General features: G+C 47.4%; 1 protein-coding gene and 1 long non-coding RNA gene across 6 annotated transcripts; one reads left to right on the forward strand and one right to left on the reverse strand.

Annotated features, from left to right (window-relative positions):
- Positions 1 to 3,049: 3,049 nt before the first annotated feature.
- Positions 3,050 to 118,002, reverse strand: SPRED2 (sprouty related EVH1 domain containing 2). Of its 5 annotated transcripts, XM_072768633.1 has the most exons (7): positions 117,617 to 118,002; positions 36,994 to 37,026; positions 33,914 to 34,091; positions 25,972 to 26,140; positions 23,773 to 23,837; positions 9,324 to 9,473; positions 3,050 to 6,355 (listed from the first exon to the last, which is right to left on the reverse strand). In XM_072768633.1, exons 1-7 carry the CDS (start codon positions 117,640 to 117,642, stop codon positions 5,690 to 5,692), a joined length of 1,287 nt encoding a protein of 428 aa, XP_072624734.1. In that variant the 5' UTR covers positions 117,643 to 118,002; the 3' UTR covers positions 3,050 to 5,689. The 5 variants fall into 5 exon arrangements, with proteins under 5 accessions (XP_072624734.1, XP_072624730.1, XP_072624733.1 ...); XM_072768629.1 differs by lacking the exon at positions 36,994 to 37,026 and having other exon boundaries at positions 117,617 to 117,790; XM_072768632.1 differs by lacking the exons at positions 36,994 to 37,026; positions 117,617 to 118,002 and adding an exon at positions 95,312 to 95,602.
- On the forward strand, positions 98,152 to 107,772 carry LOC140600381 (uncharacterized). Its single transcript, XR_012003637.1, has 2 exons — positions 98,152 to 98,664; positions 107,268 to 107,772. It is a non-coding gene; the product is annotated as an uncharacterized lncRNA (long non-coding RNA).
- Positions 118,003 to 123,125: the final 5,123 nt, after the last annotated feature.

The raw sequence follows: 123,125 nt of genomic DNA on the forward strand, positions 1-123,125 counted from the left end.
ATAAATAAATAAATAAATATTTAAAAAATAATTAAAGATATAAAGATGTAAAATGTATTAAAAACAAAGTGGGGGTAGAGTAAAAATGTAGAGCTTTAGAACATATTCAAACTCAAGTTGTTATCAACTTAAAATGGACTGTTGTAAGTTGCCATATGTCAGTTTCATGGTAACCACAAAGCAAAAACCTATAGTGGACACAAAAAAGAGAAAGGAATGTAAGTATATTGCTACAGAAAATCATAAAATCACAAACAAAGCAGGAAAGCACAAAGGAAAAAAGGAACCGAGTAGATACACAAGAGCCAGAAAACAACAAATGGCAATGAGCACATACCTAACAATAATATAGAAATGGACTAAGTTTTTGAATTGAAAGAGTGGTTAAGGACCTATTTTTAAGTAAAAACAACATATACTCAACGTGTGTATAAATGCATAGAAAAGTCCAGAAAAACACACAGGCTTACTTTTGGTGGGACCAGGAGAGTGTTATGGGTTGAATTGTCTCCCCCAAATTAATAATGGAGTTCTTTGCCTTTACTACTTCAGAATTTTATCTGATTTGGAGAACTGAGTCTTTTTTTTTTTTTAATTTTTATTTATTTATGATAGTCACACAGAGAGAGAGAGAGAGGCAGACACAGGCAGAGGGAGAAGCAGGCTCCATGCACCGGGAGCCCGATGTGGGATTCAATCCCGGGTCTCCAGGATTGTGCCCTGGGCCAAAGGCAGGTCCCAAACCGCTGCGCCACCCAGGGATCCCGAGAACTGAGTCTTTACAGAGGTAATCAAATTATAAAAAATTCGGTCATTACGATGGGCCTTTAATTCAGTGTGACATTTCCTTATAAAAAGGGGGAATTTGGACCCAGACACAGAGGGAAGACAGTATGAACAGGCATAGGGAGATGGCCATTTATAAGCTTGTGTAAAAAGCTTGGAACAGACTCCTCCCTCACATCTTGCGTTTGTGGACTTCTAGTCTCTGTAACCGAGACAACGCATTCCCATGAAGCTACCCAGACTGTACTGTTGAGGCAGCCCCGGCAACCTGACGCAAGGAGGCTCCCGGTTTCATGTTTTCGCAGGATATGACCATTTTTTATAACGACTGTGTGCATTACTTCTATAATCAGAGCATGCCCTTCCTTCAAGTTTTAATTTTGGAAGACGAGAGAAGAGACAAGAGGGGAGAAGAGGCCCCGGTAGGACTATCACACAACTGGTTTTATTCTTCATCAGGAAATAAGGAACGTACCTCCTGCTCCTTGCTCGGTCTCGGCTCCACCCCCACCCCAACACTGCCTTTTGGGGGGTTGCCTTGCTTTGAGGGGACCTCTATCTGAGAAGACTGGTGGGCTGTGATTTGCTAGGTGACAACTGGGGTCTGGTCATGCAAGATGTCACCAGGACCATCGCCCTTCATTCCACACACCTGGCTCGGGCCCGGAGTGTGGGATTTCGGACCATCTCCCCCCACAGATCAGAAAGCCCGAGGAGCCTGCAGTCAGAATGCCTGCAGGCAGCTGGCACCTTCTACTAGCTCTGGCCCCTCATTCCCGTGGGGTGACGAAGCCACATTAACAAACCACCCTAGGAGTCCCCGTAAGACAGAATTTTCCAATAGTTTTTCCCCTGGGAAGATGTACCTGCTTTTCTGGGGGGTGCCCACTGTTTGGGGGTGTGGGGTGGTGACGAGCAGGGAGGAGCAGAGGTCCGGGCGAGGAGGGCACTGACTTTTACAGGGGTCAAGGCCACCGAAGAGGGCCGCAGGGTTTCAGAAAGCGGCGCTCGGCCAGACCCCGGGCTCCGACCCAGGCCCGTACGCTGAGCCAGGCCTCGCCGTCTCCACGGAACTGCTCAGAGCCCCCGGCCTTCTGGCAAGCTCCACCGCTGGCGCCTGGGCCGTGGACACCTGTGCGAGGGCCGCCGAGGATCCGAGCCGGTTCGGAACTGCAGAGAGGTGAAGGTCTAAATACTCCCAGCCCGTGGCCTCAGCGTCTTGCGCCTCGAGAGCCTGGTCTCGGGTCCCTGGGGTGTCCTCGGGTCTCCAGCGCCAGAACTGCGGCCGGGCCCAGCCTTTGCAGGTGCCCCCCGGCACCCCCCGACGGGCCCAGGCCTGAAAAAGCCAAAGCTCGAGAGGGGACGTCCCTTGGCCACGGGCTAAGGGCCAAGCACTGACGGCGGGGACGGGCCAGCGGGCCCCACTCGGGGTGGGGGGGCTCACCCTGAGGCCGCCTGGTGGGGCCAAGGGCGCAGGGAGGGCTCTTGCCCGGCGGCGCCTTCCGAAGCGCACAAGGGAGGCGAGCGGGGCCGGGCGGGAAGCGCGGCCCACCCGGAGCTCCTCGCGTCCTCGTCCTCCCGTGGCTCTTCGCCCGCTTCTTCACGTCCTCCGGCTCCGGTTCTCTCGGCTCCTGCTCCTCCTCAGGGCCGGTTCCTCCCCGCTCCTGCCTTCCAACCAGCGTCTCCCATGGTTGTGCGCCTTTGCCAGGGGCTCGGAGGAGCTAAAGCCAAGAGGGAGGGCAGGGCCCGCCTCCAGGTCTCCGAGGCCCTGCGCGGCTCCCGAGGGGTGGAGCGGAGCCTGCCTGTGGCCCGTGACAGGCCCCACGCTCTACCTGCCCGGGGACTGTCGCTGGAGCCGTCTCGCGTCCAGAGCCCATCTGCGAGGCCAAGGGGCCTGCCGTCCTAGCGCGTCTGCTGTGGGACACCGTCCCCCAAAGCCCCACCAGAGGTTCAGCAGGAATTGGCAGAAAACAGCTCGGAGGAAGTACAGCTGTTCCCTCTGAGGAGCACGCGTGGGGGAGGCCAGGCCCGGGCGACGGGGTGTTCCCGGGCTGTGACAGCAGCATTCCTTTCGCTTGAGGCATCCGAGCCCGAGGAGCGGCAGTTCCCCCGGGAACATGACATAACCGCAGCCGGGAAGGGCCTCCCCAAGCCCGACCAGCGGCCCCGCGCCCCGCGCCAAGGAAGCCCCTTCCCAGCGTGGCCAGCGCCGAGGCCCAACCGCCCCCCGGGCCCCACCGGACAAACACCCGAGCCAACGAGCTGATAGGACGTGTCTGTATTTACATGGTACATCTTAAAGCAATGGCTACGTTGGTCATACATATTAGAAACCATAAAAAAAAGTTAAGAACTAAAATGTACATCATACACTTGTATATATATTTTTTACACAGAGGTAAAAAGGCTTATTATAAAAAAATCAATACAACAGGGTTTTTAGTATACAGGTAAAGAATGAATTATGCTTCAGGCACTTTAATTTGTTAATGTGAGCAAATAGCTGGGGGTGGGGGGGGTGGGGGGAAGCTTCCAAACAAACCTTTTGGTTAATGTTTTGTTACCACAGATACAAAAATAAAATCTGAATAATTTCTCTCAAATGATTGACGTCAGTAGGCAAAGCTGACTGGGAAAATACTACACACTGTTCAGCTGCAGTGTGGCAATTAGAGACGTATTTACATCGCTGTCCCCATGGCTGTCCTTGCGCCCTCAGCCGCTCGCTGCCTGCTGCCCTCACAGAGCGAACCGCGCGGGCGGAGGAAGGTGCACTAGCAGGACTCTTCAGAGGGTGGAAAGGACAGGGCTGAGTGACTCAACGGGGACTCCGACAACAAAAACCACCAATAAAACCCAAAATAACAACCGCGCGACAGGGTAAGTGTGTTCCTAGTGAAATAAATAGGGGCACTTGAACTGAGGTCGGACAAACCTACATTAGTGTTGTGCTTTGTAGAGGAGAGACCTTGAGAGATGCCCTGAGGGAGCGCCTCAGGCGGGGGCCGGGCGGGGCCGGTCTCTCCGCGGGTCTGGCGGGCCCGAGGGTTTTCCGCGCGGTCTCCAGGCTGGGAGTCGTCCTCGTCTCCTCCATCACCAGACCGACGGCTCGCGGCTCCTCGCGGCTCCTCTGCCGAGCTGGAGGCCCAAACCGGTCGCTCCGACGAATGGAAGCGTCTACCGACTAACTCGTGAGCACACGGGGTATTTACACCGACGATCCGGCCAAGGAAATGTGACGGGTGCTCGGGGAGCCGACAACACTGCACGAGGGTGAGCATGGCTGGCGCGTTCCCGGGGTGATTGGCCGACTGGAAAAGAGTCCCTTTCCTTGAAGACTGCGGTCCCGTGTGCAACAGAGAGGGATGGGGGAAGCGGAGACGCGGAGCAGGCCGTGCCCTCGGCCGGCGGTCAGCACGGGAAGGTCACGGCGGCAGCGCAGCCGGGCGGGCCGGGCCTGCCCCCACGGTCCCGCGACGTTCTGATTGTCCTATGCTACGTACCACTCTTCACTTTTCTTCTTTTCTGCAGCAAGGAGATTGGGCTACTCCTTGCACTATATTAGAAAAATACTCTTTTCCAGCTAATGAGAAGCCTCCTACACGGCAAGGCGACAGGTGGACCCAGACTGCCGACCTACCACCTGTGCGCCCGAACTGGCCAGTCTGGGATTGGAGATGCAGGAGAAAGACACTTAGGCATCGGAAGGGTTTTTATATATGGCCTTTTTTTTCCCCCCAAGTATAAATGAAAAAATTTGGTGATGTGAAATTCAGTCCCGAATGAAAACAAATCGGAAACCCACGAACAAAATGCAACCCACCACTCTTCAGGTTTAGGACGTTTAAAATCCCCCCTCCCCCCCCCCCCCCCCCCGCTTTTTTTTTTTTTTACAGATAATCGCCAGTGGGCGCGTGGGAGGAAGCTCCTTTAATTTTATTTTCCACAACCGTAGTGTTTCTCAGCTGAAACTCTTTGGAGAACACAGGTGTGTGTGTGTGTGTGTGTGTGTGTGTGTGTGTGTGTGTGACTATTTCGTTTGCAAAACAACGAGCACAATTTCTTCGTTAGTGTTTTCTTCTAATATTGCTAAGTTTTCAGAAGTGGTGGGGAGACAAAATTTTAAAAAGTTCTACCTTAGGGGGGTACCGGGGAGGCTCAGAGAAGCCCGAAATCCTCCTTTTCTAGCCCTGGTCCATGAGGATGCAGATGCAATGCGGTTTAGGGAATTATCCTGATTCACACAAGTTAAATCTGAAGTTAAGGCTCAATTCTTAGTCATTTTTATGGGTGAATGTGTTGCATCAGTAAAATAATAACAGACGGATTTTGGGGGGGGTAGGGCACAGAAAATGACGATGGGCTGCAGACAGAAACTGCAGCTTACTTGGGAAATTTGGCTTTACAAAAGTTAAAGCGATCTTGTTTTGTGGCAGAAGTCTGTCAGCCAGCTCGCCTCCCGGCCATCGCCTGACTGCAGGTCAGAAGGCTCCTGGCAGGGTTTCATCAACCTGACCTCACGCAGGCGCCAGAAGCGGGGCTCCTGAGCTCGCTGCAGGCCGAACCAGGAGAGTGCGCCGGGGAAAGCCCGCCGCCAGCACGCACCCCAAAGCGGCGGTCCCCACTGCAGGCGCCTGTGCACCAGCAGAGGTGGGGACGAAAGACGTGACATGAACGCACGGAGGAGACCAAGTGATTACGGCTTGTCACTAATACACGAGTGTGTGCACGGGGGCTCCTTTCCATGGACACTGCGTGTGTGTGGGTGGGTGTGTGTGGGTGTGTGGCCGATGCAGTGGGTGGCTGGGTGGGGGTGGCCGGGGAAGTGCAGAGTCCACCAGGCGGGGCTCCCCAGGCTGGTACCGGGGAGCAGGGAGGAAGGGGGGGGAGGAGGGCAACTGAGTCACACGGCCGCTTTGTGCTTCCCCCCGCAGCACCTGCACATCACTCCGCAGTGGTAGCAGGCCCGGAGGGGCAGGTAACAGCACATACAGGGGGCCAGGAAGGACAAGGCAATAAGAGCCATCCACCGGAGGCAGAACTTCTCGTCGCTGGTGTCGCACGAGCAGGGGTCTGTGTAGTCGCCCTCGGGGTCCGACATGCAGTGGTAGAGCATGCTGTCCGCGCACCACATGCAGCTCACCCGGCGGATGCAAGTTCTCACGGCGTCAGGCGCGTCCTGACAGCGGCCCCTCCGGTTCTCCTCGTGGACGAACATGTCCCTGCAGTACTCACAGCGCGAGCGCTCCCCGTCCTCCTTCCGCCGCCGCGACTTGCCCCGGGCCGGCTGGGTCTTGATCACGCCAACCCCACGCCCCTTGGGGTCGTCGCCCAGGCCGAAGTCCGACGAGTCCACGTACGGGTAGTTGTAGTCGTGCTTGGGGACCTCGCCCTTGGCAAAGCGCACGTAGGAGTCGGTGTCGTCCGCGGGCTCCGGGGCCTTGCCACGCACGGGCGCGTGCCGGTAGTCCTCGTAGCCCGTCAGCCAGGTGCGCTCCCGGGGGTTGATGCGCACGATCTCCTCGTCGTCGTCGGGGAAGCTCACCTGGCGGTAGGGCCTGGGCATCGGCTGCCCGGGGACAAGCAAACACACATGGTGTTACAGCAGCCGCAGGGCGGGGAGGGAGGCCGAGGAGGAAACAGCCCCCCACCCTGTGTACCCCTGGCCTCGACAAAGCCATTCCTGGGGGGGAATGGAGGTGGCAGTGGGACCAAAACCAACCAAACACCCAACAGACACACCTGTCCTGTCATTACCGCACATCCCCGAGGTCATAGGGGTATTTCAAGGTGTCATCCTCAACCCATTCCCGGGGCCCCGAAATTTCTTTTCCCCCTTTTGTTGAGGGTATGACCCTCTAAGGTGGGCAAGTGTGTGGACTGTGGGGAAAAAAATGTACTTTGAATATTTAGACCTGAAGACCCCAGATGGAGAAGCGGAACTTGGGAGGCCTTCCCTAGGAAGCCTAAGGTGCCGGGGAGCACGGTCCGGATTTCTGACAGCCTAGCGGAGTTTGACCTGCTTTTGTACAGCATGTTCTTTTGTTAAGATGGTTTTTTTTGGGCAGCCTGGGGTGGCTCAGCGGTTTAGTGCTGCCTTCAGCCCAGGGCGCGATCCTGGAGTCCCGGGATTGAGTCCCACATCAGGGTCCCGGCATGGAGCCTGCCTGTGTCTCTGCCCCTCTCTCTCTCATGAGTAAATAAGATCTTTAAATAAAAAATAAATAGATATAACCTTTATTAAAAAAAAAAAAAAAAAGACGGGCTTTCCCCCCAGTAGAACCAAAAAATATTGGCGTGCACGGCCTGTGGTAAGGGGAGCACATGTGGGTATCTGTGTGTGTGATATGTGCACACCAGGTCACAGTACAGAATGCATTTTGCACTGTGGGTCATGCTCAGAAAAGCAAAAAAAAAAAAAAAAATGCTAGGAGCTACCATACAGGGGTATCTTGTCATCTGGTGGGGAAGAGGCAGGAAGGGTAGGAGTGCAGATCTGCAGGCTGTCTGGGGTTTGGATCCTGCCAGGATCTCACAGATGGTGAGGGGCAAGCTGTAACGTGAGCCCAGGCAGGCCAGACCCAGAGGCCCCCACCGCCGCCTCCTGCAGGCGACAGAGTCATCTCGGAGCCAGTCCTGCTGTGGCTTCTGGCAAGGCCCTGTCCAGGGGGGCAGGCGCTGAACACACGGTTACCAGAGAGACGCAGGTAAGCCTGCCCGTCCCAGGCACCTTCGTTGGGACAGAGTGAGATTTCATACCCCTGAGGTCCTTTGGGTGTGAAGGCTTTTTAAGGGGTGGGGAGAACACAGCTCTGGATGAACCCACTGAAGTAAAATTCAGACTTTGGAATGTCCTAGTAAGTCGCTAAGCCTCAGATTCTTGATCAAAAAGCACAGGGCTAATCTATACACGCTGCGCACCCAGAACCTGTGGCACAGGGTGTGGCTAACACCTGCTGCCGTTATCGTCATTAGGATACTGCCACCGAATTTACCGCGTGGTAATTACATTTATCCATCACTCCCACCACACTGTGCGCTCCTTGAGGGCAGGGGCCACGTCTCACACACACTGCCTGATTCCTATTAGATTCTAGACCGTTTCACAGACGTTGGAAAAACCACAATCTTAAATCAATCAAAACAAATCCTGGGAGCAGAAGAGGCTTTGCTAATTATTCTGCAAAGTAAGGAGAGTCAATTAAGGTCAATTAATTCCCATCTATAGCTCCCGTAATGTGGTTTTTAAAAAGAACATTTAAAAAAAAAAAAAAAAAAAGAACATTTTATGCCAAAATATTAGGAAGCACACAGTAAGATTTTTATTTATTCATGAGAGAGACAGAAAGAGAGGCAAAGGGACAAGCAGGCTCCATGCGGGGAGCCCGACGTGGGACTTGATCCCGGGTCTCCAGGATCAGGCCCTGGGCTGAAGGCGGTGCTAAACCGCTGAGCCACCTGGGCTGCCCAGATTTACAGAAGTGTTTTTTTTTTTTTTTTTTAAATTTTTATTTATTTATGATAGTCACAGAGAGAGAGAGAGAGAGAGGCAGAGACATAGGCAGAGGGAGAAGCAGGCTCCATGCACCAGGAGCCCGATGTGGGATTCGATCCCGGGTCTCCAGGATCGCGCCCTGGGCCAAAGGCAGGCGCCAAACCGCTGCGCCACCCAGGGATCCCTACAGAAGTGTTAAAAAAAATCATTAGGGCAGCCCAGGTCGGGCTCTCGCGTCGGGCTCCCTGCACGGAGCCTGCTTCTCCCTCTGCCTGGGACTCTGCCTCTCTCTCTCGTTCTGTGTCTCTCATAAATAAATTAAAAAATCTTAAAAAAAAAAAAAAGTTCTGTAAATCTAGCTTTACATTAAAAACAAAACAAAAAAATCCCCTCACTGCCCTATGTTGCTTTTTTTTCTTTTCCAAGCAGACTGGTGGCCTCATCACCCTCCACGGGCACCAGTCCATGTCCCACAGATTGGGAACCTGCTCTGCAGAACGGCCACTCGGTAAATATTTGTTGAATTACTGAATTCCAGACTCCAGCTACGTCTCCCCAAGCAAGCCTGGGCCTGCCGCCTGCAATGCCAGGGTGCCTGAGCCAAGCGGACGGCATTCCTTACTCCTGATCCTGGCTCTGGGCTTTCACACAAAGCCAGGAAGCCCTTTGGACAGAGAAGCTCGGGAGGCAGCAGGACACCCTGGGTGAGCACACGCTTGCATCTGTCACTTGTTCTGTCGAGGACTCTAAGCCCTTAGCCTTCTCCTCGGTACACTGGGGAGGGCGAGGACCTGCCGTGGGGTGATTCGTGAGGATTCAACGAGATGAGCACATGAAAGGCTTATTAGCACGGGGTCTGGCACGCGTGTACACGCACACACACGAGGAAGTAAGGAGGAGTGGCTGCCGCCACCATCCATGCGAGAAACGGAGGCTGCCTGGGCTTGAGCGCCGGGGCACGGGGAAGGGGACGGGGACGGGGCCGGTCCAGACTCGGGAGGCATCCACCCCGCACCCTCAGAGGAGCCCAACTGCCACGCACCTGTTCGAGGTGATAGTGGTCCGTGGGGTAGGAGTCGTGCAGGTGGCCCAGGGTATAAATCCTCCGGTGCTCACAGGATGTGGGAGAGGAGATGGTCCGAGTAGGCTGTTCCCTCTTCTGGGAGGAATTAGAAGAACTGTCTGTAGCTGTCTGTGTAGAGGGAGGTAACCAAGGGTTAATTAAAACAAAAACAATAACCAAACCCACATAGCAAACCCTAACACGCCGTCTACCCACACTTGCGGTGTCTTGCTGGACTTCCCGAAATCTGGAGTTTATCTTGGCTGTGGGAGGCAGAAGGACCCCTAAGGGGCCAGATTGTCTAAACATGATGTGGCTGGCTCAAAGGGCAGGGAAAGCCAGCCACCCAACCCTGGAAAGTTGGGTTTGTTTTCTCAAATGTGGGAGCAGTCACCGGGCTTTGCGGGGAGAGGGCTCACTACACCGGGCCTCCTGCGGGTGCGTCCCAGTTCGATCAGGAACGGTTACCCCATCTGCAGCCCTGAGTGCATGGTACTCTGGTGAGTGCAGGGGAGGCAAAAATCAAACCCAAATGTTCCTGTGCGGAGCTAATCCCAGCCTGGGAAAGTCTCAGAAATAAGGATATCTCAAGGGTATCGTGGGCATCGGCTTTCCAGGAAGAAATTTGGTAATCTCTGGGTTGAAGGCAAGCCTTGGGGGTCACTGTGAGCTGGAAAAAGAGAGCGAGAGAGAGGATGGATCGCACGGGAATGACGGTCCCTGCCTGTTGGTGGTTAAGTGCAGATCTGCTCTCCCGCTAGAAGCGATGGGTCAGACTGGAGGCTCAAGGACAATGTCTGTGGAAGGTGATCAGATACTGGGATGGACTGTGGCCACCACCCTTACAACCAGGAATCAGAACCCCTTCCTCCCTTGGCTTCTCAGGATCACAGTTCCTTTTCTCCCCCCCCAAGTCAATGAAAAGGTTTTCCTTGTATCCGGGGGTCCTATTTCTGGCAAATACTAAGGCACTCCTAGCTCTTGCTCCTCAACCTCATATTCCCGTGGTCTCCTTTGCTTATTTATCTATTTATTTATATATATATATATTTTGTTAGCATCCTGTATCTTTTTGGGGGCAAGGGTAAAACAGACAAATGAAAGTTATTTTTATACCCTCACCCCCAACTTCTAAAGTAATGCCTAGAAAAATGGGACAAGTATTTAGGACAAAGACACCTGTATTCCCATTACGCGACTACTGTTAATTTTTAAAACTTGGTGGACATGTGCAGCACCTCTTTGGGGACCCAACCCTTCTGATTCTTTTTTTCCCCCCTCTCATCCTGTTTGGTCCAAGTGATGCAGAGCTGACACCTGTTTCTCATCTCTCAATCCAGAGTGACTAATTCAGATAGAGATTTATGGTCCACTCCGACGCAATAAGAGATTTTTTTTCACTGAGATCAGAAAAGATGCTGTCTTTATCTCTGAAGTTAAGTTCGAAGGGTCCTTCTAGGTCAGAACTCAGGGAAGAATTCTTCCTTGAATCCCAGTAACAAGAATTTTTACTTTTTCCTAAACTCCGTCCTGTTGTTCAGCTCTCTCCGCTCTTGCCTCACGTCTTCGGGGGTACTGACTGCCCCCCCTCTTAATACGCAGGTGGTCGTAGAGCACATGGAACAATAAGGCAAAGAGCTCTTAACTGTCCCGGACTGTACAGGTGCACACGGCGAGCCGGGCCCGGGGAGCACAGGCGCAGGGGGTACTGTGTCCACGTCGCCGGCGGGACAGCACACTGGGACCTGCCGACCCGGCCAGGCGGCCACCCCTGATCTCCACGGCCCGCGAGGGACGGCCATCCCCACACGGCTGCTTCGAGGTCGCGCCAGCCCTTTCCCATGCCTGCTCGCAGAGGGCTTTTGCTGAGGTTCAGGGGTACAATGTCTCCAAGTAAAGAGCCTGCTTTAGGCAAACCCAGGAGCTAAGGGGATGATGTCTCATCATACAAAGGTTCCTAAAGATCTCAATAAACACTTCCCGGTGAGTAGGCACAGGCCCTTCAGCGTGATTCAAATCTCAAGGGCTAAATTCTGAAGCTGCGCCCCGCGTGGCCATCCTCTCTCGGGTTAGAAGCTAGCCTACTGAGCACACACGGTACTGTGCACCTCCGCTCGCCCCCTGTGTTAATCATCTGTTCACTCCCCCACCCTGTTTTCTGTGACCTTTGTCCAGGTTCACGATGTGTAGAAAGGAGGCACACCCGGGTTTCCCTAGCGCTCATCAGCCAACCAGCAATGCCACCCCTAATGCACTCCTCCTACCTCCCCAACCTCGAACAGCCTCTTCCCACCGCACAGTCAAGTGCAAAGCTTCCTGGAAGCCATCAGGGAACGAGAGACCGAGCAGCGCCTCTGAGTCTCTCCTCATCTGATGGTGAATCTTTATGGGGATGCAAGGAGGACGGAGAGCTCTGAGGCGTGCCCACTGCTCACCGCCTTCTGCAGGCAGCGCTGAAGACCATGCCTGGACGGCGGTGGGTGAGCACGGACTCTGGCAAGGAGGGCATGTGGGACAGGCTCCATTAAGGCCGGCGCTTATTCCACATCTACACCATTAGCTAGACCTTGCCACACAGTGAGTGTGACCTACAAACCAAAGCAATGTGCTAGGAGGGCACCTCCAACGAACAAGGGGGGAGATCCTCTTCTTCACATGTACCTTTTCTTTTCTTTTTTTTAAATTAAGTAATCTCTATGCCCAACGCGGGGCTCAAACTCATGATCGTGAGAGCAGGAGTCACATGCTCTACCTACTAAGCCAGCCAGATGCCCCATCCACGTGTACTTCAGACCCGATTCTCCGAGCTATAACTCCGCTTGGAATTGCCACACACACACTGGAGAAAAGCAGCCCCCCATGAGCTACACACAAACACACTCCATCGGATTCCTGGAACGTCGGTTGTTTGTGCACACCAGCCCATGACACCTACCAACCTACCAATCTGGCAGCTCCACCTTCGACTCCACCAGGCTCTGGCTGCTTTTAAGCTCACCTTGCTCTTTCCAGGGGTTGCCTCTTTTGAGGGTTTGAGCTCAAGAAGAACAGAGGTAGAAGCTGCAGACTGAGGTTTCCCCCCACACGGGGACAGGTGCTGCTGCCTCATGGGAGCCCTTGGGTAACATGACCCAGCGAGCATGGCCATCGCCACGTGCAAAACGTAGCCTACGAAAAATCTTGCCTCTGGGTTGGACTCTGACTCAATGCCCAGGCCCATTATTCAAAAGACACCCAACTGAGCAGTTTGTGACCTAATATGAGGTGCTGAACAACAAAATGCAATGGAATAATCTAATGCTAAGTAACAAGGTCTTGGCTCAGGAAGACTGGATGTGAGTCATCCTCTAATTAAAAGTTGTGTGATCTAGTTCAAGGTAAGAAGCTTTGTGTGGCCTGGTGTTAAAGCTCTCTACTAGGGTGGAAAGCTGAGGCAAGACTTTGACAAGGAAGAACCTAGATGGAATAGGAGCGGAGAAAAGGAACACAGGGAGGGTCTCGGAGCAAGAGTCAGGGCATATAAGAGGGGTCCTGCCTACCTTAAAATCAAGGAAAGAGAGACAAGGGGCCTGATCCAATCTACTCTGCCTGTGACACTCATTCCTTCCCTGGAAGGTTTTGGGGTTTTAGGGACTGGGTGCTTTGTGGGCTCAGACACACAAGGTGACGGGCCAGGGGCAAGGCTAAGTGGCTTCCATTCTAGACGCCTGGACAACCCAGAGCAAGGCTCAGAGGAAGAGAAAAAAGGGTTCAAGTTGCCCAGTGAACATCTAATAAAATTCCTCAAAAAGAGCAAGCTTCCCATGGCCAGACCCTGCAGGCATAAACAGTACTTATTTTGAGAATTCAGCTATTTCTTTTAATTCCCCAGAATTTAACAACGAATGAGAGAAAAATACCAGAGCTTCAAAAGTTGACGCAGACTTCTTCCGAATAACTGACTTTAGGGTTACAGTATCGGACAGTCCATCAAAACCCGAAGTGCAAAGGACACTGAGCCGAGGCTGCCTGGAGTGGGTGGAAACCGGAACGAATGGGGGAAGGAGAAGATCCAGGTCTCCCGTAAACCCGTGGCTGGCTCCCTCCTACTGCACAGGCGTATTTTTACAAGACAGGATTTCTTACTCTTGGAACCTTGGCTAGTCTTCCCTTTCCTTGGGTTTCCCTGGGAGTTCTTAGAAGCACATGCATCTGTTCACATGCCCAAGGTCCCGGAATGGGCCTCCTTCATCTGGGAGGCCAACCTCTTTGACCCAAGGGAAGCTCAGAGAAGGAAGGAGGGAGAGAACCAAAAAGCCAGAGCAGCTGAGGAGGCAGTTTGCTTAAATTACCATCCTGGGATGGAATCCTGGCTGTTGACCAAGGGCTTTTGGGGGCATTCAGGGTGGGTCAGATGATGCATTTCAAAGTGAAACAAGTGTTTTCAAGGCTATGTGCATCCCTTCAGCTCCCCTTGGGTTTTCCTACTGAATCTTTGTTTTTTCCAAAAGAAAAGCAGCAGGAAAAGAAGAAAAAAGGAAAAGAAAACGCTGCTTAGGGAAAAGACATGCCCAGGGCTGTTCTTTCAAGGACACTTGGAGTGTGTGTCCTATTCCATCTATCTGTGACTGTGAGGAGGTTGGCAACTGGCAATTTCCTTCTCCGTCTTGGGGATGGAGACAAATGGGATGAACCCCATCTTCAGGAAGACAAACAAGGACAGTCCCTTCATCCCCGTGTCCCTAGGAACACACGCGAGGAGAAGAAAACACAGGACACAAGGAGCAACAGTGTCAGGAGGTTAAGAGGCCAACGTGTTTTAAACAAGACAAAGAAAACTGAAAACTGAAGTTAAGAAATGCTGAAGGAGCCAGACCACCTCTCCCAGAAACCCTACAGCCAGGTTCTGCACAAACTGCAGGGTAGAAAGAGAACGGACTCCAAGCCAGGTTATAGGCCATATGTCTCGGACAAGCTGTTGGATTTCCCAGGGCCTCAGTTTCCTCACGTGTAAAATAAGGGGGAAGGGGGACGCCTGGGTGGCTCAGTGGTTGAGCACATCTGCCTTCGGCATAGGGCGTGATCCTAGAGTGCCAGGATCGAGTCCCACACATCAGGCTTCCTGCATGGAGCCTGCTCCTCTGTGTCTCTCATGAATAAATAAATTAAATCTTTAAATCTTTATGGAATCCTTCCCTTTTATTATTTTTTAAAAAAATATTTTATTGGGCAGCCCCGGTGGCGCAGTGGTTTGGCGCTGCCTGCAGCCTGGGGTGTGATCCGGGAGATCCGGGATCGAGTCCCACATCGGGCTCCCTGCATGCCTCTCTCTCTGTGTGTCTATGAATAAATAAAATCTTAAAAAAAATAATAAAAAATATTTTATTTATTTATTCATGAGAGACACAGAGAAGCAGAGACACAGGCAGAGGGAGAAGCAGGCTCCATGCAGGGAGCCCAATGGAGGACTTGATCCCGGAAGCCCAGGATGACGCCCAGAGCCAAAGGCAGATGCTCAACCGCTGAGCCACCCAGGCGTTCCCCCTCCCCCGGCCTCCCCTCCTCTTAAGAACATCAGAGGTCCCAGGGGTTTGACCAAGACTGTTGCACTTCACTGATCTGAAGGCCACAGACTTCCTTCAGATTGATCAAGTATAATTCTTGTCTTATCTGCAGATGCTGCTGCTATTTTACATTTTTAAAGGGCGCTACCTAGTAGTTATGACCACAATTTGTATTATTTGTACTGCAATCCGCCACCAAAATAGAGCTCAACAGCTGATGCAACCAACGCAATATTCGACCTTCTTTCCATTGCAAGGGCTTCTCTCTCTTTTTTTTAAAAAGTATGTACATGCACTAAATATAAAGTATACCATGCCTCCCAACCTCGGGCCGGGCAACGAGAGCAATGACACGAGACTCTGGACACTTTCTGCTTCTCAGAAGACAGTAAACTGCACAGTTGAGCGCCTCAGAAGGCTTCTGGTTCAGGTGGCTTAATGAGCTGTTGTTTCCAACTCTTCAGTAAAGCACGCCTTTCCCCTCAGCACCTGCTAGACCCACAGACCTATGGCCAACCCTTTTTCCTTCACTAAACAGGGCGTTGTCACCCATTTTGTCAGCACGTCTTTGGGAACAGGTAGCAACACTAGCTCACCTGCCCTAAGGGCCTACAGAGGTTCCAGGTGTCCTCTTCTAAAAAGGCAAGAAATCAGCCAGACACGGGCTCTTGCGTGGCCCCAGCAGGCAGGCAGTGTAGGTCTAAGAAGCAGCTGCAGGAGCGGGGGAAAGACAGGACTCTGTCCTCAGACTCGAGGACATTCTCCTCTCTGGGACCCAGAGGATAAAGTGGGCATTCTTTCATTGTGAAGAAACAAAACAAAATTCCCACTCATTGAAAATAATAGTCTTTATGTCTCTAAATTCTGAAGTTAGGTGAAATTTTACTGTGAAAGGAAAGGACTCTGATACACACACCCACAGCTTGGCTTCGCTGGAAGGGCTGAGGGGCTGGTAGCAGGGAGGCGGGGCTTCAGGGAACCCTGAACAGGTATGAGCTCTGTATGAAGGAGTCAAACGGAAAGAGCAGTATCCTGCTAGCCACGGCCTAAAGAGACGAGATGCGATGCATATAAATGAAGAAAGACGCAAGTGGGAGGGCTACCAAGTGCCTTTGGGCTTCCTGAGTGGAGAGCATTGCCAAGCTTTTGTCTGAGCCCTAGACATAGTAATTGCTTTAATTTAGCCACCTAGGTATCAGGCGTTGAATAAAAAAAGATCCTCCCCTTCCTAGGCAATGTGAGCTTGATAGTTACTGTCATTTAGAAGATAAAGCAGCTCCCACCCATCTTTCGGAGACCTTCCAGCCACCCTGCGCAGTGCTGGGTCTCAGCCAGTAGCAGTTACGGGACCTGCTTCCTGGTGTCGACCACAAAGCCTATGGCGGCCCCTCCCAAAACATTTTTGCTTTTCTTACTAAACCACCAGAGACCAGTTTCACTAGCTGAACTCCGTAGCAGTAGCCTACGTTTTCAACCTACTTTCTCTTTTATGTCGCCTCTCCGCCATCCTACTCAGCCCAATCCCTGGACTCCAGAGGCGGAGGCAACAGGAAACAGCTCTGAGCAACTGGTCATCTACAATGAGACTGAGGCTTCCAAGCCGGGCCAAGGGGGGACCTCGGGCCTCCGCCGAAGCTGAAGTAGTTTTGAGCCGAGGTGCTAGTTGAAGAGGCCATCGTTCAGGAAGCTGCTCTGCAAGTAGGGGATCTGGTGTATCTAGTAAGAACAATTTATTGAAACTTAGTGAACAAACACTTCCTTTTCTTAAAATTCTCTGAAAGGCGACAAGCAGATGTGAAGTTTGCATTCTGGGTGGGCAGAGTATGGAACTGAGTCACACTGAGCCTTGGTGATTTTATCTGCAGAAACGGAAGTGTCAGTATGTCCCTCACAGGGTGGCTGCGAGGACCAAGTACAGTCACGTATGTGGGAAGTGCAGGGCAAGGTGCCAGGGGTAGCTCCACACCGCAGTGCCTTGCCTTCCCCTCCCCTGGGCCAGCAAATAGAGGCTCAAAGGAAATACATTCACCTTTAGAAGGGTTTTTGTTTTTTTTATTTTCTTGAAGATTTTACTTATTCATGGCAGACATAGAGAGAGAGAGAGGCAGAGACACAGGCAGAGGGAGAAGCAGGCTCCATGCAGGGAGCCCGATGTGGGACTCGATCCCGGGTCTCCAGGACCACGCCCTGGGCCAAAGGCAGGTGCTAAACCACTGAACCACCCGGGCCTCCCCACCTTTTAAAGGGTTTAAGTCCAAAGGATCAGTGACTCACAGTTAACTACTCGCAGAACCAAGTCTGGAATAAAGGCCTCTCCTTAGCTACCAAACTCCACACACTCAGGGGTCACACACCACTTTGCAGAAAATCAGTAAACGAACCCCACTTACTACCAAATTGGTAGGTTTACCTTCAGTTTTAATGTCAGGATGGATTAGTTGGGAAAAAACTTTAAGAAAAAGGAAACACAGCATGCTGCAATCTTCTGCTTCTGTAACTGAAAACTTAATAATTACAAAACACAATGAATTCATTTTTTTTTCCTACTAAAATCAAGAATGAGGGACGCCAGGATGACTCAGCGGTTTAGTGCCTGCCTTCATGCCCAGGGCGTGATCTCAGGGTCCTGGGATCGAGTCACGTCGGGCTCTCTGCATGGAGCCTGCTTCTCCCTCTGCCTGTATCTCTGCCTCTCTCTTTCTCTCTCTCTCATAAATAAATAAATAAAATCTTTTAAAAAACCCAAGAAGAATGAAAGCAAGCACAACTTGCGAATACTCAAAAGCCCATCTAGGACAATAAAACAAATTGCTTCTTAGTACTTTGGTTTCAAACGTTTGCTCTAGCCATGGTTTATAAAACACCTGGGGTGGATGGGAGGCGCCTGGGATGTCATTAGGGACAACTGCTCTGAATAGCCAGAAAGTAATAAAATGCAGCTTGTAGTAAACAGGATGTCAAGGGTTCAGGCATAGGGCATGAGGAAGGACCAAGTTTTCCAGTCTAGGCAAAACATGGCTGGAAGCGGACGATGTTGTAAAAGCCATGACTTTTTTCCTATGTGAAGGAGGGCTGCCTGCCTAAAGTATGATGAAATGCCAAACGTAATCCAAATACCAGCCTTCTTCAACCGGCTTCTAGGAGAGATGTTAGACCCACGCACAGTGACGCGGGTTATTCTTCCCAATTCTGCAAAGGATGGAACACAGGTTAGTACCATTCTAGGTACACGGGAGAGAAGTGATCTCGTTACATAGGACGGATGCCTTGAGGCACAAGGCTTAATTAGGAATTGCAACTGAGAAGGGCTGCCCGAATCCAGAAACAATACTCGGGTGGTGGTAGTAAAAACCTAGAAGGCAGGGGAAAAAACAAAATCGAGACCTTACATACGGTAGGCTTTCCTATGGTCAAGCTTTGAGGTGCTATTTTGGGGGACCGCTGGGCTCCAAGTCTGTCACATGAATGGGCCACACAGGGCACCGCTCATATATTTATCCTCTTTTTTTTCTCCCCTTTCCAATTTGGGTCCAAGAGAACCCTAAAATATAACGCCTGTATTTGGCTGTTGTCTAAAAAATAGAACAGCTGAAATATCATAAATATAATTGTTCAGCAGAGGAAGAGCAAAATAGCAGTGGTGAGCTGGAAAGGCTGGGGGGTGGCGTGCACGGCTCCTGTGCCATGAGCTGGCCGCGGGGTCCTCGGCAAGTCACCCGGTGGACTCTGAGCTGCTTCCACGGCCCAGGCCGTAAAATGAGGCGAAGCCTATTTCATCTGCCCGAAGGAAGCAGGCTGGCTCATGTGATAGGAACTCCAAATCCCTTCCAATTCTGAGACCTGTAATTCTAAGGAGTTGGCATGTCTACCGCTAACCTCGCCTGCCCGCAAGCCAAACATTTCCAGCTAATTATTTGCACGGTGGACATACTGCTTCCCAGCACCAGGCAGAGAAAGCAGAGCGAAGAGTACCTCAAGGGCTGCTGCATCTCTTTAGGTCTTTAAACCCTTGACAAGGGGTAACGAGGATCGCTGGAACTTCTCGATTCTACTTTCTCCCTTGACCTCCTGGCCCCTGTGCTGAGAAAACCCTGGCATTCTTTTTTTTTTTTTTTTAATCAATACACGTTTATCATTTAATATCACCAATAGTAGTTTTGCCCCTCCCTATCTCTGCCTGTGCACCAGAGAAAAACACACTTCCAATTCAAATCCTTGTGGCTCCTTCTCGTGCTTCTCTCCAAGTTTTTGTTTTCTTTTAAAGATGTATCTATTTATTTGAGAGAGAGAGAGAACAGGAGAAGGGGCAGAGGGAGAGGGAAAGTATCTCAAGCAGATTCCCTGCAGAGCGGAGAGCTACTGGCAGGGCTCGATCTCTTGACCCGGAGACCATGACCTGAGCCAAAATCAAGCGTCAGACTCTTAACCGACTGAGCCACCCAGGTGCCCCTCCACTGTTTTTAATGCTGTGTGGTTCGTTATATAGGATTTTTTCCTGATTTGCAGAGTTAGTTATTATTTCAGGACTTCTTATTATGGAAGATGAAGACTTAGCTATTTTATACACCCCCAAGTATCTGTCTATAAAGCAAATATTTCCCTAATCCTCCAGCTTTAGAGCCAGAATCCAGCCACTCAGCACAATGACAGCTGAAGCAGGGACAACACTTGACTGCAGATTCTAGATTAGCCTGCTCTAGAAGTATGTGTCCATATACACTACAGCTGCGTTCTCCCCAGATCGCATTAAAATTATCCTTGTCTATCTATGAAGATGCTAGTAACAATTAAAAAATAATCTTAGACTCTGGCAGCAATAAATAAACCACTGGGTTTTATGGACCCAACCCTACGAAACAGGATTTGGGAAAATTCTTCATTAAATGGCCATAAAACACAGAGCGGTTCTATACAGTCCATTGTTTCTACTTCTCCTCTCCCCCCCCACCCCAAACCCCTTTTCTTGTACATTTCAAATCCTCTGGCCTCGGAGTCCTCAACTGTGGGAAGCTGGGAGGAAGGGAGTCCTAAGCTGGGGACCAAAGCAGCTCAGCCTATCCAGGGAGCTAAAGTGTTCCTATCTCAGGCCGACAACGGGCCTCCTCCGCGAGATACGCCAAAGCACATGTCTTTTCTGCAGGACAAAAGCACAAGAGCGGGAACAGACTTGAGGGTCTCTCCATTCCGTCTCCCCAGCCCTGAAATGAAAGAAACTAGAAGCTGTCGGTCAGAGGCACCAACAAGAGTATGCCAACCCTTAGCAATGCCAAAAAATACTGTTAAACAGAATGCTAACCTGTTGTTGTTTTATATTTTTTGCATTACTCATCTTCCAAATTTTACCAAATGGCTGAGACCTGATACCTGCATACGTAATGCCAGGCACACCCTTGCCACATAAGTATTTGTGTTCACCTCTGCCAGTCACTATGACTGAGGTCCCCATGAGCAGAGGGCCCGGGGTGAGACCGTGTTGCAAGGGGGAAAGAGTCAACGGAAGGGCAAGAAGCCTCAGGAGCAGTCAAAAGCTTCAAGGGACTGACAATGCTAATTGTTCAGCTCCTCTTTGTAGACACAGCAGAAAACACAGCTAGAAAAACAGGACACAAAGCTACCAAGAATCCCTGAAAAATCACCCAACTTTGCAGGGCCTCCCAGGATAACAATAAGGCAAATGAACAGGGACGCCTGAGTGGCTCAGCAGCTGAGCATCTGCCCTCGGCTCAGGGTGTGATCCTAGAGTCCCGGGATCGAGTCCCGCATTGGGCTCCCTGCATGCAGCCTGCGTCTCCCTCTGCCTCCCTCTCTCTCTCTGTGACTCTCATGAATAAATAAATAACATCTTAAAAAAAAAAAAAGGCAAATGAATACAATACGTAAACCTCTGACTGTTACACACTGTATCTGAGGTTCAGATCACCTGTTTATAGAGAACTTTTAGACCAAAGCTTTATAGGATTGCTGAGACTATAGTGGTGAATATCCTGCTTCTAATTAGATAACGATTCAGTCATTCAGCAAATAAAAAATTTAAAAACAGAAAAAGGGCAGGCTTTCAAGTGGCAGGACAGGAATCGCCATCTGAGTGCTTTGGAATTTTAAAGGAGACCAAACAACTGTAACTGACGGGAGGGAGAACTATTAGGACGCAAGAATAAATCAACAGCCCAAACTCAGAAAATCAGAACGGCCACTCATCGGGAGCCTCTGCTGGTGGCTCTGGCAGGAAGCACGTGGACACAGAGCAGGCTGGTGGCATCGGACAGAACGGACAGGCACGGGGACACGGCGGGGGCGACGGCAGGTGGCTACGTGTGCGCGCGCGCTCATCCACACACCAAGCAGGGCACTGATGTTCCTCTGAGGAATCACAGCCTGGTTTCACAATCCTGAGGAGTCAGGAGGACAAGCTGGTTTGAGGGGTCAGCAGGACGGCTGGGAAAGTGTGAGCAGGGACAGCCCGCGCTCGGTGAGCGCCCAACAGCTCCAGGGGGAGTTGGGGTGTCTCTTCCTCCACTGCTTCCCACCGTACAACACGCATCAACACACTGTCTGCAACGTCCTGTGCTCCTTCCTGCCCCAAGGAATCCCCTGAAGCAGACGGAACCCCCTGGCGCTCGGGGCAAAGACAGACCCCTCCACCACCATTCCTCAAGTTTCAACCTTACACACACTGTTCTCCCAGAAAACCCTCATAATCCTGGTCCATCGTGTTGTTCAGAAGGTCTTCTCGCTGTTTATACTCTATCCGTACTGCATGAGCCCCAAGTTCTCAGTATCTGTCCCATCAAGAAGTTTTAGATGACAAGAAGCTTCGGGAAGCCGTGGACGGTGCAGGAGTCCGTGGGGGCGCTCCCTGGGGGGCTCGGACACCTCACATCAGGTGACCCTCCCGTCCTCCCCGTCCTCACAGTCAAAGGCCTAGGCCAGGCCTGCTTGGGGGTGGGAGGTGCTATTATTAATAGGTCCTTGTTTGTCAACAGATGCTACAAAGGCAAACAGACTTCAAGGTCCACCGGGAGGCAATTAAGCGCGGCTCCTGGGGGCCCGCGGGTGCCTGGCACCAGGGGCTCCGCACACTCGCTCCGGACCTGGACCTGGACCCGGAGGGCCCCGGCCTCCATCACCCTCTCCCTCCCGCCCGCGCCTCTATAAATCACTCCTGGCAGGTAGCTGGGAAGCAGCTGCGAGGGACAGCTCTGCTCTGGAGCACAGGAAGCCACCTTTTAACCCGCCTGCTGTTGTTTGTCTCTCGAAAAACGTGACAAAGGAACAGATGTAAGCAACATGCCAACTGCTGAGGGGATCTGCGGGGCGCTGGAGGAAGCCTGCTCGGCCGCCTCGCGCCAGCCGCTCAATGGGAACGCGGGAGCTCGGCGCCTGACGCCCCCACGCCCGCGCTGTTCGCGCCAGGCTGGGCTCCGCGGCCCTCGGGCAGCTCGCCACCGTGTCCCCTGCCAGCGAGGAGGCCCCTTCCCGAGCTCGGTTCAAATGCCTCCCCCCAGGTCCGGGTCGGCCTCCGTCCTAGAGGCCTTCTCGGGCCCTCCCGGTGGAGCACCCTGGGCCTTGCACTGGGGTCCTTCCCCCAGCCTCCCGTGGGTCACTCTCCGCTCTGTGCAGACCATCCTGCTAGCTCCACGAGGGCTCGAGGCACAGGTTACACGCCTCTATATTCCCAAAGTCGCATTTTTCAAATTCCTGGTTCCATGATGAGTGCACTGGGAAACACCTTCAAAGGGCTGAGGCCAATATTTAAAAATACGAAATAAAAACAGCTTATGAAAGATACTTGGGGTAAGTGAAGAACTAGTGGGGAATTCTTAGATGATATAAAGTTCCTATTAACCTTCCTAGGTTACAGTCATGACGTCGTGCTTCGTAAGAGAACGCCTTATTTCTAGGAGATGCATGCAGAAGTATTAAAAGAATTAAAGCACTGAGGTTGAACTCGTTTTCAAGTGGATCTGCAAAAACGAGAACGAAAAACAAAAACCGAAACCACGTGCGTGTGCATGGGTAAGTACACACATGCACAGGGAGAGCAAATGGGAGAAAATATTTCCACCGCTGAATCTAGGTGTTCACCGAGTTGTTCTTTGAATTTTCCTGCGGTGCTTTAAAAGACTCATAATAGAAAGTGGAAGTAAGTGAAATGGAAGAGGAAAAAAAAATGAGAACGCAGAACACGGAAGTATGATCTGGTTTCAGGTGTCTACGTGTGTGTGTCCTGGGCTATAATGTAAATATTTCTTACTAGTGGGTCAAGGAGAAGAGTTGGAAAATGTTGCCCTACAGCTTCCTCACCGCGCCAAGCACACTGCGGGCGTGCAATGAACTATTTGTTAATTAACTTCTAGAAGCATAAGACTTCAATGAAGAAGCAAGCTGAGGAGTCATTTGGTTTCCAGTCATATCCCATTAACTCAAGCTGTGTCAAAACATCCAAGCCTTTTCCTGCCTTAGCATACCTGGGCCTAACCTCAACTCAGCCCTCAGGCTGTTCTTTTTGGACATTTAATTACTCATCAGAAAGGCTATTCTGGGCTTTCCCCTCAGATGCCAGGGAGGGGGTTGTTTAAACAGAAGACTGAGTTGGGTGACCAGGTGTCCTGCAGTTTGCCTTGATTTGAAGTGTCTTGCACAGTAGGGAAGACCATGGACAGATGAGGGAGAGCAGATGCTGCTGTGCCATGTGGCTAATGGGACCACGGCAACATGGGCTCGGCTAGCAGAGCAAAGATCGGGACAAGACGGAGATCTCCCCTATTGGCATCCCAACGGCAACAGCAAATGCCGAACTCCAAAGTGTCTCTCACACCCTTTAACAAAACCCCTCTCTGACTATTCACCAACTAATCCGGAAGCAAAGGACAAAGGGAACTTACTGTAAAAACGTCATCATCGCCAAGCTCAGCTTCGTTATGGATGGTGGAAGATGATGTGGTTGAACCTAAAAAGATCAAAAAAAAAAAAAGAAAAGAAAAAATACAGTAGAATGCATTTCCGAGGATAAGTCAAAGCCAATCATTTAAAAAGAAAAAACGTATTTTAATGAAACCACACTCCGTTCCTTTTGAATGCGAACATCAGTAGACACACATGACCTGGGAATTAAACGTTTTTCGTTCACTCTTCTTTAACAGACTCTAGCTAGGATGCCCCGGAAATCACACCTGCCGACTGTAGCTCTCAGTTAATCCCTCAAACTTCTGCAGGGGCCACTGGCAAAGAAGCACCCAGAGAGGCACCTCGAGTGGGCAGGGGAGCCAGCCCGCTGCTCCGAAGCACAGTGGCCCCCAGCTGGGACCCGCCACAGTCTCCCCGTCGCCTGGACTTAGCTTTCTGGTCTTTTCTTCTACCAACAAGAAGGGTTGACTGGACGGTTACGACTCTTGCTCTGGAATTCGACACTGGACTCAAAAACCCAGATGGTGGGAGATGCCTTCTGAGCTGACACCCACACAAAGAGGTTCTCTCTCACAATGTTGGGGCATCGGTGAGTTTCCTGTTTCTGCAGGCTGGAAATCTGGGCTCATGCCAGAAAACACCATTTATTCTATCATGGAATGATCTGGGCATTTAGGGTATTTACTTGTCCATCTCCTTCTTCACTCCGGTATGCAGATCCATGTAACTTCTCTCTCTTCCCCTAACAGTACCCAATACCGTGTGGACCAGCTTAACGGACACTGTTAGTAGCCAAAAGGAAAAACATATTAAAACCTGCCCAAGTGATAGGTATACCGAAAAGGAAATTTCTTCTCTATCTCCTTTTCTTGGTTAGGTCTTTCAAAACGTGCATCTGGAAAATATTCTGCTATTCCATACAATTGGAATTAGAAGTATTGCTCAGAAAGGGATGCGAACGATTTAAATTTCTAACAAAGAGGTTGCAGGAGAAAAAAGAAGTCCCCTGTGCAATTACTACTGATCTTTCAGGAGTTTGCTCTACTTGTTCAATTCTTCCAGTCGATTGGCATTTGCGGAAAGTCTCATAAAAAACCGCGAGGTAGGGCATATACAGAGAAAAAAAAATTACAAGTGAGAGAATCAAATTTGTGTGTAGCTTCAGTGAATGGCATACAGCACAATTCCATCAATAACATAGGAGCTATTTTCTCTGTAAACGTCTAAAAGCTACGTTGAATAACATTTTAAACATTTGCCACCTTATGTCAGACCCATCGTGTGAACTCTGGTCTTTACTGCCTTTCTGGCCATCACATGGTTGTAGCCAAGAGGCTCGTGTTCTAGCCAGAACTCTCTTACTACCGATGTTAAGTGAGTCTTCTTTACAAGATTTGCTTTTTTGCTCTCACCCCGAATCCACAAAGGAGAAAATGCCATCCGAACACTTCAATTCTTAAACAAATGCAGCACACGTTCTTCTGTAATTAACCTCTCCGAATTCTGAATCCGGCTTTCGCGTGCCTTGCTTATTTCTTTCTTCAACAGGGTCCTGGCCATGGCACTTTCCATTCTCTGAATGGATAACTGAACGTGGTGAAGTGCGGACTCCAGAAAAGCCCACGAGAACTGACTGCCCAAGAGCCTTCCAGGCCACAGTCAAATGCAACGTCTACTACCCAGTCACCCACAGACTTAAGGCCTAGACCAAGCCAGGGCTCCAGGAGTCACAAATCGCCTTCCTTTTCGGTGCCAGCCAAACACCCTGGGCTCTCATTACAGGAAGGCAGTGGGAAGATCTGGCGCCTTCTGGGCCCATGAGAATCCATTCTCCATTTCTGAGCCCACATGGACCAGACCAAAGCCATTTCAATAGTCAGAGAAAGGTGACATCTGTCAAGCCATTGACATGCAAGTCCAGAACTTAGCTTTTCAGAGCAGAGTCTACAAACCAAATGGGATCACCTCTTACTCTGAAACCCATCTCCTTACCCCCTATACACTGTCACTTTGCAATTGTTCTCTGTGGAGCTTCCTGAAGTTTTGGCATCTACTGACCGAGCCCCCAGGGCTCCCCCAAATAAAGCACAAAGATAGGATGGCAGACAACTGGAATAAAAAAAGACCTTGGAACATTCCCATTGTCCCCTTAAGAACACAGTGACAAAATCCAGTACCTTCTATGAGGTCTTCGATTGCTTTCCTCACTCCCCTGTCAAAGGCTCGAGCATCCGCAGGGCTTTGGAAAGTAAGTCCAAACTTCCTATTGTCGACCTTCCAGTGATGAAAGGTTGGGTTGGCTTTGGTGTAGACCAAGTCCTTTCTTACATAGCATTCCAATACCACCTGAAGGATCAAAACGCACAGGCTGGTTACTTGTGAAGCAGACACGATGGTGTCTGGTTACAAAAACCCAACTAGGAACCATCCATCGTTGCTGGCAACAAACGAAAACCCTCCAATCCCTGCCTTCTCTCATCTGTGAATCTCTCCATCTTGAAAGAAGCTTTTGCTTGCCTCGTGGACCATCTGCTCTTTGCTGATGGTCCCCCACCCCGTTCGCCTTTGGTAAGCCTCACTGTACCACTTAACGTCCTAATTCTCCATCATTTTAATTCCTCCCGCCCGATTGTGGGGGGCACTACGCCAAGGCCCAGCTCTTGGGGGCTTTGCTCCTGTTTCAGGTCTATTACTTCTATGTCAGGGCCTTTGTATTCATGGCTCTCAATCTTCCCTCTTCTGTCCTGATGGGTGTTTCCCAGTGACTTCACATGCAACATGTTGAAAAAATTAACTAACCTGTTCTGAAATTTCTGCCAACTTCCCATATTTAGCAATGCTGACCTTTCTCTGTTCACGCTCTCCATCTCAAAATCTCCACGCCTGTCTCCGTCTCTTCTGCTTTCTCTATCTCCTGTATTACTGACCACTAGGTCCACTTCCTTTTTACTTTATCTTGTGTATCAACCTCATTTCAGTTGCTCCCACCCTGTAAACTTTGATCTGCATTATTCTAACAATCACGTTTCTAGTGATCTAGTCCCAGAAATGCCTTTTACTAAAGCTGTGACCTGGAGCTAATTGTTTCAGACCCTTGATTTTTTTTTTTTTTAATCTTTAAAATGGAAATAACGCCAATGCTATCAACGAGAGAACACAGACACCAACATGCTCGGAAAACACCAAATGAGAAACTTAACAGGGTCACACTCGTTTCCCAGGATATTCCCACCATCACATTTTACTCTTTTATTTATTCCAGTTCTTCCTGTGACCTTCACAATTTGGTACTTGATTTCACAGTATTTTCTAACAGTTTCATGTGCATTAGCCTTGTGCCCTTAACCAAGCTGTAAAAGATCAAGATGCATTACAAAATAACTCCATGTCCAGCACAGTGCTGTTGCTGATAAAGACACCAGAGTTTAATATTATATAATAAAAGAAGCAGTGCCGTCATGTGAATGTAAACTTCATTCTTTATTCACACACACACACACACACACAAACCAAAATAGGGACAGTATTTACTCCTACGGCTTCATTAGGTATACTAAGATGATTTTGCTAAGTTTTCATTGCTTTGATCTTGTTCTGGCAAAGCTCCACATTTAACAAAATCAGACCTTATTAATTTTAGACTAAGCAGAGGGAAAGAGTAAAAGCCCTGCCTAAATTAGTATAAGTTCAAATTAGAGAGTAACTTTAAATGCAGACAAGTTTCAAGAATACATCTAAGCAAACAGAAATTAAGCGCTGCCTAATAAATGGTCCCCGACTTAATAAATAGATGAGTATAATGGTGACATTGGTATATCAAACGGAGATCCCAGCAGTTCACTTTATCACATTGTATTGAAAGAAGACAAAAGTCCCCTCACATAGTTCTATTTATGATTAAATTGCTTATTATGGCCATTTTTCTCTAAGAATAGTGCAATGATTAAATGTCAGCCCAGCCCCATTCCAAATTGGGGAAATCCAAATAACCAAGGCTTTAACCAACAAATGTTATCTATTTTAGAATTTAATAGTCTCAATTCAAAGTCTCAAAATAAACTTTTTGTAAAAAACAGACTTCCAGTTTCTCTCTATTTTTTTTAAAGTAAACTCTACCCCAACATGGGGCTTGAACTCATGACCCCGATGGGGTCAAGAGTCTCATGCTCTACTGACTGAACCAGCCAGGCGCCCCTCTCCGTGTTTTTAGGGTGAAAAAACATTAGTCTTTGGTTGATGTTTTCCAGGTTCAAAAATTCTCCCAGTGGTAAATTTTCTTAGAGGAGTTACAGAATTCTTAGAAAAGTTCGGCCATCTAAGATCAGTGAGGGCAAGGGGACCCAATACCCTCTCTTTGTGTCCTTGTTACAGGAAAGAACATCATTACCTATCTGTTTAGTGAGAAAAAGGAAAAAGTTCAGATGCTTTCACCTTCGCAGGTATAAACCTTCTAGTGGAGTTTGGCATTAACTCAAAACTTGAGAAAGGCTTTAACAAGTTATCCTTTTAATCGAGATGCATGGGGAGAGAAAAGGGATTATAGATTCTCGCTGGGAGCTTTAAAAAAATCTGAGATCCATGAGGGCTCCATGCTTGTTCCTCTCTCCCTCCAGAGCTGGCCACCGCCCGGGGGGGACACAGGGCCAGGCCCCTTCCTGCCCCCTTCTGCGCCTTCTTTCTATGCACGGAAGCCTGCGCGTGAGCCACTTTAAACGCGGCCACACTGTAACTGGCTCTGCCGCTTGCCTGTTACCTTCCTGGAGGACGAACCTTGGAGCTGACACAGGGAAGCTCAGCAGGCCACGTAGGATCGCCGGCCGCTCTCCGTACCCTGACGGGCGCTCGGGCTCTGGCCGGTCACTCCGGGGACAGCGCTGGAGCGAACATCCTCTCCACGTCCCCAGTCCTGTCCCGTGCGCTCCTGGGAGGACTGTCCTCTCCTACCCCGACTCGCGTCACGGGGTCCAGGATGGCAAAACTATTATTTTCACAGAGTAAGACCTTTTTTGTTTTCTTTCTTGGCCTTTTCACTCTGAGCATTGCTGGCGAGGACGCGAAAGGCACAGCGAGTGGGGCTGGGGCGGCAGCGGCGCCTGCATGGGCGGGGGGGGGGGGGGGGGGGGGGCAGCGAACTGGCGACCGTGGGGCTCGGCTTGGCCACTCGGGCCGGGTGAGGCCAGCTCACGTCGGCGTGTCCTCAAAGCAGTTAGCAGGTATTCAATCGGGACCCTTGAACTCGGCTTTTAGCCTGTGAGGCGAAACGGGAGGCGCACATGATGGGACTGTCCCCTCTGCCTCTGCCTTCAGTGCGCTGGGCGGTGCTGCTCTGCTGGAGAGGAAGCCGGCAGGGCTCCGGGCTCCAAGGATGCGGGACAGGGACGGAAGGGCGGGGCATTTCTCACAGCTTGTCCCGCCTGCTGCATATGGACGAAGACTGTCTCAAGGAAAGGTCCTTGTGCCACTGTTTCGGGTGTGACCTGGACTAACGGCCTTCTTCACGGATCACCAGGTTTCCTTGAAAGAACCACCGGCGGATGAACTACGGTTGACTCGGCCCCGGGATCTGGCAGATACTTTCTTGAAAAGCAACACGGCGAGCCCGTCACTTCAAGGCAAACAACTGGAGGCATCTGTTGCCGATACTAAAACCTGCACTTTCCAGTGAAATTAGAATTTTGGACAGCTTCCCAACATTTAACTTTTCTAATGATATTAGTGGTGATGTTGAGAAATGTTGACTTTCTGATACTATAGAGTTAAATGTATCAACATCTGGAAGATCTGCGGCACTCAGTAAACCATTATTTTTCAAATGACATGATGTTACAAAATCAGGGATGAGTAAAAGGTCCACTCAAAGTGAAAGATAAACCAGTAGATTTTACTGTAACAGTATGAAAAGTTCATCAATGTGGATTCAGATCACACATCTCAGAAACTACTTACTCCAAGCCGAGTTTTGGTGTGGTATCCAAGTACATCTACATCTAATATCCTGAAAAGGCTATTAATATTTTTCTCCCTTTTTGAACTACTCATCTGTGTGAAGCTGGGTCTTCCTCATAAACTTCGACCAAAACAACAAACGGCAACAGCTTGAAAGCAGGAGTAGATCTCAGAATCCAGCAATTCCCTATTAAGTCAGATATTAAGAGATTCGCAGAAATATAAAGCAATGCTACTCTTTTCCTCCAATTGTTTTTATTCTGGAAAATAGCTATATAGTGACTTGTAAGTAATTTTTAAAATTTAGATTTTAATTTCTAATATGGTAAAAATAAGTAGCTATACCTCAAAAAATGAAAGCCTTTTAGGGGCATCAATACATTCTTAGAGTAAAAAGGGATCCTGGGACCAAAAAATGAGAAACTTTGCTTTCCTTAAATCTTTGTGTCTAAGTCTAACACTCTAGGATTGGGTTTAAATATGAAATTGCAGGTTAAAAAGTACATACATTTAAAATGAACATCCTGCCAAATTGTCGCCCAAAGAGCTCTACCAGCTGGAACTCCCACCCAACGTGCACGTATGCTCACAGACCTGCACATGTACAACGAGTGGAATGACCAACCTTTTAGATTGTGATTCATCTTCACAGGGTGGTTTCTCATGGGATGTAAGGAGTAAACTTCTCTACTTTATCTAAAATAATTCAACTCAGAAATTTTACATTTATATATCATTTCTCAGGAAAACTTAATTGTCCCAGCTTAAAAAAAAATTATCCATATAACCATTTCTGAATGAATGTCTGGAACACAGACTGTCCACATCGAAACAATGGTAGTTCTGTTCGCAGGCTTCAACTTATAATTCAAATAACAACAAGAATCAAAGTGCTAAATTTTAGAACTGCACTACATTGGGAAAACTAGTGATAATGCTGTTTCTATCAGAAAAAGTCATTTCTGGTCCTAGTTGGAATACTACCAACTCTGATATACTATCTATCCAAAAATGATCTCCACCCTCTCCTCACCATTCCACCACTTTGTGTGTGTGTGGGGGGAGGGGGTCCTTCAACAACCTATGCCATCTGGAGGCTCCCATGTGGGGTTCATGCCCTCTAATAGGCAGCTTGGAGGCCAAAGGAGTCACCACAACTCCAAAGGGTGTGTGTGTGTGTGTGTGTGTGTGTGTGTGTGTGTTGTGGGACAGGGCGGGGGTGGCGGGGGTGTCAGAGTTAAGTACCACCAAGTAGAAGAGTCCAGAATTTCCCAGAGTGTAAGGGGTAGAGAGATGGAGAAGCACTGGGTATATGGGGGTGTGTGATTTCAGTGTGAGGGCATCTAAAAGTCTGGAAGTGTAGAGTCACAGAATATAAAGGGCACAGCAAGAGAAATGGAGTGACAGAGAAACATGACAGGGTGGGGAGGATGGGGGGATGAGGCACACAATCCTTGTACCATAGCAACAAATAATAGGAGTTGGTCCACAACCAGGACTGTCATACTACCATGTAGAGTTAATGTGAGGGCCCAGATTTTGGCCTTATAATGAAATGGTTTCTAATGTAGGCTCTGCTAATGACCACATGCTTAAGACCAAGGAAATGGATCACTTCTTGGACCCTTGAGTTTCCCCACTGCAAGGTGGAGATAAAAAGTATCTTCCTCCTTCCGAATGTTACAGGAGTTTAACTGAGGTTTTATTTTACATAAAGGGCCTTGACCAAAATGGTAGAAGTTTACAATTATTAGGTACAAGTCAGTGGTTACATACAAGTTTATAATTATATTTCTAAAACAAAGGGGCTGGATGAGACAATCTAAAGGCCATGCTACGTTGACATATTCTCTGACAAATTGTGAAACTATCAAGAAAAAATAGATCTAAAAAAAAAAAAAAAGAAAAAAAAAGAAAAAATAGATCTAAAAAGACTTCGCTGCTCAGGCACGATAATTTGCTAATACAAAAGTAGTAATAAAAATAAAAAGGGAAGAAGTGGAAAAAAATCCTATTAAAATTTTTGTTGAAAAGGAACACCAAAACAAAAAAGTAAGCAACAAATTATAAGAGTATTTGCAGTAAATATGGCCGATGAAAAGGAGTATCTTTCTTATAGGAGAGGGCATGTATAGCAAGGAGAAAAATAAGGCCCCCAACGGACACGACAGATAATTCATAGCTGTTTAACAAGTAGAAAAACATCAATACCATTAGTGCTCAATGACATGATACCACTCTTACTCTGTCAAATTGGTCAAGACTTAAAATATAGGACCCTCCATGTGTTAAAGGAAATTCTCATCCATGCTGGTAGCAGTTCTTTGTACAAGTATCCAAAGCCATACAAATTTGACGCTCTAAATTATTCCAAGAAAATAGTAAATGTGGAGAATGCAGGAAGGTAATGCTGGGTGGGTGCGTGGGTGGGTGCCAGGGAGGAAAAGCACCTTAACAATGATAATAACCCTAAGGAGATGATCAAATAAACAATGTTGCATCAACCTGATACCAGCAACTAGAAAATTTGCTAAGGCAAAGCAAATGAGATACAAAATTGTTGGCAAGCTCCAAGTCAGAGCTATGTAAAAATAAAAATAAGCACATCAGGGAGAAACTACTAACGGCAGTTGTACACATGTGACTTTGGCTCAGTTTTAGGGTCAAAGTGACAGGTATCAAATACTGGTTCCAGGTCCGAAGGATGGGTCCCCCAAGAACAAGGGGAATTTCTGAATCTCAATTTTTTTCACTTATAATTATCCAGGCTATTGTAAGGACACGGTGATGTCACCTAACTAAAGGGCTAGTGTTGTATTTAGCACATGGCAGATGTCAGCTAAATGGTAGTTATCTTACTTTCTTACTGGTAGCGTGGTCATATTGCCTTTATTGAGAATATATTGCAAATAAGGACATTTTGATTATTTGACTAATGGGTAGGGAATTTCCTGAATGGACACCCTTCTTAAAATGAGCTTATGTTCTCCCTTTTAAACTTTCATTCATCTTCTTTCTGGAAACGAATCAAGTGTGAAAATAGCATTTCTGTTAATCTATATATAACATTTACAAATTGTCCTGTCTTATCTATTTGGTAACTTTTTTAAACAGAAAGAAGTGGTTGCAAAAGAAGATTACATTTGTACATTTAACACATAAAACTCAACAACACGCTCGCTGTCAAGGGTCTCAGACGTAACACGGACGTTTCCTGTGGAATCTTGCTATTTTCCCTGGTGAGATCCAATACGATCCTGCACGTTGTGAAGCAACAGTTGGCTTCTCAGTATAGACTCCAGGATCAAACAGGACAGAGAGGAGCAATGTTCAGGTTCAAGGCCACCAATTAAAAATAGGCTCGGACATTCAATTTTTCTTCGCATCATAGATTTCTTCCTAACTTAAACCTGGACACCCAAGTTCTTTCGTGGAACTGTAGGTTATGAACTACCAATGCTCCACTCGTGAAAGAGTAACGATCACTCTCCAAAGTACGTATTTAATAAGCACGTAGAATTATTAGAGATGTGTGATACCACTACTTTTATCCAAACATGTTTTATTCATTAGTGTATGAAACCAAAGCTACAGTATTTTTTCAATAAACAGTACTGACAAGTAACCACATGTCGGGTGACATTCAGCCTTCGCACCTGACCTTTTACCAGCCAAGCCTTGATGGCATGCTCCACGAAGAAACCCTACATTTAAAAAAACAAAACAAACAAGACAAACAAAAAAACACGAAGAAAAAAAAAAAAAAACCCGACCTCACAGCTCCCGACAGTGTGATTCAAAACAAAGAACACACTTCTGTTTTGAGTATCTTGTTACAGTGACAGAAAGACAGCGGAATTAATCAAAGACGCACAAAGACAGCCAAATACACGACTTCTAAGCACCTGCGGTGTCTGGAGTGTGGTAAAAAGTGCCTCCGCAGGAAGGCCAGGGTTTTGCATTTGACAACAGCTCCAGAGCTCTAACTTCCGAAGCTTTCACAACAGTTTGAAGTCAGAGAAATAAGGGGTGGGGGTGGGGACACGGGGGGGGGGGGGGGGGGAATGACTGTAACCACCACCACCAAACCTATGAGAAGAGGGCTATGATTAAACATAAAGCAATCAGTCGTTTGCTGATTTAAAAACCCATGCGTTGCATGTCTGCCATTACCAGTTTGTCTTTCTGTCGTTCACCATGGATGAGAAAGCCGCTTCGTCCATTGCCTTCGGGGTGCATGACCTTACAGACCCCCACGCGACTGATCCCGCCTCCTTCCTGTGGGAACCATCCCCCGCTGGAGTCATCTCTGGTCATAACCACAGCCTTGACACGCACAATATAGCTGTCACTAAAACGACAACAAGAAGAACGGGGCATGACAATGGTCTGGCAGCTGCAGGACATGTTTCACAATGCAAGGGGACCACCAGCCAGCATGTTTCTGGACTCATCGAAAGAAAATCAATGCCTCGCAGCAACGGTAAAGGGTAGCTTCTCAATGTAAGGGGGGGAAACCCAACACTTAAACTAAACACACGGCAAATATACATTTTTAAAGACACCCAGTAATTCTTAAAAAAAATTGTGAGTCTTTGAAGACATACGCAGGCATAACATTCTCTAGTTTCTGGGCTGTATTAATAAAATAAATGAGCTCATTGCTGTAATTTGTTATCTGTAAGTTAGGAAAGACAAACCTATTAACTTAAGAGGATATTACCATTTCAACCCTTAAAACTTAGTTTACAATGAATGGCCTAGGCTTAACATTTTTTTTAAAACTAATAATCTTTTGATTTAGCACAAGAACAGGATAATTCCCTCCCGAATCGCACATTCACCATGCGATCATGTATGTAGGTGGGAAAGCATTTCAGTCCCAATACCCTCTACACATGTGTTGCCTTCTGTTTATGATTTTATTTTTTCCAGTCTAAACTTCAATTTCGCAATAAGTTCTTTTGCACATTTGCCAAAAATCCTCTTTCTTCTCCAGAGACCAACTCTAGCTCTTTTCATTCTTCATCGTTTTTGGGGAAACGCGCTTGGGTGTCTCGGCAAGGCCCTTTAAATTCTCATTTGCTGTTTTCTTTCTTTGGACAGAATTCATTTTTTTACTCATTCAAACATATATTCACATCTTCTATATGCCAGGCACTGGGCCAGATTCTGGGGGAAATAACGATGCAGAGTAACACAGAAGGCCTTCTGTCCTCGGGACTGAGGGAAGACCCTCGGCCACCCCCCACGCCAGCCAGCGCCCGGCCACTGCCATCTCCAGTCTACCAGAGGCCACCGCCCTACACCCCTGCTCACCCCGCACTCACCCAGGTTTCCCGTGACTCCCTTGTGCCTCAACTTTTCCTGTGACTCTACTCCCCTCCACCATGCCTCCGTGCTCCCTGATACCTCCTTATCATTCCTTTCATTTTTAAAACAGGTAAAATACATATGAGATAACATTTTACCTTTTAATGGTGCGAGTCTGGGGCACCAAGTACACTGCCATTGCTCTGCAGTGTCGCCACCATGGTCTCCAGAACGATGGTTTTCATATTCCCAAGCTGAAACTGCAGACCCATTCAACACTAACTCCCCGTACTCCCCCCACCCCACCCAGCCCTGCAGTCACCATTCTACTTTCTGTCTCTATGATTTTGACTGCTCTGGGTACCTCACAGAAGTTCCTTCCACTTTCTTAACCTGAATGGAAGCGTGTTCTGGGGCTGAGCTCCTGGGGCCCACGACTTGGGGCCACGGTCTCTCTCCTGCATCCCTCCACGCTAAGCCTAGAGGTGGGGCGAGGTGGGGCGAGGTGGGGCGGGGTAGTCCGGGCTACTGGAGTGCTCTCCAGTTCCTCTGAGACTCACAGGTCTGACCATGCCCCCAGTACCCTCCTTTTCAATCTTCCACAGACCTCTGGGCCACATCCCTTCCCTCATTCCAGGAAGACATTTACAAACTGTCCCTCCATCTCTCCACCATGATCCCTGCTGTGATTCTTGGTAATTTCCTTATTCACACAGAGGACATTTTTCTTTGGCTTCTTAGTTTCTGGAACTCTTCCTCAACGCCCTTGTCTTACCCCCAACCTATGTAACCCAAGCCCAGGTCACACAGCGACCTTGTCATCACCAGTCTCTGCATCACCTCCTTAAACTCAACCTCAAGCATCCTGCTCTCCAGCTACCACTTCCCAACTTTGCAGCTCACTCTCTCCACATTCCTACAAGTCTTCACCCCACTGGGACCAACCATCTATCGCTCTGACCACGTCCCCCGACCCCATATCTTTCATGTTCTCACTCGATTCACTGCTCAATTTATGTTCCATAATCTATCACAACACGCTTTTGTACAAAAACAACACATCACCCTCTCTTTCTTCACTGTAATGCTTGGTGAGACCCCAACCCTGGTGAAATTCCACCATCTACTTACTTAACTCCATGCCCCACCCAGGCTGTTGAACACGACTTTGTTCATAGGTCTTAGTTTTATTTTATTTCTTTAAAAGATTTATTTATTTATTCATGAGAGACACACAGAGAGAGGCAGAGACACAGGCAGAGGGAGAAGCAGGCTCCATGCAGCGATCCTGGCCAGAACTCCGGGATCACGCCTGAGCTGAAGACAGACGTTCAACTGCTGGGCCACCCAGGTGTCCTTTTGTTGTTGTTGTTGTTTTTTAAGACAAAGGTCTAGTTTTAATGTCATTAACCTCAAGTGGGCTCGTAAGTGCCCCCCAGCATGCTGATACATTTCCCTCATCTGTCCCCAAGAAGATCATTTCATAGGTCCACCTAGCCTGTCCCTCTCGGATGATGGATGAGCTTCCTTTAATTGCCCTGGGGAAATAGGCAAAGTCAGAAGGGACCTTGCACCTGTACCCACTATTACTCTGCACCAGTAATCTCTGACTCTCTCCTTTAACTATGGCTAAACCATCCATAGCCCAAGCCAGGGCCAACCACCCTACCTAAAATTCTTCTAGGGCCTAATAGTGCCCAAATTCACTTTTTCACCCAGACCTCTTCCCTGAGCTTCAGGTCAGTAAAATCAACTGCCTAGGGCATCTGGCAGGCATCTCAAGCAACATGTTTCAGATTGAACTCTTAATTCTCAATACCTTCTTATTCTACTGGGTTGTCTCCTGGATATACAGCCAGAACCTACTTTTTATTACCCCCATCGACACTGGCCTAATCCCTGCTACCATCATGTTTCAGACTATTTCAACAGCCTCCTACCTGGCCTTCCTATGTCCACACGTGCCCAACGTCCTAAGAAAATAGAAAGGTGAGTCAGATTATGATACTTTCCTCAAACAAACCATCAAATAGCTTCCTACATTACTCCGAGTAAAAAAATCAAACTCAAGCACTTATCACTCTCTTCCTTGTTCTTTCTACCTCAGTCCCATTGCCCTCGTCCTCCATATTAAGCACACTATGACCTCAGGGCCTTGGCACTTGCTATTTCCCCACACACACCCTTCTCTCCCCACTAACTCAGCTCATTTCCTTATTTCATTCAGGTCTCTGCCCAAGATTAATTCATCAGGGAAGATTCTCTGCTTTATATACAGTAACACCCTCCAATCTCTTAAATCTTCTCATCCTTCTTTATCTTTCTACATGCTACTAAAACAACATCCACCCTATTTGCCCACTTTTCCCAACTAGAATGTAAACTTCATGGAGCAGAGCCTTTGCGCTTTTTGTTCACTGCTACATTCCTAGAACCCACAGCATGTGTTTTATATGTGGTAGGCTGTGGAATGAATGGGCTAGATACATAATATTTACATATTTAAATATTAAAAAGTTATTAGTAGCTAGCAAAATCTCCAAGAAAAAAATATTCATAGCATGCATTTTTTTAAAAAATTTTATTTATTTATGATAGTCAGAGAGAGAGAGAGAGAGAGAGAGAGAGAGAGAGAGAGAGAAGCAGAGACACAGGCAGAGGGAGAAGCAGGCTCCATGCATCGGGAGCCCAACGTGGGATTCGATCCCGGGTCTCCAGGATCGCACCCTGGGCCAAAGGCAGGCACTAAACCGCTGCGCCACCCAGGGATCCCAAGAAAAAAAATATTCAATACTCATTCGCTTATCAGCCAAAATAGCTTAGTTGGGATAGGATAAAGATTTCATTAACAAGAAAAGTAAATTTAATAATCAGGTGGTGTCTCTCATTAATCCGCTCGTCTCATGATTCAAACCCATATTCCTAATCTCTTGATAACATTCATTTAGATTAGTTACATGCAGAAAAGTTGAAAATACATTCCTCCCCCTCCCACCCATACTCCATTCATTCTAGAAAAACTAAAGGTCCCCAGAATTTGTAACTCTCCAAGATGAAACACACGGCTTTCTCAGATCTTCTGGGAACGTACTATGGGTTCATCCTGATAGGAAATGGCCAAGGTGAATATCTGAAACTCTACACACCTCTTGTTAAAACTTTTTTTTTTTTTTTTTTTTTTACATTTTTTGGTGTTGCAGCTGTCTGCTGTCTCCTTTCCTTTGAGGGGATAAAGTAAACAGGGAAAAAGGGAAGTTGGCATTACTTATGTTGGTGCCATGAACTTACTTCCAAAGAGTATTCATTTATTGGAGATTTAAAAAAAAAAAAAAATACTCCACCCCTTGGCCTCCAGACTACAGGAGCTGCTAATTCTGGTCTTTGCTTGCAGCCTGCCACATTCTCTCTGGCCCTAATTCCTCCTGTGTCCCTTCCCAAGAGCATAGACCTCTCTGTGATGGGGTGTGCGTGCTGGGGGGGTGGGGAACAGAGCCCCCCCCAGCCCATCTTCTCCGGCAACAACCCCATCAGCCAGCATTAAGGGAGGCATCTGGCTATTTAAAACAAGCCAGGGGATAAAGTGTTGCACTAAAAGCTGTGAAGGATGTCTGGATAATCCAGCTGCATGGCCACATGCCAACTGCTTCCTATCTGTGCTGTATTTATGTTACTCAGGCACTTCACCCCACCCAGAACAGAAACATCAGTGAACTCAACTACCAAAAAGGTATACGGGATGAAAACTCCCTTCCTACCTTCCCTCTGTCTCTTTCTGGAAAGAATTAAACAACATGTTTAAGCCAGATGTTGGTTTGTTTGGGGGAGGATGAGACAGGAAGGGCAAGGGCAGATTAGTTTTTTTTTTTTTTTTTTTTTAAATTTGCACAGGGAAAAAATGGTGCTGGTATGCTTCAGAAGAAATTTTTAAAATGCTATTATTGTCAAAAATAACAAAATTTTTAAAAAAATGCTTCTGCAAGCAGCAACTGCTTAAACCAGTGTAAGTCATTAGGATCTGGTGAAGTTCCACGTGTCGATCTAAATACCAAATGAATGGAGCCCTAGTGTCTGAACTGGAGCTCAAGTGCCCCAAAGACTCCGTGTCACTACATATGGGACCTGACTAGTACCACCCAAACAGTATCATACTCTTTCAGTGCATTGTGAGTAAAAGTGGCTTTTATGACTTGAACTGGAGACCTGCTGTTTAAAGGTCATTTCTTTGAGGAAAAAGCTTTGCATTCCAAACACATGGGCTTATCTGTAAAAGTAAGATTTGTTCTATGATCTGTCAGTGTGCAACAGAGGGTGGGGACATCCTATGGCAGGATGGGGAGGCAAAACAATTTCAAAACTAGATTTTTTTTTTTTTTATTTGGAGGTGTGGATTCCAAGGGGGCACACAGCAAGGTCTGGGTCTTTGGCTTTTATGTTCTAAGTTCTCTTCCAGATTCAAAGCAGGCCCTGCCTGGCCCACAATATAGAAGTAAACAAAGCAAACAAAGGAATCGTAGGACTTGGTGATGAGGCACCTCGGTCTGTAAATGCCATTCAGAGCCAGACAGGTTCAGTGGCACCCTGACCTCCGTAGCTGAAGAATCCTCTGGTGGAGCTTCAGGTTTCCTCATCTGCAAAAACCCCAGAGAGGATAGACCTGCTGGCATGTCTCAGGGGGTGAGAAGAGTGCTAGAGGCCAAGTGCTCGACACTGGGAAGTTCAGTAAGTTGCAGCCATCATAATTATTTTTTGCTAGACGTCTGACTTTGGGGACAAAACAGGTCCTCTGAAGACCAGCTCCCCTGGCCACAAAGGAGTGGGTTTCCAGACGGCCGGCCCTTTTCAGCTGGCAGAGAGCAGAGTAGCAGGGAGGCTGTCAGGCCCTTGACAACACAAGAAAATCCCAAAACGGAGCTCCTGCAGTTGTCAATGCAAGTCGGATTTCTAGACACTTGGTTTGAGGCTCCGTTTCGGGCACACCTGTAGAGGAAAAGAATTCCACCTGCCATGTGCGAGGCGGTGCCGTGCTCCTGCCCCTGCCCCGCTTGGCCCCAGGGACGGAGCCTGGGCCCCTTACTCGGCCCCCAAAGTGCCCAGGGCCCCCGCCTCAGGGCCAGCCCTCATCTGCCGAGGCGGCTCCTTTCTCTCCCCATTCTGCTCAGCATGCCTGCCCCCTTCCTTCCCGCTCACCGCGACCACACCCGGGGCGGGGGGGGGGGGTATTAGCCGGGATCCTGGCTCTCAGGCCCCCTTCCCCTGCACACCCAGCGGCTGCCCGCTGAGCCAAATACGACACAGGTCCTCCAGGGGAGCCAGGCGCACTGTCCCCCGCCCCTTCTCATCCTCGTGCCTATAGATTTTACAGAGTCTTCGATGTTATTGATCATATGCGTATATCAAGTATTCTATGTGTGCAGAAATAGGAAATACAGGCCTCGTCATTTAAAAAAAAATTAGAATCGGGATGCCTGAGTGGCTCAGCGATTGAGCATCTGCCTTTGGCTGAGGGCGTGATCCTCGAGACCCAGGATCAAGTCCCCCACATCTGGCTCCCCGCATGGAGCCTGCTTCTCCCTCTGCCTGTCTCTGCCTCTCTGTGTGTTTCTCATGAATAAAGATTAAAAAAATAAAAAAAAAAATTAGAATCAACAAATTATTTCAGCGGAATCAAATGCACCGAGAAGCCAGATATTGGTCATATGCTATTTAAGCAGGTGGTGGTTTCAGGAGGGGTGACACTTCAGTGAGTACCAACTACTTTATTTTTTAAAAGTGGACTGCTCTGGTCTCAGAAATGTATACATTCTCAAATTACAGGCAAGAAGTTATCCATAATGTAGTTCTGTGCAGGGTGCTAACACAGTTTTCAGCTCTGTACCAGCCACTAGAGGTAGGACACTTGCTCTGTCCACCTAATGTCTACTAAAATGTGGAGTCTGTACAGTTAGGCCACTATAGAAAACCGTGGCACGAAAAGCCCACTAAACATGCTAGATCTTGGCAGCAGCCAATTCTGGCAAAGCCATCAGCTCTCCTCTCAAACACCGATGAGCAGGCATTAGAAGCATAGAAGGAATTTTCTGAATGTCCAACATTTGCTTCATAAAGAAAACTGCTTTGCAGGATATTGGAGATGGGGAAGCTGAAAAGTAGGCTAAGATTGCTTAAGAAAAAGCCCTCCCTACAGTTACTGAACATCTGTGACATCAGCCACACAGTCGTGCTGGGGACTGCCCTACCCCCGTGTCTGCTGGGAAAAGGACCCACATACTCGAACAGGTACTAACACCATGATTTTGGACGCCTGGTGTCAAAGCACTCTCCCCAGGGCCAGATTTACCGAGACAGGACATCTTCGTTGTACTGCCGCTTCTCTGAGACGCCACAGCTCATCTCGCCCTTGCAGAGAGCAAAGCCCCCAGAGGGTGTTACGACAGAGCTGTTCTATGTTCTATCTGCAGGGCCAATGCAGGTGTTTTAAAAATGGTAATGTAATGAGTTTCCAGGAACGGAACCCCAATATATAAATGTGGTACCCAAAAGGTCATGGTAGTAGTGGGTGCTTGTCTTACACGGACTTCATCCAGGAACCAGCACAGGCTCCAAGCCTGGGGTCCCATGGGAGCCCCAGAGGGGTGTGAACAGGTTCTCCTCCTTTACTGTGTGCTGGGCTCAGAACCCGTGAGCGAGGGTATGAGAAAATGTTTGCGGAATCCCCACGTTAGTCTTGTCTGCTGTTCTGCAAAGTCACTAGAGCCCTCCAAGTCCCCCCCTCGGAGGGGGAGGTATGGGGCACGTCCCTTCCCATCCTCAAATGCCACATATGAACACAGCATCTTTGTTGTTTATGCTACCTAGCTACACTGAAGCGTATAAATAGACTCACTCACCCACACACCATTTTCTAATGCACATAATGGAAAGGGTTGCTTTCTCCATTATTGTGAAGGACACTGCCAGCAAGACACGAACGATTATTACTTTTAGTAATCTTAAAACCAAAGCTCACAAGTTCATTAGATACGGCCACTGGTATTTCTACGTTCCTATCGACACTGAATACAAAAATACTCCTTTAGAAAAAGGATCGCAAACTCCTAGTTGACAAAGCCAGTGAATGAATCTAGGCTTCAAAATAAATGCCCATACCCTGAACAGAGTGCCAATTTAGCCTGCTCCGTGCCTCTGTAATATCTTCCTTTAAGTTACAACACTGTAAATAGACACATTTTCTAATCTCAAGTGCTACTTTACACTTTCCGGCCTTAAGAGCCAAAGCAGCACGTGCACTGGACATTCTGGCACATTCTCTCTCACACGGGGCCAAGGCACCTGCCCTGTAGATGTCCTCAGGAATGGACGTTCTGCAGGGCTGGCCCACGTGGAGGGTACCAGGCAGCGTGCCATCCACCGCTCTGTTCCCTCTTTCTTTGCTGCTCTGTCTGGTGACCCGTAATGGCCAAGGAAAGGAAATGAAACAAAGACAGAAAAAGGACAAAGATCAAGACTGGACGTTAGACTCATACGCTTTACAGTGGCTTAACAAGGCCTTTGAGGAAATAGTTGAGGAAATACCAGAGGCACTGAGGGGTCCTCTGACATCCTTGCAGCCTGGGAGCACTGCCCTGGGAGCACACCCGACAGTTCCACCAGGCTGGAAAACCGGACAGCCAGCCGAGGCCAGGGAGAGCCTCTGCGCCCCGACCTCAGCCAAGAGCCCCCAGTCTAAGGGCCAACCTTTGTGGTGTGTGAACAGAAGGTGGAGATGCCCACAGCAGTGCGTGGGCCTGCCAGCAATCACCTTTCTGAGTTTCCTTCCCAGCAAGGTTTACAAAGTTATATTAAACTCAGTCCACTGTACTGAGCTCAAAATGAAATTTTTCATTTCACCTCTAACTTTTATCGCCTGTAGTTTGAACAAGTATGAATCCTCCACAGGAAAAGAGTGATTCGGCTGGATCCTACTTATCCTGCTCTTGGGTTTTTTTTTTTTCCTTCTTCTTCTGTAAAAATCTTTTGATTTAATATATCAAATGTCTTAGGAATGGAGCTGTAGTTTCGAAAAACAACAAAACTTTTCCTGCCAACATTTAAACCCGGCACTTAGGGGCACCTGGGTGGCTCAGTTGGTTGGGCATCTGCCTTTGGCTCAGGTCATGATCTGATGTCCTGGGATTAAGCCCCACATCCCCACATCCCTGCTGAGAAGGGAGCCTACTTCTCCCTCTACCCCTCCCCCTGCTTGTGCTCTCTAATAAATAAAATCTTAAAAATAAAATAAAATAAATATACCCAGCACTTAAATTCAGCAGCCACAAGAATACTAAATATATAATATCCGTGATGAGGAGTTGCTTACAACTAGGGCACAATAAAGATAAGGCATGAGGGCTGTTCTGCTAATATACAACCTAAAACCATAACACTGGGCAGTTTTAAATCTGGCAAATGAAGTGTTTGCTGAAGTAAATCTTAACTTTGCACGCGAAAAGGCAATTTCAGAAGTTGTATCAAAGACAGATTTTTTTTTTTTTTTAATGGCTCTTTGGCAACTCTCCCTGCGTCAATATAACTTTCCTGAGCAAGTACCTCTTGAGGTAACTAATGCATACAGTTAGAAGAAAGGCCCCGCTGAGGTCAAGCCTGGAGTGATGGGGAAGGACAGGCTTGGTAGTTTACTGTGAGTGTGTGTGTGTGGGGATACACAATCAGTGAAGAAACTAACCATTTTTCTTGAAATTTGAAGACTCTTTGCTCTAATTCCTACTAATAGCAGAAATCCTAATTTCCTCACCCTGGGAGGGGGGGTGGGAATCAGGGAGCTGGAGATCCCTGAGCATGAGCCCTTAAATCCTAGGTGGGTGTCCTGGCCAACCACATGGGACCTCTATATTCTTATCTGTCCAGTATCTATATGGGGGTAATTAATTACCTTGATAGCAGGCTGTGGAAGAGTTTAAATGATCTGAGTTTTATTTTACTTTTTTAAGATTTTTATTTATTCAGGAGAGGCCGAGAGAGAGCGAGAGAGGCAAAGACACAGGCAGAGGGAGAAGCAGGCTCCATGCAGGGAGCCTGATGCAGGACTCGATCCCGGGTCCCCAGATCAGGCCCGGGGCTGAAGGCTGCACTAAACCGCTGGGCCATCCGGGCTGCCCTGATCTGAGTTTTAAAACACTGGTTCCCAAATATTAAACTCTGACAACAAAGAAGTAAATATGATACAATTTTTAATTTTTTAAAAAAATTACAATTCCACTGAATTCAACAAAGTCAAAAAATTTTCTGGAAAAGCTTTCTTTTGTAAAGCTCAGCATCAAATGATTCTCTGCTCTGTCACAAGTAAGAATTATACTAGCACAAAAGGGGTCTAACTCACATTTAGACTCTTGCTTTCAAGGCAAATCTATACCAAACAAGACTTCCAAACCCAAGTGGACGTGTTGCCAGCCTGCCTCTGCTCCTTGCTCCTGTAACCCGCACGCTTAGGAAAGGAATCATATCTGCTAAGGCTAGTTACTGAAGCAACAAGATTAAACATATACATGTATATGCGTGTGTTTTATTTCAATGTGAATTCTATCTCTGCATTATGCACAGATCATCTCGATGTTAACACGGGAAATTTTAGGTTCAGGCAAACCATTTTAGCAAGTGAGGGTAAGATTTTTTTTTTAAATCATAACAGCTTATTAAAGTTGTTAAAGTAGATACTGAAGATTTCTGAGTTTTTATCAAAAATCCTCAGAGCAGGGGGCATCCAGGTGGCTCAGTGGCTGGGTGTCTGCCTTCGGCTTAGGTCACGATCCCAGGGTGCTGGGATCCAGTCCTGCATCGGCTCTCTGTTCAGCAGGGAACCTGCTTCTTCCTCTCCCTCTGTGCAGGTGCTCACTCTCTTAAATAAATAAATAAAATCTTAAAAAAAAAAAATTTCACCAGAGCAGGACAACTTGGACCTGGGTAAACTACTTTAAAAATATATGTATATTCGAACTGAAATATAATGAATCTACTTCTCAGACTGGAATAGTTCTGTCCTGAAGGGCCGAGTTTCAGGGTGATCACACAGTAGGAAGTGGGGGTGAGGGAGGCCCGGGAGGAGAGAGGCCGAAGTCTGAATCTAGGTTTATGATTTTGCTTTTATTGTCGGCTGCTTTGCTGAGCCCAGAGTTCAGTGGAGTTCATAATTAATCAAGATCAAAGGATTACTAACTTAAAACAAACAAAATAACCCACCCCTGAAGAACTCTTTCTTCTTCCCCTACTTTTTACTCCGAAAGCAATAATTTTCTTTGACTTTCCCTCTGTTTTACACACCCTTCCAAAAATGGTATTTACGATCCACATTTAAACCCCCAAAGGCCAGCTAATGGAAATGTCAGATTACTAGGGAAAATTAACTCTCACCACATTAAAGTATATATGTAATAGAAACACTGGTACTTCAAAACACAAATGGCAAAGGGAGTTGTTTAAAGTTAATAATCTCCAATTCAGGTCTTTAAATTGCAGCCCTTGAACTTCCAAGTCTGACTTTCTCAGAATGTCTTTGCTTTCTTTCTCATTGAATTAGAGAAAACAAAGGAAGAGAGTATCTAATGATCCACATGCTGAAATGTTTAGGGAGAAACAGACTAGTATCTGTACCTACTTTGAAATACATTTAAAAATATATATACAACACGGCATCTTGGACGGAGAGAGGGGTGGACACATAGATGCCCAGGTGATAAAGCAGTAACAGCAAAATGTTAGCTGCAGACACGGGAGCTACTGGGTGTTGACTGTACACTTCTTTCTATCTTTCTCAACAGCTGAAGACTTTCATAAAAAGAAAATTTATGGTGCTGCACTATTTTTTTTTTTAAGATTTCATTTATTTATTGATGAGAGACACAGAGGCAGAGACAGAGGCAGAGGCAGAGGGAGAAGCAGGCTCCCTGAGAGGAGCCCCATGTGGGACTTGATCCCAGGACCCCGGGGTCACGACCTAAGCCAAAGGCAGAGACACTCAACTGCTGAGCCACCCAGGCATCCCTACTGCTGTACTATCATCCTAAATGGAGATCAACACTAAACCTAGAAGATGTTGATAATGGTACTAAAAAGTCAGCCTACTTTCCATGTGGTCCAGGTCACATTTCTCATTTTGCTCATCTGCTACTCCCCTCACTGCCCATCCTGAAGGAAACCACGGTGAAAAGGTCAGGAAATTACCAAACTATGTTAATTACCGAATTCCTAAATCTACAATATCCTTTATGAGCTAGTCCTTAATAAAACCTGCTCTCACACAAAAGTGATACTGTAGCCCAGAAAGAAGAAAGTCAGTCAGAATGTTGAGCTAGCAACAGGCTGACTAGCTCTTAGGAGCCTCCCTGCCTCTGCTCCCGAAGGATCTACTGGACCTAGATGCCCTTTCAGATGGCAAGAATTACCAATTCATTCTTTCCCTTTCTTCTAAGCTTCCGCCACCTCCTTTAACAGAGACGAAAAGCTTAACACAAAGAAACAAAGCACATGCAAGGCATCTGTTCTCCCCGAAGAATTCTGGACCTCTTCCTTTCCCAGTAGAGCCCGGGATACAGGTGGGCCTGAGGGTGGAGTTTAGGTCTTCAATCAAGACTATGAAGAGCTACACAAACAAGTCAGATATGTATATTTTTTAAGCTAGGGGAAAAAAATTGTAGAAACCATCTATTCCAGACCCCTTGCTTAGAAAAACTGTAATCCAGACACAAGGGAGTTGTTCAAGGTCACTGGCCTTGGGGGCAGATAAATGACTAAGATCTAATCTTGGTAAACATCCCACATCATTTTTTTTTTTTTTCAAAGGTTCCTATGTGGTGACACAGGTTTCCCGTATCTAACCTAGGCGATCTAGCGGGTATAAAATCTTCTCGTTGGTCTCTTCCAGTTTCTTTTTTGTTGTTTTTAAAGATTTTATTTATTTATTCATGATAGATACAAAGAGAGAGAGAGAGAGAGAGAGAAAGAGAGACAGAGACAGAGACACGGCAGAGGGAGAAGCAGGCTGCATGCAGGGAGCCTGATGTGGGACTCAATCTGGGTCTCCAGGATCACACCCTGGGCCGAAGACAGGCGCTTTAACCGCTGAGCCACCGGGCTGCCCCGGTCTCTTCCAGTTTCTTGTACAGGAAACTGACTGTCAAAGGAATCATATGGAGAAATGAGGAGGCATCACTAATGACACTGCCACGTGAATGAAATGACGAGCTGGGGGAGAGGCTGGGAGGTCCTCCTCAACCCTTCCAGCAGTAGAGGCACCATCTTCATTCAGATCAGTCAGCAGACACAACCTCTACTGCACAACTCCTTCTCCCTCTTGGGTGGGATACCCAGACTCTACAATCTGAGAGTGAACCTCAGTTTCTTCATATGCAAAATGAGGGACAGGGTCCAATGACCTTTGAGGTCCTTTCAATTTTGGCCACCCCTTTAAACTTTGTGTAAAAGGGGGGGGGTTTGAAAGTCCTTCAGCTGTGCCAGAGGGCTTAGCAAACTTAAGTCACCCAAATACTCTACAAAAGCAGATCAGAAAACTTGCAGGAGCAAAATGCTACCGAAAACGCTTTTTTTTTTTTTTTTTAAAGATTTTATTTATTTATTTATTCGTGAGAGACACAGAGAGAGAGAGAGAGGCAGAGACAGAGGCAGAAGGAGAAGCAGGCTCCACGCAGGGAGCCCAATGTGGGACTCCATCCCAGATCCCAGGATCACACCCTGAGCCTAAGGCAGATACTCAACCACTGAGCCACCCAGGTGTTCCCCCAAAAACATACTTTGATTTGGGAGAGAAAATAAAACCCTTGAAACTACAGAGACCTGAAACCACAACAAACTAACAGATATGCTCTCTCGGTACAAGTAGCACTGGGCAATTATAAGGTTCTCAGGAGCAAACACAACTATTGAAGTATTTCTTAAAAAAAAAAAAAAATGAAAATGGAGTTTTAACAAGTTTCATAAGATCTTTAAAAAAAACAGACACAATGTAGCCATCTAGCTGGGTTTACCCATCCACAAATGGGAGATGCTCTTTAGCCACGTGGAAGAAAATCCCCAAGACATATTTATGAACCAAATGCAGGCAAAGAGGAGAAAAGGGATGTGCTGCTCCCTTTCTCCCAAATAGTTCATCCTGTGCGCTTTACTCAACTGACTCAAGACTGATGCTCCAGTACCAAATCTTCATTACCTTCAGAGAGAAAGGAAAAAAATGTTAAGAAAAGGTAATGGAGAACTGCCTAACTAGTCAATGTGGAGAGACATTTACTATATAGACCTTTGATAAAGCAACTCGGTGCTGGTTTGGTCCAGGCTCCCTCAACGTCACCAATGAGTTCTGGTCTAAAAATTTTCTTGTAAACTGGACTATATTTTTCCCACAGGAAAAAAAAACACATTAAATGGTGAGCATCGGGATTCCCAATCCAGTCTAAAAGCCTAACCAAACCCTAAAATACATGAATCACAGTTATATTCCCAAATGGTTTTGACTGCTAAGAGTCTCCTTGACAGGGATGCCTGGGTGGCTCAGCAGTTGAGCGTCTGCCTTTGGCTCAGGGCGTGATCCTAAGATCCGGGATCGGGTCCCACATCGGGCTCCCTGTGTGGAGCCTGCTTCTCCCTCTGCCTGTGTTTCTGCCTCTCTCTCTCTCTGTTTCTCTCATGAATAAATAAATAAAATCATAAAAAAAAAAAGTTTCCTTGACAGAAGCCTTGTTGCCCACCTTCTGTGGAACAGCCAGTTCTATTCAGCTCTCACTAAGCGTGTTCCTATCCGATGGGGGTGGGGGGTGGGAGAAAAGGGGTAAGCAAGGAGGAATCCCTAAACTTTTTTTAAAGATTTTATTTATTTATTCATGAGAGACACAGAGAAAGAGACAGAGACACAGGCAGAGGGAGCAGGCTCCCCATGAGGACTCAATCCCAGGACCCTGGGATCACAATCTGAGCCAAAGGCAGATGCTCAACCACTGGGCCACCCAGATGCCCCTCTCAATTTCTGATTTAGGCTTCATCTAGGACCCCTGGATCTTGACCAGCCCTAAAAAAGGCCAACTTGATGATCACGTGCTAGGAAGACTGAGAAATCTTTTCACCTCAACAGCAGATAAACCAAAGGAAAGCACTTTAGTTAACCTAACTTGGGATGACTGGCTTAAATGCAAATGTAACAATGGTACATGGTATGACTGCTACAGTTTAGGAATTCCAAATTCGGTGTCCCTGAGGAAACTGTTCTGTCCTGTGGTGCCGGTGACTGTTGGTCAACAATAAAGAAGGACAAAACAAGCGTCGGGCTCACAGGCTAATCGCCCGGCAGTGGATTCTTGACTAGTTCTTCACCACAACAGAGACAGGATTTGACCTTACGAGGGCAATTTCCTTCCGAGCTATTGCAAAACAGCCATCCACTCAGGAACATGTGCTTCTAGGAAGTTACTCTCCTGCCATAAGAGAACAAGGCAATAAGAGAAAAGTGTAGGCCAACTAGCTACCAAGCTTGCTCACCGGTGAACACCATATTCTTAAAATATTATTTCATTTATGGGAGAGTATGCTAGTTTCAGTTCAAAAAGAACTTCCAAGGAACTCTAGAGCTACCCTCACACAACAAAGTCTACCAGCCTGGGGAAGGACTGGAAGCGGTTTTATTTCAAGACCCATGATCTTGAGTGAGTCTTGAAATGGAGACCTTAGAAGGCGAAGCTGCTTACCTGACCGGGCTTTCCTGACCATCACCACCATGTTTGCTTCAGGGAGCCCAACCAGGCATTCAGTGGTGGCTAAAGACCACTGCTTGAGGCAAGGCAACTGAGTGGCCATGGCCAACCACCCACAGCGCTTTACTGACAGTGGCAGGCTGTACAGCCAAGGAGATGTAATTACACTACCTTAAAGTCATGCTGTCACTGTTGGCTGCCATTTAATATTGGAAGAAAGAAGAAAAGGGCTCCTGTCTTAATGTCATTCAAGATGAACTACCCACAGCTCATTTCATTCACCAGTGTGCTTCCGCCACCTCCCAGGCCTAAGCTCACCTCGAGGAAAGTCACGATCCTCGAAGTCACTGTGGATACACTCTCCCAGATTGAGAATTGCTACCTACCCAGCAATTTCCCACAGTGAGTAACCTGGCATATGGAAACTCTGGTGTAAACTGAAAAGGCTGGATAAACATAAGGTGATATGACAAAATGACACTTTTTCTGGTGTGTTTGCATACAGAGGATTAACTAACATTTATTGAAAGTCAATTCCTATCTCAAAAGGCAATTAATTTCACATCTATGCTCACTGCAGCATTACTCTCAACAGCCAAAAGGCAAAAACAACCTAAATGTCTTTCAAGGGATGACTGGATAGAGAAAATGTAGAATGCATACACAGAACATTTTTCATATGAAAAAAAGAGAGAGAGAGAGAGAGAGAGAGAGAAATCCTGTCATTTGCTACAACATGGTAGAACCCTGACATTATACTAAGTGAAATAAGCCAGTCTCCAAATTACAAACACCGCATGATTCCACTTTCTAAAGTAGTCAAACTCATAGAAACAGGAAGTAGAATGGTGATTGTGAAGGTCTAGGACAAGGGAGAAATGGGGAGTTGTTTACTGGGTATAGTTTCAGTTCTGGAAGATGAAAAAGTTCTAGAGATTATTTGTACACCAATGTGCATATGATGAAAGTACTACGTACTCAAAAATTGCTAAGGTGGTCTATTTAATTTATTTATTTGCCTATTATTAAAGAAAAAAAAAGATAACCAATCTAAGAAACAAGAAGGGGACATGTGAAATACATATACTCAAGAAGGACCCCAAATGCAGGAATTTGGGGTTTAGGCTAAGAAATGTTTTTGTAGTCTTTAAGAAGTAAACACTGCCACTTAAAAAAAAAAAAAAAAAAAAAAAACAAGGGCACCTGGCTGTCTTAGTCAGTAGAGCATGTGACTTTCAATGTCGGGGTTGTAAGTTTGAGCCCCATGTCGGGTGTAGAGATTGCTGAAAAATAGACTCTTTAAAACATGGGGGATCCCTGGGTGGCGCAGTGGTTTGGTGCCTGCCTTTGGCCCAGGGCGCGATCCTGGGAGACCCTGGATCGAATCCCACGTCGGGCTCCCGGTGCATGGAGCCTGCTTCTCCCTCTGCCTGTGTCTCTGCCTCTCTCTCTCTCTCTCTCCCTCTCTCTGTGTGACTATCATAAATAAATAAAAATTTATTAAAAAAAAATCTTTAAAACAAAACCAAACCAACAACCACCCACAAAACTCCCTCCTGATTATCAAGTCAGCATATGTCCATTGTGCAAACTATTATACATCATGAGCACCCTTTAAGCTAGAAACATTCTTTTACACTATAAGGAACAATGAACAAATTTGTAAGACCTTCACAAAGTAACTATAAATGGAAGATCTTATGCTTCAAATATAAATGTAAGTGTGGCCTACGCTTTGTTCTTTCGGATACAAGGCGGATCACATATATGAAAAACACAAACATTTCCTTTGTAATTGGTTTTACAGAGATAAAAATGGCTTTTCTTATAAAATCACATCAAAGAACAGAGGAAAGTTAAATATAACAGACCTTCCCCTAATTGTTAGCTCTAACAAATTCCCCTCATCCTTAACCAATTATATTCGAATAGAAGTCTTATCATGTTTACAATATAAGTGACACAATCCCTAAAAAATATTTCATATTAGTCCTTTTTACTAACCTGTTTCTAAGATTATTAAAACACAGACACACAAAATCACAGACTTTCTAACAGTTCTATTTCTTTAACATGAGGGTTAGCGATGTTTTTAATATTTCTCAAAGCAGGAAAAAAGGGGCTGTTTTATTTTTCTCTGGAACAAGTTCCTGCCAGATTTTGCACATTGCAGTTCTTTGGCGATGTGATGAGAACACATGCCCACCCACAGACACTAATTTTGCTCTTCACCCTTCCCAAGCAGCCTTTATGACACATGCTGTCTGCGCTCCATTTCATGGAATTCAAGAGGCCCAGTCAAACAGCAGGCCTCGTGGGGCTAGAGCAAGGGCAGGCAACCCATCTCTTTCACTGGATGGGTACAAGGAACATGTGTTTGAACGAAAACCACAAAAAAGCCAAAAACCCAGCTTGGACATCTCCAATGTGAAAAATCTTTACAACTGCATGAATTAGCACTGAAAACTTAAAAGTCATCTCTTGGGTTGAAATCTGGAAAGAAATAGTATCTTGTTGTGGTTCCCTGCATACTGAGCGCTGTGAAGACGATGTAGCTCACTCCCTGTGCTGCTGTCAGAGTGTGAGGCAAAGAAGGTAGAGCTGTCACGGAAGCCAAAAGCTCTTTCAGGAAGGGCTGGAGTGCCAGCCTGGTTCTCAAGCATTCGCTTTCTCTATGGTAATCATTAATTACAAAGAAATGTTGGTGATTAAGAATCCAACTGAGAACGGGCATGGCTTCCCTAATTGTCCCACATATACCCTAAAGACAATCTGGGCACAGATGACAATGCAAACAAGCTGTTAGCAAATTTATATCTGAAAGAATGCTCAGGATGAAGAAAAGTTCATGCTGGTTGGATAAGACAGTGGTCATTCACCCCATATGTGGGTCCTTAAGAGCGAGGTTTATATGTCCTAAGAGGGCTGTTCTGTACTTGTCTCTGGCTTTTCTGAGACACAACAGGAAAGCTGTCATTTCCAGATAATGATACAAGATTTACCTACAAGTGCTGCTAATCCCAAGCACTATGTAGGCAGAGTGACCATACACTTCGGATGTGGGGAGGACAGTGTAACAGCAGAATAGTGGACAGGTCCAGCTCTCCCCTTGGGGGGCTGGAGTTACCACTGCTCATCCACCTGTACAGCTAGAGAAGATTATAAACTCACGAAACAGGTCTTTCTAGACACAAATATGTGTTTTTTAAATGTTGATTAATTAATTTTAGTAATGTCTATTTCTTTTCTTTTTCTTTTTTTTTTTTTTTTAGATTTTATTTATTTATTCATTCATGAAACACATACACAGAGAGAGGCAGAGACACAGGCAGAGAGAGAAGCAGGCTCCATGCCGGGAGCCTGATATGGGACTCGATCCCGGGTCTCCAGGATCACGCCCTGGACCAAAGGCAGGCGCTAAGACACTGAGCCACCCAGGAATCCCAGTAATGTCCATTTCCAATGTGGTGCTAGAATTCACGTCACTAAGATCGAATCCTATGCTCTTCTAAGCCAGCCAGGTGCCCCAATCTATAGTGATTCTAAATAAACAGGTTTTTATTAAATGGTTACCGAATTCATTACAGCTTTGAGTTATTAAATATAATTTTAAAAGATGCTAAAGAGGGGAGGGGTCTCCAACTCCCTAAGATATGGAAAAACTATCTTTGATGTTTACTACTAATCTGTTCCAATAAAATATCCTGGACACTCTAAGCCTTGAGGATTCAAATGCTCTCCCTGAATGCCACTCCTCAAAGAAGAAACCAAGAAAGTAAGTAAATAAATAAATCCTTCATCTGAGGTTGTCACTCTACTTGGCTCAAAAAACATGGCCTCCAAAACTATCAAATGAATTTTTTTTTGTTTTGTTTTTACTAGGGAAGTTCTTTCTCAGTATCCATCCAAGAAGAGTTAGATTCTGAAGAACCAAGAGGGAATAGCTAAAAGTTGCTTCTACACAGAGCAATTAGTGGCTCCAGATTATAGACTCCAGTAAATCTATGAATAAAAAAAAAAAACAAAAAAACAAAACAAAACAAAAAAACCAGGAGGCAGCTATTACCAATAACGATGAACCACACTGAAGAGGGAACGAAAGCAAGGAGAGGGCTGGGCCCAGATCACTGGCATTTTTTAATTTAACACCACCCGGCACATAGCTCTGAACGTAGGCAGCATCTCACTCAATACCTATTGATTGCTTCCAAGTTGAATGATATGAGACCCCTGGTACTGGCCATGGCTCTGTATTCCTTTTCTCTCAAAAGAGGATGAAGGAACCTAAAAAACATGTAGTCACTCTGGATCAACAGCTCATGGTGCTTAACGGCACAGGGGCCTCTGAGAACGGTGGCTACAACCCTAGGGGTGATTGTCCTTGCCAAATCACAGTCATCAAGATGCCCTGAGTGGGTAATGAAACCAAAGCTGAACAAAACCTATGTCGCCCTAAAATCATCTGGACAGGATCTGAGTCGCGACTATATAAATCACAGGGAAAGTAAGTTATTTTCACTGAAAATTCCAATACAGAAATTTAGACGAAATTTAGACAAAATGTTTTTATGTACCTGCCTGTAACCATTTTCTGTAGGCCTCAAGGGGGGGGGGGTGGGAAGAAAGATCAAACAAAGCCTAAGATTTCAGGGAAATCAGAGCAGATGAGTTATTCTAGCTTTAATTCACGTTTTTAAGTCACTTATTTTTCTGATGACTTCTAACAGTGAAACTTGAGCCATGACACCCACCAAAGCAGCAGGAGAACCCCATCCACTAGAAGACCACAAATTCAGGGTTTAGTTCAAGCTAACATTTTTAAAGTAGCCTTTCTTCTGCAACTTAAAAAAAAAAAAAAAAGTCAATGAGAAGGAATAAAAAGCCTTACTTTGAATCTGAAGTATTTTTTAATACCACCAAATGCTATTATTAACTATGCACTATGCACGATACAAGCATGTATACACATACACATATAAAAATAAGCACTACAGATGTGGGCAGGAAAATTCTTAGCAAAACCCCCACATATTTCAAATACTGTTCTTCTTCATTATTGTCCTCTACCATAATTAGCATGTTACAGCATAACAGGTGGCTTTCATTTATAGAATGCAAAATTAATGAAATTTGGAGATGGTCCTGTCTTCAAAAACAAATTGGCTATTCTAAAAAAAAAAAAAAAAAAAAAAAGCAAAAAGCACACCTCCTAATGTACTGAACAGAAACAAAACAAACCCCCTTCATGCTGGCGTTCCATATTATCTAAATTTCTGAATGTATTCAAATAGGTAAATTTAATACATTTACGGACAGTTTGGAGTACACGTCCCTCAAGGAAAACAAGTCATTATGACGGGCTTTACAAGAATGGAGAAGAGACAACAAAGACTGCCTACATTTCCAGCTTGGTAAGCCTAGATCTGCTTAATGCTCTCTGAGTGATAACAGAATTTACCACCATAGATGGAGCTGCTCTGCAAATGTTAAATCTTAGGCAAATTTGTGGGCAGTTGTGTTATGGGGTCCTGACCCAGCCATTCTGGACAGACAGACCAGAAAAGCATAAATAGTGCCACTATAAACTAAGTATAGCATCTGTCCCTAACAAGTAGGACACAAAAAGTATTTTTTAGAAATATGAGGAGACACTCAATGGACTGTCAACACACAGAGGAATGTTTAATATACTCAAATAAACAAGATCTGTGCCTTAACGAGTCAGGCATTGTTTAAATTTAGTGAGTGAAGAAAGAGAGAAGGTCAGACAGGCGACACGGCTTCCCAATTATGCAGAACAATCCTTCAGATCATGTGAAAGCTATAATTAAATGTTGTTACCAACCCCTCACTACCCTTTCTCCCACCTAGAAAAGTAATGCATGAATTCAGCATGAACAGATTATGATTTGCAAAAATTAGACATACTCAGTAGGGGAATAAAGCTTTCTTGCATTAAGTCATGTATCTTGAAGGATAAGAAAAATCACAATATTAAAAATAAATCAAAAAAAAAAAAAGAAAAGAAATCCAACATAATAAACACAATGATTACTCCTAGACCAGATCCATTAGACCACCTCTGGGTTTTCTTTCTTTCTTTCTTCTTCTTCTTTTTTTTTTTTTTAATTTATTAAAAGTTTTAAGCTACCCACCCAAAAGGTATACCACACCTCTGCAAGCTGTTCCTTAGGTAGAGTCCTTTAAACTCAGGGCTTTAAAAAAGGGATGAGTTCACCTGAATATCTAAAGAGAAATTTGTTTGCAGCGAGGGAGATGAGTGGACAAGAGCTCTGTCCATCTGAAGACCAGTGGTAACCTATCTGTCCTTGCATGTGAGCACACGCACACGCACACACATACACACACACTTCAGTTCCTTCCAATTAGAATCATTTTTTTCCTCCCTTAAAAAATGCTAAATTATCGGAAAGGTTAGGTAGAAGAGAACAAGGAGAAAATAAAGTTCACGTAAACAGTGAGCACATACCTGCCGGGTGATGCCATTTCCTCTACATTGTAGAGCCCAAGTGCTGGGTATTAGCATTATTGCTACTATAAAGCTTCCGATAAAAATGGATGGTCTCTTGCGGACCTGAGAACCAGCTGGCTGCTTGAAAAGTGGTTTCCCCCATATATGATTCAGTCTCCTTGACAAATATACTGCATCGTACTGGATGAGTCATCCGAGGGTTAGTCCGCATTTTATAGGCCTGTTGTGTCATTACTCACATTCAACATCCTGCTTCTCAAAAGTGGAAGCTGGAAGCCTGACAGCTGACAGATGCTTTTTCCAATTAAAATATTGTTTAAAAAAATTCCTGTAAGTTATGATTATCAATCATTGATGATACTATGAAATGCCCAGGAAGCAAATGGCACAGCTCAATACCTGAGAATACAGTGGTAGAACCACAGGCTCAAATTGCTTACCCGCCCCCATCTCCAAACCAAATAATTTGGTTCAGAGCTGAGAGCAAGGACTCCTCTCTTTTAAGATATCAGTGAATTAGTATAGGCACAGACCCTGTTGATTCTTACGTTGTAAGTTAACCCAGCTGCGGGAGCTCTTGTAAAAACTACACATCAAAATTTTGGTCCTGGTTAATCCTGTCAAGTGGGAGAGTGGCACTGTATTTATAAAAATGTCTACTTCTTAAAGTTTTTTTTAGGAATGAAATGATGGGATATCTGGGATTTGTTATGAATATTTTAGCTAAAGCGGGGGGGTGGTAAGGAAATGTGGTAAAATCTTCATCGTTGCTACATCTGTAGTACGTAATATGGGGATTGGCTATATTATTCTCTCTTCTTGAGTTATCCAAAGATTTTTATAATAACTTGTTTTAAAAATTAAAGGTTTCTTTCCTAGTCCCTACAGTCTAATTTGTACCCAAACAAGGCACTTTTCTAGTTGGTACGAACCTATCATATGTGTGAATGGCCACCATTCACAGAGTGCAACCAACTGACCATGGGCGTGGGAGTTTCCAGCTTGAAGATATGACACACATGTCCAAAGGCCACTGTGAGAGCTGTATCCACCCAATGAACAAATGCCTGGTGCTCTCCCCTCCCAAGACTATCTAGTGGTTGTTCCTTATGCTTCCTTTGAGGACACAAGCCCCAGTCTCATTCGTGAGCTCAATGTTGACATTACAAGGGAGAGGTTACTATTTCCAGCTTCCTTATATGGTTTTGGAAACACTCCATGAGAGGTTATGTAAGTCACATCCATAGTCCCCTTATACCAACACATCTCTTTGTAAGGTAGCAGTGTTTGCTCGACTCACTTTATGCTCAAATTGGGTTACTTAAACCATCTGAGGGAGGAAGAGAGCTTTGATTTCATGCCTGGAAAAAAAAAAATAGATATGGAGGCTCCAATGTATGTTAAACAAAACCACCATTGAAACTAGGTGTTGTTTTAAAAATCGTCCTTGTTGACATGTTCTGAAAGTGTGACAAGTCACCACAGGAAACTTAAAACACAGAGGTCCTATGACAGCCTAGGACCTCTGAACTGCTTCCTTGAGTTCTGAATCCAAAGGACAGGAGGGTGTGTCGGGTCAAGGCCAGTCCTCAAAAGACATTGCTCAAGTGGACTGAAAACATGCAACAAATGGTTGTGATGGTCCCCACAGAACATCAACTGACAAATGAATCCAATGAATCCAAACTGCTTAGGACCATGTGTAGACCTGAGCTGAATGAAGCCCTTCTTGGTTCTACATATTCTTTCCTCATAAAGGCTGCAAGCTACAGGCTTATCAAAATGCCCCCTTGCAGCTAAATGAAAACTTTTCACATTTGCAGAACACAGTTTACAATAGGCAGAAATGGGGGGAAATTCAAAAACCTCTAGCCTAATTTGAGTTTCTATACGTAATTTGAAGAAATAAACGTATAGTTCATTAAAGAATGTATAAATCAAATTTAATTAAAAATTTAAAAGCGAGACCCTGGGTGGCTCGGTGGTTGAGGATCTGTCTTTGGCTAAGGTCCTGATTCCAGGGTCCTGGGATCGAGTCCCACATCGGGCTCCCAACAGGGAGTTTGCTTCTCCCTCTGTCTCTGTCTCTCATGAATCAATAATCTTTTTTTTTGTTTTTTGTTTTTTGTTTTTTTGGAATCAATAATCTTTTTAAAAAAATATAAAAGTAATGGTAATAATAATGTGTACACATAAACATATGCACACACACACACACAGAATGAGAACACGGCAATTATGGTAAAATGTTAACAAATGGGGAACTGGATATCAACGAGTCCTTCCGAGGCGCCTGGGTGGCTCAGTCAGTTAAGCATCTGACTCCTGGTTTCGACTCAGGTCATGATCTCGGGTTGTGATGCTCACAGGATCATCAGCCCAGCCCCGCGGTGGGCTCCATGTGCAGCGCACAGTCTGCCCAAGATTCCCTCCCTCTTCCTCTGCCCCTCTCCCTCCATTTATATGGGTGCACACGTGCGTGCTCACTCTCAGACAGATAGATATATAGATACATAGATAGATACAACCTTTTTTAAAGATTTTATTTATTTATTCATGAGAGACATACAGAGGGGTAGAGATACAGGCAGAGGGAGAAGCAGGCTCCATGCAGGGAGGCTGATGTGGACTCGATCCGGAGACTCGATCCCGGGACTCAGGGATCATGCCCTGAGCCACCCAGGCATCCCAGATAGATAAAATCTTAACAAAAACTTTGCCCATCTAGCGGAGGTAACAAATAGAAAAGAAAAAAAAAAAAAAAGTCCATCATTCTATTCCTACAACTTTTCTATGATGATGAAACACTTTAAAATAAAGTTAAACACACATAAAAGAAAATACATAACCTTGTTTAAAATTTTTTTTTGCCAGCTCTAATAACCACCACAGTTGCTGGTACCACCACACCCATTAAAAAAAAAAATCAAAAAAAAAAAAAAAATCATGCACCGTAAAGGAAATTTACCAAAATGTCAACACGAGGAAAGGTCTCTGGGTTAAGATTTCTCAAAGGGTGTTCCCCATAAACAGTTTTAGAAGAGGATCCAAAAACAAAACCAAACAACCAAACAAACATTTTGGGAAAACTACAAACTATATCCTTGAGAATACTGTTTGTTTAGTCTTGCATTTCGGAAGTTTATCTGACCACAGGAACCCCTCCTCCCGTGACTATCCCCACGAGAAGAAAGCACTTTGGGAAACATTGCTGAATGTGATGGGATATGGAATTGTCCCCCCCCACACACATCTTTTTACTCTTTTTAGCTTTCTTCAGAACACGCCTTACTTATTACAACAACAAAAGGCATCCGAACTTGGTTTCTGCCATCGTTAATGAACATTCCTATTTGGTAGATTGCACGCAAATGACCATCAGGAGTCAGCAAACAATCTGTAGCATGCAATACCCAGTCTCCCTGAGCACACGAGATCGGTGTGACCTCAGTGGCACCTACGCGTACAGCAGATTAACAGCTCACGGCAGGGTTGGCGTTAGAGACGAATGGCCATCCCAAGGCGCAGTAGCTTGCTCCAGGCCCAGCACTGGGTCTTGGAACCTAGAAATCAGCCTGGACTCCTCTGGCCTCAGACTCCTGGGCTTTTATATACTCCTCTCCTATGATCCTCGGGTATTTAGGAAGCAAAACTAGCTGGGAAGCATAGCAGAACTCAGCTTCCAATTTATTGTAACTCGTGAATGGACTCATTTTAAGTTTTTGACACATACTAATTTGTAAAAGAGTTTTTAGCAATGATGTGTTTGCATGTTTTTGGGCTTTTCAGCAGGGATGGAGAGAGGCTAAAAGTCCAAATACTGGCTAATGTCAAGATCTAAAGGCAAATGTGGGTATCAGTGATGAAATCTATAGGCAGTACCGTGTAGTGGTGAAAGAGCCTGGAATTGGAGTCAAACTGTCTCGGTTCACAATCCAGCCCGGCCCTTATGTTATTTAAACGGTAAAATGGGCGTAATATTAATACCTTCACAGAATTGTCCTGAATGGGATAAATGGGATCACTCACAACAAGTACTTTAGCGCAGGCCCGGCCACGTACAGAGCACGCCTGAATTTATGCAAACAACAAAGATGGGGATGTTTGAAAGTCTTATAAATTTAGACAGGCAGGAGTGGGCAACTTAGGGCCAGCCACCACACTGGTCTGTTCCTATATCGCCCAGGGCTGCTTTACAGCCACAAAGGCAGAGCGAGCAGTTGTGACAGTGCCCCGTGGTCCCAAAGCTGAAACTATTTACTAAAAAGAAAAAGTTTGCCAACCACTGGCGAACAAGAATTTAGCAGATAAAGAAAGAATCGGGTCTTTCCGCTATAGTAGTTTCAGTCATTGGTCCTTTCTTCTGTTAAGGTCTCAATTTAAGAAACCAGACACACAGGCGTTACTTTCGGTGATCTGGTCCAGGAGGGCCGGAGCTCATGCCTTCCTTGTGATGCAAAACCCGCACCCCAGTGCCCTGTGTCCCGGCCGGTGGGGGTATCTAGAGGGCCTGGGGCTGCCTGGGCCCCCTCAGAGAGGAAGACCTCCCTATTTCAGAGTCGGGCTGATGAGTGTGAGCCCACAGACCTGCCTCCCCTCCTCCAAGTCACATCTGTACATTATGTCGAAACCACATGTGTCCCCAGAGCTTGAAGCAAGAGGTGAAAGATGATCTGGAAGAGGCATTCAGGAAACTGAACAAACAGAAATGAAGGATGCTTTCAAGAGGGCTGGACAGCCACAGGCGGGACTAATACAATTTGAGGGGCCTTCAGAAACGAGGGCTGCCGTAACATCATCACTGCCGACAAGAGCCCAGTAAAGAGACCGAGGGCCAACCCAGAAAAATGAAGAACGTGCTTTAGATGCGGGTCCCAAGGCAGTCCCTGCATCCAATCGTGCTGCCTGTTTTCTTTGGCAGGAAAGCTTGTTTATTTGGAGAAATGAACCCATTGCATTAATGGATAATGCAGGTGAAGGGAGTCCTGGGACTGGTCTCTGGGAGAGGAAACTCAAACAAAAGAAACCATTCTAACTCCCTTCAGTTAGCTCTTATAGGAAAAAAAAAAAAAAAAAAAAAAAAAAAAAGCCTTAGGCAGCTGTTTGGATAGAGATTAAATCTGAGGTGTACTTAGATACACAGCCTTTCTGGTGGCCACTTGTTGCCTCACTGGCAAATATCAACAACTTTATAGTCGATCCAATAGGAAATTGCATAGTTAATACCAATGCGCATGCTGAGGGCTCTTCAAGAAAGGGAACGGGGAGCCTGATGATTTCTGTTGTCACTAACTGAGAGCAGGATTTCAGAGACATACTTACAGTGACAAGTCTCACTTGAGACCAAGCCAGTTTTCAGCCACGCTCCTGAAAGTGTAACTGGCTGGCACAAGGGTTAAATAGGTTCTTTTTAACACTCGTGGTTACTCTGGGGATGTTCAGCTCGGTCAGAGCCAGAAGACCTGCACTGATTACATGCCCATGAGCTATTATGTTTAGCTGATGTTTTCTTTCTTTTTTGAGAGCGTGGGAGTCGGGGGGCTGAAGGAAGGGGAGAGAGGCTTAAGCAGACTGTCTGCGAGCACTGGGCCTGGGGGTTGGGGGGTCTCAATCTCACATCCCTGAGATCACCACCCTGAGTCGGATGCTTAATCAAACGAGCTAACCAGGTGCCCTAGATTTTTTTTTTTTTTTTCTTTTAAAGATAAGAGACCTTATGATGTGAGGACCTTTCAGGCTTGTGGATTTCTTGAAGGAAAGGTGAAGGGAACTGACATTCACCCCGTGCCTACTTGGTGCAGGGCATTCTATATGGTGATAATACCCACAAATTTTGTGCCTGGCCTGTGTGCAATAAAAACAGGGGGCTGGATTACGACGTCAATTTAGCCCAGAGAGTCTAAATACCTTCAGACAGGGCAGGACTGACAAAAGTGGAAGAGGGAATCCAAGGTGTATCAGAAACATGGGAAACTCACTCTGGGAAATTAGGAAAGGAGCTAAGAGCTTAATCAGGAAGGAAAAGGTAAGGGCATTAGGGGTTTTGGAGATATGGCCAAGTTGGAGGCCAGATGTCCACCAGAAGACCATGTTAACCCTTCAAGCCTGGAGAGCAAACAGGGCAAGAGGGCCTGGCCTCAGAGACATGGGCTGCAGAGAGAAACAAACCTACACCTGTGCCTGAGATTTTAAGTTCAAGGGAAGAAGATGCCTCAAGACCTGGAAAGGGAACATGGGAAGTGCCCAATGAGTGACCAGTGAGTGTATTTATCACGTGCCACACTCAACAGTGAGGTCTGTTGAAAATCTGCTTATGGTTGGATAGGTCATTCTTCAAGATACACTTGCTCCATGAGGATCCTACACAGGCCAAGTGTGCCGGACCCAAATCTGCCATCAGCCCAGCCCAGCCCCACTCTGCTGTTTCCCTAACTTCAGGGCAGAATTGGACCTGAAGCTGCTCAAAGGCTGTGTAGTTCTAGGAAGTCTTCAACCTACCATAATGCTGGCCACAAAAAACTTATCCAAGATAATGGCAGCTTCCTAGCTGGAGCAAACCTTTCTAGCAGAAGAATTGGATCTAGAGCCACTTCCGAAGTGGAAGCCACTTTTGTCAGATGGCTCTACAGATATTCAGTTGTGGAAATGGAAATCTCTCTTGAGAACTCTCGACAGTGCTCTTTGACTGTTCACCTATGGAAAAAACACACACTGCTGGAGTTAGAAATCCTGCAAATTCATTCTGTTGGGAGGCAGTAGCTTGGGCCTGGCTTTCCCACTAGTTACGTGCCTTTGGGCAGAGTCACTTTTCTTGGTGCTTCAATTCCCTTGTCTGGAAGACGTAGGGCGTAACCTAATCCAGTCTTTGAACCTCCAGAATTCTAAAAGGCATGGATGGGTAACAGCGACACGAGAAAACTGCCTACTAACACAAGTGAACAGAGAAGAGAGAGGAGTGTAAAGAAGGCTGGCAATGCTGGTCGATCAAGACCAAGAGACTGGCAGCAAAGCTATGTTCTGACCCTGGATCTAAGAGGCCAGCCTAAACTAACACACCCATTTAAAAGGATGTGGATCTCACCCCAAAGCTAGAACTGTCTTTTCCTTACAAACAACATTGGTCAACAACAGCAGCTAATGTCAACATTGGCTGGATCATATGCAAGCATTGAGCTTTACGATTTCACAGGACTTTTATCCTAGACGGAGACCAGAGGTAGGAAATGAAGCCTAGTACATTCTCTTTGTCTTCATGGCAATCAGTACCACTGATTACGGCATTTTGCTGTGACTTGCATGTCACCTTTGCTATTGGATTTGAGACTCTCGAAAAGACCCCCCCCCTCCCCATTTTTGTAGCTCAGTGCCCAACAAATGGTAAACCTTTGGTAGACCAGAGTTTCTTTCATTTCATTCAACACAGATGAACCTTTATTGGCTTAAATAGGGACTTGGATGAAAATTAGATGGAAGGAGGAAAAAGACAGAAAGGTAGTAGCAAACTTTTGTAATGTGTATTCTTCTTTACTACAAAATGTGGTAAGCTCACTGTAGAACATTTAGAAAATGCAAAGGAAAACATTCACCTGAAGTGACATCTAGGTGGTGGAATGTAAGAGCATTACAGGCATCTACATGCCTGTTTACTAATTTAATGTATTCTTTGTCACTGTCTGAACCCCATCACACAAATAACTGAGAAACGTTTCTTATTTTTTTTAATTCATTTTAAATCAAAACAAAAGATATTGTGTATAAGGCTTAACAGGATTTTTTTTTTTTTTTTTTTTAGTTCCTTAACTCAGCACCCTGGGTGGAGGTGGGGGGATAAATAATTTATGGGTTTCACATCTTAGAGACCTCAGATATTAACTAAAAAACTAGAAGAGCAGTCTAGAATCCTAAAGCAAACTTCAAGAGATTTCTAGTTCTAGACCAATGACACTTGACATATGAGTAAACTAAGGCCAGCAGCCAAGGTTTTTGTTCAAATTTAGTTGTAGGAGCCGGAAACTGGGCTCACAACTTTGGACTCTGAGTCTACATTACCTACCTAGCAAAACCCAAAACCATCCCTCAATTCTGTCCCCCTGATAACTTTTGGTTCTGAAAGGCAATCAGAGGCGATTCCAGACCAAGAGAAGTAGTAGATGATGGTCGGTGTCCAGAATATTTACCGGCACTACAGTTCTCAGGTACCAGGTTAAATAAATCACCAGAAGGGCAGCCAAAGCAACAGATTACTCTGAAAATTGTTTCTCTGAAAATTGTTTCTGACTTCGCCATCAACATTTAGTTCCATCAGAAATTTTTAAAATGGGCCAACGAATCTGAGTTAGGGCTTGCTGGTCAGCAGAGTGCAAGTGATCAGGTAAGGCTTACAGATCACTCACTTTGGCACCACCTTTTAAAGGATCTTCCCCTCTCAGGAATCCCCAAAGGTGGTCATAAAAAAACTTACTGAGAAAGGAAAGGAAAGAGGAGAATCCAAAGTATCTCCCCAAGAGAAGATCATTGCTGTCTCTGTGCTAGGTAAGCCTCATAGGGGAAGCTCGTATATGCATAGTTAATTTTCCCATATTCAACATGAGAACAGAAGCCAGAGTCTGAGTACGTTTAAAAGGAGAAGAGAGGGGCAGCCCGTGTGGTTCGGCGGTTTAGCGCCGCCTTCAGCCCAGGGCCTGATCCTGGAGACCTGGGGTCGAGTCCCACATCGGGCTCCCTGCATCGAGCCTGCTTCTCCCTCTGCCTGTGTCTCTGCCTCTCTCTCATGAATAAATAAATAAAATTTAAAAATAAATAAATAAATAAAAGGAGAAGAGAGGCTCTTTCTCTCAATGAACACATGCACTCTGGAGTTGGTCAAGATTTGGGGACCAACTGTCCATGTGCCCCTCCTGATCTGTTGCTACCACTGAGAGGACCCTGGTAATTAGAGATGCAGCACACACTCACACACTCATCTTTTAACATGGACTGCAAATGCTGGCCAACTACCTCACTTGGTGCTCCATCACGAATACAGTGATCCCTCCCAAGACTGGAGAAGAGGCAAATAAAAGGCTGTATGCTGGCCTCCTCCAGAGCTGCCAAGGGTAATTATGACCACATGCCATTTTCATGGGTACAGCTCTACTCAAAAGAGAAAAACACCTGTAAGTGAGATAACAAGTCCCGGGTCAAACTTCAACCTGGTCAGTGCTCACTCCTAGAACAGTTCTCACTGTAGTACTCATTCAAGGACAAAAAGGGAGCAAGGAGGGCTTACTCTCTCCATTCACTTAGATGCCTACCAGTTTTATTAAAATTAGTACCAGATGGCTAAAACAGAATAGTGAGGAGAATGATCAATGAATGTGGGTCCTATGTAGTTTACAGATGCAAAACCAAAGAGTAAGGCCCAAATGCACAAACTGGAATAAAACATAAAAGGTATACTTGTGGCAGAGCCCAGAATAGGTCCTGAGTATCCCTGAATTTCATCTTTTAAAATACTTTTATTTTTTTATTTTTTTAAAAAGATTTTATTTATTTATTCATAGAGACACACACACAGAGACAGAGAGAGAGAGAGAGAGAGAGGGGCAGAGACACAGGCAGAGGGAGAAGCAGGCTCCATTCAGGGAGCCTGACGTGGGACTCGATCCCAGGTCTCCAGGATCACACCCTGGGCTGCAAGCGGCACTAAACCGCTAAGCCACCAGGGTTGCCCCCCCTCCTTTTTTTTTTTAAGATTTATTTATTTATTTATGAGAGAGAGAGAGAGGCAGAGACACAGACAGAGGGAGAAGCAGGCTCCATGCCGGGAGCCTGACGTGGGACGCGATCCCGGGACTCCAGGATTGCGCCCCGGGCCAAAGGCAGGCACCAAACCGCTGAGCCACCCAGGGATCCCCCAGGGTTGCCCTTTTAAAACACTTTTAAACAAAATTCACTCCAACCGTGTTCTTTGCTTCAAGTCTCCTCCAGATTCTTTCCGTCCTTCTTTCTCCACTCAAGAGGGAAAAAACTGTTGCACACATTTCATTTGTTTCCTGTAGGCCCTAGAGAAACTGTCCCTAATACTAAGAATGTGCCAAACATGAAGAGCAAGTCTTAACGTTAGAACATTCCTAGCTACCAGGGTAGGACCAGTTCAGCTCCATGGGATTTTGCTACCACTCAGTAGAAGCTGGAAATAAAGACAAATGCACAGACAATATGGCACACAGGATGCCAAGGTCGAAACAAGACTGCACAGAGAGACAGGAGATGGGAAGGGAAGCCATCCCAATCCCTTCACCTTGGCCCGCAGCTTCTCCCACCATGCCTCCTCCTCCTAAGAGGGCAACCAACTGTGCTGGAGGACGTAGGTGGCTTGCGTTCCCTGTCCTCTCTGATTAAAATTCAGATGTCAGCTCAGTTTATATTTCAGGGTGAGGAAGGAGAAAAGCCCATGGGCTTCAGAAAAGAAGCAAATATTTATAAATCTGCTTTTGAGCAAGGCATCACAGAAAAATATGGTACATATTCCATGGGCTGGTCAAAGCTTCACTGATCATTTCAGAACATACCAGACTCTGTTTTAAGTACAGGTAAGGAGTGGTCAGAAGCTTCTCTAAGATTAGCCAAGGCATGATAAGCCATCAATTTATCTGCAGGATATGTGATTGTTCTGCATAAGTAACACATTTATGATTCATAAATCAAAATATAAAAAGGAATACTCCCTTGGGGTGCCTGGGGAGCTCAGTTGGTTAAGTGTCAGTCTTTAGCTCAGGTCATCTTGGGGTCCTGGGATCAAGCCCCATGTCTGGCTCCCTGCTTGGTGAGGGAGTTGCTTCTCCCTCTCCCTCCCCCATTCTCATTCTCTCTCTCTCTCCAATAAATAAAATCCTTAAAAAAAAAAAAAAAAAACGGTATCTTCCCACCACATCCTATTTGCTCTGGTCCTTCTTCCATCCAACACACCAGTAGTAAACATCTTTTAAAAGTTTTTTTGTGTATCCGGGGCAGCCCGGGTGGCTCAGCGGTTTAGTGCCATTCATCCCAGGGGCTCTCCAGTCATCGGTCCCTTTAAGAAATTCCAGCAGCAGGGCACCCTCGGTGGCACAGCGGTTTAGTGCCGCCTGCGGCCGGAGTCTGATCCTGGAGACCCGGGATCGAGTCCTGGGTCGGGCTCCCTGCATGGAGCCCGCTTCTCCCTCTGCCTGTGTCTCTGCCTCTCTCTCTCTCTCTCTCTCTCTCTGAATAAATAAATAAAAAAAAAAAAAAAAAAAAGGAAAAAGAAATTCCAGCAGCACCCCAGCTCTTAAGAGCCACACTGTGTCAATGTGGTGACTGGTGACTGTCTCAGTCTTTCTGCTCCCGCCCCCCGCCCGCCCCCCACCGCCACATCATCACCTGGACCTAAACCCAGAGGTCTAGCTGGAGGTGAAGCCTCACAGAACCAGGTGCACCCTAAGGAAGCAGGGCTCAGTTGGCTGGTCCCTGCATCAGAGCACACGTCCCAGGTGAATGCTCAGGGAGAAGCAGCAGGGCAGGACCCCTCAGCAGCGCCCAGACAGGAGTCCAAGAGGCAGTCCCAGCCCTTCCCAGCCACTGCCTTCAGCAAAGGAGCAGGAAATCTGAAACTGTCCACAGAGCTGACTCATACCGTCTTTCTGCAAGCAGCCTCAGGTTCTATTCTAAGTTCACCAAAGACACTATGCCTTCAGGCAGAGGCAGAGCAGCACAGCGGTGGCTGTGACTGGGGCCTCAACAAACCTCCAGCACAGGTCAAGGTCTCACCAGAAGGGCTAACTAAGGAAGGTAAGGAGCAAAGAGAGACCATCCTGTAAACATCGGATGCGCCGAATGCCATTTACGCCTTTTGTCAGACCTGCATGTGCATCCTCACCTGTGTGCACACAATGATGGTTTAATTACCCCAGGGTGACGTCACACTATTAAAAATGAATTATACTTGTGTGGACCCTAATTGGAACAAAGCAAAGGTGTAAGTGCATTTTTGTGACAAACTGGAAGAAAACTGAGCCTGGATTTGCTATTACATGAGATTAAAGACTTACTGTTAATTTTCTTAGGTGTGATAATAGTATTGTGGTTATTTTTTAAAAGTCCTTAATCTCTTAGAGATACACACTGAAGTAGTTATAGATGAAATGACCTCTAGGATTTGCTTTAAAATATGCCAGGCCACTCCTTCCCCCAACTTCCCCAAAAAGCGCGTGTGGTGGGGCAAAGGAAACACGAATGATTGCTGGGTGATGAGTGCATGGGATCCCTTACACCATTCTTTTCATCTTTGTGAATGTATAAAACGTTTCCTAAGAAAACAGGTTGTTATAATAGCTGTATGCCACTGAGGCCTCACTACTGACTGGAACGGGCAGGTTCAACCCCTAGAGGGGACACCCTCGCCCCAAATAATCTGTGGAGGATAGACAGGACAAGTCAACTCCGGAGGAACGGGACCAGAAGACTTTTCATCTCGTCACCTAAAGCACTGCTTCTCAAACGTGGCTGCACACTGGCATCATCTGGGAGTTTGTCCTTTAAAAAACAAACAAAAACATTGGCGTCTAATTTGTTTGGGGCACAGCTTAGATTTCCAGATTTTTCAGGGTTTCCCCCAGGTAATTTTAATGGGCAGCAAAAATTGAGAAATCAGAGCTATGGGAACCTAACAGGGTGGTTCAAGGAAAGTCAGTGGTTAAGTGTGAGGGGTCCCTGCTGGAGGCTGCCTGTGACCCCGCTGGCCTAGTTCTCCATCTTGCCAGGGTCCTCAAGTCAGGGACCCTGGCCAGCCTTCCCTGAATGACCAGGGCAATTAAGGATGACACCAGGACTACAGTAAAAACTAGGGACTTGGCCAACAGCTTAAAACCTGAAAGTTGGCCTTCTTTAAATCCAACCAAGAAATGACCTGTGATCAAAATCAAGTTCATACTGAACATTCCATTGAGCGTTTCCTTTCACTCACCTGAGCAGCCAGTGTGCACCTTGCCGAGGCAGCCTAGGTTAGCTACAGAAAAGCTTTTGTTTTAAGAGGCAGAAGGGCCTTAGGCAGCTTAATTTGTTATATAGCTTCTGAATACTACATGGCTGGCCTGATTCAAAGCAGACAGGAACTGGCTATTCTCCTTTCAGGAGTGCAAGCTGCACCTCACAAAGGACTGGGGAAATTTCCCTGCAGCAGGCGGCGTATTCTGATGTAGGACTGTGGGCTTCTGCATGGCAGTGAGGTGTCATTCTCAGGACCCTGGGAGAGGTGGAGGGTCCGCACCTGTTGGGGGCTCTCCATAGATGAACCTCTTCTTTTTTTTAAATTTTTATTTATTTATGATAGTCACAGAGAGAGAGAGAGAGAGAGAGAGAGAGAGACAGGCAGAGACAGGCAGAGGGAGAAGCAGGCTCCATGCACCGGGAGCCCGACGTGGGACTCAATCCCGGGTCTCCAGGATCACGCCCTGGGCCAAAGGCAGGCGCTAAACCGCTGCGCCACCTGGGGATCCCCTAGATGTACCTCTTCTGACCCTTTCTCACAACACCCCTGAAGTGGAACTGCGATCCAACTTTACACAGGAGGGAAACGAGGCCTATGCAATTCAAGTTATGACCCTAGAGGCAACCCAGCAACAGAAAGCAGCACCGGAATTTGACCAGCCAAATTCTAAAGCCCGATGCTCTTTCCACAGTCAAGATAACCTTTAGGATACACTGAACACGGCAACCTCTAATTTCCACCTGTAGGAAATAATCCAAAGGTTGCTTCGGGACCCAGCCCTTCCGGACAAACCTATTAGTCATCCTGAGCCTGAAGATACAGAAGTCGAACTTTCTTCCACCGTTTTCAATGGGGATGTGCATTTTCCTCCACCCCTAGTGAGGGCCAGCCCAATGGTGCTTTCTAGGTGCTCAGCAGTCCATGGCAACGCAGAAGGAAGAGGGAGGCTTCTCGCACACCCAGCTTTGAATTCTGTGTATCACAAAGGGTAAACAGACGTGGAAGGCAAGTTAACAACATGCAGAGCCAGGTTTTGGCCTCTACTCCTGGGAATCAGGGAACCTTCTGCTCCCAGCCCCATTACCAGCTACATGAACCCCAAATGCCAACCCAGCTGCAAGTGTCACTGAAGACACTAAGTCTAAAGATGAATACGTACTCCAAAAATACAACCTTACAGATCTGAGTCAATACTGCCCACTCACCCTGACTTTCTAGTTAAAACGCCATTTTTTAACTTTTCGCAGATCTACCACCAAAGCTTATTTTCGACTTATTAACTAAACTTAGCTCTAAAGAACTTAAGGCCATTTCCAAACTTAGAATGTACTTTCACAATTTAATTGTTTCTTTTTTTTTTAAGAGATTTATTTATTTGAGAGCAAGCAAGCGAGCAAGCGCACACACGAATGGGGAGCGAGGGGCAGAGACAGAGAGGAGTAGGCTCCCCTCTGGGCAGCAAGCCCCATGTGGGGCTCTATCCCAGGGCACTGGGATGCTGACCTAAGCCAAAGGCCGATGCTTAGCCAACTGAGCCACCCAGGCGCCCCCACCCTTACAATTTAAATACTTAATATAATCAACTTCTTTCCATCTGAGAATTCCAAAAAGGAAAGGCTTTTGAAAATGTTTCAAAGCCAATGGTTGAGAGATCAAGATATGCATGTTGCTTCCTGAGGTGAGGTCATAGCTTTGAAAGATACAACACTCAAGTACAAAGCTACACATTCAGATACAAAGGTATAAATTCTAATGTGTTTGCCTTAGAACAAAAAAACTGGGGCCACACGATCATACTTCCTAGTACATTTTGTGTAGGACTCTAATGCATCATGCAGCATTAAATGGCATTGATGAACATCGTAATGAAATGTTAACTGACATTTACCTGATGTGCCAAGTAACAATGCCTTTGTGTGTCCTCTTTAATTTGCACAGCAGTTATCTGAGATGGGTACCGAGTATCCCCATTTTGCAACTGAGACCGCTGCCCAGAAGCAAAGAGCCCAACCCATGAAGCCATCCAGAGGGAGAATGAATGAAGACAGCAGCCCGACTCCAGAGCACACAGCTTTTAACCCCTTCCCTTATTTCCAAACCTCCCCAAATTAGCCAGCAAGCCGTGGAGTTGCCCTTTCTGCACCAACATAAACTGCAAGGCACCTTGGAGGCCAATGGAACATCTTTCGAGATAGACTGGGACCTTCCACTGGAGCCAAAAAGCCCCCTGGGGAGAAGACGCTGCAGCATATGGCATTTTAAAAGCCATGTGAGAGGGTGTCCTCCTAGCAAAGCTCTGAGACACTCACAGTACTCCTCAACTCTCAGCTCAGCTTTTCAACAACCCAGAATCAAAGCCTCCCTGGTGTCGTGTCCCAGCCTGCACCAGCAGACGTGTCCATAAACAAACGCGCGTGCAGAACGGAACAACGCGTTCATGGGCTGGTCTGGGCAGCGCTGAGTGACACCCTACGGGTAAGTCCTCAGCTCTGGAGTTCCACAACCCAAACTGTACTCCCTGCCCCACTGATTTCTAGCCATGAGATCTCAGGGAACTTATCTTTCTAAACTCAGTTTCTCCATCTGCAAAAGGGGGAAACAATGGCTCCTACTTTGGGGTATACTGGAGTCTGTGATGCCAATTAACTTACGTGTAATAACGCATGTCACACAGAACGAGCACTGGAGAAAAGCTGGTTCTCATGTTGATTATACCAGAAGTTCACTATTCAACGGACAGAGTATGGACAAGATGCACCAAAAAAATGGAGCTCCTTGGTGTGGAGCTGCTGGGACGACTGAAGACAGAAATCCCCTCCCGGGCACAGGTGCACCAGCCGAGAAATGTCACCCTGTAAGAGGCTCTGGCAAAATGCTAAGTATATAACCCAACAGGTTCCTGGCCTTCTGAAGTCAATATGACACTCCTCCCTGCGACAATCCTCCCACTGGATTCTCACCACCCCCCCAACCTGAAATGGCACCCCCGGACATGAGGAGGTTGGCTGTGGTTCTGTACTACTGTCTTTGTCAGAGCAGGACTTTGCTAAGCTTCACCCCCACCACTCCACTCCAAAGATGCACGGGTCTGAAATAGTGGCTTCTGTTGCCTAACTGGGTAGTTCCTGGGGTGGCAGCTACTGGAGCCTGACCCAGGAATAGATGAACAATCTAAACAAGAACATAAAACAAAACAGGAAGATCCTATAGACAACAGCATCCCTGCAGGCCCCATGCTGACACAGGGAGTTCTGAAGGGGGGGAGGGGGTGCATGGTGGTGGTGGAGGAAGCTTCCAGGAAGGAGGCTAGTCTGCAAAGCAGGCTAAGAAAAAAAAATTAAGCCAGGAGGGGGTATTTCTAAAAGGATTTTAAAAAATTCCTGCTGCTGATTATGAAGTTATTGACTCTTTGCTTAGAAGGAGGCTGTTCTACTAACTGTCCTAGAGAGTCCAGTTAGGGCTGGGTCTCCCCTCAGCCAGGCCACCAGGGAGAGGGGGCACCCCTCCCCTCCCAGCCCCTGGGAACGTACCACCTTCAAAGCCACAACTGGCGGCTGATCTCACCACACAGACCAGCAGCACCATCCCCAAGAAATGTAACGTGAGCCCCCTGTGCAATTAAAATTTTTCTAATAGTCACATTAAAAAAAGTAATAAACAGGCAAAACTCATTAGAATAATACAGTGGACGTGGTCCAATGTATCTAAAATATTTCCCTTGCCACGAGTCATCCAACTGATGAGAAATTATTTGACATTCTTCTTCGTAGTAAGTCTTCAAAGTGCACTGTGTTATTTTACACTCCGGGCACGTCTCAGGTCACCCATGCATCACTGAGAGCGCACCACGGCCCAGGTGGCTGGTGGCCACCACGCTGCGCCGTGCAGGTGGAAAGCGGTGGGCCGTGGGCTGGCACAGAAATTCCCAACCCAGCCACCTGGACCGCCCAGGGGGAGGGGGGCGCCCTGTGCAAAACAAAAACCCCCACCCGGGAAGGCCTGAGCAAGAGGCGGCTGGCTTCCCTCCAAGTTCTGCTGCGGCACAAGCCGCCACCCCTGCAGCCAGGTCCCCACGGCCTCTCGGCAAGAGTCGCAGGAGAAGGCTTTCATTTCAGAACGACTCAGCAGCACGCTGGCCCCGCATCGTAAGCACAGGAAGCTGGGAGCCCGTGTCCCAGAGGCAGGTGGCGTCCTGGGCCCGTGCGGGACAAGGCCGCGCCCGCCTCCCCGAGCTCCTCCGCTGGGCCACCGGGTCTGAGCACGGCCCGAGCTTCCACACGGCTCCTCTTCTTTGTGCACAGTCACAAGCACCAAGGATATGCTCGTGTCCCCTTGTCTGTCGAGGGGGCAAAGTTGGAAGATGTTTCTCGAACAAATGATGGCCCAATGAGGGGTATTTTAAATTCTTCAAAGAAGGGGCAGAAGAACCACTCATGGAGCTCTACTTCCCCCGAGGGTATGCAGTAGGCGCCTCTGCAGCCAGCACCTCAGCTCCTAGGGCTCTGGCCGCGGGGGTGGGGGGTGGGGGGTGTGGGGCTGCCGCGTGGCGCGGTGAGCTGGGGGCGCCTTCGGACACCCCGCATGTCCCTGGCCGCCGCCGGCCTCTCCCGGGTGCTGGGACGGACGTCTCGGGCTTGGCCTCGCTCGCCGGGCTGCCTAATTGAAACCTCTCGGAGGAAGCGTCTGACACACCAGCATGGAAAAGTTCTCTTATCATTTGGAGAAAATAATTTAGGGCTGGGTAGATAAACATGTACAGGAAATACTTCTATAGAGGTCCTGATCCTCTGAAGATTAATAACCCACGGAACTGGAGACCAGCCTCAAACTCGGAGGAAATAGGCCAGTTATAAAAACAGGAAGAACGGGAAGTTTATTTTTGGATGAATATTTGTTCTAGTGAAGCTCTCGATACTGACACAAACCTTGATCCGCGGGTCATGCGCTGCAGCTGAGCAGCTGCGGGGCAGGTCTCCACAAGCCGTCCCGCCTGAGATTTCCGGGTCTCTTCGGAAGGGGCCTCGCCCCGCTCCTGCAAAGCATCTGCCCCGCTGCCACGGGCCTCGGGGCCCTCCCGGCACGGCCCCCCGCTTCTAGAGCACAGCCAAGCCTTCCAGCCCGTGTGCGCGGCCGACTATGGGGCTCCCGGGGCCGCGGCAGAAGGGAACACGGAAACCCTAAGGACTTCAGGCGGCCAGAGCAGCGCGGCAACGCCAGCTCGGAGGGGCCCCGAGGCTGCACAGCTCGGACAGGCCCCTCGGGGGACCCCAAAGGCAGAGGACACGACCCGTCCCGAAAAGAACCTTTCCTTCTCTCCTCTCTTCACCCTCATGGGCATTCGCCCCTCCTTTTTCAAAGAAGGCCTCCCAACAAGGAAATTGGCTTCCATCCTCTTTTTTTTTGTTTGTTTGCTTTTATTAAATCTAGTTAGCTCACATTCAGTGTGATTTTCGTTTCAGGTGTCCGGTGTGGTGACGCAGCACCTCATCCTCAGCCCCGGGGCTCCGTCCTAAGCGGCCCATCCACCGGCCCTTCCGCTGGGCTCCCCGCGCCACCTGTAGTGCGGCTCCTCCCGCGCCCGTCTCCCCTTCACAGGCAGCCACACCAACATCACCAGGGCTCCGAGTTCACGGCCGGTCACTTCTGTGCCTCCTCTTCCCACCTTCCCGGAACAAAACTTGGTACACGTGAGGAATACTACAGATTTCTACAGAACGGCCACCAGGAATGTCGCTCTCTCCTTCTAATGGCCACTTACGGAGCCTCCTAGGACCGTGCCAAGTCATCAGTTAGAGGAGAAATCTTGAGAGTTCCCTGAAGATCTGGCTTTTACATAAGAGAAGATGCCCGGGCCCTCTAGGGACGGAATTACAGAACGAGCTCGAGGGTGTCTGAACAGGAACTTCCATTAACCACCATTATGAAACCTACTGGCCAGACACAAAGGCTGCACATGTTGACTTTGGCAGTGGTTCCACAGGTGGCCCAGCTGGCGCAGCGGCAGAAATCTCGCCACCTCCTTGGCCGCTGCCAGCATCGTGGGGGGCATTGAAGGAAGGATGGTAAACAGGGGAGCCAGCACTGCCTTCTCTCGTCTTATGCCATCTGACGCGGGGTGGACAGAGCTGAGAGGAAGAGGGTGATCGATGGTTAATTCCCCACCAACTGCCGTCGGGGAAGTAGGACAAAGGCAAGAGCCTCGGATTTCCCTCACCTAGAAACTGTAAATGCCATCTCACTGCCCTTGAAATGATGACCTCTTCAGAGAGAATGATTGGGCCCAGTAGTTCTTTGGAGCAAGGAAGCAGAATGAGGTAGGGAGCAGAAGAGATGAACCATGACCACCACCACCCCTGAAATGTGAGCCTGCTCTATTATTCTTTAAGAGGAAGAAAAACATTGAAAATCCCAGATAGCTTCCTAAACATTCAGGCAAAGTTGATTTTTCCAGCAATTGGCAACTGATCATGCTCATGGGAGACAGCAAGGCCAAGGGGGGGGGGGGGGGGTGATACTGAATCAGAAAAGGCACAGGCGTTAACTTTGTGAGTTCTCTGATATTAGACGATCTCCTCCAAACTGAGTCAAGGAACATTCCTCTCCACCCCCCCACCCCACAGCCATTCAGTAACACTGACCACAAAAAGCAAGAGCCACCACGCTTTACTGAGCCACTGAGTAGGGCTGGACCACTGGTTCTCCCTCACGTCTCTGCTGGCGGGGGTCCACAACACTCTGCGCTTTTCTTGTTTACTGCATTCTGCACTTAGGGTGCACCTCCCCCTTCAAAATGTAAGGTCATCCCAGACCCAGACCGGTGCCGCCAACCTGGTAAGGTCCGAATGTAATCACAGATCTGTCAAAAATCGATGATCTCCATCCTTCCAGGATGGTTCTTCTCTTCAGAAGAAGAAAAACCAAGTTAACATGCTCAAGGTGTCTAAGGGAGGACCTTGCAGGTTTTGGACCTCCAGCCATCATCCTGTACATTTAGGGCACTTTGTGTCTCAGAAGTCCCAGGCATTCGGGCGCCTGGGTGGCTCCGTTGGTTAAGCGTCCACCTTCAGTTCAGGTCATGGTCTCGGGGTCCTGGGATCGAGCCCTGTATCCAGCTTCCTGCTTGGTGGGGAGTCCGCTTCTCACTCTCTCTCTACATTTCTCCACTACTAGGGTGCTCTCTCTTGCATGCATGCATAGATAAATAAATAAAAATCTTACACCCCCCCCCCCAAAAAAAAAACAGAGTCCTGGGCATTAGACCATCCTTTCCAACCTTCATGTAGAGACCCACTTTCCCAACCACATTTCACTCAGCAAACATTTCCCACATATAGTTCTTTTAGAGCTACATTTTGCTTTTGTTTTTTAAGTTGAAGCTGGCTTCAATGTTACAGGAAAACACCTGGGTTATGAGGTACTCAGCAAATACCCTAAATATCTAAAAACCCCAACGTGGGGACTGAGGGGCTCCTCCCCTGTGAGAGGATGATTTTGTGGCCTTTTTGCTAAAAACCTCATGCAGAATGGGTTAAGTGGTAGGTACTCAATCGATGCTGGTCCTCTCACTCGTCACAGAATCCTGGAGACAGAAATTCCAAATGGCTACCAGAACAATCTCCCGGTTGGGCTGTCTTCACAGCTCTTGGTTGTGCTTTTCTCTTTCAGGAATACAGTCACCGTTCTCCAGCTACGACCATAGAAAATGGAATATGAACTCCCTCCAGAGGCTTCTAGTTTTCCCATCTAATAACTTGTAACCCTTATCGATTTTTTTGTACAAAATCACAGTAAGCACACCCAAGTCTCAGTTTACCAAACAGGGAACAGTTTATATATATATATAATATATATATATATATTATATATATATATATTCAATTCTGATACCAGTAAGTGAAAAATACCAAAGTTTCAAAACATACCAGGTAAATGTTTCAAAACTATTTTTGAAGTAAATAAGGACCTATGTTGCAAGGTTAGGTAGTAATTCTGTGCATGTGAATTCCAGAGCGAACATACTACAGCATCTGGTTAACCAAAATCAGAAATATTTAAAATAATTAACCCTATGCAACCGAGAATGCGTATTTGTTTCCAGCATAGATCTAATAGCTTAGATCTTGTTAATTTTTAGTTAACAGTCCAGCTTAGACTGTTAACTAAAAATGCAAACTACACATACACATTTACGTAAAAAGGGAACTTATAAATACTGAAAAACCAGGGAGTTCGCAGTGAGGCTCGCGTCTTAAGCACAATGCCGGGTTAGTACCTGGCACAGCCAAAAAGAACCAGGCCAGGGACTCACTCACGAGGTCTTCGGTCCCTTATTTTCATACTTGTTTAGGGGGAGAAGTCTAACCTGAGTGAATCCACGGCCTCCACGGAAGGATCACACGTCCCCCATCGGGGGCAGGGCAGGGACTTATCAACACCTGATAAACGAGGAGGGGTCAGGTGGCGCCCATCCAGGGCACCATGTGAGCAGGCTGCCCAGCCCAGCCCACGCCTGCCTCCTGGCTGACGTCTCTGTTCCTCCTCTATCCTGGGCCATGGTGAAATCAGTCCAGGCCCAGAGGCTTGCAGCTCCCTTTTCAGTGACTTCTGGAGCCCACAGGGTGAGGACCTTCATGAAGAACTCTATTGTTTGCTTGAATGAAGGTGACCAGTCTCCTCACTGGGGTGCTTACCATGTGCTTAGGGTGTGTTACCGCTGGGGCACTTAGTCCCTTGGTCCCATCCAAAGACTACTGACCAGTAAGACAAGGGGGCGGAGGAAAGGGAGACCATTTGTTCCCAAACGCATGCAAGCACACACACAGACGCACACACACTCACTCCTCTTGTGTTCTTGTCCTTTCCTGATACCCAAACCCTGGGATCCCTGTGTGGCTCAGCAGTTTAGCACTGCCTTCGGCCCAGGGCCTGATCCTGGAGTCCCGGGATTGAGTTCCACATCGGGCTCCCTGCATGGAGCCTGCTTCTCCCTCTGCCTGTGTCTCTGCCTCTCTCTCTGTATGTCTCTCATGAATAAATAAAATATTTTTTAAAAAAAACCCAAACCCTGAGCACCTGGTCCAGTATAATTTTATATGTTACATTATAATATTATATATTCAGACTGTAACACAAGTTAAACTGTCTCTCTCAGTCCAGCTCCTAGCCCACCTTCCCCCCACTGTCCTTGGTTTAGAGGTGAACGGCTCTACTGGGTGGCCCCACAGGCCGCCAGTACCCCCAGGCAGTGCTGGTGAATCATCTGGGGGAGGGAGAGGGCAATTCTGCATTTCTAACAATTCCCCAGAGATGGTGGGCCTGCGGAGGGAGCTGTGGGCACAAGGGGCTCTGGAAATCTTGACTGGCTCAGCCAGTTCCCTTCCATGTAGCTTCTCAGGCCTCCATCCTTTCCCTTTGAGGATGAGAAGTCCTTTGTTTTGCCCCAGCATCAGGGATCCCCCTGGCAATTCTCCCCTGTTTTCGCCCCTGCAGAGGCCTCATCACCCCTTTGGGGTCAGCAATAAAAAGATGTATTATTAGTCCTTTTTTTTTTTTAAGATTTTATTTATTCATTCGTGAGAGAGAGAGAGAGAGGGAGAGAGAGGCAGAGACACAGGCAGAGGGAGAAGCAAGCTCCATGCAGGAAGCCCGATGTGGGACTCGATCCCAGAACTCCAGGATCACACCCTGAGCCAAAGACAGATGGCTCCATCACTGAGCCACCCAGGTGTCCTTTTCTTTTTTTTTTTAAAGGAGTATCTTGCCTTAGGAAACATGGTCTTTCCTCTGACTACTAAAAATTTTGAAGATATTCTACTTCTAACAATTTAGAAAGAATCATCTTGCTACATTACCTCCCTCTTCCCTCCCAAAAAAAGTGTGTTAAGGGGAGGGAGAGTGACTCATACTTTTGAACTTTTTGGAAGGAAGAGTATAAAGAAACACACAGGTTCTTTGAAAACCTGACACACGAGGTCCAAATTTAAACTCTGTGTTAGCTTAACCGCCACGGTCCCATAAAGAAGGACCTAAACTGATTATTAGTCAAATAACATCTCTAAGATGTAAAAGCAAAAAAACACATTCCCTGCCCGGCCCCCCTGCTCCTCACACCTAAAAAGAAATGCAATTCTGTGCTTCCACATCATGGGTGAAGAATGCCACTACCCTCTCATTGTTCCGTTAATGTGACAAAAACAACCAGAAACTCTGGCAGAGTTCTCAGCAAGGTACAAGTTCAGACAATAGCTGAAGGTATTTCTTTTTGGTGAAGAAATGGAGCTGCTCTAACTTGAACGAGGCTTAGGACGCTCTTTGCCATGCATGGATTTTGAAGGAGCTGGAAATTCAACAGAAGCAAAACTGCATTGTAAGAGAAAACTGAAATACATTTTTAACACCTGGACAGTAAAGCAAATTTGTTGCAGAAGTGTTTAAGACAGATAAGCAAAAAAAGGAAACATACCACCTGTGATCCACCACCCAGAGATCACCACTGCTAACGCAGCAACATGCAGGGACCAGGGGCTTTGAGCAAAAGGGAGGATGGACATTCTAAAATACTTCACCTCATCCCCGTGTTCAGACTCATCTGGAAATGTGCACAGAGTCCAGAACCATCGTGGAAGATTCCAGCACCTACAGAAATGTCTGCTGGTCTGGGCAGAGGAGCCAAAATCACCTTCAGAGAAGAGGACGGCGGATGAGCCAGACTCAGCAAAGTAAAGGAAAAGGAGAAGTGTTTCCAGAAATAACTACAGCTGCACCTGGACCCAGCCCTATGCCACAAGATCATGTGGCAAAACTGAAAGAGCTCTATCACCAGAGGCCAGCGACTCTGCTATGGAAATCCCCAGCCCAGGCTCCGGACGGGGAAGGTGTTTCCTCTGGCTGAGGTCAGTGGCGGCCCCGGCATGACGGGGGCTGCAATGAGGAGCAGCAGTGAGCTGAGGGCGGCCAACTGGGTGGCCAGGTAGGGGCGAGAAGGACATAAACGTCAAGAGGGGGCAGCAGCAGACGTGGCCGGAGCGGGGCGAGGGTCTGCAGAGATGCAGCCGGTGGCGAACAGCCCAGGCGGGCTGCGCTGAGAGCTGTGGGACCGAGCTGTGGGACCGTGCGCCAGCTGCTCCATTTCTCTAGGCCTCTGTGAATGGGGATGCGACAGCGGTACTTCTTCCTTCCACGGGCTGGGGTGATCAGACAATGGTAACCACCTAAAGAAAGCATCTAGAATGACACTGGCTACACGTAGGCACCATTTAAGGTTTTACCGATGTACTTTTTCCTGGGTTTTCTAAAATAAGCCACATTCATTTTATCACCAGAAAATCTATTGCCTGATTCCCAACAGGCCCCATCAGCTTGTCCCTTGTCACCTGATCTTTGGCCTTTCCTGCCAAATGACACAAACGCCATCTCAATAGGCAAACATGTACACTAGAGTGACCAACTGTCCAGAGTAGGGCTCTCAGTAGCTAAAACCAGGGCAGTGCCGGCCAAACTGGAACAGTTGGTCACCTCAATATATACATAAAAGAATAAAGAAGGAAACAAGACATGCCTTTGACACCACAGCTCAGAAATGGACCATAACAACCAGTGCTAACAGTGTGATGAGGTTCTTTTTGGTCCTTCTGTTACACATATATTTTAGGGAAAATTTGGATAGTGATAGGTAGAAGTTTGGGGTTTGTTTTTTTTAGATTTTATTTATTTATTCATTAGAGACAGAGAGAGAGAGAGGCAGAGACACAGAGGCAGAGGGAGAAGCAGGCTCCCTGCAGGGAGCCCGATGTGGGACTCATCCCAGGACCCTGGGGTCATGCCCTGAGCCAACAGCAGATGCTCAACCACTGAGCCACTGAGGCGTCCCCATAACGAGTAGTTCTACAACAGTTGTTTCCTTGTGTGGCTTTAAACCCATTTTAGAGATGAAGAAGCCCAGGTTCAGAAGCAGCTTGCTCAGGACTCCCCAGCTGGTAAGTGCCAGAGCTGGGGTTGGAACCCGGATTTCTCTGACTGCACCACGGCTTTCTGCTTTCATTGTCTGTCTCTGTCAAAGTTCTGTATCCTGTTTCCCGCCAATGCTGTATCATTAGTAATAATTCCTTGAACAAACTAAAGCTGCATGCTATCGGACCATGTGGATGATCCATGTGGCTTAACCAGTCTTCTATGCTCTTACCAACATTTTTGACCCCATGTAACTTTAAACACCTCTGTCCATAAATGTGTCTCCTTAGAATTATGATCTTCAAATTTCTAGAAGAAATTTTGAGTAAAGATGGTGAACTTAAAAATATATGTATAGGGATCCCTGGGTGGCGCAGCGGTTTGGCGCCTGCCTTTGGCCCAGGGCGCGATCCTGGAGACCCGGGATCGAATCCCACGTCGGGCTCCCGGTGCATGGAGCCTGCTTTTCCCTCTGCCTATGTCTCTGCCTCTCTCTCTCTCTGTGACTATCATAAATAAATAAAAATTAAAAAAAAATCTTAAAAAAAATATATATGTATAAATAACCAAATTGCTTTCCAGAAAAAGTACACTAAATTCTACTTGCAAGAGCAGTATATGAAAAATGTCCCCTCACCAGGCATAGCACCATCAAAAAAATTTTCTATTCGATCATTATTAACAATTGAAAAATGCTATTGTTCCATTGTATTACTTTAATAATTTGTGGGGTTAACTTTTTGTTTAGCCAAGTCTCCTTCTCCTTTAACCAGTTCGCTTGGCATTTTTAAAATATTAAAGTAGTCTGTTTCTCTAGTGGTTGTCTTAGTGTCTTTTTTGGCAATTTCCTAAACTTTTCACAGCTTCGTATTAACTCCATAAATCACAATTGAGGCAGACGTGTGTGCGCACGCGCATGCTTATGCGTCTGTTAAATCTGTCTATGCTGTCATGCAAACAAAAGCCTGGAAACTTGTCAGTGATTCTTCTGTAATTCCTTCCAATACTTTTATGTGTGGGCAATCCTTCCTTTAGAGAGAAGTTAAATATCCACTCATGTGTTTGGTTTATTTTTTTAAGCTTTTTCTTTTCTATTTACCTGGCGGTCTTGAAGTAAAATGCGAGGTGAGGCTCTACATTCGAAGGAAATCATAAAACCCAGGGTACAATAGACTTGTGTTGAAATGAGGAAATGGTTAAGAGATTAAATCCACACGATATAAACCGGGGATTTGCATGAGACCTACTCTCAGTAATGAATCAGCTCATTAAAAAGCTCTGCTTGACAATGAATAGGATTAATCAGAACAGGCCAGGGACACTCAATCCTCTTCCTACCCCAGGCCCTATTCTAGTCTTCCTAAGTGGTGTTGTGGTGGATTGCAGGAGCTGAGCAGAAAGGATGAAGGATGGAAGCAGAGTCCGAAGGAGCCTTGGGGTCCTTCGGGCACTTCCGGGCCCCAGAGCTCAATGGCCAAGAGATTCTACTTCTGTCACTAAACAACAGGAAATAAGGAACAGTGAGGAGCCGGTCAAGAGTTCAAAGCAGATCTCCCCGACTCCTTCTCAAAAGGCAAAAAGATCAGGGAACTAGCCATTTTTCTTCCATGAAGTTATTGCAACAGAGATAAAAACGAGGCAGTGCGTTATCCAAAATAGTGCTGGGCAAAGCCTTCCACCGCCTTTCCGACAAACGCACAGAGATGCTGTTCTGTTGTGGGAACAGGCAGGAAACGTGGCACCTCTCCCCAGCCTGCCCCGCCCGCTCCAACTCCTACCTGATTTCCCAAATCCGGAGCCAGAAGAGTGCAATTTTACCCACCCCTATTTGTTGTTGAATCGTCCTAGTTTTTTCCCCTTTCCCTTTGCAAACCTACACATAGGAAAGGGATGTACCAGATACAAGGATGCTTTCTGGTGTTTCCTGGGCTGCGGCCCACTTCTCCAAACAACTCTCTCAAATATCCTCTCCTACTACGGGGCAGATAGGCTATTCTTTTTTGGAGAATTCATTCATCATTCATCTATTCATTCAGTAATTATCATTGCCAACTGTCCGACTACTCGTGAGAATGAAAGCAGAAAGCCGTGGTGCAGTCAGAGAAAGCCGGGTTCCAATCCCAGCTCTGGCACTTACCCAGCTGGGGAGTCCTGAGCAAGCTACTTACCTTCTGAACCCGGGCTTCTTCATCTCTAAAATGGGTTTAAAGCCACACAAGGAAACAACTGTTGTAGAACTACTCGTTATGGGGACGCCTCAGTGGCTCAGTGGTTGAGCATCTGCCTTCAGCTCAGGGCGTGATCCCGGGGTCCTGGGATAGAGTCCCACATCGGGCTCCCTGCATGGATCCTGCTTCTATGTCTCTGTATCTCTCATAAATAAATAAAATCTTAAAGAAAAAAAAAAAAAAAAAAAGAAATACTTGTTATGTGTGAAAAATACCCAGGGAAGAAAACTGCAGAATGTCACCCAATAGTGACTGCTGCTTGGGAACAAAGCTTTCCCTATGCCATAAGTACCCGTGGATGAGAGGCCTCGTCATATGTAAAAAATTTTGAAGTCCAGCAAATGATTTAAATTCTCATTTCCTCCTAGAAACAGATTGACCACAGTTCAACAACTAAGCAATTATACATCATTAGGTTTGGAAAGATGACTCCACAGACAAATCCCTGCTTTTAAAATGCATAGGTCTCTGGCAAAGAGTGCTCCCTCCACAGGGTGAGCACACCCGGGGGGTGGTTGTGGGTACCCCACACAGGCCTCCGGTCTGATGGAAACCTGCAGACCGTTGTGAGTGGACACGAGCAAGCGCTCAACAGATCCTCTATGGCCAAGAAGCCTTAATAAGCTCCCACACCAAGAACTGCTGCTGAGCCAAATCTGAGGCGCACACACGATCTGAAGACTGTTGCTTACCACTGTTTCATAGACACACGATCAAACGTTCACCTGACCCACCTGAAGAGAGCAGCACATTTCTCTCCCCTCTCCTGGCATGTACTAAACACTCAAGGGGACAGGCCTCCTTCCAACATGTTCCACCTCTGTCCCACACCCCTGTGCATTTCTATGATATTAGGATTGCTAGAAGCCGTGTCCAACTCATTATCTCAATTTTCCGCACACCAAGCCCATTCCGATCACAGACTCAAAGAAGGGGGAATCCAAAGGACTCAACATTCAAGTACTACGCAGCAGAGTTTCTTCCCTGGATATGAAGGGGGGGGGGGGGGGGGAGCGCCAACTTTGAAGCACTCCATTTTCACATTATGCTACTTCCATGTCTTTTTCTTAGGCAAGTTTATACCAATCATAGGATTTTTATTCCTTTTCTGAACAAGGAAAATGAAGAAACTGCCTCGGCTCCAGGTTGATTCTAGCAGCAAGTGTAAAATACAGAGCTGCCTATGACCAGGACTTTGCCACATTCAGCAGCTTCTCTCCATTACTGGCCCCTCCTGAGCCATCACCCTTGGCTATCCACCCGTGTGCCCGTCCTGGACTTGCCTCATTCCATCCCTCGGTCTTCTCCGGCCTCAGATCCAAGTGTTCAGCGCCGCCAAGGCCGCAGCCCCAGCTCCCATCCTCCACACTCTTCTCTTACCACCTTGAATCCCCGTGGACCTCGAGCATTGCCGAGTCCAGCGCTCAGAGGCCTTGCCCCACGTGTGGGCACCTGTAGCAACTGACCCTGCTCGGCGGTTACGGGGCTGGAAAGGATGGCCACGGGCCCCCTTCGGCTCGCGCTGCCTTGGGGCTCTCTAGCACCTGTACCCCACAAGACGGAAGTCAGAAACCTGTGCGCCCATCCTGTCGCCCCCACTGCTCCCTCCCCTCCCGGTATCACCTCTGTCCCTCATCTCATGGCTCCTGTGGTGGCCTGACTGCTCTCGCTGCCCCCAACCTCAAGTCTATCTCACACACTATACTCTATTCCACTTCCAACAAGTCACTTAACCCCTCTCACTTTTACTGTTTCCTCGTGGGTAGAGGGGGAGCCCACAGCACCTCTCTTATAGGGCTGTCAGGACCATGAAGTGGCAGTAGAGGTATCAGGCACCCGGCTTAGGGTGTGGTGTGGAGTGATGAACTCAGATCTTTCTGCCTGAGAGCTGGGACCCCTGCTGCGGCCACGTCACACCCCATTACAAGCCTTCAATGGCTCCCTGCTGCTTACAGAGTAATTAGCTCAGCAATCAAGGTTCTTTCTTCCATCTGCCCCCAAAGCACTTTTTTGTCAACTTTACCTTTCAAACTACTCCTCTTCCCCTCAAATGATCTTTTTTTAAGGAAATTCTTTTTTTTTTTTTTTTAAGATTTTATTTATTTATTCATGAGAGACACACAGAGAGAAGCAGAGGGAGAAGCAGGCTCCATGCAGGGAGTCGGATGTGGGACTTGATCCCGGGTCTCCAGGATCACACCCCAGGCTGATGGCGGCGCTAAATCGCTAAACCACCAGGGCTGCCCTCAAATGATCCTTTGCTTAAGCTAATGCCTGTTCTATCCTAGAAGCCAGAACTCTGAGATCTGGAATTAGACTGTCTTGGGTTCAAATCCCCACTCATTTCCTACTTAGGAGTTTCCTTGGGCAAGTTATTTTGAATGCTCCAGGACTTCAATTCTGTAGTAGGAAAAAAGTTGCTATGACATTTAAATGGGAAAACCAAGGTGACAGCTCAGCCAAGTGCCTCCTGGGCTACAGCGAGAACTGAATAAGCAGCGATGATCCTTTCTCCTAATTCGCCATCATCCTCTTGCTTTGCAGCGCACATGCTACACACCTCTGCCGGAAACACCTCCTCTCTGCAGAGCTGAGCCTGGCCTTAAGGCTCAACTCAAATGTCACTCTCTCCATGAGGGTTTACTTGCAACCCACCCATGTAACGAATCTCCTTCCCCTTCCAAACACCTACAGCACATGGCGCTATTCTTGGGCACTTCGTGGGAAAAGCTCCCGTGTGGCTGCCCTACTGCAAGTCGTCCTCTAGGTGACTGACAACATTTATGGACAGGCCCTACCTCTGATTCATCTTTGTGCTCTCCACAAAGTCCTCCATATGGCAGAAAGTTGGTAAATATTTGCTCACCGAAAGAACAAATTTTTGGAGGAAAGGCAAGAGGGAGTTCCAAGCTTTGAAGACTAAGGACCCAGTACCACAGTGTAACTGAGCAACGGGACAGAGATGGATCTGTCCTGGGACACGCTAGAGAAGTAAAGAATGTTTTATTCCTAAGGAGCACTGAAGCCAAACTATACAAAGTAAAGTGAAGTCAGCCTCCTCCTGTCTACTCCAAGTGAAGCATGGCTGCCTCTCCAGAGCCAAGAGTGGCCGCCATTTTAAACAAATAAGTCACGCTGCGTCTGGGCCCAAACAGCCCTCAAGGCTTCAGCCCTGAGGGGAGGGACTCTTGACTATCATGCACTTGAAAAATTAGATCTTTGATCCCAAGAGGCTATTCTAAACTTCTAACCAGGCCTGTCTGCTTTAGCAGTTCGCTCCTTAAAAGCATGTGTTGGTAGCAAGTACAGCTGCATTCTTAATCACTTACACCCCACAACCAACTAAAGATAGCTTGAAGAGGTCTGCCATATGCCAAATTCTTCTTTTAAATAAGAACACAAGAACCGTTCATGCAAGAAAAATTCAGTCATGGCCATCAGAAGAGAATAAAGGAAAAGGATTTGACTTTTCTCTTTGTTTTGAATGAAAGAGACGTAGGAAAATTCTGATAGAGAAATAGATGCACATTGCATCCCGGCACCCCCATTCACTGGGCTTATATGATCTTATGTGACCTGGCTGGACCCCCAACACTGATGAGAATCCTGAACATGATCCAGGTCCTGCCAGAAATTAGCCAATTACAACGCCAAATAATACACACAGCCCTCACAACCACCATACTGAACAAATGGCAAGGTTAACTTTTCTCACTGGCAACCACGGTAGGCTTGGATCTGCCTCTTTTCCTTCTTACCCAAACCCTACCGAGCCATCCAGGCAAATACAATTCCTTTCTCTTCTATGAGGTTTCTTTGAACTGCCTAAAACAAGATAACCTCCCCTTTTGCGCCATCAAATTCCAAGGTTTTTTGTCACCTTTTTGGGCCCTTTGCTCCCAATACAAGGTAACCTGTAATTATATTTAATTCAGACTCTGGCCTTTAAAAAAAAAAAAAAAAAGATTTATTATTTGATAGAGAGCCTATGCACGAGAGTAGGGGGTGGGGTGGGGGAGTGGGGCAAGAGCAGAGAGAGTCTCAAGCCAACTCCGTACTGGGCACAGAGCCTGACCTCACAACCCGAGATCACCACCTGAGCTGAAACCAAGAGTTGGACTCTCAACGATTTAGCTACCCAGGAGCCCCGACTCTGACCTTTCTAACTAGATTGTCAATTTCTTTTTTTTTTTTTTCCAAGATTTTATTTATTTATTTGACACATATTAAGAGAGAGAGAGAGCAAGTGAGCGCAGGCAGAGGGAGAGGGAGAAGCAGACTCCCCGCCCAGCAGGGAGCCCAATGCAGGACTCAATCCCAGGACCCCGGGATCAAGACCTGAGTCAAAGGCAGATGCTCAACTGACTAAGCCACCCAGGTGCCCCTAGACTGCCAACTTCTTGAAGACAGGAGTCTTAGTGAGACTTCTTTAGTCATGTCACTTCCTCCAAAGGAATAGCCCCTGACAGGCCTATGCCCAAAGTGGTAGAGGATACAAGTGTGAATATCTTTCCAATAAAGCACAACCCTTGTGACATCAATGTGAGCACTTATCTACTGGCTTTCTCACGTTTGGCACTCTTCCATCGCCCGAGTTCCTCCACGATTCTCCTCTTCATGCCTTCTTGAATAGTTATAGGACATTTTCATTAAATCAAGATTTGGTGATACACTGGTATAATTAGATATTTAGAGCTGAACTTGTATAATTCGATAGTTAAAATTTTTGCAAGTTTTTTTAAAAAGAATTTATTTATTTATCCATGAGAAACACACACAGAGAGAAGCAGACTCCCTGTGGGGAGCCCAACGCAGGATGAGATCCCAGGAGCCGGGGATCACGACCTGAGCCAAAGGCAGACACTCAACCACTGAGCCACCCAGGTGTCCTGTAACTTTTTATTCCTACATGAAAAATGGCCACCTTGTGTTTAGTTTTCTATGTATCAAGGACTGTTTCATCTGCAAACTGGGCCAGAGCTGGAAAATATTCTTGTGATAGAATCAAAAGCATTTCTACCCTTAGTGCCATCCCTTCTGGGACCACCTTCCTGCATCCCCACCATCTAGATGAACGGCTCTAAGGGCCTGAATGTGTAGCTGCATTGCCGGGGACTCTCCATTTCTGCCCTGTGTTAGACCCTGGTCCCTTGATTTCACGGTGTTCCCTTTTTCTTTCTCCCTTACTCTGTCTGATGCAACATTCTTCTACTCCCTGTTTTTTGGTTCAGACTGCATCTGGAATCCCTGCTTTTCGGATTCTGTAGCAAAAACTTCCATCTATCCCACCCCCAACCTTGCACCACCCACCCAGGCACGCAGTTGGGTTTCAGCTTTCTCCACTCTGCTAAATCAGCATTCACGCAGTGGCATTCCATCTTGCAAAATTTGGCTGATATCTCTCTGGGAGGTTTCTGGGTTTATACTGTTTTTCTATTCCTTATGTCATTTTATTAGAGCTTTGGGAGGAAATAGAGATATATACACTTGTTCAATTAACTATGTTCAACCAGAAGTCAACAACTAAATGTTTACAAGTAGAATTACAAGGTCGGTCACCATGTCTCCTACCATTTTTCCCCCTTCTGGCATCAAATATAAAGACTTACAAGTAGCAAGAGCTCAAGAAGTATTTGCGAAAAGCGGTGGGTCAATATATGCGAACATTTAGACCACCCACAGATTATTAACTGCAACTCTTAGGATTAAAACATAAGAACATCTGTTCGTTTTTTTTTTTTTTTTTTTTTTAAGGTAATTCTAAAGGCACGCTCATTTCCTAAGAACTCTGACATCACAAGGAGGGTCGGGTGCTTTATGCAGACCTGTAGCTGCAGGACCTCACTTTCTGATACTCTGGAAATTTCTTTATACTACAACAAAACAAAGCAAAAAAACCTTTAGAAATTATGTTTACCTTATTTTTTTGCTTTTTGCCCCAACAGTAGTAAACACCAATGCTGGTAGAACTCTAAAGTTCTTTGCATTTAAGACAAAGTCATTCATTTAGGCAACAAATACTTAGGATTCTACTATATTCAGGTACTTTCTAGTAAGTATTACCATGCACTAGAGCAAAGACAAAGATGGATGGAGAGATAGACCATGAACATATAACTCAACAGACAGTGATTAAATCCCACACAGATTTAAAACTGGGTGATGTTACAGGGTGACCAGGGTCAGGAAAGGCATCCCAGGGGAGTGGTATTTAAACTCAGATACAATTATGAAGGAGCCAGTGATGGGAAGAGCAGGAGGAACAGCATTTAGTCAGAAGGAATGGCCAACACCAAGACCCTGAGACAAGAAAAGAGCTGGCCTGGCTTCCACAAGAATGGTGCCGGGGAGGACAATGATCGATCCAGGCCCACACAAGAATCCAGGGATTAAGTAAAGCAGGTCAGAAGTTCCCAGGGAACAAGAGACATGAAACAATATGGTTTCTGTAAACATCACTTGACTACCCTGCAGAAAATGTATTATACAGGGGCAAGAGGGAGGCAGAGTGCCAGAGGGCTCCAGCAGTGCTTCAGGGGGAGGATCGTGAAGCCTGACCAAGAGACAGCTGCAAAGAGGTACAGGGAGCAACTTTATTTTGTCATGAAGGAACAACCAGTCTGTTGGATGGATTTGATGCAAACAGGCAGTACAGGAGAGGGGATCAAAGATAACCATGACATTTGGGATCCGGACCACTGAGGGAATGCCGGTGTCATTTGTCAAGACAGGGAAGGTTGGGTGAGTGGGCTGCCCACTCTCTGGGGATCAGAAGTTGTTTCGGACATTTGAGTTTAGATGCATGCTAGACCTTCATGTGGCGATACTCAGACAAATCTGGAATTCTGGAAGGGCCAGCCTGGAGGGATCAACCTGTGTATCATCTGCACCCAGATAGTATGCAAAGCCATTGGACTAGATAAACCATTCAGGCAAGCCTGCAGAGGGGAAAAAGGAGAAGGGAGCAGGTTTGACCCCCGGGGTGTCCCAGCACTGAAGTGGGTAAAGCCTTAATTAGTGAATGAACAGTAATTCCTATCATAGCTCACTATGCAATCACAGCCTCGTTAAGATAAACTGCAAGTTAAGCTCACACCTATATTGTTGCCCGATTTAGAGAAATGGGACTCCCACAAAGTAGCTGCATCTGAAGAAATTCTCTAAAAACTCAAAATTATTAAAATCAACAGGCATGGCACAGACACGGCAAAGAATTGTAATTAAGGTTTTTATTTTCGAGACTCCCAGAAAAGTGTGATTCTGTACTAACCGAAAAAGGTCAGACAACGATAAGCCCATAGGGTCAAATTGAGAAAGAGAAATGAATCTACCTTGTTTAGGGCATTTTATGCTTCTGCCCGAGGATTTTACTGGCACAGCCCGTACCTTTTGCCAACACTGCAAAAAGTGACATTTGATTTACATCCAAAAGCCCAAACACATTCCCAAAAGCCAAATGTAAAGCACCAGACTTCACTAAAGGTCTACAGGGAATCTCGCAATGTCCAAGCTTCTAGGAGCAGCGATGCTAGGCAGTGCCGTATTAACCATGCACAAACCAAGCAGCCCTCCTCAGGGAACAGCGATTTCCAGAAGAGACTAGGTATAGAAGAGTCAACATGTAGAATGACGTATGTAGACATCTTTAGAACACAAAGAAAAACCTCAAAATACTAAAGAAAATTCAAATCTCGCCACTCCAAGTATGGTCCCAAGAAAGCAGCAGGAGCAGTATCAGGAAAGTTACTAGAAATGCAGGGTCTGAGCCCCTCCACCCCAGACCTGCTGCCTGGGAGCCTAAAGCTTAGCCAAACCCATGGGTGATGCACACGCACAGCAAAGCCCGGGCTAGGAGGCCTGGGCGTCCTGGCGCTGGTTCAGCACCGTGATCACCAGGTGAACAGAGTATTTCAACACAGCCTCAGCAGCAGCAGCATAATCAAGTTTCTGAAAAAGGGACGTTCACGTTACTGGTGTTCCCCTTCATTGTTTTAAGGATTGTGTGTAGGCAGGCAACCCTGTCAAATGAAGTTAAAAGTCTGTAATCAAATATACTTGCAAAATGAATCACATATATTAAGTATATTAATAAACTGCATGGTAAGTAGGTATAAAAACAAGTTTATACAACGTGTTCGTGACCAAACCGAATGTTTTAAAAGTCTTTCTCCTCTCCTTATTGGATGGCTAAAAGGTCTCAGTAATGCCGATTTTCTCAGGGAGTTTCCTCAAGGAGCACACATGATTTCATGTAGACACTCATTCATACTATATCCCCCCATTCGCTCCCTCAGCAGATCCTGCCAGGCTCCTAGCATGCCAGCCACTGCGCACAATGAACAAACCAGGCAAACTGCCCTGACCCCTCGGAACTAGACCCTACTGTGCACAGAGTGGACCCCGGGGTCTCTGAGAGCTGGAGGGTCAACAGACCCAAGTTTGGGACCCAAGACCACAGAGAAGCCACTTATCAGACAAAGAGTATAGGTTTTCAGATCTACAAAACCGCATGTCCACTCCTTATAAATGCACACAGCCCAGTCATCCCACACACCACCTCCTTCCCCAGCTTGGACATCAGCCTTTCCTCCTGCCCAACGCATCCCTCCTTACCCAGCAACTGGCCGGAGAAACCTCTGTTGGACCCACCTCGTGTAGGTCCAGGCACGTGCTCCCTAACAGATCCTGGCCCTTTTCCATGCGTTCTCCACTTTCTTTGGTTACACGTGTGACTTAAACACGAGGTCATAAACATGATTAGATTACGATAACGGCAGCCTGCTAATCTTTAGCCTTCGTGCTTTCTTCAGTGCCAGGTGTCACTTGTAACTGTGCATATATCAGCCCATTTTCCGGAAAAGAAACTTAAAGGCTTGGAGTCAGCAGCTTCTCTAGGTCACGTGGCTAACCAAGAGCCAAATCAGGGCTCTGTTCGCCTGCTTACAGCACTTTCAGCTCCGTGGACAAAACAGGGATCTAGGGAACCACCCCAATACCTACTGCATCTTTCCCTTTATCATTCAAGTATCAGTAAATGAGGGTTCCTTGCCACACATCTGCCTTGGTTCTTCCTCTTGCTTAGATCTGGCCTCAAATATTCCACTAAAATTTTTTTTTAAAGATTTTATTTACTTATTCATGAGAGACACAGAGAAGAGAGGAATAGACACAGGCAGAGAGAGAAGGCGGCTCCATGCAGGGAGCCTAATGTGGGACTCGATCCCAGGACTCCAGGATCACACCCTGGGCCAAGGCGGCGCTAAACCACTGAGCCACCCGGGGATCCTCAACCACTAAAATGTTTAATGGTGATTCTTTTTTTTCTTCATCACAAACCCGTCACACATTCCAACTGTGAGTGATGTCCAAACCAGCAGGGCGAAAATGCTCCCCTCCCTCCCAAGTATGTCCAATACACACACCTGAACTCAATGGGACTTCAGCACCCCCCCCCAAAAGATTAATCAGCACCACGGGGCTCCTGAGAACACAAAAGACTATTTTGTGGGAGTAATGCCGCACTGCAATCTTCTTTTCTGTGATTACACCTCATTTTATAACAATGTTCAGACATTTGGTTGGAGCAAGTATAGTAATTACATTTCTCACTTTGAACTAATTTAAGCAGCTACATCTGAGCTCCGCCACAAGTCCTCAGGCTCATCCACCCTCCTCCTCCTCCTCCTCCTCCTCCTCCTCCTCCTCCTCCTCCTCCCCAGAGCACTCTTGTCTGAGAAGACCCAGGACCTCTTTGCTGAGTGACTGCTGCCCTTTCCCTTCGGGAACTCTTCCGAATATCCAACCGAATCCCCCCAGCTGACCCCCTGCCATGGACAGCACACCCACAACCCTTTCTCCCAGGGACTCAAGGGGATGATCCCCGTGGGAAGGGAAAACAAGCAGGCCCAACCACACTCTCTCACCACTGGGTTTAACCCCCAAGCCTCAGGATCCTCCTCTGTAGCAACATGCTGCTTCCTGCAGAGGTTGTTGAGGGATACTCCTTGGAGCTGCTAATGCTGCCCCGTGAGTCACAGGAGCAAGCACCTCGGCTCGGGGCAGGATGCCAGAGCCACAAACACCATCCCAGAGGCAGGAAAAACCGAACTTGTACCCCTAGAGAAAATGTGAGAAAACAGGATTTCCTAGTCCTCTCCACCCAAACCTACACCCACACACTCTCTCATCCTCCAACACCCTCCTTATAGTTCACTCTTCGTGGTGGTCAAGAATAATACACTGAAATGATAAAAACAGCAACACGAGCCACGTGCTCCCTTCCTCCTTCCATCAAAGAGCCTCGTTTTGCTCGGAGGGACCCAGTGTTCTGTCTCCTCCTGTCTGTGCACCCGGCTGTCTCCAAGACGCAAGGAGCTTTCAGAGAGGCCGTGACGGGCCTCCGGGGTTGTGGAAATGAAGCTCATCGTTACGCTCTGAACCGCACCTGGAAAGGTCCTGACTTTTTAAATCTCTGGAGAGGACTTGCAGAGGGGGGATGGAAGGTTAGGGCAGGTAGCAACACACACTTCAGACTCTGTTATTTCACTTTTTTTTTTTTTTTTTTTTTTTTTTGGGCTAGGCGAATCAGCCCTCCTTGCTGCAGGTAAGAGACAGGCCAGAAATAGTTAACATCAAACTCCCCTTTGTTGGGAGCAAACCTGTTCCGCCAGAATGGCCTGATAAAGGGAGCCACCACTTCCTTAGAGATAAGATCCACCTTCCTGAGCGCTCAGGCCCACAAGTGAGAGGCAGGGCTCTCCAACCAAGCCCTGGGCAGCTCACGCAGGCTTCTGGTCCAAGTCACTGGACACTACTTGGGGCAGTAGAAAGTTTAGCCTCTTTCCCAAATGAGATACTCAGCTCCTTTATTCACAGCTCAAAGTCCCATGATGGAAAGTCTCTGACCTCACAGCCACTGTGAGCTAACAATGAGAAAACTCACAAATCACAAGTTCGTAGCAGAAACTTGAGATGGCTGCACATCTGTGTGCGTGTGTGTGGAGGGGTATGATTAATACCTACGCCTGAATTCAAGGAAAATCCATCAAATGATCATCTTAGGGCCATTTAAATGATCCTCCTCAAGTAAAGATGTCGTGGGAGGGGGCTCAAATCCATTGCTACGTGGCCACAGATGCCAAGGAACTGCTGGTAAATCAAAGAGGTGGATACATAGCAAAGTCCCTCTCAGCTCAAGGTTGGGGGCGGGGGTGCTGCCTATTTAAAGCGATTTTATGCTGAATCTTGGTGTACAGGGACTGTCACACACCCGCATTCATGTGCTTTTTTTTTTTTTTTTTTTTTTTTTTGCAAATCTAGATTTTGGTGTCTGGCTTGCTTAAATCAAAAGATCAGCTTGTATTTATTCTCTCTGGCTGGCGGACCCACCTGCCTTTGCACAGTGTCTGAAGACACTGTTATCCCCGCTCATGCTTCACCTCGGGGGCATGGGTCATCCCAGAACTCCATTTCGAGGGTATTTCTCCCTTTGGCTCTTGGGGGCGTCTTAAAATACTACTAATCCAAGAGTATGCGATGCTCCAGTAGTCCTTTTCCTTTCCGGAACAAACAATAAAAAAATATGGAAAGCCAGGCAAAGAAGCCAGAGGACTAAAGGGACAGAAGGGGAAAAAAAAAGTCATCAAAATGTTGATGACCTGACCCGTGTATGGAGGGTAACTCCCCAAATGCCACCAACCCAGGCCGTGCCCCCTTTCTTCCTCTTTCCTGTGTCTCTGTCTGGAGTCCCCTCTGGAACCCTGCACATCACAAATCCTTGGCACAGCCTAGGAGACTGTCCGTATTCAATGAACCAGATAGATGAGGAGTCCTAGATCCCCCACGTCCACTCACTTGGCTGAGACAGGATCGAGCAGTCCGCTTTCAGCGCCAGGGATAGCTGGATAGTTGCTCACAAAACCCGTCGTGGGGGCCCCTCTCCTTTCTTGCCGGCGCCTTCTGAGCTGCTTATCCGAGCGAGCGGCATGATCCTTCCCTTTTGTTCAGCCCTCAGGCCCCCTCACCGAGATGAAACTGCTTTCTAGATGCCAGTCACACTCTGTAGTAGGCACCTCGGATGTGCCAGACGCCACAGCAGACACCGTCACGGGCTGTGTCTCACGGAATCCTCACAAGCCTCGTTTCATTAATACCATTTAAGAGATGAAGGTGCCCAAGTTTAGGAAGATAAAAAATGCAATATGAGGGGCAGTCAGAATCTGAAACCTCCCCCCCCACCTCTGAGGGGGAGACTGAGGCCACGGCGCTTCTCTGAACCAGTCACAGAGCTCCAAGCAAACTGACCAGAACCAGAGCCCCCTTCCAATGCTTGTGTACAGGATGCAAGGCCCGGGGCCCAGGAACTGGTCAGATTTTTAAAAATATTCTTTTGGCCCACAAACGTTGCCCTAATATTGGCTTTCATCACCCTTATCTTTTTCAGCCCCACCCTCCACAATACACAGTGGCTACCTCAAAATTCAGGGATGACCACATGACAGAGCACCTCTTCGGGGACCCATCAACTTATGTACATACATCATTTCAACTGATATTTAAAGCAGCCCAGGGGCACCTGGGTGGCTCAGCCGTGAAGCACCTGCCTTCAGCTGGGTCATGATCCCAGGGTCCCAGATGGAACTCCCCACCCCCAGGGGAGTCAGAAGCAGGGAGCCTGCTTCTCTCTCTCCGCCTCCCTGTCCTGCTCTGCTCTCTGCTCTCTCTATTTCTTTCTCTAATTAAAAAGAAAAATCTTAAAAAAAAAAAAACACCCAGAAAATCTTAAAAAAAAAAAAAAGCCTCACTTCTAGTAATGGGAATGTTGTTTCCTGATGAAGACTAATAATTTTAAATACAGGGGGGAGGCGGAATTTTAACTCCTATGCTGATGCCCGAAAATCTACAAGTAGCCTACACTTGGCGGTTCCTCCTCCCTGCCCACACTGGGGCCCTCAGTGTGCTGGTGGCATCTGATGGTCCCTTCTCAGGCAGAGGCTCTTTCACATCATTGCTTGCACTCCCCATCCCAGTTTTGGGTTTTGTAAAGATTTTATTTATTTATTCATGAGAGAGGCAAAGACACAGGCAGAGGGAGAGAAGCAGGCTCCCTGTGGGGGGCTCAATGTGGGACTCGATCCCAGGACCCCGGTGAGCAGAAGGCAGACAGATGCTCAACCACCGAGCCACCCAGGTGCCTCCCCACTCAATCTCAGTGCTTAACCTAACTAAAAATGGTTCCCAAATCAAATCAAAAGAGGACCTAGCTTTTTTTCTCCTAAGGATGGGGCTTTTATAGTTAAGGCAGGTGGAAAGATGTCACGCAGAGTCCCCGGTGAAACCAGAAGGAGCCTGCTGCACTTCCATGCCTTTCCTTCGAGGAATGGTGGTCGTCAGCGTGGGGTGCCCAGCTGGTGTCTGGACGGGGTCCCGTCCACCGAGGAGGGCCTGCACCTTCCCTGGGGGGAACCTACCAACTGAGGCTCCTGACCTACCACAGCTGCTAACTTAAAGGGCTGCACCAGTGGCGGCAGCTGCTGGACATACCCATTTCCAAACCAATTGCTTTCCCCATACCAGGCACTACGCTGAGCACGTGACCCACATGATCTCATCTTCTGCGATTCTTTTGAGGAGTTACTCTCTATAGAGGCCCAGGTGAGACTCCTTCAACCGCTGAGAGCAAGAGTGCAGGAGCCTGGGCGGCCCAGCCAGCCTCCCCGAGCAGGCCGGTGATGGCCCCTGCGATGGGGAGGGCGATTCGGGCAGCTGCAAAAGTGCTAACATGGCATCATTTCATAGTTACTTAAATTATATGCTTTTAAACAGCACTCCCCCGTGATGACACGACAAACGGCACGTTTACCTATCTGCCGTGACTGGCCACACACGTACAGGTTACGTGAAGTAACTGGCGTGAAGGGACTTGTAAAACTCGGCTACAACAGGGGACAGAAGTTAGAGATGGAATGTTGGCCCCAACAGCTCACTTCCTTGCCTTAACTGGCGTCTATCTTGGTGTTAATTGACTTTGAGTTAAGAACCATTCATACAAGTCGAGGAAAACTGACCTTTGGAGCGCTGGTGACTTGTTGGGTAAATATGTCTTTATGGACTTCATAAAATGCAGATTGTGTAAACACATACTCAGGAACTATTAAAAGCACTGGGTGGCTGGAGTGAGGCTCAAAGGTGGCCTTTAAGATTCCTGAGTACTCAGTAGCTGGACAATTAGGAAAACGAACATCAAGGATGTATAATTACAATCTAGGAAGTAAATCTCCTGGCTCGTAGTCAGAGGAATCACCTAGGAGAGCTTTTGAAAGATGCAGATTCCCTGGGCCACACCCCAGAGAGGCTGATCCAGGACGTCTGGGTGTTGCAGACACGCATATTTTTAACAAGCCTTCCGGACTACTGACTGAGTAGGTGGCCCAGGACTAGCTTTGAGAAACACCAATTTCGATGCTGTTAGCAGCTCGCTCCCCTTCTTGCCTGTCCTTCTGCACCCCAGCCAAAGAATGCCATCCAGGGAATCAAGAGGAGAGTACTTCATCTGCAAACGGAGAGTTTCTTTGGGAAAGGAGGGAATGCCCATCCCCCATCAGTGCCCAGCACACCAAGAGCCACAGGATACCTAAGTGCTCAGCTGGCACTAGGAGGGCCTCCTTTTTGCCCTGTCCCGGGCAGAGAGTTGTACCCCTCTAAAGCCCACAGCAACTGAAGGCGACCAGTATGTCCATTCAAAGAAAATTCAAGGGTGCTGGCTCAGCACGAGCAGCATGCATTTTCGATGTCAACAGCCAGGCGTCTTTATCCTGACCCGTGGCCCCCAGCCCACCCCAGACTGCACAAAGAGAGGCAAGTATCACAACATCTAAGAGTCTGTTGCATCTGGAAAAGCGCCTCCAATTCCGGGCCCCGGTTTTCTAAGAGAGATAGTCGAACCTGAACACTGATAAGGAGCCGGGGATGCCGCGGGGCCAGCAGAAGGGAGCCAAGCCTTCATGTACCAGCAGGACGGCCAGAACAAGAGGGCTGGGTGTTGCTGCCGCGGAGGACAGTGGTTCCGTAGAAGAGCCTGCCGACAATCAGAGCTGCGTGCCCAAGTCACCGGGCACGTGGGCTCCTTATCACCGAAGTGTCCAAGTAGAAACCGAAGGGCCATCCAGCCTCGTAGAACAGGGCATACTTCTCAGCTCCCTGAGCTGGTAAGATCTTCTGATCCCATGTTCCCATCCTGGGAGGGGGAGGCGGGGGTGGGGGGTGCTTTCATATGGACAACCTTGTCCTCGACCATGAATAGCCTTATCCCCAAACGCTTATCACAGCAGCTCATTATAACATTTGTTTTTTTTCTGGTGGACACTGAGATTACCAAATTAAGTATCAAATGTGGTGATGTGGTGACTTAAGTATTCCCAAGGCCAGTAAGTGTCAAATCTATAAACAGTTTATGAATGAGTATAAATTTTCAACAATCAAGAATGAGTACTTGGGATCCCTGGGTGGCGCAGCGGTTTGGCGCCTGCCTTTGGCCCAGGGCGCGATCCTGGAGACCCGGGGTCGAGTCCCACGTCGGGCTCCCGGTGCATGGAGCCTGCTTCTCTCTCTGCCTGTGTCTCTGCCTCTCTCTCTCTCTCTCTGTGTGACTATCATAAATAAATTAAAAAAAATTTAAAAAAAAAAAAAGAATGAGTACTTGTGGGTAAGAGCTGGTGTGTAGTTTATTGAAAAACTCATGAAATCTATATAAAAAGTCGCCGATATTCCTGCTCGAGGGGTACGCCACCTCGGCAACGCCAACAATCCAACTGATGCCAACATGCTACTAGTAAAACTACTTAAAGAAACATCAAGTTTCAAAAACACCAAAAAAGGGGCCTGACATTTTTAAAGAGCAAGTTGTTTTCTCACAGCCAGGCGTGAGCACACATTCGTTCTCACAAGCTTGATTTCACCGGCCAGTTGCAATCTGCTTGTCTCCAAATAGGGGAAAGGAAGAGGGGTGGCCTTGTTTGGATTTTACACGTGTGTGTGTGTGTGTGTGTTAGTGCACGTTTCTGCATCATCACCCTACATGGTTGTCACAACATCTGAGTCCACGTTCTTGTTCTACCTGAGAGCCACGGAGGAGGCTCTCTGGATGTGCAGTGCTTGCCCAGGGCCACGTGGGTTGGTCACTACTGCACGAGTTGACCCTCAACCCTGATCTCCCTGGCAGGGAGGGGCTCATCGCCTCGCCACCCCAAAATCAATCAAGACCAGTGGTGGTGGTAGCGCTCCCACAAAGCTGTTTGGACCTTGAGCGTTTTCTCAGAGGTCCCAACCCCTTGTCAAGAGACGCACACACGGAGTGAGCTGCGGGAACCTTTAGGAGCTACAGGGCTAAGTGCCACGGGAGGCATCTCAAGTGCATCTGCCTCAACCTCATCTCTGCGGGGGGGGGGGGGGGGGGGGGGGGGAGCTCTTCTGGAGGGGAGGAGCAGAAGGGGGATGTAGGAGATTTAGGGGCTGAAAGGAAACTAGAAATCTACACATGAGGATTCTCAATGGGAGGTTCAGAGTCTGAGGGCGCACAGGCCCAGACATTTGTGCTCAAACTGACATTTTTCTGGAGTTCTTATTAAGTCATTACATGACTTCAGTCCCATTTTTTTGGCTTGATTTTTTTTTTAATTGTGGCAAAACAGACATAACATACAATTTACCATTTTAACTGTTTTTAAGCGTATGGCTCAGTGGCATTAAGTACATTTACGCTGTTGCACAAGACCGTGTCCCATTTTCTCCTACTTCTGGGTGACAAGCTACAATCTTAAAACCTGGCATCAGTTTTTGTTAGAGACATCTGTTTTAAGTCAGCGTATTTTCATTTCTAGGTAAAAGCATATGATTTTATGACTGTTTTCCTTTAAATTCGAGCAAATACCAGTCTCGCCTTAACAAAGGTTTGTCAAAAATCAAATGCAAGAACTATTCTTGTTTCCTGCAAGAGAACTGGTTCCACTCCAGTAAAGAAAACAAAACAAACCTATATTTACTACTTTAACCATTAAAATAGAAATGTGTATCCTACAGGCATCTGTGTTACATCACCAAGTTAATAGTGCTTTCAAAGTTTTAGCAAAACCTTTTTTAAAAATAATAATTTTAAAAAACAGTCATAATTTTGGACAGTTGTAGGTGATTTCTTCATATGCTTTAGTTTTTTTTTTAATTAAATAAGATCTCTTGGATCAAAAACTGAATTTATTTTTTGTCACTTATACTCTCACTTCACATTGTAATGTCAATTTGGTATCTTCCTCCCTTAGCAATTATTTGTTATCCAACTCAAATGAGATGGAACCAAGAGGGAAGGGCAGGAAAAGGAGGAGGAACACTTATCAGAACATTTCCCTTCATAGATATGTGGAGGTGCACTGCCTTCTGAACACCCTCTGAAAGGGCAGGCTCCTCAGGATAAATTAATGGTGGTGACAGACTAGGGAGGTGTAGGGAGGAGGGGTGTCTTTTTATTTATTTATATATATTTTTTTGAGATCTGACATCTAACATCATGTTATTTCAGGTGACCCTAGCTGTGACATGATTCGATATTTGTATATACTGCGAAACGATCGCCGCAACGAATCTCGTTAACATGTCACCCAGGAGTTTTAAAAAGAGCCCATTTTCCCTAGTTGGTGCCATCTTGGTTGGTGATAACCTCTAGGTTTGGCCGGGCATTCTCTAGTTCTCCTCTTCCAAATCCTGATCAGTCTAAGGCACATCAGAATCTCCCAGAGTTACTTTAATAACGAACGACACACAGAGCGGAGGTGAAGTTCTAATTCAATTCATCTAGGGATGAGAAAGGTTAAGACTGGGAAGCAGGAAGGGTACTGTGTCCTAAACAGCATCCCAAACCACAACCCCAGATAGGCTCCACCTTGGGGCCTCTTATTAATGCTGATACATCGTCCTAGTTAGGACCGTTGTGGGGAGGGGTCTGTTTCAGGTTGCATGCCAGGGGTGCTGGGTGCACCACACCTGTCTCTTTCTCCTGGCCAATGCTGTGCTCAGCTCCTTGTGGAGTAAGAGGAATGTGGAAGGGGGAGCCATCATTTACACCTGAATGATCCACACCACTTGGAGGATCCAGAAACCCTGGAACTAGGAGCCTGAAACTCCACAGTGGGATCTTCGGGCTCACAAGGGACCCTTTTCCTTTATGAGTGAGAAGAATGCCCAGCTGATGGGGATGCACAAGAAGAAAAAAAAAAAGGGACGGGTGGATAGAAGCCCAAGAGAAAGAAAGTGTTAAAAATACCAGTTTCTTACCCTCCCCCAGGAGAGTGAATCTCCTCAGCCCAGGGGGAGTCCTGACTGAAGAGCACCATTTCACAGCAGGACTAGGAAATGGCTCAAATCCCACTATGGCCTCCCAGCCTCCCTGCTGGACCTCAGGCTTTTGGGGGAAAGGGTCTTGCTTTGGAGATTATTTTCATTCTTCCTCAAGCCCTTGGCTACAACCCTCGCTGTGTCTGATCCAGAGGATAATCCCAACTTTATCTGGGCTCAACCTATGGGGCAGTGACCTTAGAAAAACCTCAAGTAAAAAGCACTACCATAAAAAATGCTCTTACATGACCAGGTGGTCAACTCTTCCCTTCCCTCTTTAGTGGCAACAGCACCTGCTGGCTTAGAAGCGTGCAGTGTTCTCACACGGATGTGCCAAAACCGCCACCCTTCCCATCCTGGCATCCACCTACCCCCACCCCACGAGACCTGCACATCAAATATGACTTCCTGCTGTCTATGACCACACTGCCTTGGCAGTTAGCATCAAAAGCAAACACATGGGGAGAACAGAGGCCACTGGAGCTGGGGAGGAAGAACGGGCAGAGGTAATGTTTCAAAACTTTTTTGCTGGTGCCCAGGTGCAAAAACCTTGGAACATCACATATATTTCAACTTTTCACCTAAGGGCTCATCTCCTGTCTCCCAGAATGGCAAGCTGAAAGAGGCCCTCCTCTGCTCCACTCCCAACCCTTTTGTCCCCGAAACACAACACATGGGAAGCCATACCTCAGGACCCCTACCTGCCGTCTGCAGGTGAGCCACACAGGGACAGCACTGGACAAGCTCACCTGTTGCAACCTACTGCACAAGAGCCGACCAAGGTTAGCAATCTGTTCAATGCTGACGGTTCACCGTCTACGTGGACCACGTTAACCCGAAGTGATTGTTTCCCACCATCTCTATCCTGCCACCCAAGGGTTCCACACCTCAAGGACAGGAATTGTCATGAATGTTTAACATACTGCCCAAAACAGGACTGGGACCAAGGCCAGATGACATGTCCTCACTGACATATCCCAAACCACTGACTAGCTGTGTGACCCCAGGATACTCATTTGACCTCCCCAAAGTGCAATTTATGTGTAAAAGAAAGGAGATGAGATGGCAGGTTCCCAAGATCCTCTCCAGTTCTATACTTTTATGGTCTAATTGCAACCATTTCACTCTACTGAGGAAGGACAATGCATCCTGCACTGCACAGGGGCAATTTCAACAGATGTGAGTGCTGTGTTTCTACCGAAGTAACAATACTAAAAACAAACATAAACAACATTCACTTGGGTTATTCCCAAGTTGCAAGTTTGATCTACAAAGCTAGTTAATTTTGTTCTGAATTCCATGGCGCACTTGATCTTCCAATAAGCATAACAACACCCTCCTAGGAACAAAGCTTTTTACAGCAATGCCTTGTGCATTTAAGTAAGGCCAGAGAGAAGAGTCCTGCCCCAGTATGACAGAGAAACAATTATTAGCGGCCTCCTTGACTCCAGCCTAGCCTGCACCCTCTGACTAGTTCAACTTTGCATTTGCCCACATATCACATCAGCACCTCTCTGCTTCAAAACCTTGACCAGTGCAGTTCCTCGTTAGTATAGTGGTGAGTATCCCCGCCTGTCATGTGAGAGACGGGGGTTTGAGTCCCCAACGGGGAGGCACAAAAGCGTTTTTGGGGATCCCTGGGTGGCTCATTGGTTTAGTGCCTGGCTTCGGCCCAGGGCGTGATCCTGGAGTCCGGGGATCGAGTCCTACATTGGGCTCCCCGCATGGAGCCTGCTTCTCCCTCTGCCTGTGTCTCTGCCTCTCTCTCTCTGTCTCTCATGAATAAATAAATAAAATCTTAAAATAAAATAAAATAAAATAAAATAAAATAAAATAAAATAAAATAAAATAAAATAAAATAAAATAAAACCTTGAACAGCTCTGTCCTAAGAACAAATGTCCAAATACTTGCTTTGTGAGCCTGACACTCAACAGCCTCCCAAAGCTAGCCTCAGCCAACTCAATCACCTCTTTCTCTGAGCTCCCCCGGCATAAGCATAGAGGAGTTTCCTGCCTGTGGAAGAAATCCTTCGAAAAAGAGACACTTCCTCCCTATGTGGCCTGTCCTGTGCCTCCCCATCAGGGCCACCATCCTTATCTGAGTCCTCTAAAATTCAAGACCCAACCTACTGAAAGTGAAGGCTTCCCTGACTGGAGCAGCAAGAAGTGTTTTAATTTCTGCTTTGTATTTTTCTGTTTTAAAAAAAGAGTATCATGCCAACAAACACATGAAAAGATGCTCAACATCACTAATCAGCAGGCAAGTTAAAACCACAAGAGGATATCACCTTACACCTGTCAGAATGGCTAGCATCAGAAAGACAAGAAACTGGGGCACCTGGGTGGCTCAGTCGGTTAAGTGTCTGCTTTTGGCTCAGGTCACGGTCCCAGGGTCCTGGGATCAAGACCCGCATCTGGTTCCCTGCTCAGTGGGAAGCCTGCTTCTCCTTCTGCTGTTCTCCCAACCTGTGCTCTCTGGAGCTGTCAAATAATTAAGTAATAATAATAAAAAAAAGACAAGAAATAACAAATATTGGTAAGGATGTGCGAAAAAAAGGAAGACTCCTACATTGTTGGTGGGAATGGAAATTGGTACAATCACTGTAGAAAACAGTATAGAGGCTCCTCACAAAGAGTAAAAACAGAAATGCCATAGAATCTAATAATTCTACTCCTGGGCATTTACCCAAAGAAAACAAAACTCTAATTCAAAAAAATATATACAGTCCTATATTCATTGTAGTATTATTTTCAATAGATATGGAAGCAACTCAAGTGTTCATCAAGAGATGGATGGGTGGGGTGCAGGGGTGGCTCAGTCAGTCGGGCATCTGCCTTCCACTTGGATCATAATCCAGGAGTCCCAAGATCAAACCGAATCGGGCTCCCTGCTCACAGTGGGGAGTCTGTTTCCCCCTCTGCCCCTCACCCCATTCGTGCTCTCCCGTTCACTCTCAAATAAATAAATAAATAAATAAAATCTTTTTCAAAAAGACAGATGAATGGATAAAGATGATGTAGTATACACACACGCACACACGCACACACGTATACACACCATGGAATATATTAGTCAATCATAAAAAGGAAGGAGATTTTGCCACTTGACGCAATGGATAGAGCGAGAGGGTATTACACTAAGTGAAATAAGTCAAATAGCAAATGATTTCACTTATATGTGGAATCTTAAAAAAAAAAAAAAGGCAAAGCAGAAACAGACCCATAAACACAGAGAACAAAATGGTGGTTGTCGGAGGGGTGGCGTGGGAGAAATGGGGAAATGGGGAAGGGGCGTGGGGGGTACACGCTCCCAGCTGCAGAATGAGTCACAGAGATGAGGGGTACAGCACAGGGAAGACGGACAATGGCGTTGCAATGGCGTCGAACGGTGACAGATGGTAGCTACCCGTGTGGTGCGCGCAGCATGAGGCACGGGCCGTTGAGCCACTACGTCGTGTACCTGAAACTAACGAGACCTTGTGCGTCAGTTGTGCTGCGATTAAAACAAAAACAGACTATTATGCTTATAAATAAATAGGAATACATTTTCTTTGACGTTAACTCTCCCTGCAATATTTGGAACTAGAAGAGTCCTTCGGTAGAGTTTTAGGTTACTCAACCCCTTTATCTGAGAGATGAGAAAGCAGAGTCCAGAGAAACCCGACAGCCTGGGTTGCGTAGGCCGCCAGCGGCAAGGAAGGACCGGGAACCTGGGTTTCCCGACCCCAGAGCCGGCCACCGCGTTGAAAGGGAAGCCATCGACGCTGCCGCTATCCACAGCACAGGGACTGGACAGCTGCCCGCGGCAGCCCACAGGCGACAACTGGAGACAGGGAAGACTCACGCCCCCAGCGCTCCCTCCCTTACTCAGAAGACCCAACACCTGCCGAGTCTCTAAGGGACATGTCCTCATCATTTTCAACTTCTCCTCAACCTTCTCCAACTAAAACTTGGCCCCTACTTTGCTCAGACCTTCCAACCAATCCGCCCTGGGAGCAGGCCCGCACCCTCGTCTGCATGCCTCCCCCAAGAAGGACCACACTTACTAAGTTCTCACATCCAGAACGAGGGCCGCAAGGATTCCCAATTTTCTAAGTAAAAAAGACTCATACGGAGAAAACTCGGGGACCGGCTCCCCTCCCCAGGGATTACAGCTGTGTTTGTTAATAACCGTGAGTTGAGAAAAATACAAAAATATCCACCATGAATTGTGTAGTATTTTAATGAGGTCATGACTGTTATTTTAGAAATGTGGCTACAGGGACGCCTGGGTGGCTCAGCAGTTGAGCACCTGCCTTCAGCTCAGGATGTGATCTCGGGGTCCTGGCATCGAGTCCCGCATCGGGCTCCCTACAAGGAGCCTGCCTGCCTCTCCCTCTGTCTAGGTCTCTGCCTCTATGTGTGTGTCTCTCAAGAATAATTTTTTTAAATGTGGCTACATACATTGAAATAGAGTAATAGATAAAAAAGGTGACATTATGTGTTCAGTACAGACACTTGGGAGTGCTTATAGGATCTCAGCCACTGGTTTAACTACTGGGTGGTGACATCAGATCAAGACTTTCAGACGGAAAAAGAAAAAAAAAAAAAAAAAAGACTTTCAGATGGGCTATCTAAATGCTAGGGCAGGGGGAGGTTAGTCTCCCATCACCTTCCCATCAAAGAAAAATATGACCAGCTAATGAAGACACAACCAGAGGGTCATTAGCTCATTTTGGATTTCCCACTGCATCTGCCTCCATGTTGTAGTTTTACTATCATAAGCAATGGGGTATTTTTTAGTACCCACTGTTTTGGGGGAACAAAGGGTCTCTTACTTTAGGCCCCTGATCTATTCTTGGCTTTCCAAGCAATGCTGCCTTCCAGTGGAAAGCCCCATCCCAATTCACATTCCAGTCTTTTCCCCATCTCTCACCAGGAATCATCTCTGAAGAGTAAGCACTGACAAGTGATGGATAATTTGCATTTTAACCCTATTCAAATTTGGGTAAATGGTTTAATATGCATGCTAATATTCCATCATTATTCCAATTAAGGAAACTATTATGTTAAAGTGTTTAATCAGGAGAATTAAGGAGAACTCCAGACACCTAAAATTAACCTCTAATAGTCTTGACATTCATTTCATTTAGGTGCAATTTGCCAAGCTATAAGCAACTCCCTGCTTAAAACTTCTGCTTAGGCACGTGGGTATTTCTGATAAGACCTAAAAGCAATTCATTTCCTAACTAGATTGCTGTCTGAAAGAATAAACTGAAAGGGCTGCAATTTAAATACAATCAAATCCCCAAGCAGTCGCATTCCAGAAGACTTAAACACCATCATCTGCGTCCCCAGGAACAACAATGCTATTCGCATCAGAAACAACACAACCACTTCCTCTTTCTCTGACCTTCTCTGTTTAATTACTTCCTGTGATTTCTTCTAGGGCTGAGCACGCCTGCTTCCCAGGGCTGCAGGCTTTCCATACAAGACGGATTTGTCTGGAAGGTGCAGAATGCCAGCTGACCATAGACATTCCATACAAAGTGCCGGGACTCCGTATTTCTTTTTACATGACGGATTTCTTGGGCCTCCTGGCATTCACCAAGAACTTTTTTTTTTAAGCCGTAAGAAAGAATTCTCCCAGCACATTCCCATCTAAAGTCAAAGCTGGAAACCCTGCCAGGGATGGAGAAGTGGCTGCCTGGTAATATGCCTCCATGGGTAAGCACCACCTTACCTTCCCATCCAGTGAGCTTCTTCAACAGATTCCAAATGCCAAGTATGTGAAGCCGACTTTGAAGACACAAACCTGGCAGCTCTGAGCTTACTAGCATCATAACCATAGGCCCTTGCTACTCATAATTTTGACCCATGGATCAGCAGCACCAGCGGCATCTGGAAGTTTAATAAAAATGCAGAATCTGAGGGGTGCCCAGGTGGCACAGTCAGTCAAGTGTCTGGCTCTTGGTTTCCGCTCAAGTCAGGACATGATCTCAGGGTCCCTGGGATCGAGCCCCACACTGGGCTCCGTGCTCAGCGCAGAGTCTGCTTGAGATTCTTTCTCCCTCTCCTTCTGCCCCTCCTGCTTGTGCTGTCTCTCTCAAATAAATACATAAATCTTGGGGATCCCTGGGTGGCTCGGCAGTTGAGCATCTGCCTTTGGCTCAGGGCATGGCTGTAGTCCTGGGATCGGGTCCCATGTCGGGCTCCCTGCATGAAGCCTGCTTCTGTCTCTGCCTCTCTCTCTCTCTCTCTCTCTCTCTCTCTGCCTCTCATGAATGAATAAATAAAATCTTTAAAAAAAATACATAAATCTTTTTTTTTTTTTAATGCAGGAATCTGAGGCCTTACCAAATCACAATCCTCCCTTTGCAAGACTCTCAATGCAGATTCAAGTTTGATCCTCCTCTCAAAATAGCGAGGCTAGAACACAGGCCCAGGAGAATAGTGTGCGTTGTTATCCATTCTGCTCATTCAGATTTTCAAGGATAAGGTGGCTAGGTCTTTTTCCCTTCAAGGAGGTACCCTGTAAAGTTGCTCTTTATATCAGTATAGAAAAGGCCACCTCCGTGGGCACTGCTTCCCTCCCTCCCAGACCTGAAAAGGAACACAAGAAAGAAATGTCACCTCACAGTTTCAAGGTGTTTTCAGGATTCGGAGTGAGTTCTAACTTCATTTGCTCAATAATAATATAAATCAAGCTGCACACACAGTTTTGTTACACAAGAAAACTAATGCTCTATGAAGTTACGACCCATAATATTCTACAGACATGGGATCTGAAGTCGAAGGACCTGGAATTAAAAATAATAAATTCTGCTCTGCGACCTCAGACAAGATACTTAACCTCTGTGAGTTTTTTCTTGCCTGTCAGGCATGTTCCTTCCACATGTGAGTGTGCAAGTGTACACAATACACACACACCCTAAAAATAACTTGAAGAGCTTGTTAGGCCATTCTGGGAAGGGTATGTCGTTCCTTTAATGCTCCAGGTAAAGAGTTCCCCCCACCCCAAATTTGGGAATCCCAAAGCATGCAGATCTAGCTAGGAGGAACTCTGAAGAAGCAACGGAAGGAAAGAAAAAACTCTGAGAGTCATTCATCAAGATGATGCTGTCCTCATATCCCTAATGAATATGAAAGTGCCTAGCACCCTAGAAGGTAAAAGCTCCCTAAGGACAGAGACTCCCTCTGAGTCACAGCTCTGGTACTCTCTGGGGGATTAGGTGTGCCGTAAGGGAATGGCACTCAACGGCTAGTCACTCCCTTTCCTCCAGCCTCACCACCCTGGTTATTTATTTTATCCAATATGATAATTAATGAACAGCTTTGCAGTTAGGGTCCAAGTATCTTCTAAAGTCAAGTTCTTTAGATTCAAAGTCTACCATGCTCTGAATGGACACCTGTAATCTAGTACCCCCTAATTCTCCTTAGTGTAAGAGACATCTAAGAATGGATGGTAAGGGCCTCAAAGCTGGTTCAAAAACAGAGACTCCAGACCTGAAACCTGTTTATATGCAGATTAATTAAGAGGACACCATTAGGCCTTCAGGGCCAGAAGTAACCACTGAGCCAATGTATACTACCCTGGAAGAGCAGGCCTGTTTTCAAACTCAGAGTCTGAGAAAAATCACAGATTTGATTTGGCCTATTAAATGAAGGAGAACGATTTAATCACTATATTAAGACTATATTCTCACTTATGCAGCTTTAAAAGATCTGTAAAAATGAGTAAAATTACTAGGATGCTGATTAAATTAAACCTCTGATCTAACATTCACTTTATTTTTTGGCTGAAAATGTAAAACATAAACACCAACAGGACATGCAAGTGGACAAAACAAGTCATGAGCCAACTCACTCCTAAGGGAACCTTCAGCCAGCCACCCCCTCAACCCAGCCCATCCCAAGTCTACGGACTCTTAGAAACAATCTGAATGACGCGTGAAAGGTTTCTCAACCACAGACAAAAATGGCAAGAAAGCCAAAGATGCTACTAACAGGTAAGTACACCGACAGTAAACAAAGGAGGCAAGCTTCCACAAGACATGAAATCTCAAAAAGATAGCCAACTAGGATCACTGATCCTAGTGCTGGCCAAAAGCCAGCAGGGCCTTACTGGTATTAAAACACCAGAACTAAAGTGCTACTCTAGGTCCTAATAGCACAGCACCAGAAAGCCAAATAAAAAGCAAAATATGACTTCTAGGCTTTAATTGACCTCCTAGAAACCCCCTGGAGCAGGTCACTTCGGCTCTCACAGGCATTATGTGGGAATCTTATTTCTTGCCTCAAAAGGTTGCTGTGCAGGTAAAATATTGTTAATGGGTATCTTCTACTTTGTAAATTCTAAAAATAAATCATACCTTGCTCTGTGACAGGAGACACTGGAGGTGGGTGAGTCCCACTGAATTCCCAATTTATCAGGCACTGTGCTGAAGTGCTTTACCTTCCCAATTTCATTTCCACTTTTTAACAGCCAATGGATCAGAGAGCAGCGTGAGCTTCATTTACATCAACCAGGGCTCCAGGCTTCAGACATTTGCCGGGGGGCCCTGACTAAAGCATGGTGTGACCACAAAATCCATGTTTCTTCCCCTACCATCATGGCAGCCTGCCCCTCCTAGAAGTTTTGAAAAGGTAGTAACCGCAAAGTCTTTTTGGGATGTAGGTACGGTAAGAATAATAGTTTATATTTTGATATAAGGTAAAATCATTTTTCAATTAACGAATATTTGCTTTCACCAATCAATAGACGTTTGCAGAAAGCCTACTAAGAGCTCAGCACTCTGCAAGGCTATGGGCGTAAGGCTTCAGAAGCTATTATTCTCACCCCTAGAAGGGCATATAGGGCCAATCTTTTTTGTGCATTCCCACGGTGGGATGCACATACAAAATAAGAAGAGCTCATCTGAAAAAATCAATACTGGAAGCCAGAGCCAAAGCAACGCAAGGAGAAAAAGAAATAAGAAGAATAAGTAATGAAAACGAAAAGACAAAAATGTCATTACCAGATAAACTAGGAAAGACAATTAAAAACTTAACCTGATAATTAAGTTTAAGCACTTAGGAATGGACCAGAGGGAATATATATAAGAACAAGAACCACCAGATTTGAAAAATCATTATGTCAGTACACAGAGGAGCCGAAGCCATACATTTCAGAAGCTGCCCTCATTCTAATCCCTTCAATCGCCAGCTCTAAATGCTAGGATGAAGTCAGAATCCATTTCTTCACCTCTGCGCCCTATGTGAATGCAAAACCAGGAATTTGGTCTTTAAATAAATAACAAACTACACTTTGAGGAGGGCATAAAAAACATAAGCACAATTTGCTATCTTGTGCACAATACGCCACAAGTGAACACCCTGCTGACAAAGTCTACCTGAGAAATTAGTTATAAAACAGTTGTCACTTAATTTAGTGAACTCCTATGCCAGTTACTATCAAGTATTTTACTAAGATCCTGGCCTGACTTCTTTCCCATGACATGGGACACATGTCAAAGCTCCAGTAACAATTCTTCATGCCCACCCAGGGCAAACACAGAGACAGTGCTCTCTGCTCCACAGGGCACTGTGTGCGCCAGTGCAATAATATCCCTTCTACTCCAGTGACTACACGCCCCAGAAAATTACTTGAAGAATCATCAATGTTCTAGCCTTAAATATTGATTAAAAAGAAGCATTTAAGACTTTTTATCAATATGACTGGGTCTCAAAACCAACCAACCAACCAACCCAGTCCAGTCCAATTTACTTGAGAAAATAAGCCAAAAAACAAAACAAAACAAAAAACCCACACACCCAAACTTGCTGCTCTGCCTCTATTATCATCCTGTTCAGTTTCTGAGGATTTTGCTGTCAGACTGCGTATTTGTGTTCCGCCCGGTAATAGAGGAACTATGCCAATATTGGTGCTCATCAGCACGGCTGTCTCCGACTTCAAGTGTTGAGACTCCATCAGAACCCTGCAGCTACTGCAAATTGTTAATATTGTGATTCCCGCGGAGATTCTCCTGCAGAGGCAGAAACAGAGGCCTGGGTTTACTGCACTCAAGATCCTCCACTTCCCAACTCCCACAATAGTGATTGGAATCAAAATAGTTTTGAGTTGTCAATCCCAGATCACTACCAGATAGTTAGTTCCGCACCCAAATACAATAGTTCTGCACCTAAGTTCCACAAAATGTGCCAAGGACTTCATAGGAACGCAATTTCTCAGAGGAGGCTTACACACACTGTAAGTCAACCAAACACAATGATTATAATTACTGCAGCCGTTGGCAGGGACAAAGCAAATAATTAAATCCAAAAATAAATAAATAAATAAATAAATAAATAAATAAATAAATAAATAAATAAATCCATTTTTGTTAAGTTCAACAGACATTTATTAAGCAACCATAATGTGTCCATGTCAATGGTATTGAGCAAACAACTAGAAGACTACTAGGCAGTTGAGAGGTAATCCTCTCAACTCAATGAATCCAAAAAGCTCCTATTCTGGTAAGAATCTAGCTAGGTATAAGCCCAACTCTAAATGGTGAGAACTGCCAAACCGTGTAGGGAAAAATGCTATCAAGAGTCCTCAGTCTGTGGGCACTGGGTGGCTCAGTGCTTGAGCATCTGGCTTTGGCTTAGGGGGTGATCCTGGAGTCCTGGTGGATCGAGTCCCATATCAGTCTTCCTGCATGGAGCCTGCTTCTCCCTCTGCCTGTGTCTCTGCCTCTCTGTGTGTGTCTCTCATGAATAAATAAATAAAAATCTTAAAAAGGAAAGAGTCCTCAGTTTTGACTTGAAGGGGGAGGTGAAGAAAGTCTAGGAGGATCTCATAAAAGGAGTGGCCGCAGAACTGATTGGTGGGGAATGACCAGAATTTCACTTGATGGGAAGGAAGAAAAACTTCAGAATAAAGAGCATGAGTAAGTAGACTGCTGAAGCACAGTAGTTTTGGTATTTGTATTGATTCACTTTTACATATTTTATTTGGTTAGAGGAAGTGGATAGCAGACAGGATCAGCCATAGCTAGAAAGGAGGGAGCACTGCTAAGTCCTTGTGGAAACAAGCTTAGTAGATGGAGAGAAGTCCAAGTCCACCACCTAGAAAGAAAGATGTACAGCCTCACAGTAGGCGCTTCACTGTATACGAGGTTAATGTCCTCTCTTACAATTTTGTTAAGGTCTTTCCAAGTTTTTTGTTTCATCTTGCTTTCAAGATCTTCTGATGAATGGACCAAATTCCAGTTCTGTGTAGCCAACTGCATGCTTTTAACAATTTAAGGAATTCTATATATGTCGAGTAGAAACATCCCTTTTTAAAGGCTAATGCAAAGAAACTGAATCAAAATTTGTTGTACCAGGTCTAATTTCTAAAACTGCTAGAATGAATGTACAGCTAACCTCCAGCAATAACCAACTATGAATTCACACTCCCATTATCTTAAGGTGTATCATGGAATTAATTCTCAAGCCCAAATTTATTTAAATTCACTTTAATTCAGTATGTGCCTCATAGCAATTTCAGGGAAGATAAAGAAGTGAAAAAAATTACAATGACAGACTGTCATCGATTCAGAAGAATTAAGGACAGCATGACTGACAGAAACAGCGAGAGCTTGGAAGTCAGGATGACTAAGGCTGGCCAGCCTGTCCTCTTCCGAGAAGGTACCTCACAGTCCTTCCTGAGCCAGGCTCCTTCATTTACTAATGATACGGCCTTGGACAAGTTACTCAACTTTTCTGGACTTCAGTGTCCCCAACTATAAAGGGGGGAAATAATACCCTACCCACCCCAGAGGGCTGTTGAGAAGATTGAATGAGTCAAGGGCTATAAACAAATGGTTGCTCAGGCAAGCAACTTCACTTAAGCTTCCTCCTCAGTCAAATGGGGTAACTCCAGGGCGCCTGGGGAGCTCAGTCAGTTCAGCCTCTGACTCTTGATTTCGACTCAGGTCATAATCACAGGGTCGGGATTTCATGCGTGGTGGGATCAAGCCCCGCATCGCATCATCGGGCTCTGTGTTCAGCAGCGAGTCTGCTTGAGATTCTCTCCCTCTGTCCCCGCATCACTCTTGTGTGCACACACACCCTCTAAATAAGTAAAATCTTAAAAAATAAAATATAAATGGGGCAACTCCTTCATAGGATTATTTGAAAATGAACAAGCTGAGCCTGTAAGAAACATATCCCAGGGCCCTGCTAAGAGCCAACACCAGACACCTGTTCTATGCTTGGTGCTCAACAGGAGGCTTCACATGCTATCTCATTTAATTTTCACAGCAACTCCATGAAACTGGTAACATTCATTCCCATTTCATTCACTCCGTTAAAACCAAGGTGATAGGTAAGTAACTTGCCTTAGATCAGAAAGTGAGCAAATGGCTGAGCCCTGAGCCTTAATGTACATTAAATGCATTTAACTCAGGATCTTTAATTGGCACCTGGCTGAAAGGACAGTTGTAAAAGACATTTTCAGGCAATTGGGCTGAATGTTAAAGACAACAGAATGATTCTTAATTTTGTGAAGTGTGATGATAGTACTATGGTTTCATGGAAGAGTATTCTCATCTTTTGGAAAAGTATGTTCAAGTATTTAAATATAAAGCATTCTGATGTTTAATTTCTTTGAAATGGTTCAGCAAAAAAAAAAAAAAAAAAAATTAAGGGAAGACCTTCCAACATTAGGAAAAACATGACTAAGGAGGAAGCTACAAGTCCATTCTCAGCAGGATATGTCTTGCAGAGAGGTTTATGAGCGCAACAGAATAGCTAAATGGTAGCCCCATGTTTTCTGAATTAAGCTCATGTGAGAAGAGTTCCTTCATTTTGTCAACAAATTTCCAAATCATTCAAGAGCCTAATCAAATGCTTTAAAGATACAGACAAAATGCCTTCAGAGGAGACCGGTCAGAGTCTTCTCTATATAGAAGCTACATTTTAGGACAGTTGGCAGAAAGAGGAGATAAGCTTTCCTGAGCTAGCATATGTTTATTAGAAAAGTTTTAAATCGACATGGAAAAGAGCATTAAGATAAAATATTTATTAGTTTTTAAAATTCGGCACAATTTTGCCAGTTGCAAGATTCTGACTTCTTGTACTCTGATGCTAAATGTATTTATTACATTTCTGTACCATTTAGCAAAAAACTTAAATATATATGGACTCTCAAAAAAAAAATCTATTATACCTAAGACATAACTGTAACTCCCAAAGGTCTCCAATTTGAGGTCACCAAATCTCTTTATATGAAACACACCTGGTCTACTTCCAAAAGGTTATCTGCAGGACCCCAAACATAAAGCCATTAGAAGAGAAAATAAAAGATAAAAATTCATACTAGAGGAGAAATAAATAAACCTAGCAAAAACCTAGGCTAACTATGACCACTGTAATCCAGTAATAATTTTAGCTCTGAGCTTCCAGACAATGGTTGCAAAAAAAAAAAAGGGGGAAAGGAAAAAAAAAAGAAACCCAACGACAACAAAAAGGCAATCACAGCAAGCTCTGCAATCCAGAGAGAAACCTTCTTCCAGGCACTAATGTTTAAAAGGCATTTTTCAGATGGGTCATTACATAAGAACTTGAACAATACAATGGACAGTGTCCACAAACGGCAGTTAACAGCCCATGCAGCCCGTGTTCTTACCGGCTTACATTTCACGTCTCATGCCAAGGTCATTACATTAAAAGTAATCCCAGGAAGGCCATTTCTGCAGTAGGCTAAGGCGCTACAGCTTTCTGATTAACTGAAACCAGAACCTGTCCTCAAAACCCACTGTCTCAACTGGGCTTCTGACAGCAGTGGGGCAGCCAGTTCCAAGCTCAAGTGCTCTGAAAGCATGAAATAGAGGTAGTCATTTCTTGCTCATGATCCCACCCCAAATCCTTTTGCTTTGGCTGTCAGATGGGGTAGGACGCAAAGCTGCCATGCTGCAGTGAAAAGGGAGAGGCCGGACCAGTACTCCCAAGGGAATAAAGCCAAGGACCCCAGCGCAGGGCGAGTGGAACCAATCTCCAACACGAATCCCAACGTCCAGAGCAAGGCCACCGTCCCTCCCTGCTACTACTGCTATTTGCGTGTGCAGGGACAAAGGAAGACCCAGAGAAACACTGGCCTATTCGTCCAGTCGGAAGGGAACAAGGCCCAGCAGCATATCTCTTCCTCCCAAAAGCAACTTCCCCCCCCCCATTTTACAGTTTCAAAATGCAGTGTATGAAGGCAAAGGCAAAAAAACGTTTTAAAAAAGATCAACAGCGGTGGTGGCATCGCAGCGACATGCGCTCCAGGCAGGCTGGTCCCCAGCGGCAGGTGTCTTAGCAGACCAGGGGTAACTGCAGTCCAACATCCCCGGGGGGGCGGGGGGGGGGTTGGAGGGGGGGGACAAGGGAAGGCAAGTCCCTTTGCCCAAACACCCACCCTCTCCCGCCCAGCCTGGCAACAGCAGACGCCAAAGGATAAAGGGGCATTTAAAAAAGAAAGGAAAAAAAAAAAAAAAAAGTAGATTCTTAAGAGTAGAGCACAGCATTCGGTCACCTGCTGCAAGAGAAGCCCTCCGGGTCACCCAGCCCTGAGTCACTTCCCCCCTCGGCACGGTCCAGGCTCGCAGGAGCAGAGGCCCCCGCAGCCCCCACGGCCCCGCGCCCCCGCGCCGCCCACGGCTCTGCGCCCCAGCCCGCGCCACTGCTACCTTCGCTAAGGGCAGCTCTGAATGAAAGGAGCCGAGGCAGGCTCCGGATTTATGAATGTGCAGGGGAGGAGGGGAGGGATATCATGTGACAATAAAGGAGAGCGTCTTATTCACAAAAAAAAAAAAAAAAAAAAAAGTGGCTGGTGGCGGGCACAGCCACTGAGCAGCGGGGACGGCCGCCGAGCGCTGACCGCTCGGACCCGCGGCCGACGACCTCAGGCGCCGGGCCCAGGAGCCCGGCCTCGGCTCCCCCTGCACCGGGGCGCCCCGGGCGCGGGTGGGAGGACGGCAGCTCCGACTCCGCGACCGCGAGGCTGCAGGAGCCTCACCTCGGCCCGGGGCTGGGCGAGCGAGCCCGCGGGGGGCGGCGGGCCACCCGGGGGCCCCCCAGCCGAGCGCCCCGAGCACCGCTCCCTGGGGCCCGCGGGCCGGGCACGCACCCCCTGCACCCCCTGCACCCCGTGCACGCGCGCACGCCGCCCCGCCCGCCCCCGCAGCCCCCGCCTCGGGTCCGCCCCCCCACCCCGCGGGGCGCCCGTCCCGAGCCCCAGGGCGCGTGCACACGAGCTCACACGCGCCGCGGGACCCCTCCGGCCGCTCCCCCGCCGCGCCGCGCCCCGCCCGGGGATCCCCGGCTCCCGCAGGCCCCCCGCGCGGCCCGCGCCCCGTCCTCCCTCCGCTCCGCCGCGTTGTTTTTTTTTTTTTTTTTTTTATGAATGAAAATGTGGTATGCAAATGAGAGCGATTCAAGAAAAACGAAATGGCGGAGCCCGGGCCCCCGGTGGGCTGCCTGCGGGACCGGGGATGGGGATGCGGATGGCGGGACGGGGATGGGGAGGGACGGGGATGGGGGGCGAGCGGCGGGGCGGCAGCCGCGGAGCCCCCACGGGAAAACCCACCGGCCCCGGGGAGCCGCAGCGGGGGTGCCCGGTCCTTCCGCCCCGGCCGCGGGAGATCTGGGGGGGGCGCCCCGAGGTCACCCGCGCGCCCTTGGCCGCGCCGCCCCTCCCCGCTCGGCGGGCAGGGGGCAGGCGCGCAGCCCACGCCAAGTCCACCCCACGCTGCGCCCGCGGGCACGCTCCCGCCCCGCAGCCGAACTTACTCGTCCGGGTGTGTTTCTTCGGTCATTTTCCTGTTCACCTCGACGCCTGTCCCGCGGCGGGCAGCCCGGCTCCCTTCATCTTCCTGCGCGCTCAGCCCCGGCTTCACATCTCCGGAGACCGCCCGGTGGGGCTGGGGAGGGGGCGGCGCGAGGGGGCGCGCGGGGGCGCGAGGGGGCGCGGAGGGGGCGCGCGCCGCGGCGCCCGGGGCCCGGCCGGAGGGGCTCGGGGGCTCGGCCCGGGCGGAGCGGGAGCGCCCCGGGCAGCGGACGGCGGCGGGGGAGACAGAAAAACAAGCGCGCCGTGCACGGCGGGGGCTGCGGGGGCCGGGGGAGGGCCGGCCGCGGGCGGGGGCTCGGCCCGGGGTCGCCCCCGGGGCCCGGGCCAATCACGGTTCCGGGGAGCGGCCGGCGGCCGGGGGAGGTGCGCCTGGGAGGCGGTGCAGGGCGCCCCGTCCGAGCCCCATCTCCCGACTCCGCCGATTTACTCCATATTGGATTCTCACCGCCGCCAACAGGAGGAGGAAGTAGGGCGGAAGCGATGACGTCTTCCCAGCGGCCAGAGGTGGTGGAGTGCAAAAAAGCTTCCTACTTGCGACCGAAAAAAAAAAAAAAAAAAAGGGAGAAGAGAGAGGAAAAAAAAAAAAAAAAAAAAAAAAACTTTGACCCGCCTACTGAGCATGCCCGGCTTCCTTGCCCCCTCCCTCCCGGCTGGCGCTCCCGGAGGAGCCGCGGAGCGGAGCTGTTTGTGCGGCGTCTGCCTGGCTCCGGATCCCTGCCGGACGACGCTCCGGGTTTTGAGAAGCCCGGGAGGAGGGAGGAGGCGGGAGGGAGCCGAGGGCTCGCGCACATCTGGCTCCAGTTTGGTTCCCTCCCTCCATCCGAACCCCTGGATTAACGATGGTGGGGGGCGGGGGCGGAGGCGCGGAGTTCAGGGGAGGCCCCAGGGGTGCTCGGGCTTGGAGGACCAGCTCCCCCGCGCTGCGGCGGGAGGCGGGGGGAGGCGGCACAGGTGTTTTTGCCAAGGTTCCGAATGGCAGAGGCTTTTCAGTTTCTCATGAATCTTGTGATTTTTTTTTTTTTTTTGTCTTGCTAGAGGAGTGGACATTTACGAGGAATCGATATTTGTACTTAAAAAAAAAAAAGGTAACTCCAACACAGCTCAGAAATGCAAATGCATTTCAGTAGAAATGATGGGCTTCCTTGGGTTAAAAGGTGAGCCCAAATACATTTTAAAAATTACTTAATAGGGATCCCTGGGTGGCGCAGCGGTTTGGCGCCTGCCTTTGGCCCAGGGCGCGATCCTGGAGACCCGGGATCGAATCCCACGTCGGGCTCCCGGTGCATGGAGCCTGCTTCTCCCTCTGCCTGTGTCTCTGCCTCTCTCCCTCTCTCTCTCTCTCTCTCTCTCTCTCTCTGTGTGACTATCATAAATAAAGAAAAAAAATTAAAAAAAAATTACTTAATAAACCTCTCTCGTGTTGGAGGATGGCCCTTCGAAGGCCCCAGTTACTGGGCCATAGGTTACCAGTCCGGTGGGCTTTGGCACACTGGATACCCCCTCTCCCTACCTTTTGTCTTTAAATGATGTGTCTTGTCTTGGCTCAGGTCCATGAGCTGGGTGGGCCCATGTTCTCCAAAGCAGCACTGTCTGGGCAATGGACAGGGCACCCAACCTGTGCAGTTAGTTGCACAGGGATCTTAACTTGGTTTGACATTCTGCTGTTGCAGTTTTGAAATTCTTTGCGGTGTTGGAACAAGGGGCTCCACGTTTTTACTTTGCAGTGGGTCCCACAGATGACATAGTTGTTTAGTGCTTCTTCCTGGGGGTCTTGCTAGATAGAGAGCAAGAAGTACAGTCCCTGCCCCTTCCTGCTCTCCAAGCACAGTAGACATTGCACCCTACTGAATATGCCAGGAGAACGTGCAGAGATTTTAACCAAGTAGCAGCCATTGAACAAATTAAGAGATTAAATATGCGTCTCAAATGTAGTATACCTAAGGTGTATACTACAATTGTAGTATACCAATATTTGCATTTGGAGAGCCACAAGTGTTCCAAAGATAGTAACAGTATAACAGTCAAGGAGAAACTAGTGGTTTACCCTAGGCCTCATGCCTATCAAAACCATGATCTTTGTGGACATGTAGAGGGGTTCACCTGCCTTTGATACTGAGTGCTGGTGTGTAGTGCTGAAAAGGGAACTAGACAGGGAAGGAATGCCTAGGTTTGGTTTTTCCCTAGCAGCCTTGAGCCCTTGACTGAGACTTTTAGCACTGATTTCTTCAGTTTCTTTATAAAACAGGGATAACAAGGCAAGTCTTGTCTTCCTTGGGTTTTGAGGCCATCGAGAGTTTATGAGAAAGCAGTGAACAAAGGCTAAGGCATCTCTCCAGCTCTCACCTTTGGTCATTGCTTTTCTCCTGGAGGAGCTGAAAGAGATCCCAGTCATTCCTGAACTTCCAGGGACAGACATTTGTCCGTGTCAGAATTATCCACCCAATTGGCATCTGTATGGCTCCACCCTCCAGTTTAAGGAGGCAAGGTAGCAATAGTGGCAGTTTAAGGAGGCAGTTTAAGAGTGACCGAATGGCAAGGGGGCAGGTGAAATGATGATTAATTCGTGCAGGTAGGTAAGCGAATCCGTGTCATCGCCACTCATTCCTCCAGCGCCCTGCTAATAGCAGTGAATGACTGGCCCAGATGGCAGACCGGACAGCCAGAGGAGCGAAGGAAAACATTCTAAGGTCCAGGAGTCACCAGCAACGCACTTGGATGCCCTGATGCCAGATTCCATCAGGTCCTTTGGTTTTCTGAGCCTTGGGTACAACACTTGTAGTGACAGGAGAACACCCACAGCACAGGGTAGCTGGGAAGAATAAATGGCTACTGTGTTAATAAGCAGCACACTGCAAATACATTCATGGCAACCCTTTCTCCTCCCCGGCCCATTGTATCATTCGGTGCTACCCCCCCCCTTCACTTTCGTGTTCCTCTATAAAGAAACCCTTCCAGTTCTCTCCTGCCTCGTTCATCATCCAAGAGGGGCTTTTTAAAATGGAAACGTTCTCAGCAAGTCACCTCCTGGTCCTCCCCCATCAATTCTTGTGACTCCTGCGGCTCCATACAATAAATGGCGATGTGGGGCGAATAACTCTGATACGTGTTTATTGATCTGAATTCGGGGGGGGGGGCGGTTAACCAAAGTCTACGGAGTTTGCTGCCAGGATAGCGGGTACCACGGATTTAGGGCTTCCATTTAATGACATTGCTGGAAGAGCTAAATACCCACATCCGTGTCCCCCCCCCGCCCCCACCCCCACCGGCCCAACAGGGGACGCGCAGCTCTGCACACGACCTCGGAGCGAGGTCGCACAGCCTCAGCAGCGGAGTCGATCTTCCCGCGGCTGCACGCACAGCCCCGAGCCCCGGCGGGACCCCCGCCTCCCGGCCCCGGGGGGGGGGCGGGGCGGGGCAGCACCCCCCCCCCCCCGCGGCTCCTTCCGCCGGCCGCCCGGAAAGCCCGGAGCGCGGAACCGGAGCGCCCCTCGGCGGCCGCGGATCGGGCATGCTCAGTAGACGCGCAGGGCCGGACCCCCCGCTCCCCGCCGGCCGGAGCGGGCCTCCCCCCCGCCTCTCTCCCGGTCTCGCGCCCTGCGCCCCTGCGCCCCTGCACCCCTGCGCCGCGCCACCGCACCCCACCGGGGCTCGGGCTGGGGCCGCGAGGGCAGGTCTCCCCGGGGTGGGGCTGGGAGTGGGATCCGGGAAATCCCCGCCCAGCCCCCCAGCCCCCGGCCCCCCGCCTCGGGGCGCGCGCGGGGCGGGGGCGGGGGCGGGGCGGGGGCGACCGCGCTGCGGGGAGGTCCGTGCGGCCCCGCCCCCGCCCCTCCGGTGTTTCTCAATGAGCGGCGCTCCGAGGCGCTCCCGCCGCGCGGGGGTGGGGATCCGCGGCTCGGGGTATCAGTTCCTTCCGGTCTGCCCGGAGCCCGGCCCCGCGTGCGGCTCCGCAGCGCCCCGGCGCCTTTCTGCGGGTGAAGCGGGCGGCCGTGTGCCCGGCGGGTACGAGCAGCCCAGCTGTGCGCCCCCGACCCCCGAGGCCGGCCGGCCGGCAGGAATGGAAACCCAAGCTCTCGCAACGGAGGAGATGATGCAAACTTAGAAACTGACCCGGCGCCCGGGAATGAGCCCCCCCCCCCCCCCCCCCGCGCGGGGCGTCCCAGCCCGGGCATGAATGGCTGGAGCCGGATTGCATAACCCACGCGGTATAAATAGCCGCGGGCCGGGCTCGGTGCCCCGGCGCGGCGCACTCCCGGCTCCTGCTCCCTTGCTGCGCGGCCGGGATCTTAAGTGGCGGAGATGACAGGCCCTTGTCCCTGCTCCCCTCCTCCCTTGGGGTCACATACTACGAAGGACACGCCAGCCTCGCTGCTTTCCGAGGTGTAGGAGACAGGCTCAATGGCAGGTGCGGCGGGCAGCACCTGTGTGCGCGTGGGGGGCGCAGCGGGAGGCAGAGAAAGCAGGGACGAATGAGTGACAGGCCTGGGCAGCCTTCTGGTCGAGAAGATGTAACCGCATAGGGTTAGCCTCTGGAGTTTCAGTTTACACCTCCATCAGCCTCGGTTTCTGAGCCGATGATTCAAAGGGTCTTTCGGCGGTGGGCTGTGGCCGCTCGCTCCCCCGACCTAGGCCGCCGCCTCTGGAGAAGTGCAGCTTCATTCAGCAGAGCTGGTTCCCTCTCCCCTCTGAGGCTGCAAACATCCCCGACAGTTCAGAGCCCTGGGGACCTTTGAGGCTGGGCGGGGGTTAGTGCGACGAGTCTGTTTAGCCATTCTCCAGTTCTAGAACCCTTAGAAGACTCAGCTGTGTCCAAGTCGGAGGAAGTATGAAAACCCATTCTTTGCAACAAATATTTCACAAATGTGTGGTCATTTTAAAAATGAAAGTATGCAGAGGGTTTCCCCCCCTTCTCTTAAAAAAGTTTCAACTTATTTTCCCAAAGTAAGAATGACCAGTGCTTTGCCAATGGGTTTCTGGCATGCCAACAGCAATAGTCAGGCTCAGTATTTTTCAAATTGTCCTCCAGACTGCACTCAAAGTGTGAGTAGTCTGAGGCAATGGGGATACAGAAATGAATGAACCCAGGGAGTTGCCATCTGGGGGTTAAATCCCTTGGGATTTAAGGCCTGTCAAGAAAACCCTCAGGGCAATGGAGTACCCCTCCAAAACCACAGAGTAAGCTAGAGAGAAAGCAGAGGTCCAGGAAGGGAAGGGGTATTTGAGCTGGGTCTTGAAGGAGGCTGAGTGTTGATTAGATAACTGGGAGTAGGGGCCTCCAGAATAGCCCAGGGAGCACAAAGGTGCAAAACAGTGTGGGGGAGCAGGGGAGTAACAGGACCTCGAGAAGGCTAGGAGCCAGGTCAGGGAGGCCACATGGGCCGCGCTGAAGGACCTTGGACTCTCCTGAAGTCCTGGAACCTTTGTAGCCGGTTCACAGCTGATCTTTGTCAGTCC

Source organism: Canis lupus, chromosome 11, assembly GCF_048164855.1.
Source record: "Canis lupus baileyi chromosome 11, mCanLup2.hap1, whole genome shotgun sequence".
Classification (NCBI taxonomy): Eukaryota; Metazoa; Chordata; class Mammalia; order Carnivora; family Canidae; genus Canis; species Canis lupus.

Bases quoted from the DNA above. Each gene is read 5' to 3' on its own strand.
- SPRED2 (XM_072768633.1), bottom strand. From the start codon at position 117,642: ATGACCGAAGAAACACACCCGGACGA. The intron at 26,141-33,913 runs GTAATGGCAGAC...TTGATCCTTCAG, and splicing joins AACGACAGAAAGACAAACTG to GTGGTATTGGAATGCTATGT. The intron at 23,838-25,971 runs GTACTGGATTTT...TGATCTTTTTAG, and splicing joins AATCGAAGACCTCATAGAAG to GTTCAACCACATCATCTTCC.